The sequence below is a fragment of the Asterias amurensis genome, chromosome 21, assembly GCF_032118995.1.
Source record: "Asterias amurensis chromosome 21, ASM3211899v1".
NCBI classification, from domain to species: domain Eukaryota; kingdom Metazoa; phylum Echinodermata; class Asteroidea; order Forcipulatida; family Asteriidae; genus Asterias; species Asterias amurensis.
This window is the reverse complement of record NC_092668.1, coordinates 4,659,897-4,804,075: the sequence shown is the minus strand read 5'-3', so window position 1 is coordinate 4,804,075 and position 144,179 is coordinate 4,659,897. Positions and strand designations below refer to the sequence as shown.

Below are 144,179 nucleotides of genomic sequence, written 5' to 3'. Positions count from 1 at the left end.
ACTCGCTGGAAGTGGGAACCTCATTGACCCGGAGTTTTCTCCAGTCAATGAGTGCATTTATAATTATAATAATTGTAATTAGTCTGGTACCTTCTTTGGCAAATCGCCGAGAAGTGGGAACCTTTGCGGATTGGAAATTTACCGTTCGCAAAGTGAGTAATTGGGACCCTTTGCGAATTGGTCGCAAAGTGTATTATAATGGGAACTGGTATACTTCGTTATGAGTGGATATCACTGGATGGAATTAAATAAAGGGAAATCCCTTATATTATTATGAATTGGCGTTTTACCACGGAATTCAGAGTACGGAATAAATTAACTCTTGGCAGAGTTCACTACAACAACAAATCCTTGTGTCTGTGTACATTTATCAGGTGGTAATAGGGTTTAATGCGTAACGCAGTAAACCGATTTAACACCAGGAAATATGCATAATTATAGTCAGGTTGCACAGTCGGGGCTATAAGCGATTGGGATTGTCAGGGCGCATTCAGACGTGGTTCCATTGTTCTTTTCAACCAACCAAAGCAATGCATTTGGGGAAAGGGTGCTTGTCTTTCTGGGAACCGTCATTGAATATTCTGCCACCGAGGAGTTAAGATAGATTGTATAGTTTCGCAAAATTCCCTCCCTCCCTCCCTGGGGTTAATGGAAGGGTCAGGGTATTACGGAATACGTGGTACAGATTGAGTTGACTGATAATCTTACAACTTACACTTAAAGCGGTAAGTTTAGGTTGTTCCTATAAACAAGAAGCTAATAGGCATTGTAGCCTGTGAGGAAGTGGTAAATTAATTTATGTGAATTGATATGGATAAATATGGTGGTAATAAAATGATGTGATTGTATATAAAGAAGTAGATTAATTTGATACCTTCTTGGCAATTCGCTGGAAGTGGGAACCTCATTGACCCGGAGTTTTCTCCAGTCAATGAGTGCATTTATAATTATAATAATTGTAATTAGTCTGGTACCTTCTTTGGCAAATCGCCGAGAAGTGGGAACCTTTGCGGATTGGAAATTTACCGTTCGCAAAGTGAGGAATTGGGACCCTTTGCGAATTGGTCGCAAAGTGTACTATAATGGGAACTGGTATACTTCTTTATGAGTGGATATCACTGGATGGAATTAAATAAAGGGAAATCCCTTATATTATTATGAATTGGCGTTTTACCACGGAATTCAGAGTACGGAATAAATTAACTCTTGGCAGAGTTCACTACAACAACAAATCCTTGTGTCTGTGTATATTTATCAGGTGGTAATCGAGCATGGCTTCCTATAAAAACTGACCGGCTATTGTTTAGACATCTATTTCAAAATTGGCAACAACAAACATAGGCAACATATATGCAAAAGCAAAAGCATCAAGTTGTAAGAACTAATATAGGTGAGCAACGTCCAGTATCATTCCATGCTGAACATACATCTGATATAAAGGAAAACATTTCAACATACAGCAGTCTGAGCATATTATTATATTTCCCTGCAAAGCACTATGTTCTTACGTAAGCCCTAAGATCATCCTGAGTTAGAAAGAGTTTTGTGCAATCGACGGCTTGGCCAAGAGCTGAATCCGTGTAGATCACAGGTTTTGTTTTTTATGCTTGTTGGATATACACCAAGTATGAGGAGATTTAATAGATGTTAAATTTGCATCGGGGATAAAGAATATTAATTTTTGGTTTTTACCCATATACACCGATGTGTGTAGCACTGTATACTCGGTACTTGCCCACCGAATCCCACCCGAGTAAAAATGCCTGTGATTTTTTTCACAGGACTCGGGCAAGTACTGAATATACAGTGCTACACACATCGGTGTATATGGGTAAAAACCAAAAATTAATATGAGGAGATTGGTCTTTACCAAATGTGTCCAGTCCCTTTAATGTACACATCGGAATGTTTCAAACGCTACCGCATGTCATTTTTTTGTTGGTATCAATTTGACAGACCACATTCTCAATATTCATTATATTTAATCATCGTCTATTTGACAACAATTGTTGCTGCTATTTATACACACCAGGCATGTGTGCCACTGTGTTAGTATTCGGAGAGCGGTCATGGAATTCCATACATCTTTCGGTGGAGAGTGTACTGTGTTACATAGTTTTTGAGACCGAATTTAATTTTGAGACCTCAGATTTAAAAATAGCGGTCTCGAAATTAAGCATCTAAAAGCACTCAACTTCGTGTGACAAGGTTTTTTCCCCTTCTTTTGTTCTCGCAACTTCGACGACCAATTGAGCTGAAATTAGCACAGGTTTGTTATTTTATGCGGATGTTGACATACACCATGTGAGAAGACTGGTCTTTGACATTTACCAATAGTGTCCACTGTCTAAAGACCTGCTTGAACGAAAATGTCAAGTCGTGAACTTTGCTGAATTCCACTTAAAATGTTTCCGATGAATAAGGAAATCGAGTCATATGATTATAAATAGGTTTCAATTGTGTAAAAAAACAATCATTTTGTATGCCCTTGTCCAGAGCTTTTCTGCAAGATTTGCGAAAAGCCCTGTTACGTAATCACTCTAAAAACGTCATTAGATAAAGCCGCTTTGTTGCAGCGTGGATGTGTAACAAAGCAAACTCCCACAAATGACGTCAGCGGCATTGTCCTTTGACGCCCGCCTCAACGGCAGAAGTGTTTTTAGTTGTTCAAAAAACCTTTAGGTAGGGGCCTGACTTTTTAATCGAGAATTACGAAAAGTTCAGAAGTGTACACATATCAAAATTACATTAAAGTGGTGAACAAGTTCATTATAAACGAGTAAAAATACAATTTCTGTTAAAAACATTCCGCTCAGGTAGCTGTTTAAAGATTAAGGCTCATCGATTGGTCAGCACTTCAAAAGAAAAAGGCCATCAAAGATACTTACTTGGTCAGAAGTACTGCAGCTAGTTTGTGAAAGGATTTCATTCGAAGTATTATGGTTCGGAAATTGTTTTCACCCACAAACATTTGAATCTGAAAAACAACTTATGCAAAGGAAAGAATCACAGATCTTAATCAATCAAAGAGAAAAATGTTCACATGCTTTTATACAATTATTGTACATATTTGCCATTTTATTAATATATTTTTATCGGTACAATTATTTTAACGATCAAATATAATATATACATGCATGTAAATTAACAGTAAAAGTCTATTATTCATAAATTTCATACGTATACGTGCATTGAAATGTTGAGTATTGTTTATACGTAATTATGACGCACTTGAAAAAAATACAATATTTTTTTATTGGATAAATTTTCACTGACGACGCCCTCATTTTGTCACTCAAATTACAATGAGTTAGTCATTTGCTTTAACAATAAGTATACAGATATGAGCCGTTAATCACACACAGCCTGCAATATTGTGTTTATGAACCACGTATTAATTTTGCTTCTATAACTGCAAAATATTATAAATACTGTTGTGTAGCGATACAAGCACTTTAAAGGCAGTGGACACTTTTGGTAATTACTCAAAATAATTATTAGCATAAAACCTCATTTGGTAATGAGTAATGGGGAGAGGTTGACGGTATAAAACATTATAAGAAACGGCTCCCTCTGAAGTAACATAGTTTTCGAGAAAGAAGTAATTTTCCACGAATTTGATTTCGAGACCTCAAGTTTAGAACTTGAGGTCTCGAAATCAAGCAACTGATAGCACACAACTTCGTGTGACAAGGGTATTTTTTTTCTTTCATAGTTATCTCACAACTCCGGCGACCATTCGAGCTCAAATTTTCATAGGTTTGTTATTTTATGCATATGTTGAGATACACCAAGTGAGAAGACTGGTCTTTGACATCTACCAATAGTGTCCATTGTCTTTAAAACAACCAAAAGGGACCCGATTAAGCGAAATCCATACAGAGTACGCAAAAAAAAAAAAAAAAAAAAAAAAAATGGGTGTTTTTACATTATATAGGCCTACCGAACAGAGAATCTAAATTTAAGGCGCTGGATACGTTTGGTAATTGACAAAGACCAGTCTTCCCACTTGGTGTATCTCAAAATATGCATAAAATAACAAACCTGTGAAAGTTTGAACTCAATTGGTTGTCGAAGTTCCGAGTTAATAATGGAAGAAAAAACACCCTTGTCGCACAAGTTGTGTGCTTTCAGATGCTTAAATTCGAGACCTCATCAGCTGAGGTCTCGAATTCGGTTCAAATATTTTAGTGAGAAATTACTTCATTTTCAAAAAGCTACGCTACTTCAGAGGGAGCCGTTTCTCAACTTTTTTTTATACTATCAACAGGTCTACATTGCTCGTTAACAAGTAGTGTTTTGCTAACAAATTGTTTGAGTAATTACCAATAGTGTCCAGTGCCTTTAAAGCCAGTGGACACTATTGGTAATTGTCAAAGACCAGTCTTCTCATCACTTGGTGTATCTCAACATATGCATAAAATAACAAACCTGTGAAAATTTTAGCTTGATTGGTCGCCGGAGTTGCGAGATAACTATGAAAGAAAGAAAACACCCTTGTCACACGAAGTTGTGTGCTTTCAGATGCTTGATTTCAAGACCTCAAGTTCTAAACTTGAGATCTCGAAATCAAATTCGTGGAAAATTACTTCTTTCTCGAAAATTATGTTACTTCAGAGGGAGCCGTTTCTCACAATGTTAAATACCATCAACCTCTCCCCATTACTCGTTACCAAAATAAGGTTTTATCCTAATAATTATTTTGAGTAATAACCAATAGTGTCCAGTGCCTTTGATACCCAATGGACTTCCTTTTATTCTCCCTCTCTCTGAATCTAATAGGCTATGTGACAACACCCATGGCGTCACAATTGAACACCCGGGTTGTTCAGGGAACGCAATCAGGCCACTGGCATAGTTCTTAGCATACACTCACAGACAAACAATCAAATTAAAATCTATAATAACGATTAGTCTGTTTAAAATATTATAAGGGGAAAACAACTACGACAAAACACACAACTAACAGAAACATAAACTTGTGCTGAACTTCTATGTTTGTGAACTTTATAAGTAAATCACAGTATAATGTATGTTATGCCCGGGCTCGGTAGAAAATTGAATAAATATTGCGTGCGCGATCGGAATTTATAGTACTTCCTGTTTGTTTGTAAGTGATCCAACGTTAAAGGAACACGTTGCCTTGGATCGGACGAGTTGGTCACTAAAAAGCGTTTGTTATGAAATATATATGGTTAGAAAGATGTTTTAAAAGTAGAATATAATGATCCACACAAGTATCACTAAAAATTGCACGGTTTTCTTTTTACGTCACGAACTATCACGGTCGGCCATTTATGGGAGTCAAAATAATTTTGACTCCCATAAATGGCCGACCGTGTTATTGGACGAGGTAAAAAGAAAACCAAACAATTTCGAGGCATATTTGTGTAGATCATTGTATTCTACTTTTACATCATCTTTCTAACCATATGCATTTTATAACAAACGGTCACAAAACGCTTTTCAAAGACCAACTCGACCGATCCAAGGCAACGTGTTCCTTTAATGTTGTTTATAATTCGAAATACATCAGCCAACTGGCTGAAATAAAGTCAAGTAAACACTGGTGAATGATCACATTGGTGTTACAGCCCGCCAAATGAAAAGAAAAAAATCCAAGAAAATAATCATTTTAACATCTATATCGTTGCGGTATCCGTGTGGTACCTATAAATGTTGCACAGGCTGTGTACAATCATGGGTAATAATGTTGGAAGCACCTTGAAACGTGCTTTGAGGCGCCCTTCTGTGGAGAGCGCTAAATAAAAACTGTTTTATATTATTTTTAACTGGTCATTATTAAAACTAAAACAAAAAATAAAATAAAAATCTTATGTAATACCATTGAATGGGGCGATAGTCCCGTGCCTTTATGGTGGGGAAATTTGAAGACTATCGGTGTTCACGACGGGAACAAAATTAATATTGCACATATCACATATTCACACATATTACAAATTAGTAAACGTAAGTTCACCTTGACGGCCCCTATAAAAGGTTAAAAGGAACATTACAAAATTGGTAGGAAAAAAACTTCGTCTTAGGTCATATATTTACAAGGTCTAATGATGATGACAGGAGAAAACATCCCTTAAAATATTTCTGCCTGAAATGTCATATTGATCATAAATAAATAAAACTGATTCTGCGTTTGGAGTTTATCGCTCAGAAAGCGTTTAATTCATTTTTTTAAGTCCATGTCATGCGAAATGTGTAGTCGGGTTTTCACTATTTTCTCGTGACCGAGATAGCTGACCAATCTCAAACTTCTACTTGTCAGTTTATGTGGTGGATTACATAAAGTGTTCATACCGCCAACAACTGCTTTAGCAAAAAAACAATTCTGTAACGTTCCTTTAAAGGCACTGGGCACTTGGTATGTACTCAAAATAGTAGACAGACTTACTTTGTAGCGAGCAATGGAGAGCTGTTGATAGTATAAAACATTGTGAGAAACGGCGGGCTTTGAAGTAATTTTCAACATTTCGAGACCTCAGAATTATAATTGAGGCCGCGAAATCAAGCATCTGAAAGCACACAACTTCGCTGTAAAGGGCGGATTTTTTCAATTATTAGCTTGCAACTTCGACGACCAATAATGGGTTCAACTTTTCTCAGGTTTGTTGTTTTGTGCATATGTTGAGATACACTAAGTGAGAAGACTGGTCTTTGACAATATTACCAAAGGTGTCCAGTATCTTTAACTAAAAAGTAAATCAATGATGATTCCATTTGATTGTTTCCCTCACTGACCAGCAGCAGGAGTGTGAAATACTTGTGTGCCCACACAATAAACATCGAAAATGTGTAACTGCGTGAGAATGTGATCAGACGAATTTAAATTATAGGCATTACACAATTCCTTGGGACAGTGCGTAGTCTAAGGTAATGTATCGAAGAAGACAATATATTAATACTTGAATGTTTACATCTTGTCATCTTTGAAATTGTTTAAAATAATGCTAAAGAAGTGGGTCCCGTAGCAGGCACTGAAATCGGTTGCCTCCAAAATTACCCGTAGAAGTTGCCTCGTTTATTAAACAAAGCCTAGTTAGTAGATTTGGAGAATTAATAACATAACTTTTACGCGACAAACGCGTGAGTAGCGAAGCCGTTAGCTGGCTGGCCATTTTAGCCATGAACCTCGGTGATATGCACTCTAAACAAACCCGGGTCCGATTCCCGGGTCATTAAATGACCCCGGACTCAGGGTCAAAAATGCCCCCAAAAGGGGTCAAACTGACGCAAAATCCGAGATTGAGGTCGCAACTGATAACAACAGTTTCCAGATCAGTCTGACCCGCAAATGGTTCAATCTACTGGGAACGAGAACCAGGTTGGGTCATTTTAGACCTGGAAGTTTTTAGAGTATTAAATAAATCATACATTCTGAATGACTGGTTTTGCCGCCAGTTTTTGGTTATGTTTTGCCTCTGATGAGTAAAGCAACACTATTGCAGTGTCGCAATAGTAAAACCTTGTTATTTTATCACTGATAATTAATATTTTTTACAAAACTATTCAATAGTGTACAAAGTCAATAATATTAATTAAGGTATTCTCTTAAATAAACAACTGTATGCAATTATTCCAATATTAAAAATCTAGATAATAATAAGCAGTAGTTTATTTAAACCCCTAGGGCGCCACCCTCTGTCCATGCACCTATTATAGGTTGCTAGAAATCAAAATGACGTCGCAATGCGCAAGAGCACTGGCCTTGATCAACAATAGACAATCTTTATACCAACATGGCGCCCTTACAGACTTTTTCCCTGATTTGTATATACGAGGGCTTTATTTTAGACTAGATTGTGATTACTTTTTTAAATTACAATATTGGTGCCTTTAAGGATAAAAACTTGGGATTGCCAAAACCCGGATGTTTTATTTTTTTATTTTTTTATTACTTTTTATGTGCACATCAAGTAGTTGAACTTAGTTACCACCTGACAATACAGGAATAAAAATATAAATACTATTGTGAAATACATTCTAAATACATATTGGCAAACTTGACCCAAATTACCAGTTCCAGGTCAACCCAACTCGAGTTAGCATTGGTCCGGATAAACTTGTCTGGAACAGGATCAACCGTGTCGACTCAGATTGATTCAAGACTAAATTTGAGTCACAATAATTGGTCCGAGTTCTGGACTTGGAGGCCTGTTGGGATCGTGAGTCAAATCTGATCCCCATACCGACGGTTGTGTGGCCTGGTCCATATTGAGGTCTCAAGTCAGGTCCGATCAGGAACTCAGACCCAGTGTTTTGTGGCCTGGTCCATACTGGGGTTCTGGATCAAATCTTATGAGGAATTTGGACCCAGTGTTGTGTGCCCTGGTCCATATTGGGATCCTTGGTCAGATATGATCAGTAACTCAGAGCCACTGTTATTGCGGTCCTGGGTATTGAGTTTATTCAGAATTCATCCACTTTTTGTGACTGGTCCATTTGGGGGTCCAGGGCAGATCTGATCAGAAGATCAGACCCGACTGTTGTGTGGTCTGGTCCAGATTAGGGTCCTGTCTCAGATCTGGTCTATATTTGGGACCTGGGTCAGATCTGATCAGGAGTTCGGATTGTGACCTCGTCCATAGGTCAAAGGTCGACCTGATTAGGAATTTAGACCAAGTGTGTGTGACCTGGTCCAACAGGGTCCACATTTGGGTCATGGGTCAGCCTGGTCCTTTATGGGATCTAGTGTCAAATCTGATCCGGAATACACACCCAGTGTTGTGTGACCTGGGCCCAATTTCATGGCGCTGCTTAGCGGTAAGCAAATTTACGTGCTTACTGTAGCAGAACAAAATTGCACAAGCCTTAGCGTATTAATTTTTTTTTATTTTTTTACCCATACACCGATGTTTGTTAGCACTGTATACTCAGTGCTTTCCCGAGTCCTGTGAAAAAATATCACAGGCATGTTACTCGGGTGGGATTCGAACCCACGACCCTTGCAATTCTAGAGCAGTTTCCTTACCAACTAGACTACCGAGGTTGCCCGGTAGCTAGAGGCAGTTAGAATCTTATGTTTTGGCAGCGGGTACCGCAACGATATAAGAGATGTTAAATTTGCATCGGGGATAAAGAATATTATTATTATATATATATATATTTTTTACCCATACACCGATGTTTGTTAGCACTGTAGCGTATTTCACAGGTTAGCAGAACAATTGGGCAGCCGTGTTGCGTGTTTACCGTGGATTTGTATTGTGACGTCATTTATTTTCGTGCGGTACCATTGGAAGGTTACCATGCTTTTTCGTGTGCTTACGATTAGCAGCGCTATTAAATGGAAATTGCACAGTAAGCACAAAATCGGCCGCTAAGCAGCGCTATGAAATTGTGCCCTGGTCCTTGTTAGGGTACTGGGTCAGGTCTATTGGAATCCGTTTGTCAGATCTGAATAGGAATTCACACCCACTGTTATGTGGCCTGCTCCAAATTGGGTCCGAGGTCAGGTCTGATCCAGAATCCGTACCCACTGTTATGCAGCCTGGTCATTAATTGGGGTCCTGGGTCAGATGATCAGGACCACAGACTCACTGTTTTGTGGCCTGGTCCATAACTGGGTCAGCTCTGTTCTGGAACTCAGACCCACTGTCACTGTTGCGGTGATATGGACCGTATCTATTTTTGTGAACTATAAAAACCAAACCTCATTCTGTGGATCAGATACAATATATTGTTACCGATGTGTCAGTATGATTATGATGATAATGTGCTAAGTGGTTTGATTCGTGTTATAAAGCGTATCTTCTCATAACTTGGTCAGCTCTTCTTTCTCATTGAGAACAGCTGCCGGGTTATCATACGCTGCATACGAGTCTTGTCCCCTGCCTCCTTCTCTTGACTGAATGGCCATAACCAGGTTGACGTTGCCCATGTCACCCGGTGGTGACGTATCTGGTAGTGAGCTTCGCCTCTGGTCGCCCTTTGCCGCATTGTTGTTGTTATTATTGTTATTTTGCGCTCTATCTCGGCCACCCTTCAAAGAGCTCCTTCCTGGTCTTTTCTGCTGGCCAGAATCCAGCTCGATTTCGGTGGTTCGTGAAGATACTGTCGACATGACTGTGTTGGTCCGCTCCCGTCTGTCCGGCTCCGATATGACCGAGCGCACGCTGGTGGCCCGCGAGTCGGTGTTCCCGCGGTTGTCGCTTGACATTGACCGCGTGGTGGAGGGGTGACGTTTGGGTTCCATACCACCACAGCAGTACTTCATGAAGCGGTCTCGGAGTGCCTCCTTGAAGCGTTGGTGGGAGATGGCGTACACCAACGGGTTCCAACTGGCGGAACTCTTAGCGAGCACAACTGGTATCACCTGGATCATTGGCGTCACTAACTTAACATCGATGAACTCTCCAACAAAAGCCACTGACGCGTACGGCATCCAAGACGCACAGAATAAGACGGTGAGCATGATGCCTATCTTAGCAATCTGCCACTCCATCTTATCATTCTTGACCTTCCTGATCGCGGCAGCCTGCGCCTTGTCGTTACCGGAGCCCCTCAGGTCGTTCTGGACACTCAAGAGCTGTAGACGGTGCACGCGAAGGGTGTAAGCGATGTGAGCGTAACAGCCGATGATGATAATCAACGGGAGGAAGAAGCCGAAAATAAAGATCGTCCCCACGTAGATTCTATTCTTCAGGGATTGATCGATATAATCAAAGGTGCAGTTCACGCCGTAGCCTTCTAAGACGTACGCCCCGAGGCCGAAGAAAGGCAAGAGGGACCAGATACTGCTGTAGATCCACACTAGTATGATCTTGTAGAGGGACCTCCGTTTAGTTACTGTGCGCATGGCCTCCATGGAGTGACAAATCACATAGTGTCTGTTAAAAAGAATAGCATGCCTGCGTGTATTATTAAAAAACAAGAGAGGTGAACGGTTACACAAATGTAAAGTGAGGTGCCGACTTGGACTATTTTTGTACACTACACTACACTACACTGTGACTGGCGCGCAGAGTGGTGCACTGGTATCACGACGTCATGATGTATCGCTATGTCATAAAACATCCCACATGAACGTGATGGCGCGAACTCTGACGACGTCATCACTTCATCTGATGGCCGGTTCTCTCGTGACTCGTTAGCAACGAAGTCGTATTTTGGAATGGGTGATTTATTAAAGGATTTTGCCGAGCAGAACGATGTACTTAATCGTCTCCTCGTCCTGTCTAATCCGAACGGAACCGGGGTATGGGAACACGACCAAAAACTCACACTTAAGTCATTGTAACCTAATGCCAGGCTCGGTGGAGTCATAGTCTGGTTTCCTTTCGGATATGATGACAAGCTGTAATGTTTCTTTTTGAATACGGATAGTGTTGCAAAGCAGTGGTGCACAGTGCCATCCGTGGGAGAGAAAAAAAATATACAAACAGAACACAGTATCTTTTGAAACGGAAAGGTTTAAAAACAATCCCCGTGCACAAGTAGGATTTGAAACTTTGCATCCTTGTGCTCAAGTAGGATTTAAAACTTTGCATGGTGGGAGGTATAATTAGGTGAGGTTTGTGGTAGCACCATGTGTACGGTGTGGTGTAACTCTCATTTTTAGTAGTATTCAATTAGCTCTAAAAAGAACCGTAGTGGTTCAGAAAAGAATTTGTGGTTGACAACTTTCACTTTCACTCTTGTACTGGCTGGACTCGATGAGAGTATGGTGCCAGGCTTGTGCGAGGGTATGAAATTTTATTGGAGCAGTTGCTTGAAGTTATTCAAGCTCAGTGCATTCACTTATGAGTCTCCTGTATTTGGGACCGCTTGTAAACTTATTCATATTGTTTGTTTTGGTCTATATACGAACCTGCTAGATGGAAAGTCTCCTCGTATAATAGAAGTGACTGCAAGTCTGGGATACAGGGGCAATATATATAAATAATCCTAATTCTAATAGGAGACTTTGCGACGCTAGGTGGCAGCAGACTTTCAAGGTAAATTCTCATTGTTTACGTAGGTCTGAGCATGCGCACACTACCAAGACCAATGGATATTACCTGAAAGTCTGCTGCCACCAAGCTTCCCGAAAGTCACCCATTCTGATTATAATTCTTACTCCACTTCCAAACACACTTTGTGTTCAAGGCAGCTTAAGTATTTGTGTAGTCACATTTCCATGAATTGATAATTAACTCGATACAAAAACTTACTTTCACAACTTTAGGAAAGCCAAAGCCGACTAGACGCAAATAGTAAAACCCAGATCTTGTTGTTTGACAAGTTTGTGCAAACTATAATATGTGGACTAAGTGAACATTACATTTTACATCAATAGCCAAAAACGTCCATGCAGTTAGTGTCGCCACCAAGATATTGTTCCTATGGTTACTCACCTATCAAGCGCTATGGCTGTCATGGTTGTTATGGACATAAACCCGAACAGGGCTCCACAGAAAGCGTAGATGTCGCAAGCTGCACATGGAGTAAGCAGGGAATCATATTTAGTTTTAATTAAACTTTTACTGCGTCAAATATTGACTGAGGTTACGTAACTGTTTGGTGATCGTATATATGAAGATCACATGTGTGTATATAGCCCTGATCTTCTTTTAAGTTAGAGACAGTCTTTCTTAGAAAGACAGCAGTGAAAAGGGGAAAGTCGTCTCAACGTTTGGTGTTCGATAATAACTCTGTAAGTGCATTTTACAATGACGTTTGTTTGAACTGCCCAGGTCTCAAATATAGATAATTTAGCTTGATTTGTACTGCGACTCAATCGTAGTTACTAAGCAAAGTGTGGCGTCACAAGAAACATACCAATACGGTGATATTGACAACCCATCTTTTTAGATGAATCTGAGTGCTTTGTGAAATTCAGCCCTTGCCAATGTGCCAACAACGTTTCTGTTATCCTTCTCAGCTCTCTTGGGATCACACAACAAAATTAATGCCCCATTTTCAGACACAAAATCAACCTCTACATAGGCCTACTCCCACCTAAAGGCCTTAGATACAGTAGAGAGGCAAAGAACAAATAATCTGGCTCAAGGGCACACGACCGGGATTCGAACCCATAAGCTCGATGACTTGATCGTCACCGAGCTTGTGGGTTCTGCTTACCGCCGAATTCTGCACTTACGATGACCATTCTCCGCTTAAAGGGAAGTTACACCTTTGGTAATCTCACTTGGTGTATCCCATCATAAGCATAAAATAACAAGCCTGTGAAAATTTGGGCTCAATTGGTCATCGAAGTTGCGAGAAAATGATGAGAGAAAAAACACCCTTGTTGGACGAATTTGTGTGCTTTCTGATAGGAATAAAAGACTTCTAGTTAGAAGTATTTTATTGAGAAATTACCTCTTTCTCAAAATCTATGCTACTTCAGATGAAGCCGTTTCTCACAATGTTTTATACTATCAACAGCTCTCCAGTGCTCCAAGTCAGTTTTTAAGTTAATACTTGTTTTGAGTAATTACCAAACGTGTACCTTCCCTTTAAACGCCGAATTTATGTCTGCGCTAGCTGTGTAAGCGTAGAATGTATATGTAACGTGGAGTATACGCACTTGACGTAAGCACATAATTCCCTGCATCCGTAAGCGCCGATTCTTTGCTTACGGTGAGCAGAGCCATGCCATTGGGACCAGAACTTAAGCCCGGTACATTACACGCTTCAATGTAGTTGATTGACAACAATAATATATTTTTTTCGAAGATAGTTTCTGGAAAAACGTTAACGAAGTTGACAAATTTTTGGTTAGTAATGGGTTTGCCACAAGGATTGGTGTAACTGATAACAATATTTGGCAGTTTGTGGCGAATCAGTGAAAATAATTATATCCAAGGGCCTAAGAGTTGTGGTTGATGTTTAAAAGAATCAGATGTGATTGAACTCGACGTTTAGATCAATATGCTAGATCGGTCTTCATGAACCGTTTGTGAATTGTGACAACTGCCAAAGGTGTCCAGTGCCTTTAAGTTAATGATCTCGTAAAAACCGTGAAGAATTTGTGGTAAGGTTGGGATACTCACTCATTTGTCCGAATGTCCACCTCCCTTGGAGAGTTGAAGCAAACATGAGGGGAAAATTTGTAAGTACCATGGCAACGTCACTAAAGGCTAAGTTGACAATCAGCATGTTGGGCGGTGTTCGGAGGGATTTCGTCCTGCAAAAAAAAGAAAAGTGAGACATTTTGGTTAAAGGCACTGGACACTATTTGTAATTACTAAAAAAGATCATTCTTACTTGTTAACAAGCAATGGAGAGCCGTTTTTGATAGTAAAAAAAAAACATTGTGAGAAACGACTCCCTCTGAAGAAATGCAGTTTTTGAGAAAGAAGTTATTTCTCAATAAGTTTTTGAGAAAGAAGTTATTTCTCAATAAAAAATTTGAATTGAATAAGAGACTTCAGCTGAGGTCTCGAAATCTAGGCATCTTAAAGCACACAATTTGTGCGCCAATGGTGGTTTTTCTTCCAGTATTCTTTTGCAACTTCGACGACCAATTGAGTAAAAATGTTGATATTATGCATATGTTGATACACCAAGATACACCAAGTGAGAAGACTGGTCTTTGACAATTACCAAAGGTGTCTAGAGCCTTTAATAAAAAGGGGATAAACAAACATTCTAAGTTATGTTTCAATTAGATGGCCTAATCCCTTTCAATTAAGTTTTGGAATTGGATTGCAAAGGGCCCGCCATACCTCAGGATATTTTTGTTTATTATTCGTCACTTGTTTTATGCAAATTAGTTGTGTGGGTAGGTTTGATGGCCGAGTCTGAAGACATTTTAATTGAAATCGAAGTCAATAGTTGTTTGTGTACAATAGCATATTCTTGTTGTTGATTGTTGGTAAGTTCAATTTTGTGGGACTAAAACACCATCTGCAAGTTGTCTGTTTTTGTGTAAAATTAATTGATTGTGTAACATTCTTATTGGTGTTTGTCGTTGTTTTTTTTCAATGGAAAGTTCAAATTTGCCGGGACGAAAACACCAATTGCAAGCTGTTGTTTTTTCTGTAAAATTAATCGTTAAATGTAATATTCTTTTTTGTGTTTTTAATGTGTTGTTTATGGGTTTTTTTCAATGAAAAGTTCAAATTAAATTGGACTAAAACAGCAAAAGCAATTTGTCTGTGTTTTTGTGTAACATTTTTTTTTTTTTTCTTTTATTCCTGGAGAGTAGATTGAAACTCCGTGTGATTAAAGTTTGAATCACAAAAACAAATTTTAAATTAATTTTGGGTCCATCCAAAATGGATCACACGTGGCTTATTACTTGTTGTGAGTATTTCAAGTTGTAATTTGAGATTGCTATGGTTTAATAATAAGAATTATAGAACTGAGGTCGAAGGCTGGGGATGCTAAAAACCATACTTCTCGTACAGGGTTAATAAAAAGGCTTAGGGTTTTTGTTAGGGATTTGTCAAAACACAAAGGTGAAATCCCCAAAAGGCATATGGTGTCACCGCAACGCAGTCGTCCTGTTTATACCAGTACGATTTGAAACGTTTCAAGGTTTAGCTGAAAAAGGCTTGCTCGTTTGTCTTTAGTTTAATGTCTTTATTTGTTTTTGTATTGACTGCCACTTGAAAAGCTAAAGCATGGAAAGCGACAACTCAGTGTTTTTATCAAGGATTTTTATTTAATAGACCATGAACTGGATCATTAGCGGCTTGGCGAAGGGTCTGAGATGTACCAGGTAAATAAATACACTACGTGGAATAGAACAACCATAGTTGGGAATGGATGTTTGTTCTACATCTCAGCAAGAGTGTTTGGGTGAGAAGCAGCAGAAAGCCTGGTTTCACGTTAGTGATTATTTCGCATTTTATACACCTTTTATACCTTTCAATAAAAACTTGTTTTTTTCTTCTCAGATGGCCCGAGCAGATAATATGCTCCGTCGTGTGGCGAGAACAGTATTTGGTATTAAATTGGTAATTGTCAAAGACCAGTATTCTCACTTGGTGGATCCCAACAGATGCATAACTTAACACAGCTTTGAAATGTTTTACTCAATTGGTCGTCAAAGTTGCAAGAGAATATTGAAAAAAAAAACAGGAAAAAAAAAACCTTGTTGCACATGTGTGTGGTTTCAGATGCCCAATAAAAAGCTTTAAGGCCGGTTTATAGTCGGTCGCGCGACGGTCGCGCGATGGAAATCGTCGGACGCTGAGGATCGCTGGACGCTGGCATTTTTTGCACAGTTTATAGTCGTCGCGCGATGGGATGCAGTTTGTACAGTATACACATACCCAATTAATTATGTTAAAAAGAAAACCATCTTTCTCAAATTGTTATCAGCGTTATGAACAACCAAAAACGAAGAATTTTAGTTTATTTGATATGAATTTTCCTTTAGACTGGACTCACTCGGGGATAAACAAAAACACATCATTTTCACTTTGTTTTCCATGTTTTTACATTCAACCAATTTAATAAAATAAAAAAAAAAAATAAAAAACCCGTTGCAGCCACGTCCTTTAAAAAACTCGTTAAGTTAAGTTTGTGAAAAAAATCTCAATAATGTCACTTAACCAGATCAGATATCAAATTATTAAGTCTGCGAGCATACAAAGAGTTGTTTTCGAAGTTGTATCAATGAATTTTGAAATTAAGTGTTTACTTAATATTCTGGAAACAGCATAGTATTATTTGAAAAACATGTTTGGGTTTCTTTTTTTCTGAAAGGGAACATCGATGGGAAGCGTTATATATTGTAAAGCAACAATTCCGTTAGTTTTTCTCAACCATTGCTGTTCTGAAGTGTACCAAACATATGACAGGCATTAAATCGTTCGGTTTTACAAATACAATTCCCACACTTCGAATCAGCGGTGCAGTCAGCAGGGAGGGGGGGAGTGGCTACCCCAAACAAATAAAATACCCCCCTCCTCTGAAAAAAAGGGAAAATGGACACGCAGCCACAAAATGCCATAAGCACCCCCCTCCGCACAGCATACTCCTTCCCGACTAACAAAGCAACCCCTGCCCATGTGTTAAAACTACTAACTCCTAGCCCACCCCATGAAAAGTCATAGCCTACCACTGCTTCCGAATCACTTTGTGTCAATATTGGTATGAAAAAGATACAAGCCACACAAATCAATAAAGTCTCCAGAATTTAACTATTGAACTTTGTGAACTCAACAGGAGAAAAGAAACAGACTACTGTTTTTTGACTTGTTCATTTATTTATTTCAAATCAACTTATAATGAAATTAAAGGTACGATTTACTTATTAAACATAGCGAGCAAGAGAGTGATCAGTATGTACAGAAGAGGACAACGAACATTAAGCTATAATTTTGCATAATTAATGCAGCGGCAAATTTATAAATTTTTACCGATTATATTTTAAATAATGTTTTTTTTTAGAAAAGCAAGTGCACAAATCATCAGGAATGACTTGAGTAGCTGTAGAATGTTTGTAGTAAATACAATGCAAAGGAAATTTAAATTGATGGGCTATCATTGTTAAAGTAAAGTTTTAAAGTTAAGGATTTCATCGCAGCTTTTCTTCAACATTATTATCATTGATGTATCAGATGTCTGTGTCAAAGGATGTCCTTCTTGTGTCCATTTGTTTTTATCACAGATGCTGCAAGTGTGGCTGGCAAACTGGAGGTTTTGTTTTGTGTAGAAAGTATGCCCACTGTTCTAATACAGGGAGACAAAAAAACAAACCAAAACATTGTAACAAAATCCTTCAATTGTTAACATAATACTCTTTTTCAATTTGACCTAAGATTGGGACTTTAACAAAATACAAACTTCACCTGCAAACTTGCAAAAAAAACAAATTCATTGTGTTACATAGCCCTATCTTCATGAAGAGTTTTCCAACAGTTTGTTTACATGGTTAATACAACCAGGGCTCGATTTGGGGGAAAAAAATCACAAGACTTTTACTGGACCAGAGAATCTGACAAGACTGGGATCGATATGAGGAGAACACTTTCTACACACTACATTGAAACTGCTGTTGGAACAAGCACTAAAAGAAGATATATTGGCATTCAATAGACTAAAATGCAATGAGGTGTTACTATTTAAATTAAAAAACACAATACCACTGGACTTGTACGGTCGTAAGTTTACTGGCCCAACGCTATAACCACTGGACTTGGCCTGTGGTCCAGTGTTGATTTCGAGCCCTGAAAACCGACACAATCAATTATTGTATGATTTGGAATTGTTTTGTGCATATTCTACTAACTGTGTGTCAAGAATACATCAAGCAATGCCATTGTCCCTGGATGTAACCATCATACCTGTTTCTATATGATGCTGATCAGTTGGCAACTCAATACTTGTTGGTTTTCCCTGAACCTCTGATGGCCTGCTCCTTTTCACAAAGGGATGTGTACATCAATCTCCCATAGCATTTGCCACTTTATGCTGTTTAAAATGCAAAAGTTAACAATTGAACATGTAAAATTTAGCTTTATATTAATTTGAAAAATACAAGTATCCATAATACCTAACAATCTGCAAACGAACTAGAATCGGTAAACATGAGATCCAAGTCATATTCAGTATAAAATTTATAAAAACAGCCCACTGTTTTTTGTTCCACTGTTGGGGACCTTTTAACTTTTTAAAAACACTAGTTGTTCCTCACTAAACTGAGAAAAAAATAATAATAATAATGTGCAATTTCACTCCAAAAAGGGTTCTAGTCTTGGTATGGGCAACAAGAAGAAAACAGTTCAAGAGTCAGACGAAAGTTATTCGGGGGAGTTGCGGTCAGGAATTAAATTAGTAAAATTACTTCATACAATCAAACTGGGTACTACCCTAAGTGGACCAATGGACCGAAAAATCAGTATATCAAATGTATGTAGCATTTTAAATAAACATTTACCTGTTTACCAAAATACTACTACTACTAAGCAGTAAAGTACCAAGAGTTGTTTTGACTTGGGTTGGAACGGAACAATTTTTTTTATGTAACATAACATTTTGCAGCATATGTATTTGTCTTCGTCTGCTTACAACAGGAAATAAAATGGTGCACCGATTGTAAAGATAACAACTTGCCGTTAGCCTCTCTATCCTTTACGACTCATAGTATTTGAGAGGGTCACATATATATATATAAATGTTTCAAAATACCGTCAGACCGTCTGTGTGTTCAATTGTAAATTTGGATTACATGACTGTTTCTCCTATGTTAAAAAACAAGCTACTCGTGTTTATTATCAAAAAACTAAGTTGTACTGCTGTTGCTAAGTTAAAGTAATGTCAAGTGATGAGTCGTGAGATCAGTCAAATCAACTCGACCCAAGAAAGTTTAATTAAGCTAAGAAGGGTAAAGCAAGAACATGCAGCATGCAGCTGTCGTATGACATGCAGTAACACCCAGTTTTGTTCGATGAAAAACAATGTATTACAATACATTTTAATAGTAGTAGTGGGGGTACGTGTGTGTTTGTATCAAGGATTCAAGGTATTTTGTTTTTAGTGTGATCTGTATTCTTTGTGCATACGGCTACGCATACACAAAAAAACTGCCCCACTCGGTAGACGTTTTTTCGTTAATTTTACTGTTTAAAATACTCACACATTGACTGCAATGTTACTGTAATGATTGCCCATGCAGTTTCCTTCCTGTCGACATGTTCGTAACTTTTACCAGCTCCAAAAATCGAACGTAAACAAGAAAAAACTAACTTTTTAGGACACCGCTCAGCGAACAAAGTTACGGTCGTCCATTTTGTTTTATTTGTAAGCGGCCTCTTGATAAATTTGCATATTCATCGTTTCTCGGTAATCCAACGATTCTATTGGTTCACGGATGAAAAGTGAGGTCAGCGATCGTGTCAAAGTTCAATTAGTTGAACTCTGTAGCGACGTCGCCAGCGCCTTTCAGCGACGCATCGCTGAGCATCGCTGAGGTCTCGACGATGACTATAAACTGTGTTTTTTAGGATCGCGCGTCAAGATTTCCATCGCGCGACCGTCGCGCGACCGACTATAAACCGGCCTTTAGGCCTGCAGCCGGTTTCACTAAACGCTAGGATTCATCCTATCTGGAGTAACACCTCCTAACTTATAATGGGTTTAATGCGTCCTCATATCTATGAGTATGGAACTTAACTCATCCTAAGTCCTACACTGCAAAAACGTTGGTCAAATCATTTATTGGGCAAAGTAACTTCAACAATTATTGGTCGATAATTGCCCAACAAAACAAATAATTGGTCTTGTTGGGCAAACATTTTGTTTGCCCATTCTTTGTTTAAAAAGCGAAACAAAAGTTGGGCAAGTGTTGGGAAAATATCTCGTAATCTGAATTCATCATAACTGTTGGTTACACTTTCGCTTATTTATTGGGCAACTTTTTGGTAATTTTAATTAATCTCGATAGTTGGTTAAAATTATGCCGATTAGTTGGTCAAAATCGTCCGATCATGCGCACTACGATTAAAGAGTTGCCAAAAAGTTGGGCATTACACAGTAGAACAAAGATATTTTCCAACATGGCGAGTGGAGGAGTGGCTGTGACGAGCGGGGTTGTCCAGTGGATATAGATCCAATTTGAAGGTGAGGTTTTTAACTAAATATGAAGTTGTGTTTTCTATTCAGTCGTACATATAGTCGTGACAATTGCAGAGCGAGCAACACATTGACACTACTGTGATAGTTTCAGTTTTATCATGCCATTATGTGCAACGCCGGTTGTGACATGTATGCGTGGTTGTTGTGTTGCTTTGTGTATGAAATACATGCATGGAACTATCACTGCATTGCTTGCGCTGCAACTGTCACGACTGTGTACAACAACTGAACAGGAAACAAACTTTATTTAGTTAAAAACTAACCTTCCAAAGCATCTACAAACCACTGAGCACCCTCACGATTTTGAGAGAGATGCCAAGGACACAACTCACCACCGTTTGCCATCGTGGAAAATATATTTTATATGCCTGGTTGTATGACGTATCACAGGAGAAACTGTAAATCAAAGGGTTAAATACATTCACCATTTGTTGGATAACACCGAAAATGGTTAAACATTTTAACTAGATCATGAATAAAATCATCGCCCAATAAGTGGGTAACTGATAATAATTAAATACCCAGAAAATGGGTAAACAAAAAATTACCCAACTGTTGGTTACCAAAATATACCCAACTATTGATGATGAAATATTACCCAATTATTTGGCAATCAGAGCGCCCAACTTTGATGGATAATACTTTGCCCAAAAGTTGGAGGAGTTCACTATTCGCCCTTAAATGGGTAAAAAGTTGGGCATTTTTTACCCAATATTTTTACAGTGTAAGATTAATCCTTGGTTAGGAAGAGTTTGATGAAAACGACGGCAGAAGTATTAGCATATTTGAGTGAGAAATTACATCGATACGTTACTTGAGAGGGAGCTGTGTCTCACAATGTTTTACAGCTCTCCACTGCACGCTCGTAACCAAGAAGTTTCCAGTGCATTTAAAGTGTTTCTTACCTGAGGAAAATCCAGATAGTAACCCCGTTCCCAGTTACTCCGAAGATGAAGGCGATGAAGAGAAAGAAAGCCAGGCCGTAGTCCAAGAAAGGCGGCATCCGAATGGGGGCTTCCGTGGGGAACCCCTCGGTGGTGTTGAGGTCTATAAACGTCTCCATGCTGGCTCAACGAAGTGAAGACAGACGTCTTCAGATTGAAGATGATGGAAAGAGTCTACCCGCACTGATGACACGGAAAGATAGAGGGAGGTCAGAAGAGTGGGTGTATGTGATCCGGGCGGCGGAAACATGCTGTAAATCAATCATATTTTCGATATAAGTCAATCGAGGATGGTATTTCTCGTCCTTGTCATAAGTATTTCGCTAGACTTGTTGATAAGTCGTTAATGGTTTGTCGCGGTGATAGTCGAGTCGTAATGGTGGAGTGTAATGATTCAGGTCTCCGCGATCTCATACTGCTCTCGCGAGAACGAGATGGGGAGTCTGCACAGCGCGACAGTATAGTCTCGCAGGGGCCAGAGAACATCGCCAGTGTCGCGGGTATCGCGGAGAGAGTATCAATGCTACCACCGAGAAAGACTTTTAAAGGCTTGTCCACAAGTGTAGTATTACGCAAGCAATCAATCTTCTGTTTTTACCCCCATGGAGAAACAGAGTATGATGTAATCCGTTTGTTTGCATGTGTTTAAAGGGTAGAAAACTATTTTATTAGGGCAGAATTTGTGTTCACAGACAGAGGCGCGTGCAGTGCTTTACTTCACACATTGTTGGCGTCAATTGCAGCGCGACTGTATGAGGAAAACGGATGCTGTGACGAGCAAAACCTGGCAACAAAATCAGTTTGTATTGAGGAGATCTCAATCACAATGGCCAGCCAACTGATTCAATGGTAACTAAAATGCGACCTCCCAAGACGTCAACCTACTTTCATTCAGTCTTCAGTCCAGTCTCTCTTTGTCATCCTTAAATCTTTAGTTTTACTTAGCATACCACCGTCCGATGTCATTTGTCTATACATGATTGTAATTATTATGACGAGTGAGGGTTAAGTGCATGACGATATAGAGTGCTTACTTAAACAGGTACCTGGGGTGGATTTCACAAAGAGTTAGGACTAGTCCTTAGGACTAGTCCTAGGAGATATACAAATTGCATGGAGAGTCCTACGTTAGGACGAGTAACTGGTCCTAACTCGAGATAAGACTAGTCCTAACTCTTTGTGAAATCCACCCCTGGCCACAGAGTTCCTGCTCGGCGAAACATACTTTGTAATCGGTGCGCTTTAAATGGCGGCAAGTTCACCCTGGCCCTGCGAGTCCAGTTTCCACGTGAAACTTAATACTAAGTAGCAGACTGTGTAGATGATTAACAACGCCGCCACTTTTTAAGAAGGCAACTTAATCTACCTTGTTCTAACAATGAACCCTCCCTTGATTTAAAGGAACTGGACACACTATTGGTAATTACTCAAAGTAATTGTTAGCAAGAAAAACTTAATTGGTAATGAGCAATGGAGAGCTGTCGATAGTATAATAGTATTGTGAGAAACGGCTCCCTCTAAAGTAGCGTAGTTTTTAGAAAGAAATTTCTCACTAAAATGATTAAATTAAATAAGAGGTCTCGAATTTAAGGCATCTGAAAGCACCCAAGTTGTGCGACAAAGGTGTTTTTTTTTCTTTCTTCTATAATTCTCTCGCAAGTTCCACGACAAATATAGTCAAACTTTTCACAGGTGTGTTACTTTATGTTGAGATACACCAAGTATGGTTGGTCTTTGACAAACCAAAGGTGCACAGTGCATTTAAAGGGATTGTATACGTTTGAAATTGGAGCCCACTGTTTGTTTTAATCGTACATAAACAGTATCAAGTTGAAGATTTGTACCACAAAACTAACATGTGAAAGTTTCATTTCAAAAGGAGGTTAGCGTTTTCGAGATAATGCCGAAAAATTTGAAGCGGTTATTATATTTTGACTACACGAAAAGACGAATGATCTGCAAATTGAAGTACACTATCTGTAAAAAAAGTTTAGTACTACCGTAATGCTATGCTACTCAGATCCAAATTTTGGGGATGAATAGTGATGATCTTTTTCAAAGTGAAATGTTTCTCTAAAACATTTTACTGTATATCCACAGCTCATGTTTTTTTTTATACCAAGTAAGTTTTGTTTGCATTCATTTTCAGGGTCCTTAAAGGCAGTGGACACTATTGGTAATTGTCAAAGACTAGCCTTCACAGTTTGTGTATCTCAACATATGCATAAAATAACAAACCTGTGAAAATTTGATCTCAATCGGTCGTCGAAGTTTCGAGATAATAATGAAAGAAAAATAACCCTTGTCACACGAAGTTGTGTGCGTTTGGATGGTTGATTTCGAGACCTCAAGTTCTAAATCTGAGGTCTCGAAATCAAATTCGTGGAAAATTACTTCTTTCTTGAAAACTATGGCACTTCAGAGGGAGCCGTTTCTCACAAAGTTTTATACAATCAACCTCTCCCCATTACTCGTCACCAAATAACGTTTTATGCTAATAATTATTTTGAGTAATTACCAATAGTGTCCACTGCCTTTAATACCAAACGTACACATACCCTTTTTCTTATCCTACCTCCATGAAGATGAGCAGAGTATACTGTTCGAAACGTCGAGACCGCACCGGCTTTTTTCAGAGCCAACACTCCCTCAAATGAGATACTATACATGGTTGTACTCGCAACTTTACTACTTTAGTATTTATACATGTTTACGTGTAGTTACTTCTACCTCAATGCTTTGACCCGACCTCCTTCTCAAAATGCCCCAGTCACCTCAATTGATGCAGCTTTTTCATATTGGCTTCCCTTTGGCTCGCTCGTCCCCATGGCGATAATGAAAGGAGGCATGTGAAACATTCTCACGAAGATTGTAAAGTTTGGCCCTTGTCTTTGCAATTACCAAAAGTGTCAAACAGTGACTTTAATCACACCGCGTTTGTCAGAATGGAGATACACTATAACTTATGATACTAGTATTTGACACTTAACCAATGTGGGTCCAGGGGTGGATTTCACAAAGACTTAGGACTAGTCCTAACTGTGGACTAGGATATATACAAGTTGCATGGATAGTCCTAAGTTAGGACGAGTAACTGGGCCTAACTCAATATAAGACTGGTCCTAACTCTTTGTGAAATCCACCCCAGTGCCTTTAAACCAAGGTAAACCAAAACGAATAGCATTGACTCTTCTGTATGGTGATAATATTCAAGGATGCGAGCGCTAGCTTTATACCCGATGTAACACACAATCAGCGGGGATTAGTATAGTATTTCGCCCCCATTTTTAATGCATTATAGATCAGACTGAACAACAGATTCAATGGCATCTCAAACCTTTTCAACATTCGAGTGTACATTAGTTTCTGATATTGGTTTTGTGCAAATTCAAGCACTGTTTTAAATTTACGTTTTCAGAAGATTTGTTTTGTAATGTCAATTTACGGTGGCTCAGGAAAAATATTTTGCCTATAACACTGTATCGCAAAAATTCCTTTGAAACATTTCAATTAAGGCTAATTTTCAAACTTTAATCAACACTGACATAGTTATAAATATTCGTTGATTTTGTGTATTGTGCTCTACCTTTGACATACAATTTTATTCAAGATTGTACGATTTTGAGCGAAATAATCTGCTTTAAATTTGACCAAAGGTGACAAAAAAATCACGAACGCCAGTCGGTTTATTTTAACCAAAAAAAAGACACGGTAGGTTTGACCTTTTGAGCGAATCTTACTATTCAATCGAAATGAGAGTCGGTCACAAAATGTTTGATTTATTTCTTAAAGGCAGTGGACACTATTGGTAGTTACTCAAAATAATTATTGGCATAAAACCTCACTTGGAAACGAGTAATGGGGAGAGGTTGATGGTATAAAACATTGTGAGAAACAGCTCCCTCTGAAGTGACCTAGTTTTGGAGAAAGAAGTAATTTTCCATGAATTTGATTTCGAGACCTCAAATTTAGAACTTGAGGTCTCGAAATCAAGCAGTTGAAAGCACACAACTTCGTGTGACAAGGGTGTTTTTTTCTTTCATAGTTATCTCGCAACTCCGACGACCGATCGAGCTCAAACTTTCACAGGTTTGTTATGTTATGCATAATGTTGAGATACACCAAGTGAGAAGACTGCTCTTTGACAATTACCAATAGTGTACATGTACTGTTCGCATTGTCTTTGAGGTAGGGTAAAATTTGTTTTTAGTTTCAAATTAGTGCAGTGTTTGTTGAAAAAACAGTCGCCAAGTATGGACGACGTACTTTTTTTTCCAAATAAGAACCTCAAATTCGTGCAAGTTTTAAGTTACAGTGAGAGTGGATACCAACCACATCTCTGGCATAACCGCAACATTCACAAAGGAACGCAACGGAATTTTAAATCTCCAGAAATCGCCATGCAGTGAGATTTTGAGGTTCGAACATTTCTACCTGTTTTCAGACGAAATGATTTCGCAAGATGCTTACTGGAAACCTGTTTTCGCTCTCTAAGTTGCCTCAATCTTACGGGTATACCATTACAAATCTTAAAGACTAAGAAGTGATGGTTTAATTGATTTTGTTACGTAACAAATCTCAACCCACACTCCGAAAACAAGTGTTTTTGTTTGAACACTAAAATAAACGCCTGCGTTAAAAACACTTAAAAATTCGCTTATGGGTTTAAAGGCATTGGTGCTATTGGTAATTATTCAAAAAGGATTTTTAGCATAAAAACTAACTTGATTGAGAGCAATGGATGGGGAGCTTAATTTTACACTGCCATTTAGAAAGCATTCAACTTATAATATTGAATAATGAAAACTTACCGCTACAAAGAGATGCATAAGTCAAAAACATAAACAGGAGCATCCACGTTAGCGTGCAGGAGATTCCCCAACGTCTTAGATGACATAGCGAGATGGTTTAGAAGAATGTCAACATGTCGTCATTTCAACATCATCGTCAGCTCCTCGGCAGTCTCCTTCCTGGGTTCGTCACCTCTGCCTTCCTCATCGAAAACCAGCCAACTTCCTGAGAGAAGAGACAGTTATATACCCTTCGGCTCTCTTGTCGTTATCTTTAAGATGCTTTTAACACTAAGCGGTCGCAGCTGGTTGTACTGTGGCCCGGCTGATGAGACCGCTTCACAGCGGACACTTTTGATCAAAGACAAGCGGTGTTCATCTTCATCACACCTGTGCACAGATTTTAAACACATTAGAGAGTCGACGCTGCACACGGTATACTGTTACAATTTTTGTAGTTGTGATTGCGCCTTTTTTTCCTTCTCTTTTTACTACCATGCAGGGAAAAGTGCCAACTTCCCCAACCAAGATCTGATGACGACACGCGGTATTAAGTTTGTGTTGAAGGGGGCGGGCTTTGCTCAATTTTAATGGCCAATAGACGTGCGGGATGGCTGTCACGAGGGCAAAGTATCTTGCATACGACTAATCATGACTATTAAGGCAGTGGACACTATTGGTGATATTACTCAAAATAATTATAAGCATAAAACCCTACTTGGTAATGAGTAATGGGGAGCGGTTGATAGTATAAAACATTGTGAGGAACGGCTCCCTCTGAAAAGTGACATGGTTTTCGAGAAAGAAAGAATTTCCACGAATTTGATTTCGAGACCTCAGATTTAGAATTTGAAAGAATCAGAAAGCACACAACTTCGTGTGACAAGGGTCTTTTTTCTTTCATTATTATGCAACTTCGACGACCGATTGAGCTCAAATTTTCACAGGTTTGCTATTAATTTTATGAATATGTTGAGATACACCAAGTGAGAAGACTGGTCTTAGACAATTACCAATAGTGTGCAATGTATTTAAAAGCAATTGATGAAATCCAAATTATCTGTTTTTATTCAAAACGCGAGCACTGGTGCCTCCACGGGCTAGTTTTTATATCACGTTGTTCAAACCTAGATGGCAATTTTTAAACCCCAGCATGATTTATTCGCCACAATAACAGCCGGGATCGTTGTCGTCTGCATGGTTCCCTATCAACAGAATCGTTTATCAAAACACATTTCGTGCTTCATTGCGGTGTCAGTAATCGGGATCAACATCTTAAATTGTATTTGGCAACATACTGAGTCAGCTTCGATACATTGTCTGTTTTCCATCATCCGCAAATTGCCGAAGGCAGCAGGTACATCATAGTATTCGATTGTCAAACTACACCGGATTTCCTGCTTCGTGCGATCTTACAATAATGATATCATGGCATTTTACCTATGCTGATGTTAAAGGCAATATGGACACCTTTGGTAATATTGTCAAAAAACAAGCTTCTAACTTGATGTATCCCAACATAATTAACAAACCTGTGAAAATTTTAACTCAATTGGTGGTCGAAGTTGCTAAAGAATAATTGAAGTAAAAACACCAAGTTCTTTGCTTTAAGAAGCTGAGGTCTCGAATTCAATTCAAATGTTATTATTATCAGTTCGAAATTACTTCTTTCTCAAGACGTTACTTAAAGTCACCTGGAAGTGGTATTTTTTCAAAATAAAGCTTTTGTCACTAATAATTATATGTGTTTTGATGAGTGGAATGTGAATAAACAGTTAACTAAGGTTTTAAAAAATCAGTTCTTATGTTATTTACAAATTTAAGAGTAGACCCCGACCCGAGAGGGCGCTGTTCGTGACGTCAATCGAGGCAGACTTTGCCTGTTATGCGTAGAGTAAACACAATTGCAAAGTACATGTACGGACCAAGTCGTGAGTTTGTACGTTTCAAAAAAAAAAAAAAAAAAAAAAAAGGGTTTTTTCCGGCATTGCCGACCAGGTGTATTGCTGCTGAATGCAGAAAAACACTTTTTGAAATGTACCAGCTCACGACTTGGACGTACATGTACTTTGCACGTGTGTTTACTATACATTGCAGGCAAAGTCTGCCTCGATTGACGTCACAAAAGGGGTAGGCGGAGTCAGCCCCCCAAACAACTTTATATATTTTTTAAACATATAAATCGTGACAAACAATTACTAAAAAAATTGTTTAATTGTTCGTAAGCATATACTCTTATGTTTGAAAGAAAAAAATATATATTTCCAGGTGACTTTAAGGGAGCCGTTTCTCACATTGTTTTCTACCAATGGCTCTCCATTGCTAGTTACAAAGCAAGTTTTTATGCAAACAATTATTTTGAATAACTACCAATGGTGTCCATGCCTTTAAGTTTTACTACTAATACCTATATATAGGCACTGATCCTCTCACAGCACATACTTCATCTTATTTCAAACCATAGCAATCATGCTTATTTATATAAAAAAACAGACACAAAGTATTATACGGAAAGTTCACTGCGTAAGTCGTTTATTGACCTTGATTAAAAAGTCAATTTAAAGGCACCTGGAAATAGGATTTGTTTTCTTTTAAACATAAGAGTATATTATGTTTATTAACAATAAAACATTTTTTTCAGTAATTGTTTGTCACGATTTATATGTAAAAAAAAATTAATTAAGTGCTTGGGGGTTGACTCCGCCTACCCCTTTTGTGACGTAGGAAAAGGAAGACTTTGCCTCGATCAAACATAGACCCCCTCGATGCGTAGATAAACACACGTGCAAAAGTACATGTAATTCTAAGACGTGAGTTTGTACGCTGCGAAAAAGTTTTTTTCTGGCATTTTTCCGGCAATGCCGACCAGGTGTATTGCTGCTGGATGCAGCAAAACAACTAAAGATGGAGTCAGTCTTCATCTATTTCCTGCAGATCCCAAGTATAGGCGGTTGTGGGCTGCGAAAGTCAGATTAACTAGAGCAAAGCGGTCCGGTCCGACGTCTTTTTCAGCGCTATGCAGCGAACACTTCGAGCCGTCGTGCTTCGAATCCGGGATACACCACTCATTTGCATGACGAGAAGAGCCATTCTTAAACACGACGCCGTCCCAACAATTTTTCCAGCTAGTGGGAAGTCGAAGAAGGTATCTGAAAGACGTGACGAACCCAGAGGAGCATTTGCTAAACGTGAAAAAATTCGGGTAAGTTTGAACTTTGAGGGTATGTTTTTAGCTTTTGCCAAGTGACACGATTTTTTGTTGGTACCGCATGCGATTCACCGTGCGTGCAGGTCCTATGTGACCGTCCGCACATTATACAGCAGCCATAGTGCGTGCTTGCAGTCTGCTCCGTGGCCGTATTTCTATAATAATACGTAGGCAGACCCACATCTTACAACCCATTTGGTCACTAAAAAGTCGCATAGTTAAATAAAAATAGCAGCAATAGCTTTTGTAAAAACCACTAGGCGTTCAACATGTTCAACATGTTCCCAGACGTAATGTACGGGGGCCTGACTACAAATTTTCTCTTCAAATGTCGCGCCTTGAACTACGTCACGTACAGCGCCCTCTCGGGTCGGGGCCTACTCGTAAATTTGTAAAATACAATCAAAACTAAATTTTTAAACCTTAGATAACTTTTTATTCACATTCCTCTCATAAAAACACATATTTTAGTGACAAAAGCTTTATTTTAAAAAAATACCACTTCCAGATGACTTTAACTCAAATTCGATTCAGTTGAGGTTATTCATCCTTTGTTTGTGGTGTTTACGGTTTGTCATCGGTGTCTGCGTAAAGGCAGAAGACACTATTGGTAATTACCCAAAATAGTTATAAGCATAAAACATTACTTGGTGACAAGTAATGGGGAGAGGTTGATAGTATAAAACATTGTGAGGAACGGCTCCCTCTGACGTAACGTGGTTTTCGAGAAAGAAGCAATTTTTCACGAATTTGCATCGATACCTCAGAATTCGATTTTTAGGTCTCGAAATCGAGCATCTGAAAGCACACACTGACAAGGATGTTTTTTCTTTCATTATTATCTCCCAACTTCAAAGACCAATTGAGCTCAAATTTTCACAGGTTTGTTATTGTATGCATAATGTTGAGATACACCAAGTGAGAAGACTGTTCTTTGGCCATCACCATTAGTGTCCAGTGTCTTTAAAGCTCCAGTTTCATTCGTTCAAAGTCAGAGGCTCAAAGGTGAGAACCCATTATTAATACTAACTTAGAGAGGAGAGGTTTGCGTTGACACCGTGTGAATATCTATTTGGTTAGTGATTAGTGTCGGTTCTGGGGGAAAACAGTGGGTAAACGACTCCTGAAAAATTATGCCGAAAGTAATTTAATTTAAATTAAACATAACATTTCCTACAAAAGGGGCACATTTACTATGCAATTATTCCCCTTTAAGTGTAAACTACTAAAAGCAACTAATTAAACAACCCTGTATCTTTTTAGAAGGAGAGTAAACAAGCCTTTACTGCCGTTTGAGTTGCCATTCTAAAAGGTGGGTAATTGTTGTATCTTTATTTCCCCTGGGCTAAAGGTATAAGCTTTACCTCTCATCCTCGCATTGCTATTAATGCACGGTTTTGTTTGTCCATGACGGAAGGGTAATACGTTGGTTTGTCTTAGAGCCAAAGCTATAAATAAATATGCCTTCTATAAGAAGTAAGAATTGATGTGCCGTGGTCCCGTTGATTTTGCGATCGTTCAATGACACGGTTTTTAATCTACAGTCTCTCGCCTTCAGACGGGTCCGCCGACCAAAGGGTGAAACACCTAAGACCAGTCAAGAATTCACTCCAAGTTCAGATTATGGTTTATGGTTTATGAATGGTTTGGTTTATTTAAACACATTCAAAACTTTGCGGTCCAACGACTGAAGACTGAATTGCATTTTAAATAACTTAGAATTTAAAAAGACATTGAATTAAATCCGTGAAACCAACATGTTTTTGAGATCACCGAGAACCCAGAGCGAATTGTCCACACTCCAAGTAGGAGGGATTTAGAGGTTTGACAAATCCATTTATAGAATTTAAAGTTGAATCTTTAAGTGCTTACGACTTTTATAAATCTTTAAAAAAAAACAGGAGCTGTCCCTAATTTCAATCATTTGGATGAAGCTTTTAATCGCTCCCCCTTAATAGAGTGCATGCATACAGCGGGAAGAATAATCCCCATAGGGAAAAGACAATCTGATAACAGTTACTGCAGTCGCGTCTCAGATTCTCAATTTTAAAGCTTGTATCTTTTTAAATAACAACTCTAGGCCTATTTAAAAGTGGAAAAACATCCTTAATGCTTTATTATCTTGACCACTGCCACCACAGCTATTGTCATGGATATTATGCTGTTGAACGAAATACAATTTAATTTTCTCTTTTTTTTTTTTTTTTTTTTTTAAAGCGTACTGAGTGTTTTAATGCCAATATTATTTTCTGCATTAAAAGCAATTTGCAATGCTAATTTTAAGCTTTTCAAACATTTTAAGAAGTTATTTATTTAAACCAGAGCTTTGTTCAAGCCACAAAATAAACACAACTTAAACTGTTGCGGTTATAGCTAACATTTGATTTGGTAAGTAAAACAAATATCCTTATTTTGTTTTCAAATTATTCATTTTAAATCTAAGCCTTGCTAAGGAACACTAAGCCAAAAAATAAACGAACTTTTAATGGTAAAGCTCGCTTAGTGATTTTATAAACAAAAGATGACCCGGCCCGTTTAGTTAGTTGATAAAGCAAGGTCTTTAAACGTAACCGCAAAAGCTGTATAGCGCCCCCACTTGACTTCAACGCTCTAAACAAAGATTGAGGGCGCTGTTCAACAAACTTATTAGAACCTTGAGTAAGCAAAACGCACGAATTGTAAGGTTAAACTTCCAGATTAAAAGTCAACTTCTCATATTTATTTGTACATTTTTAATCCTTTCTTCAAAATGAAAGTCACTGTAACAACCTTGGCCGGCGATGTCTTCACACTGGATGTGAGTCCAGAGTTAGAGTTGGTAAATTTCAAGGCTTTGTGTGAGTTCGAGTGTGGGGTTTCGAGTGAACAGTGTTTGGTCCATCATGAAGGTCGGTTACTGCAAGATCCACAGAAGACGCTGGGTGGTTTCGGAGTGAAAGACGGCGACATGTTGCTCCTGCAACAGCGGTCTACTGCTCCTCCGCAAGCACAACAAAGTTAGAAAATAATTAGGATAACTTTCCGTATGGCGCCACCACTTTTTCACACATTTTTACAAAAAGGGATATCTCATTGAGGTAATTCAGATCAGATGAGATACTATAATTATTTCATATCGAATGAATAATAAGTGGTGGCGCCATACGGAAACTTTCCCAATAATTACTTAATTCAGTCATTTTATTATGCCTTCTAAAGTCCTTGTTCCAATGATGTACTTTCACTTTTTCAGACCTAGTTTTATCATTCATAAAAAAAAAATGCATGTTTATTTGTTTTTGCATTTTGTCAACAAATGTCATCAATGTGACGAGCATATGACGAGAGGCTCTCTGATGAGTAGTGAGTGAGTCACTTGTCAGTGTCACACATCACACGCTCGGCTGACAGTGACATGTCTAAGGGCTGATGACTCAGACCGACTTCATCCACAAAACAAGACACAGACCTTGCCCCATTCAAAAGTGTTTACAACTGTTTACCTGGGCTGTTACCTTTTTCTTTTCTTTTTTGTAAACTTAAAATTATTTTGGAAAGGTTTCACTTTAGTATCCATAATCCAGTGCCAGCACTTAATTTCCATTTAAAAAAGAAATAGATAAATAGTAAACTTCTCACCTGTATCTCACCTGTAGAGGGCCAACTAGCTGTTGCCGACAAGCTGGCCGTGGGGTAAAGAGCCATATAGCCTGTGTTATACCCCATTTCACCTAGGGCTAGGACTTTGTCCAGTTGGATTTTGAGGCGGAGAACTGTACCTGCTGCCAAAACTCTTTCTTGTGAGTGTTGGCTCTGAGAAGAGCTGTTTCAAACAGTACACTCTGCTCGTCTTCAGGCACAACAACAATGTTTCTCTTTGCTTTTAAAAGCTGTTAAGCATTAGGCCCAGGAGAACAACCTATAATTTAAGACAGTTATCCCTCATAGATTCCAAATCCCACCAAATCTTCAAAAGCAATTACAGTCACAACTGAAACAACAACAAAAACCTGAATTAGACGACACTCACCTGACCTCCTTGTCAAGCTCCCCCGCTGAAGTTTCAGGAGGATAACTACCAAGTACCAAAGTTCTATTACTAACTTTCAAGATTTATTTTGATAATCTTTGTAGGAGGAGCTCCAAGTATGCTGAATATGGACTTCAGTCAAATCCAGATACCGGGAGCGGCCGGACCTTCCGCGGTGTCCCAAAGACCGACGGTGCCTTCAAGCGAGCAGCAGCAACGAGTGCCTCCAGTACCGGTCAATGAGAACGATCCAGCTCATCTTAGACAAATGTTCCTTAATGATCCACATCAGCTTTCACTTCTCAAGGAACGCAATCGTCCTCTCGCTGATGCACTCTTAAGCGGGGACCTTGGTAAGAAATCTCGACTGGAAAGTCATTTAAATAATTAATACTGTCTGTGAGTCCAAGGACTCAAAAAGCTTGTTTCAATAAAGGCCGGCCCTTTCACACTTACCGCTTTCCTACCTTGGCAAATGAGCATACCCCATTGAGTAGCCACGCTTGCTCTGGAGTAGGGTAAGCGGTAAAACCCGTGGGGTGTTCTTGAAACGTGCAATCGTGTGAAAGGCACACAGTGTAAAAATGCCCTGGGTAAACGTGGGGTAAAACAAATCCTTGTGTGTGTATAAGGGGAGAGCAAAATCAATTAAAACCTTGCAGAGGGCACCACAGCAAAAGCACAGTGCACCAGGCCGATAAGCCTTTTTGAGGTATGGAGGACGTTATAGGAGTGTGCTGTTTGGTTTGGATGCATTCACACAAATTTACCAAAACCTTATAGTCAGTGCTGTTTATATTGTTGTAGCATTGTTGCTGTGGTGCTGTGGTTTGTTTCAAGGCCTGCAAGAGAACTTGTGTAGCACTTCACACAGCAGTCCCGAAGCGCTTTACACAATTGATGAGTGGCTATAGTGGCCATTAAGCGGTGGCCATGACTTAGTGAGTGATGTATGGGACTAGTTGAGAGGTAGAGCTGGAACGCATGGTACGATGTGGTACACATGGATGAAGGAGTTTCTTGAAGATAATGAGGTGCTGATTGGGTGAGAGATTTGTAAGTCAGCAGGAGTAGTTTGAATTCTGTTTTTGCTTAAGTGAGATACAACATTTTTGAACTGTCGTGATGATAAATTCCCCTCTTGACTAATTTTTTTTTTCTTTCTGTCAGGTAAATTTGCTGAAGTGCTAGATAAACAGAGGAGGGAAAGAGTTGAGAAAGAATTGATGCAGATACGAATGATGAACGCTAATCCATTTGATGCAAGCGCACAACAACAGATAGAAGAGACCATCAGGTAAGAGTCTACACTTTCTCAACTCTCATGGGAGTATACGGCCCTGAGCTGCCCTGTGGTGCCAGTGGATTTTCTTACACAATATCATACACAATATCAACCTCTACCAATGGGTGAAGAGAAGCAATTAAAGTAAAGCATCTTGCTCAAGAACACAAGTGCCATGACCGGGATTCGAACCCACCCTCCAATGACTTAAATAGCCAATAAAGGAGGATCTCAATATTTCAACTATTACCTTTTTTGTGGCCAAATAGACATCGTAGTTACCGGTTAATAACCATTTTACTCTCAAAATTTGCATTTAGTAATAAATAACTCGAGTCAAAAATGCACTCGGTCGCGCGGCTTTTTCAGCCGAGAGTCAAAAACGGCTTATCTATTATAATAACCCCTTGACGCCAGTGACGATTTTCCCCTTATTGGGTTTGAACACAGTTCTCCAGCTTTGGCAAACTGAGGGCGCTATTTTCCACATCAAATAGCCCCCACTGACGTCACGATTCCTTTGACGCGCGGGTTTGTTTGACACCACGTTTTTCAGAAATTTTGCTTGGAGCGTTCTGTAGAAAAACCCAGTTTTACCATGTTTTAACGTGAGGTCAGAGACTCGTTATTTTTTTTTAATGTTTCCTAGGGACTGCAGCTATTAGAAAACCGTAATATTTATATATTTGAGATCATCCTTTATTGGCTGTTTAAACACTTGAATGTTCGCTCTTAACCACTCGGCAGTGACACCCTATGTCTATGTTGTTTTAACATTTGATCTGATTTCTTGGTAATATTTAGATTGAAGAACGTCGATGCGAACATGGAGACAGCGATGGAGCATTCTCCCGAGAGCTTTGGGCAGGTCCTGATGTTGTACATCGACTGTAAAGTTAACTTTCATCCAGTCAAAGCATTCGTTGATTCTGGTGAGTCATTATTTTCCAATCATTGCATCCTTCTCAAAATGTTCGTTTTCTGTCCGATCTCATCTTCCTTTTAAAAGATCTTTAAAAAACACTATTCCTAGATTTTCAACCATGTTTCACAGAAGTGTCTATTTCAAACGCGTAGTCAAAGTTTAGTAAGAGATAAAGCTTGTATCAAAATGCCTGCAGTGGCCGAATTATTAATATTAGAATAATAATAACAATTAACAGTTTTTTATAGAGTGCAGAATTACAGTGAAGTCTCAAGAGCACTTTTGGAAAGTCATGAGTGAAAAACCAAGACTGTTGAATACAAAAATTACGGAAAATTACGGATAATGAATGGAAAAAACACCCTTCTTGCACAACTTTGTGAGCTTTTAAATGCATAACAAAAGGCTTGAGTTGAGTAAGATATTACCTCTTTCTCAAAAACTATGTAACTTCAGAGGGAGCTGTTTCTCACTATGTTTTATACTATCAACAGCTCTCCATTGCTCGTTACTAAGTAAGTTTTTATGCTATAACTACCAATAGTGTCCAGTGCCTTTAAAGAGAGATAAAATGTCCTCTAATATAATTTTTGTTCCTTTTCCAAACAGGTGCTCAGATGACGATTATGAGCCAGGCATGTGCGGAGCGTTGTAACATTATGCGTCTAGTCGACAAGAGGTGGGCTGGCGTAGCCAAAGGCGTCGGCACACAAAAAATCATTGGCAGAGTTCATTTAGGTAAGTTCTTTTAACTCAAAATTGTTGAATTATCTTCAACATCTACATGTAGTAGATGATGGGTTTTAGGTAGTGGTTTGGTGTCCAGAATTACAGAATTCACCATTCATTTGTTTGGGTACTAGCTCTTAAATCCTCAATAAGGTTTTTCGCGATTCAGAACCGCAATGCGTTGTGGGTAAGCAGATGGGGCAGTTTGCCAAGCGGTGTACATGTACAGTGTATGTTGTCATGCACGGCTCGTGCACGCATCGCCTATTGTGTGGGTTCAACAGTGCCCTCTCTTGATATTTTGCTATTCGCGATAAACCTTATTTATCCTCTACAATTCTTCGCTCTAGAACCTTGTTGACTTATTGACGATTGTGTGCCATCCAATGCGGTCCTCCACTAATCTCTGCGAGACACTGAATGTCGGGCTTGTCTCCTCCTGCATGTTGTCTTTCTTTCCATCATTTCCTTTGTCTTCCTTGTTTCTTTTTCCCAGGGACTGTGCCTTGTAATTATGGTCTTTTAACGGTCCTGTTGATCGTGTGATGTGATCATACCACCTCAAGTTAAAAACAAAATTTGATTTATTTATTAGGTCAAATCCAGATTGGGCCAGCTTTCTTGCAGTCGTCGTTTGCAATCTTGGAAGATCAACCGATGGATATGCTTCTTGGGCTGGACATGCTCAAGCGTCATCAGGTAAAACAATTTCTGGTGTTGTGAGAGTACTACGCATCAAGACTAGGGCTAAATATTACACAAGCACTCAAAATATTACATAAGACTTATCTTAAAGGGAAGGTATAAGTTTGGTAATCACTATAAAAGTTAATTGCATTCAAGTCTTACTTGGTAACAAGTACAGAAGCTTTCAATTGTATAAAGCTCTTTAAGAATCATCTCATTTCGGAGTAATGTACTTATGGAAAAATAGATTCAGTTTTTATCCAAGGTAATTTGAAAATGAGAAATGTTTCTGTCAGAAACATTTATTAGATTGTGCATTCCAGTTGCGGATTATTCCTCTAGGTGGACATAACCGCTCTGGATTTACAGCAATATCTTAAAAACACTACGACCTTTAAAATGAAATTTTCACATGTTAGTTTTGTTGTATATGTCTACATTTGCAATTTAAAACAATGGAAAGGTTTTTTTAAAAAAAAGTATACGCTCCATTTAAGGGAAGCCATAATTTGTTTTATTAGCAATTTGTTCATCTCATGTCTCTTTCCTCGTTTCAGTGTTGCATAGACCTCAAGAATAATTTATTACGAATCGGGACCACGGGTACCGAGACAGCCTTTCTAGGAGAGGCCGATGTCCCGATATGCGCTCGATTGAATCGCACTGAGTCAATGGAACATACAGCATTGGAATCGGAGGATAAACAGCTAGCTGAAGCATTACAACGATCCTCACAAGATACTGCAGGTTGGTTTCCTTGTGGTCAAGTTCATTTTAGAATGGGGGGCAGTGGGTAGGGATCCATACCTTCTTTATATTGTGAAATATGGAATTAACAACGGGGCTCATTTTTTTAAAGCTGCTTAAAGGCATTGGACACTATTGGTAATTCTCAAAGACCAGTCTTCTCACTTGGTGTATCCCAACATATGCGAAACCTGTGAAAATTTGAACTCAGTTGGTCGTCGAAGGTGCAAGATGTGTCGAAGTTGTGTGCTTTCAGATGCTTGATTAAGGGACCTGAAAATGTAATTCTGAGGTCTCAAAATCAAATTCGTGGAACTGCATTTCTTCAGAGGGAGCCGTTTCTCACAATGTTTTATACTATCAACAGCTCTCCATTGCTCGTTACCAAGTGAGTTTTTATGCAAACAATTATTTTGTGTAATTACCAATAGTGTCCACTGCCTTGAAGCTGTTTAGCTGAAAAATGTTGCTTAAAAAGTTTCTGCTGAGCAAAAAAAAAGTAGGGTACCAGTCACCTACTGTACATGTGAGATGGCATTTGGCCGGTAGTCTTATTCTGGTAAGCATATTTTTTTTGTGCTGAGCTGCTTTTGGTGCTTCAGCAGCTCAAAACAAATTGGGGCAAAAAGAGCAAGGAAGATACTCCACACTTCTGTATTTCTTTATCCTCCTCCATGAAGGGGATTCCCCCAAAATATATTTTTGTGCCCCCCCCCCCCCCCGCCCCATCTCTCTTCTGGAAGGCTTCTCGCACCAAAATCTTTTAAAAGCTGAATGTCCGTTTTTTTAGTTTTTTTTAGATGAACTTCCTGTCAAGGGAACTCGGCAAACTCACACAAGGGGATATAAAAGCCAAGTTGGCTACAGCCAAACTCTCTCATACAAACATTGGCTTAACGTCTATATGATTATGAATTGCATAAAACAATACTGTTTTACTAGACAAAAAAACAGTACTTATTCTAGTCATTGTGAAATCAGCAGTTAAATTGGGGGGGATTCGAACCCGCAACATTGTAATTGCAAGTCCTGCAGTCCAACTGCTGGACCACAGTGAAATGATGTTGCTTACATTTGACAGTAGAAATTATTTTGATTCGAACTGCCTCTAGCTACCGTGCAATCTCGGTGTTTTAGTTGGTATGACACTGCTCTAGAATTGCAAAGGTTGTAGGTTCGAATCCCACCCGGGTAATATGCCTGTGATTTTTTTTCTCCACTGAACTCGGGTAAGTACTGAGTATACAGTGCGGACACACGTTGGTGTATATGGTTAATAACCAAATTGAACATTCGCAGAGATTCTTACTAGTGTTGTTATTTTTTATTTTTTTTAACAGGACCAAGCGGTTCAACAGTGGCTTCTAACCCATCACAACAATCTAGTTTTCCAGAGGCAACGATAAGCGAGCTTGTAGCAATGGGATTCCAACGTGATGATGTCATAACGGAGCTTCAACGACACAACGGGGACAAGCAAACGGCGATAGCGTCACTCTTTGCAAAGAATTTCAAAATTCCTGGACAGAAATAACGACAATTGAAACAAGGAAGCCTTGTTTCCATTCCTTTCTCAGGATGGTTTAGTGGCGCATTAAGGGACCTTGTCAAAATTAGTCTAGGACAACCAGCGGATATGTATCGTCCAGGACAAGGTTTTTTACTTGCTGTTAATTCACCTTGTTTGAAATTAGGTGTCGGGAGAAGTTCACAGTGCCTGGGGTTGCATTTGTTTTCAAACAGCAGACTTAGATTGTTATCTACTGGAAAACAAGTCTTTATACATCATAAACAAAAGTAATAATAACCAACTTTTATATATAGCGCTTTTCACACCCCAAAGGGCCTCTCAAAGCACTTCCAATATTTCACTGGGCCTTAAATCATTCTTAAAACCATCTCAGCTCCCTGGGAGTTAACAACCTGTGCAACAAATATGAGCTACTCTGCTAAATCATTCACAAGAACCATCTCTTCCCTCACAGGTACATGTACCCCTGAGTGAAGAGAAGCATGTAGTTAAGTGTCTTGCTCTGGAACACAAGTGTCGCGACTCCCGAACCCACACTCTGCTGAACAGAATCACAAGAGCTCGAGTTCGATGCTCTTATCCGCTTCTAAATAAAGCCTATGACACCCTACATGGCTCAGTATAATCAACTCCTCTACACTACACATCTTCGTTAAATAGAATGACCTCCTAAACTTTCCAGATCACTGCAAGTTTGTTGGTACTACGTTTCATCAGCCAGTCAAACGGCAGTGTGCTCAATGGGTTACATTGGCGTTGGGGCTTGTCTTTGAGAACTGTGTGCCTTTCAGCGAGTAAAACCATAGAAGAAAAGTCTGACGAAAACCCAAACGAATTAATCGACTACCTGTCCCGGATTGATTTTGGCAAGACCCCTTAGCTTTGGCATGTTTGTGTTCAGATTCTTTATACTGTGAATCGTGCTTAAGAAAACTTGGGAAAATAGGGTCGTGATTTGTTCTACTAAAGTCAGAGCGTTTGTTTGAATTAGAAAAAAAAAGATAGTCCTGCTGGACCAGGTTATACCCACCTTATTTGCAGAATGTTTTTAAAAACAAAAGTGATGTCATGCTTATCCTCATAATGAACAAGTGTTTTGTACCGTTTGTGGAATTGTTCAAATACAACTTTTTAAATTAAAAAACATGTGCATGTGTACAGTGCATGTAGAAAAGGCATACATGTACATGTATTAGACTTTGACCTCATTTGATAACTTTGACTCACCTACACGTACTCTACTGTCTGACCAATTAATGTTTAATATTGTCCCAAGTGGTTTTGAATTCAAGGTAAACTTTGGCATCAAGGCCCAATTTCATAAAGCTGTTTTGCAGCAAAATGCTGCTCAACAAATTTCTTTGCTGATGTAAGAAACGAGTGGCAACTTTATAAACTTGTGGAATGTTGGCTGGTAATCTGTTTCTGAAAGCAGAATTTTTCCGTGTTTAGCAAGATTTTATGCCTTACAGGCTTTATGGTGATGGCAATTGGGCCCAGATTGGCTCAGTGGTTTCTTTCCCTGCCTTTCACCTCTGTGGTCCCTAGTTTGAATCCCACCTCAGACCGGAGCAAACTTACCGTACATTAGATGCGTATAGGGTTTTATCAGCGAGTAGGAGTGTGTAGGGTTTCTTCAACACTGTGTCTTATGGAGTAGGGTTGTAGGGTCTACAAAATGACAGGGGAATGAAAAAGCCTTTTTTTTCATTTAGGTACATAAGATGCGTGTTGGGTTATCAGTTCCAGCCTAATTGACCATGTGGTTCAGACTGATGGATACAAATTGCCAGCCTATAGTTTTCATGTCACATTTGTCGTTGCTTTTGCATCTGTACAATACAGGGTGCGTTCGTATAGCTTCCCTGGGTTGACCCCGGTGTGTGGCGGGTTTTTTCCCCTGTACAAGTGTGTGCAGATAATTGCCCACATTCGTCCTGGTAAAAAAAAAACGCTGCGCACCGGGGTCGACCCAGGGGAGCTAAACGAACGCACCCATAGTGTAGTTTCTTCCGTGTATAAATAGTTGTGGTGCCATACACAACCTACACAGTTGAAGTTTTCAATTGGTGCTCAATTTGCTGGAAAATGGCACCAAGAGTAGGAGGGTTACACTAAACCGGTTAATTTTAAGAAAAGGGAATGTGGGAAGTGGTTTGTTTCTATTTATTAGAAACATGTATGTGTTATTGCATGTTGTGTACTCTCAATTTTGTGTGCCTTAATATTTGTTTATAAATCTTAATTAAGCATTAATTAAAACAAACTCATTAAAACATTCCTGATTACAAGTACATGTATCTAAAGTGGTTTATCAAATGGGTATTATGGGAGTGAAGATATTGCTTGATGAAAAAATCACTCAATATGACTGATGAACCTCTTCAAAAAACTTGATTTTTTATTTTATTAACGAGAATAAACTTCTTGGAAGACAGTGGTTTAGTAGTAAAAGTAAAAGTGTAAATAAAGTTACTGATCAATTTTAATAAGGACCTGTGAAGGCTCAGTTATTTTGCCTTGGTTTATTAACACAAGGCAGTGTGTGCTTACACTTTTGACAAGAAGTAAAAACAAATGAACTTTTACTTAAAAGCAAAGTTTACATTTGGTTTTTGGTAACATACAATGGGTTAATCCTTTGTACTTTTAAGTAAAAAAAGTTTTTTTTTAAGTATGAAAAAAAATTAACTGTAAAAAGTTGTGACAACATACAGAAATCTTTCTGAACTGTTCAGGGGAGCAATAAGGCTGTACAATGTCATGAAGGCATGCTGCCTGTGTAAAGAATCAGGCCTCGACCTGGAAAGGCACATTTTTGTTATGGTTTCTGATCGTTTTTGAAAGATTTCTGTATCTTGCCACCTAGGAATATGTAATTGTTAAGTAAATTAGATACTAATTATTTATTTCATAATGAATGAATTTGTAGCGGCAGGATGTGGACATTTCCATCAACCAAAGTTTACATCAACTACTTTCCGTTTTGATATTCGTCTTTTTCAAAGTTTCTTGAGGTTTCGAACTCAGGCAACACGGGTACAAAGGCATCGTGTACAAAAAAGTCACAGTAAACTATTGCCACTCGTTGAGACTACAATATGGAAAAAGACACTCTGGTACAAAATTTGACACAACCATAACACGGTCACAGGGTTTTCACTTTGCCCACCTTGTTTGGCTGTCGTGGCTCTCTTAAGTTTTAAAATCAGTCGTACTATTTTTATAGTTGCCATTGCAGACTATATAACAGCTGTCGATTTCACAAAGAGTTAAAGGTCTGCATGCTACAGTGCAGGGTTGGGACTCGTCCCAAGTCATAAGATTAATCCTAAGTTAGGAAGAGTTTTGTGAAATCGACCGCAGGTCTGATGTTAAAAGAGAGTCAAGGTTTATTGAATGACTGGCCAGTGTCTTCAATTGTTTCACTAGTCATTATTTCAAATGAAATAGGAAGCTTTTTTGTTAACACTGAACTAGCCAGCCGGATCACTTGGGAGTAAAAAATGTTGACTGATGGTCCTCCAGTGTTTTAACAAGCATTTGGCCAGCGGACCACAGGTTACGGCAGAATGCTGCTTAAAGAACTTCACATTCAGTCTTGGCAGAACAGGGAAATGACATTCCAGCTTTGTAAGACGCCTTTAGATATTCAAGTGGTCTACAGTATGAATGCTCTCTGAGAGGAACCGTATAATTCAGGCAGTACGAATGATCTTCAGTTGTTTGCAACCATTTATGCGGCTCGTCTCTCCCCAGGCTTGCTTCCACCGTGCTTCTCCTCAACGGAGCTTCAAGTTCAAGTTCTTGTATTTTACGACAACAGTAAGAATGTTCTTCAAATGGAAAGGGATCAACATTCTGCTGTCTGATATAAATCACTGGACCCTGCGACCCAACGCTGCTGGTTGAAGCTTCTACTTGTACCGGTTTCCGTAGTTTACAGTACAAATGCTCCAAGTATAACGGAGGTGGTGGTATTGATGGTGCAGAATTCTTAATGTTTTGCATTCTACTGTAAGAATGATCATGTTGATGGACAAACTCAAGAGGTTGTGAATCCATCAGGCTCGTTCCCACCAGTCGTGGCATGAAAGGCAGAAGTCTCCGTGGTTGCTTGGTGGAGACATTGGTGGTGGTGGTAGGAATGGAGGTGGTAGGCATGATGGTAGGCAAATTGAACATGCTGTATTACACGAGTCTTACAGCCAACAGTCAGCACTGTGTAACCATGGAGGTAGATAGACCACAACTTTTAGATACGAAGTTTGGTCTCTCGTGCTCCTCTGCTTGGCTCGTGTGTTGTGTGTGGACTGTGGTGGTGATGACAATGCAAAAGCCAAAAGTAGAAGAATCGTCACTCCTTCTGAAATTCCTTCCTTCGCCGTGTAAGTCTTTTGCTTCAGCCCCAGTAGATTTTGCTGCAACACGTTGGTGCTACTGCTAGACACAGAGTTATATTTGTCTGCCAGAAGTCCCCGAACAGCAACACTTTATCGACGATGTTGGAACGCATGCGACGGGGAATGAAGAAATAAATAAAGATCGGGAAATAGAATTCTGATGTAATGAAGACTGCCCTCTATCGATATATAAGCAAAGATGGATATTTTTTGAAGCACGTGACAATAACGTGATGCAGTATGTTGATGAAAAAAAAACTTTTTTTGAGTTTGACTCCCAGACTCACCAAACGATAAACACACACTAGCGCTTATATTTTGTTTGACCTACCAGACTAAACATTGGCACGTAGAATTGAAGCAGACGTGCAACAATTTTGTCAAAATGCAGAACGATTTCATGGCTGCTGCTGTTCAAAGTCTCTTGAACAGTTCCTCTCATTTCTAAGTCCATGGCCTGAGATTAGCAACTACGGGGTAGTAGCTAGCCAAGAAACAATGGCAGACCTCGATGACTCTCCACCGAGTACGACGATCTCTGCAGTTTCTGCCGGGGAGGCCGTCAGCAGAGACGGAATGGCGGCTCTGGCTGATCGGGACGACACGGCATTTGAGATGGAGATGGAGACGTCATTTAAAATGGACAAAATTCCACCACATGGTGAGGCTGCTAAATTAATTGGCGGTCAGAGAGGTTCTATTTTTTTTATTTTTTTTTTTCATTTTTCTTTCAATGAATTTATTTAAAGATAAATAACGGACTGTTCTTTCACATTCATTAGTCATTATCAGTTTTATATTATAGGGCCTATTTTAAAATTTACCAAAAAAGTTTTTTGCAACTTTTTAAAATAATATAAAATAATATATTATTACTTATTGTGTAGATATTTGGTTATATTATTATTGTTATTTTTTATTTCATTAATTGTGGTTTTTATTTTATTTGTGTGCTTCGCTGTTTTTGTTTTTTTGTTTTTTTCATGTTGCAATTTTGGGGGTAATTTACGCCAAACAAAAAAGAATGACCACAAAAACGTGGCAAGAAGCACTGCAGCTGTTGGTAGAACCACCTTTGAACTGAATTTTTCACTGAGCAGTTTTATTTAAAATTAACTTTATTTTGTGTTGTTCCTGAATAAATAATTATCCTATTTAACTATTTCTCCTTTTTTCCCTTCTTATCAAAGCCCCTCCACCAAATGGAACTCTTCCTTCAGATTCAAAGGAGGGAGATTTCACTTCGTCTTGCACCGTCTCAGAGATGAGTGCAGGGTCAGGAAGCGTTAGACAGAGAAGACGAGTCAGGACTGTGGACGAGATGGAGGATGGTTTCGTTTTCTTAGAAGCAACCGCCACGCCCGATAATGAGATTGAAGCTCATAAGATAACACAGAATTATATGGTAAGATGGGTACGCCGCCTTGAGTTCAAACACTCGAGGGTGTGTTCATCTTGGGACAGCCCCTAAACATGAGCATCAACTTCCCCAAGCATTCATAGCCATCGGTCTTGGGACAGCCAACCGGAACTATACTTTCATTGTGTGCATTTTATGGGTAAAACTTTTTTTGTGAATTCATGAAAAAAACAAAAAAATGTATAAATTATTTTATTATAAATTATTTTATTATAAGAGAATGAGTCTACAAGTTTTAAGTTTTATAAGACCAAATAAAAAAAATTACCAGTTGATCATCCAGATTTTTCCAAAAATAGGAAGATGAGGGTCTTTATATTTTAATTTTTTTTTCCAAAGATGGCTGCTTCGTATTTCAAATCAAACAGGCCACCAATTCTTCAGTTTGAACCCACCACAATACTTATTTTACCATTTGTTGCATGAGGACCCGGGTTAACAGGGTCGGATTATTACACTAAAAAGATTTGCTGGTAGGCACTCGCTAATTTTGTTTTATGAAACAGACGGTAACATGGTTCGAGAGCATCATGTTTAGATTTAGGAAAAGCTCCTAGGCCAGTCCATGTGAGAGGATGTATTATTTAAAACAAAAACAAAAAGATGCGGCCCCATAAAGGATGTGGGCGGGGACTATCAACTTTTTTTTTGGGGGGGGGGCCTAAGTACCTAAGGGGTTAACCCCTACATTTACTTTTCCTAGAAGTGTTCTTGGTTCACTTAGAATGTGCACTGCCAATCCTAGTACACGGGACCTACATGTACGTGTGTACAGCTTACATCCAAAGGACTAAAGCAATAATGGTTTAGTGTCTTGCTTTGGAGACCGTGTACCAAGACCGGGACTCAAACACACACTCTGCTTGGCCATGGAATGCCACTATGATATGTTCTTGTTAATTTTCGGTCACCCTAAAAGGGGTTCCTCATTCTACATGTAGCATTTGCAAGCAACGAATTTGCTGTTGTGCTGTTTTTGCCAATGTTGTTATACCTGTCTCAACCAAAGTGTCACTTGGTTGCTTTTGTTTAATTTTGTTTCCCCTTCTAGTTTGGGTTTAAGAAATGGAAGAGTCATGTCACAAAGCGCCCTCTGGATGAACGGTCAGACATTGTGAAGATGCTTTATGAACAACCAAAACAAGTCAAGCCATCAGAAAAACGTAGGTTGAAGAAAAGTATTTGTGTAATGATATGTTTTTCATTGTATTATATTCTGCAAACATTTTTAACAGCCTCATGTTTTGATCATAGCAGAGTCAGGTCTGTCTGTCTGTTTGCTGCCGTTTTGAAAGGCAAGGGCACCAAGGCATTTTCTCCATGGTAAAGGGCACCCTCTAAGGGTAAGGAAAGTGTAAAGTTCTACTGGAGCAATGCAAGTGCACCAAGGCAATAAGCCTTTTTGACATATGGCGGACACAGTGCTACAACACTTATAGGTTTGGGTAAATTTGTGTGTACATGTATACCCCCAAATCAAACAGTACACTCCTATCACGTCCATCATACCTCATAAAGGATTATGACCAGGGATGGAGGCAACAGCATTTGTTGCCTCCGTTCAGGCCTGCAGAGTGTTTATAAAAATCAATCATTCAATCAATCATTCAAAGAGCATCGTTATTCTAGATGTCTATTCCAATGCGCTTAGCAAAATGACAACAAATTTAGGTCAAAAAAGTTAACAGAATTCCATGTGGAGATGACAAGTGTAATGGACTTAAAGGAACACGTTGCCTTGGATCGGTCGAGTTGGTCTTTGAAAAAGCGTTTGTAACCGTTAAGCAGATTCAAAAAGTCTTAAGCTGGCTTGTGAAGATCTGTAAGGAGTCAAGTGTACAAAGTTAATAGGGGAGATCATTCCATAGCTTTGGTGCACATGAAACAAATTAGCTTCCATCACCTGATGAAGATAAAAGTTTAGGAATGTTCAATGATTGTTTGTTTGATGATCTCTAGATTGCATCAGAGTGGGTCGAAGATGGTATATGTGCACTAAGCCTGGGCGACTAGTGAAATTTACTACTCGACTAGTCACGCCTCAAATAGTTGCGACTTTGACACTAGTCGCAACTTATTTTTAATTCCCAAGATGCATTGCGGTTATAATAGCCCCAGGCGCAGAAGTAAAATTCATACTGAAAGGATTGAAGAATTGTGTCACTGATGTCTGTCTGTGTTTTCATTTTGTAGTAGTCTTGGGGCCACGATTAATCAAGAAGTTGAAAAACATTCGTCGCAACTCGACTAAACAGTCAATATTCGCAACTACGACACTATTCACACTAGTCGCCCAGGCCTTCTCAACATGTCTCTTTTAATGGAACACGTTGCCTTGGATTGGTCGAGTTTAAAGCATATGTAACTGTTTGTTAAAAAGATATTAGAAAGATATTTTAAAAGTAGAATATAATGGTCTACACAAGTATCACTCGAAATTGCGTGGTTTTCCTTTTACCTCGTCAACAAACGCGGTCGGCCATTTATGGGAGTCAAATTTTTGGAACATTGTATTCTACTTTTAAAACATCTTTCTAACCATATAACAAATGGTTACAAACGCTTTTCAAAGACCAACTCGACTGATCCAAGGCAACGTGTTCCTTTAAGTAATCATTCTTAGACAAATCATTAAATGTCATTTCATTACTTCCCACAGACTCCACACTCTCTTTTGGAAACGTCTTCTATGCAATCTTTATTGGATGGTGGCTGTCTCTAATCTACTTACTTGTTGCTCTTCTAATGCTTATTACAATTGTAGGACGGCATCATGGTAAGTCATTTTCACTTTCTAAACCTCCCTTATTGGACGACATCATGGTAAGTCATTTTCACTTTCTAAACCTCCCTTAGAATTGAACAACTTCCACACCATATATTTGCAATAAATGCAACTGTCAAGCCCGCCTCTCCCCAAACATCCCCCCCCCCAACACCTTTGACAATTTTGTTTTTGTTTACTGTAGTAAACACAATTATAAAAATTATACCATGCACGGGCCCCCATAAAAATAGGGAGAAATGTGCAAATTTAAATAATAGTTTCTGTGTCACAATGTAAAAATTTGCAAATTCCCAGCCATGGTGTTATGTCCCAAATTAAAAATAATAATATATTCGATTTATATAGCGCCCAATCATTGTTTGAGTATTTTCAACATTATAAGTCAATTGATGGTTGGGATTCATAAGTAATGACAATGATGGTCTTTTAAAAATTAAGCGATGCAATTTATCAATTTTGTACATGTTTACAAGTACTATCTAAAACAGTTTTTTTCTGTCCCCTTTTCAGCAAAATTTTGCGTCGCTTTAGCTCAATACTTCCTGTGGCCATTTGGGAAATTTGTCAAAGAGAAGACGTATTACGAACTGGAAGATAGCGACGATAACAACGAAGAGGGAAAATTTCTCCTCGGAAACGGAATCGGGAGCGATTCTCACAGAGACTCAACCTATTCCAACTCCTTGCCATCCTATGTGAAGAAATCCAGCAGTGATTACTGGGTAAGGCAGTCACAACCAGTTCTATCCAGTTCATTCTAAACCAAACCAGTCCAAACTAGTTATGTACATGTATTGTGCATCAATGGGGACATTCACAAAATATCAAATTCACAGACATTATCTTCTGAACGCTAAAAATCTGATAGTCCATTTTAACTCATCCTTATCCTATATGAAGAATTATAACAGTGATTACTCTGTGAGGCAGTCAGAACCAGTTCTATCCAGTTCATTCTAAACCAAACCAGTCCGAACCAGTCACAGTATAGTGCATCATTGGTGACATTCACAAAAAATTTATAAAATTCACAAACTATCTTAGAAGAAAAGATAAAATTCTGTACGCTATTACTCTGGGAATTCATTCCAACTCATCCTTAATGTCCTATGTGAAGAATTACAACATTGACTGTGAGGCAGTCAGAACCAGTTTTATCCTGTTCATTCTAAATCAAACCAGTCTGAACCAGTTATGATGCATCATTCGACATATTCACACACAAAATTATAACAAAGAAAAAATTCAAAAACATAACTTGAAAAAAAAAAAATAAACTCAGATAATCAGTTGTCATCTAGAAAGTGCACCAATTGTCTTAATTTTGTAGAAAATTTGAACAGGTTCATTACATATTGTAATTTTTTTCTAAACTTTAATATTTTTATAGGGTAGACTCATGCTTCACCAACAGCTGGACTACAATGGTTAATTAACATACAAAATAACTGAAAAATTGATTTTTCCTCTTGAAATCGCGAAAAATATGAATAATTTATGAACAATTTCTCCTGCCTTTCCTGTTCGTAAGTGTGACGTAATTTCACTTTAAGCGAAGTCCACTTAACATAAATTGGCTCCTCTGTCATGTCTGTTCAAATTACATTGATCTAGTTTTTGTATCAAGATTTAAAATGAGGGTATCTATTTGGTTATTAATCTTAAAATTAAAGGCAATAATAAGTTTTTGTTAAAAGCCTTTGGCAGCTTTCAAAAGAAAATGGCAGCTTTCTGAAGATTTCACTCGAAAATAATATGGTAACAGAGATCAGTTTTTATCCCCCACAATTTGAATCTGAGAAACATTACTGTCAGTATTGTTTCTCAAGTTTTGTTTTGGGATTATTCCTCCTACATATAAGTGGACATATTCGTTCTGAATTTGTTGGTTATTTCAAAAACACCTTTTGAAGCAAAATTTTCACAGGTTATTTTGAGTGTCTACATTTAATGTATTTATAAAGGATGAAAACAACCAAGCGCTGCCAAAAGCTCATTGCCTTTAAACATTAATTTTAAGTTTTTGTCGTAAGAAATGCTTTTGAATGATGAAATAGGTGATTTGGGGTAAATTTACAAACAAGAGTTACATTGTATGTCGGCTTGGAAGCACGAAATAGCAAAAATTCTGGGCTTGCAGCAGATTTGCATGTGTGGCGCAATGATTTAGCAACAATGATAGTGACTCTGGGCATGCTAATGGTAATGTTTAACAAAGTATTTACTGCTAACACAAACAGATGCTTCAAAAAGACGGAAAGTACTGCAGCTTTACTTTAAACTGATGTTTAATTCATTAATTATTGCGTATTCTACCCTTGCGGTTTGGCAAACGACAAACAAAATAAATCTCATTTTAATTCCAAGTCTACTTTTTAACTAGCCTTAGCATTTAACAATTTGGTTTAATTATTTTAATCAGAACTTCCTTCATCAAAACAACAAAATTACTTTTAAAGGCACTGGACACTGTTGGTAATTACTCAAAATAATTTTGACCGCCAAATGAGACCAAATGTTTACAGGTTTGTTATTCTATGCATATGTTGAGATACAATGTACATCAAGTGAGAAGACTGGTCTTTGACAATTACCAAAGGTGTCCAGTGCCTTTAAGGTGCGGAAGCATTGTGTTTTGTGGGGAATTGTGTTTTTAGTGATGCGGATGGGCAAACGTTTAGATTTTGACAAACAGATGTTGCAGAATATTCATCCAAGTGCTCGGGGGAACCAACAATTAGCATTTTAAATTGAATTCGTCACAAAGATAAATTGTGGAAAATGGTAACACATCACTTTCATTTCATACACAGCACTCAAATCACTTTCATTTTTATGAATCATCAAACAAAATCAAAGATGGACTTAAAGAGAAATTCTCTAACAACATCTAGGTGAGGGCTACACAAAACTGATGGGCCATATCGACCTACATTTAAAATGTGAAACAACTGCTACCAGGGGCATGTTGCCAGCTACTCCTGGGGCTGAAACAGAGTTACCCCCCCCCCCCCCACTCTTCACCAGTCTGTAATAGAGCCTGGCTGGTAGAGCAGAATGCGCTACCTTTTCGACTTGTTTTACAAAGCAATTATATTTAAGTGCCTTACTAGTTCAGCCACCTACATGTAGAGCATGTCAATTTAATTAAGACACTATAAGTGTCGTGGCTGAGCGGTCAAGAGCACCAAATTCAAACTCTGGTGTTTCTGATCAGCAGGGTGTGGGTTTGAATCCCAGCCATGATGCTTGTGTCCTTAAGCAAGACACTTAACCATTGCTTCGTCCTTCGGATGGGACGTTAAGCCGTTGGTCCCATATGTTAGTGTAAACGCATGTAAAAGAACCCAGTGCACTTATCATAAAAAGAAGGGGTTCACCCCGTTGTTCCTGGCTGGATTGGCAGCATATTTCGCCACAGCATCTTGTAAACCATTACATGGTGCTTAATGATTAGGTCTTATATCTCAAATTTCGTCCCACTCCTTGCAGTAATAATACTTGGCGCTTTGTATCCTTTGGCAAAAGGCGCATTATAAATATGGTTATTATTATTATTATTATTATTATTATTATTATTATTATTATTATTATTATTATTATTATTATTATTATTAAAGTGTCATAACTGGGATTCAGAATCATTCCATTATTACAGCACCACTTTTTTTCATTTCATTATTTTTCATTTCATTATGTTTTTTTCCACTTCATATCATTTTCATATCACAATAGGACCAGGAGGATGGTGCTCCCGTCAACTCCACCAAAAACAGGTTTAGAAGACTAGACAGCACAAGAACTTGGGTAAGACTTGGTAAACTATTTATCAATCAATCATGAATCATTCAATTAATCAATCAATAAAAAAAAAGGCAATCAATCAATCAATCAATCAATCAATCAATCAATCAGTCAATCAGCATCTTGTTCAGTACCATCATGCTACATGTGACATGTTTGTCTCACACTCTTGAGTCTCCTGACGATGGCTAGAGCGAGCTAGTCGAAACGTTGAGACCAATTGACTCACTCCGAGGCAAGGAAAATTAAGTAATCAATCAATCAATCAATCAATCAATCAATCAATCAATCAATCAATCAATCATTCAGCAACTTGTTGAGTACCATCATGCTTTGTCTCACACTCAGCGATCTCCTGATGATGGCTAGAGAGCGAGCTAGTCGAAAAATTGAGACCAGTTGACTCACTCCACGGCAGGGAAGATGATACTGAGAAGTCCCCTCGAAAGTAGTAGTCCAGGCCAATTTCCTACCTTCTGCCCAGGTAGCAGTTAGTAAGCAGGGCACCTCTTTTCAGAACTGAAAAGTCTCCCCAGTTCTGGGAAATCTACCCCGCAAATTAGAGAAGTGTCCTGAACTTCTTCTTCTAAAAATCTACTCTGTGGTATTAGAAAATAAAGCAAGACAAGTTCTCAAAGAACAAATTATAATCAACCCAGCAAGTAGATTAATACACGGATGGTGTTACCGCAATCTAAATGTATTGATGCCATCATGCTTTTTCTGGGGGAAGAAACTATATTAAAAAATAACCACAAAAGATGTTATCACTATCTCTTCTAATCAGGGGAATTTATTGAAATATTTGTTAATTTGATGTACAGGCCGAAATTTTCTCATCACGGATAATAAAGTGAAACAGAATTGAATATCGACACATTTATTATCAATCATTCTAAAAACGCATGCAGGGGAAAGGTCGGACAGTAGGAGTGTTAAATATTTGTTTATCTTACAATCGTGACAATGGAGGAAGGAAGTAGAGATTTGAAATACTGAAAATGGAGTAGCTTGCCAGACAGTTTTGCAGAATGCTTGATGCTTTTCCTGCTCAAGACAATGTGGTTTCTGTTTCTAGTTGGTTGTTTGTTTGTTTACTATTCCAAACACATAGTTTTAGTTATGTTGAAATTGCCCGTTTGTTTCGGCAACTTAAGTATTCTCACTTGGTGTATCCCAACATATGCATTTAAAATAAAAAAATCTTTGAAAATTTGGACTCAATTGGTAATCGAAGTTGCAAGAACATAATGAAAGAAAAACACCATTGTTGCACAAATTGCTTAGCTTTTTGATGCCTAATAAAAGGGCTTCAGTCCTGAAGTCTATTCTCAGATTCATTTTTTTTACTGAGAATTTACCTCTTTCTCAAAAACTGCATTACTTCAGAGGGAGTCATTTCTCACAACATTTATACTTGTAACAGCTCTCTGTTGCTTATTACCCAGTAGGTTTTATGCTAAATATATTTTGAGTAATCACCAAATGTGTCGAGTGACTTTAAAGAGGGGTTCAAAGGTCATTGTTTTGTGATGCTCTTATCTATCTATACCGCCTTTTGACTCAGAACTTGGCCTCAGAACCCACTTTTCAAAAGGATACCATTTCAGTTCAAAGTGCAAAGATTCTTTTCACTTGCTGATAGACTAACCAAAAACTGAATAGTGGGCTATTATCAGACAGTAATATCCAAAGTGTTTTTGGCATACCTCACTTAGTGATAACCAGTGAATGATATTCCTCGCATAGCATTGCAAAATGCCACGCAAAATGTACGAGTTGTGACTCAAAAGTTATCATTTGCTAGTAAATATTAGCATTTTGTTTTATTGTGTACAAAAAAATTTCAGTCAGAATAATTTGCTATGCAATTTGCTTGGCGAAATCGTTGACTGATTACAATATTAATTATTATTATTAACCATTTCCTGCACCATTTATTTTAGTGATTGTTTCCTCATACATGTAATATACATTAACATACTTGGCAGAAAACAGGGCCCAATTTCATGGCTCTGCTTACATGTACCGCCGAATTCTGCGCTTACAATCATGAATCCCCGCTTACGTGCAAACGCCGAATTTCTGCGCTAGCCTTGTAAGCGTAGAGTGCTCGGTGTGTTGAGTACGCACGCGCAGAAGCCAAGTTTCGCCGCTAACCTGTGAAATACGCTTGCCGCAAGCACAGAATTCCCTGCTTCCGTAAGCGTCGATTCTGTGCTTACGGTAAGCAGAGCCATGAAATTGGGCCCTGGTTGTACAAATTTAAAACAGGGTATCCAAAAAGACACCCCTCTGGCTAATACATAGAACATACATACTGAACTGATGGAACTCAATTTGTGAGGGATTGGTAGTCGGTTTGTTGTCTTGAGCATATTTCCCAATTTCATAAAGCCTGTAAGCTGAACAATTTGCTAAGCACAGAATAGTTTTGCTTAGCAGACACAGGTTTCGCAGCCAAAAGATTGTTGTGACTGGTGCCCCACTAATTTTTTTACTGAGCAAATTAATTTTGTCAAGCAGTATTTTGTGCTGACATTCAGCTTTGTGAAAGTTGGCCCAGGCTTGTGGCTTGCGACTGTGTACATGATATCATGAACTGTCACCCAGTTACTCATGCAGGCTGGCCGACACATCACCTGATCACTATAGAAAAATGACAATCCCTTTGTGATGTGTTGATCAGTGTGCATGCATGCAACTGGGTTAGAGTTCATGCACTGCTATGATTTATAAAGATAATCCCCTTTAAAGGTACAGCCGTTGATTTCACAAAACTCTTCCTAATTTAAGACTAATCTTAGTACTTAAGACGAGTCCCAACCCTGCACTGTAGCATGCAGACCTTAAGATTAATCCTAAGTTAAGACGAGTTACTCGTCCTAACTCGAGATAAGATGAGTGCTAACTCTTTGTGAAATCGACGACTGGACACTATTGGTAGTAATTACTCAAAATAATTGTTTGCATAAAAACTTACTTGGTAACAAGCAACGGAAAGCTGTTGATAATAAAAAAAACGCTGTGAGAAACGGTTTCCTCTGAAGTAACGTAGTTTTTGAGAAAGAAGTAATTTCTCACTAAAATATTTGAATTGAATTCGAGACCTCAGCTGAGATCTCAAATTCAAGCATCTAAAAGCACAAAACCATGACAACTTGTGCGCATGGGTGTTTATTTCTTCCATTATTAATCTCTCGCAACTTTGACGAAAAATTGAGTTCAAATTTTCACCATTTTGTTACTTTATGAATGTGTTGAGATACACCATGTGAGAAGACTGGTCTTTACAGCTGTGGAAATTGGTATAAAAGAATTAGCAGAGAAAAAGAGGTGTCTGGAAATTGAACAAGTCTGGACATGTGGAAATGTAACCCATGTTAATTTTGTCAACCAACCTCAATGACGCACTAGAAATTTTCAGGTTTTTGTGTTATTATGACTAACTTTATAGGCCTATTTATCACCTGGTTTTATTGTTAGTGTGTAAATCTCTGTTTAATGTGCTCTTAGATACATCACCAGTATGCTTTGATTCCAGAGGTCGTTGGTTCGAATCCCACTCTAGTCAATTCTTTGTTCAACCCCAAAAATTCATCTCTTTTATTTTAATGTGACTTTTTATTTCCAGTGCTGTGGAATATGTTTGTTAATTAGATGGCGCTTTACAAATGTTTTTATTTTTATAATTATTACAACTAATCTCAAATGAAATGCTTTGGTGCAGATGAAGATATTATAGCGGATGTTCTGTTTTTTTTATTTTCTTAATGCTTACCCTAGAAGCGACCGTCAACTTACGTTTGGCTCATCTTAGGATGCCCCTTGCTCATTCTTGCTCATTCCTTGGTGATCGTCTTAACTTGGTTGGCTGTCATCTTCATCCCAATCTCAAAGGTAATTGCATCTTCAAGATAACGTATTTGTCACCTGGTTATATTTGGTTAGGTAATAAACCACAAGGGAACTTGACTGGCACCTCCAGACTAATTGAACAATACGTAAACTGCCAACATACAACAGGATCTAGCTTAGTTGGTAGAGTGTCGGTACGATAATTCAGAGATCTTTGATTCAAGTTCCCCTTCAGTTGTCAGTCAATTTGTCTTTGTTCGAACCCAAACTGGTAAATGTTCATCTTATTTTGCAGCTGAACATGATCGCTGTGAGGAAAGTTCTCCTCCTACCACCAGAGAGGCTAAGAATTAACAAGACGAGCACCTTCAAGGTAAGTGGCTTGTCAACTTTGTGCATTCTTAAAATATTTTGTAATTTCTCTAGCCCTTTTTTTGTAAGAAAGCCCTTTATTACAACACTCGAAATTTCTTAACTATTTGATGTTTTCAGTTAAGACAGATCTGTATATGTTGTCATAATTCTGTTCATTGACTTTGATTTGAACTTTATTAACTCTTTCCATGCGAAATGGCTACATCTATTGAGTGTTGCTGGATTGCAGCGCCCGCGGGCATTAAAATACACAGTCGTATAGCCATATCTGTAGTCGTCAAACTATTTGATGTTTTCAGTTAAGACAGATCTGTATATGTTGTCATAATTCTGTTCATTGACTTTGATTTGAACTTTGTTAACTCTTTCCATGCGAAATGGCTACATCTACCGAGTGTTGCTGGATTGCAGCGCCCTTGGGCACTAAAATACACAGTCGTATAGCCATATCGGTAGTCGCCAAATGTTGGATACCACCTTAGTCTTGGCATTAGTCTGTACTGTGTAAAGGCATTTTGTCAACTTAATATGCATCTATGTATTGTTTAAAGACACTAGACACTATTGGTAATTGTTAAAGATTAGTCTTCACAGTTGATGTATCTCAACATATGCATAAAATAACAAACCTGTGAAAATTTGAGCTCAATCGATCGCCGAAGTTGCGAGATAATAATGAAAGAAAAAAAACACCCCTGTCACACCATGGTCACACAAAGTTGTGTGCTTTCAGATGCTTGATTTTGAGACCCCAAATTCTAAATCTGAGGTCTCAAAATCAAGTTTGTGGGAAATTACTTCTTTCTCCAAAACTAGCAGAGGGAGCTGTTTCTCACAATGTTTTATACCATCAACCTCTCCACATTACTCGTGATCAAGAAAGGTTTTATGATAGTAATTATTTTGAGTAATTACCAATAGTGTCCAGACTGCCTTTAAACCCTTATTTTTTAAACCTCATCTTTTAACACTGTCCATCTTTTTCAGAGCGATGACCACACCCATTCCTTTGAAGTCATCATGTGCTCCTATCAAAGTGTGAACCTCTATTATTATAAATACACCGTTGATGGGATGAACGTTATCCTCGTCAGTATCCTTTTACCGGTCTTGGACCAAAACTATCCCGCTTTTGCTTTTGAATTCTTAAAGCCATTATACACTTTCGGTAAACAGTATTGTCCAAGTCCCACACTTCGTGTATCACAACTTATATATAAAATTACAATCCTGTGGAAATTTAGGCTCAATCGGATATCGGAGTCGGGAGAAAATAACGGAAAACCCACTCCTGTTTTCGCGCGTTTCGCCGTGTCATGACATGTATTTATAACAAATCCGTAATTCTCACTAACGAGAATTTATATTGTTTTACCGTTTTCTCAAAAAGTAAAGCATTTCATGGACTAATACATGTATTTCAAGAGAAGTCTTTCACCATTACCTTCTGTAAACCCTGTAAATTATTTTTAAATCTGTGAACTTTTTAATTGTTTTCTGAACCGAAAGGGTCCAATGGCTTTAAACTAAAATGATTTAAAAATCAACTGATTTAGTGTAAATAACACAGGAGTCAAGATTTATTCTTAAGCTTTTTGCACAGATTTGCTGATTTTTGTTGCAGTGACAATTGTTCTTGGCTATGCAGATGAAGATAATAAAGTGACTCAGCCCATCGTTGTAAGTTTTACAAATATTTCTTTGATTAAAAGGATGTTATTTTTGTTTGACCCAGTTCTGGATTTCTTTCGGCATAACAAAAAGGAACAATCTATTTAATGCAGGATTTTGCCTTGTACATTTCACTGACTAGCCATTAGGACTTGAGTAATAACAAAAAATAATAACTGGTTCCTTTATCATGTTTATAGCGCATTTTACAATAACCTAACGATGCACTTCACTTTAGTGCCCCGGTCTAGGGCCAATAACATTCCTTTAATCTTTCTCAGCTCATGGGGAGTAACCAGCCCCTAGCTGCCGTGGCGCTCCAAAGGCTTTTTCAAACACAATATCAGAATATCAACTTCTACCCACCCCTGTACCCATTTATACCCCTGGGTGGAGAGAAACAATTATGGTGAACTGTCTTGTTTAAAGACACAAGTTCCTAGTTCACTGGTAGTTGTTTTCAATTCATTAGTCTACAAGCTCTTTCACTGTTACCGTACCTTCATGACCTTGGTTGTATTGAAGGCAGTGGACACTATTGGTAATTACTCAAAATAATTATTAGCATAAAACCTTACTTGGTGATAAGCTTGGGCGATATCGATTTATTTTATTCACGATATATCGCCGACAATATATCGCGATATTCGATATAATCGCGATTAATGAAATTTGACATCATCAGTCTTCAAACTCAAACTTGTAGAAGAGACAGTCATAGCTTAAGAGAGGTGTTCTAATGACCTATTCTTCTGGTTTTACTCCAAACCTATGGGGTGCAAGATGTCTCAGCTAGCAAATACATCGCGATATTTAATCGATATTGCGATATATCGCGATTATTGCGATTATCGCGATTATCGCGATATATCAATATTTCGATTAAAACCAAATCCATCCGATATCGAAATCATTTCCAAATTAATATCGCGATATTCGATAATATCGTGATATCGCCCAAGCTTACTTGGTGACAAGTAATGCATGGGGAGAGGTTGATGGTATAAAGCATTGTGAGAAACGGCTCCCTCTGAATTTGAGTAGTTTTCGAGAAAGAAGTAATTTTCCACGAATTGATTTTGAGACCTCAGATTTAGAACTTGAGGTCTCGAAATCAAGCATCTGAAAGCACACAACTCCGTGTGACAAGGGTGTTTTTTCTTTCATTGTTTACTCGCAACTTCGACGACCGATTGAGCTGAAATTTTCACAGGTTTGTTATTTTATGCATATATGTTGAGATACACCAAGTGAGAAGACTGGTCATTGACAATTACCAATAGTGTCCACTGCCTTTAAGCTAAATGTATGTCTGTCCATATGTTAGGGAACAAAAGCATCTCGCTTAAGCTTATGATACCTAAATGTTGTCTTTAAATTGCTGCTTATTATTATTGAACCGTTGTGTACCTAATATATCATACCTCATACTATATTGCTTTTGTAATTTCGACATAAATGTATTGTATTTGTGTATTGTATGACAGCATTGAAATAAATGTTACTGTTACAATAATCCATATTTTATTTCACTTTTTTCTTGATTATTTAGAAGTTTGTCATGGGACTTCTTGCTATCATTCCTCTTGCTTACTACATTGGAATGGGAATAACAAGGTAAGAGTTATGTGTCTAAAACTTTTTAGGGTTCATAATTTTGTTAAATTTCAATTGTCCCCTGCTGACTTTTCTTTGCCAACTTTAAGCCATCTGTTTGAAATCCTGTCTTATATTGGTTTTATTCATGGTGTGTTGTGGCTGAGCGGTTTAAGAGCGCTGGACTCAAGCTCTGGTGTTTCTTTTTGCTCGGCAAAGACATGTTTGCTAAGCAGTATTTTCTGCTTAAACCCATGGGACACTTTCGGTAAACAGTATTGTCCAAGGCCCACACTTCGTGTATCACAACTTATATATAAAATAACAAACCTGTGAAAATTTAGGCTAAATCAGTCATCAGAGTTGGGAGAAAATAACGGAAAAACCCACCCTTGTTTCCGCACGTTTCGCCGTGTCATGACATGTGTTAAAAATAAATCCGTAAATTGATATCAAGAATTGATATTGTTTTAATGTTTTCTCAAAAAGTAAAGCATTTCATGAAATAATATTTCAAGAGAAATCTTTCACCATTACCCTGTTAGTTATTTGTAAATCTGTGGACTTTTAATTTTTGTTCTGTTCCGAAAGTGTCCAATGGCTTTAACAACTCGATGAAATTTGGCCCTGGTATTTTTTCTCTTGTGACTTCTCCACAGCATATCGGCCCAGAGTTCCAATGCAGTCGGTGCCGTTCTGAACGCAACGTTTGGATCTATTGTTGAGCTGATTCTTTACGTCTCCATGCTAGTCAAGATGAAAGATGACACCAAGATCTGTTACAATACTCTGGTCAAGTCAGCGTTGGTCGGAACACTCCTGGTCACCATGCTTTTTATTCCGGTAAGTTTTTTTGTTTTTGTTCCAGTAATTTATTTGACCATTTTTAAGGGTGAAAAACATATATTCTACCTTATTAGTTTACTATCATTTGTCTAATTCTTCTGTTATGGTTCATTTGAGGACCTTGGTCAAGCGGATTTTGTGCAATATTCTTGAATTTCTGGATTTTAATTGTTATTTTAACTTTTTATGTTGTGTTTTCTCTTGTGGTTTTGTATATACCTTTGTAGGGTGTCTTTGTCTGGATCGCCTTTAGATAATGATTATTTTTGCTTTTTGGTTATCCACAGGCTTGTGTTATTTCTTTGATTGTACTGTTTGTGTGACGCCTGACAGTATTTAAATAAAGGTTGGGCACCAGTTGCAACATTGTAAATTTTATGGAACGTTGGCTGGTAACCTGTTTCTGGTAAGCAATGTTTTATGCTTACAGGATTTATGGACTCGCTGTGTTATTTTTTCACTACTGTTATAATTATTTACGTTTTAACTTTTCTTGTATGTGTATTTTTATGCGCTTTTATAAAACAAGTTATTGCTGTTTGTATATTTACATATTTTTATAGCTCAATTTATTATGTTTTCTTTAGAACCAGCTGGAGAGCTGAACCAACTCTTGCCAGAGTTTCTTTTAGGTAGTCCTTCGATCTCTATCTTTTTCTCTTTCCTTCCTCTGTATTTTAATTGCTCTTTGCTTTATCTTTTAAGGTTTTTACCAGTGTGCATTAATGTCTTTTTAATCTACTTGAGGAATGAAATAAAAGAAACTAAATATAAATCCGGGCTAATGTGATGCACAGATTGTGATAATGATTTCTGCTTACTGTGATTTAGGGACTTAGCATGGTTGTGGGTGGTATCAAGCACAGTGTGCAGAAGTTCAATCTGAAGTCTGCTGCCGTCAGTTCTACTCTACTCTTCATCTCTATTGTTGGGATGTTCTCCCCGTCTGTCTTCAACACTGTCTATGGCCTCTTTGTCTGCCAGGTAGGTGTAACTGCTGGAGAGACTGTGCAAGTCTAATGTGTATTTGGAGGGCAAGGACCCTTTGACCTCTGAATCAGAGCCGTGTCTTGAGAGATTTGCGATATGGAGGGACCAGTATTCTTTGGTCACGTGGTTGCTGGCACCTTTTTCAGTCCAAATGCAGCACAACCATAGAGCTATATATATTGACTAGAGCGCTAACTTGCTCTGCGTTTTGAAGCCACCCTAGGCGCAGACATGTTTGATGTGTTGCGTGAATTCGGAACGATTTTAATTTTAAGAAAACACACATTGCAGCGTTTTTTTTTTAATATTCGTTATGTGCACTTACGTACGCGACTGCCCAATCGCGTAGGTCCGCGCTACGAACACCGTAAGTTCGACTTGATTGGCGCACTTAAAAAAATATACGCGCCTTTTAAACATGACATACATGACACTCAGTGCGTCATGTTTGTGATGCTGAGCAGCAGATTGTGCGTTCACATTTGCTGCATTTTTTGCTTTGATGACACATAAAAAAAGAACAAACGCACTATCATGCAAATAGCCGTACAATTGCCGTACAAAAAGCTTTTGTATTGATTTGTACATAAACATGGATGCGCCCACACGGCTTCAAAACCTTAGTGCGTGTATAACGGGATGTTAGCGCTCTAGTCAATATATAAAGCTCTATGAGCACAACCCAATGGGCAGACTAGTCTAGCCCCCTGTATTCACAGCATGATTTTCGTTGACGCAAAATGGCTTTGGATCACAACTTGTCGCAGCTCTCTTAATACACAGCTCTGATCGACTTAAACCTTCCCAAATCCTTCTATACTCTCTTTGCCAAAAGGAAGGTTTTAGGACTGAGGGCTGTAGGGCCGAATAAAAGCTGCTTGGTCAGGCATTCCAATCTTGTCCGTTTCCATTAAATTTAGTGTGGAGTGATGTCACTAGATTAAACAGCGCCCTCGCATTGATACCAATGAAGACCTTTCATTGGAAAAGAGGCTGTGTTCGGTGTGTACAAGCATGCACTTTTTCATTGTTTGCCCTCGGGAGATGGCAGGAAATGCTCTTGCAATCGAATTTATTTTGAGGTCTGATTTTTTTAATTTTATTTTAGAACTGCACCCAGAACATGACGACTGGGAATGATCTCCAATGCAGTGAATGCAGTCAAACGGTAAGCCACCACAACCTGTACAATAAAGGTGTTTCAGTTTTCAATTTCATTAAAAAAAATAACAGCAAAATTTTCGGAAGTTCAGTAAAATATCAAAAGAAATTAAATTGAGTATAGTTTTTAGAATACAGAATAGTTGTTCCATAAAAACATTTTATTTAGATCAATTTCATTAAAAAAGTAAAAGCAAAAATGAAATTTTAGGAAATTCACAAAAATATTGAATCTTTTTCAAGAACTAGTAAACTTGCTGGTACAACCATGTGTAGGAGGAGTGTTGGCTCTCAACTAGCCGATGTGGTCACAAGGTTTCAGAACAGTGTATTTACTTGAATGTACATGTAGCTGTATGTCCTGTGTGCTGTGTAATAATGCAGGTAAAAGAACCCAGTGCACTTATCTGAAACGAAGGTGTTTGCCCTGGTGTTCCTGGATTGATTGGCTTTATATTGCGCCACAGCACCTTGTAAACCATTACAAGGTGCTGTGTGAAGGAAAAGATCTTGTAAACATAGCTCTGCATACCTTGCATGAAAAAAATACTGAGCGCTTTGAGACACCAATCGAGTGTGATAAATCACTGTATAAGAACTCAATATGTTACTCGTCTTGACGAGAATTTTGTTCTTCCGCTAATCCAGTTTGATCCAGACTCTAGTTTCTACACCTCCAAAGTGCGTCCTCTTGTGTACATCTGTGCAGTTTTCCAGCTCTTGGCGTATGTCGTTGGTCTCATCTTCACCTTGAAGACTCATTCTCACATCATTCAAGAACAACTCCACTTACCAGGCAAGAAATTTATTTTATTGATGTTTTGTAAATGGTATTTATTTTTATCATGATGTTCTTCCTACTTAAGTCTGATTTGTTGGCTCTTGGGAATTTTGTTTAAAAATGTGATGAAATAGCCTGAATTGTGTATTACTTCTACTTCTACTTTCATATTTCTATATTCCTCCTATATTTTTATATTCCTACTTTTTTCCCAAGGACCAAATATCATGCCTGTTTTATGCAGTTGACTGTTTTTGCTGTTGAGTTGTAGAAATAATTGAAAGTTGGTAATTTTTCCTTATTATGCAGTTTACTCTTTGTACACATTGTTTTATAATTTGTAACCACGAATGGTGCGTTCATGGACAGCAATATGTGACTTAACCTCCACCTTTGGCCTTGTTCTATTGCGCTTTATCAGCGCTCCGTTATTTCTCACAAATGGCGTGATAGTGTTTAAAGGTACCCATCGCACCATTCGTGCGAATTTATGGAACGATTGAACAATAACATGATTTCTCAGATGGAGTTTAATAAGAAGACTTAAATTTATATTAGTGATTTTTTTGGTGTATTTGACTGTTTTTGCTTTTGAATATATTAATAAATGACAGTTGATTATTTTTCTATTTAATGCTGTTCACTTTTTGTACACATTGTTTTATAACTGTTCTTTCTCTTTTAAACAGTGTTTATTGCTGATGACTAATTGCTTAACAGAAAAGTTTTTGAAGAAATTGCATCTGTATTTTCTCTTCATTATAAAATTTGTCTTTGCTTTCTGCTTGTTTTCACCCTTATACTGTGGTTGTGCCGAGATGTAGAACAAAGAGCTACTCCAGTAGCTTTTTCCCTCCTACTGCTTCTCTTTGTAACTCCTTGCCTGGTGCTTGTTTCCCTTCATCCTATGATCTGCCATCTTTTAAGAGGAATATCAGTTCCTACCTTCAGCTCCACTGAGTTTCTGCATGTCTATGTTTTCTTCTTTGTAGCCCTTTACCTGGAGTGGCTTTTAGCCTTATTTTGGCCGGTGAACTTGCATAAAACAAAAATACTTTTTAAGTGTATTTGTATTTATATTTATTTGATTTAAACCACTTTGTTCAATCTCGCCTATATGTAACTGGTCTATTTGTCTTATTTTCCTTGCTGTTTCCTGTCTTATTTTCCCCCTCCTGTGCGCCTTGAGCACCTCATTTTGGTGGATTTTGGCGCCCTATAAATATTCTTTATTATTTATTATTATATTATTATTAGAAAACTTGTATTGCATTTTTGTGTTTTCATCTGATATCAGACTGTATTCTTTTCCACTTTTTCTGTGTTTTATAACTTGTGAAATGTGTTAATGTTGCCTCAAATTTGTGCATGAATCATTGGAAACAATTCAGTGTGAATTATAATCAAATGCTTAAAATCTGTGTCATTGAAAGTTTTACTGCAGTATTTGCTTTTGCTTTGAAAGAAAAACTAGATAGAACATTGTTTTGTTGTTGAAATTTTATTTGTAGCGAGCTCTCAGGAGCATGCCACGATGCATTGGGGTTGTATAAAAAGCGCCGTCATCCTACTATTTGCGGTCGTGATGATGTCACTGTGTGCTGAGGTCGTAGTTCAAAACATCCAACCAGTCCTTATTAGTCTCAACCTTCCACATGTAAGTTCTAAATGTTGGAAACTCACTCATTCCTCCTATGCAGTTGGTGTCTTTGGCAAGCCTAAAAATGTTTAGACATTTCCTGAATCATTAACTTAAAGGGTCTATGTACTTTTTGTAGAACGAAAAACACAGTGTCTACAGATTTACACTAAACTTACACAGTTTGAAGATAATGATAGTATAAAGCTTCCCTGAAAATATTAGTTGCTGAGGAGCTGTAGTTTTTGAGAAATGAGTAAAACAATGTTGTGAAAATAATTTTCGTCTCACTTATCATGAGACGAAAAATTATTTTAGCTTTTAAAAATGTATTTTCATGACATTGTTTTACTTATTTCTCCAACACTACAGCACCTCAGAAACTAATTTATTAAGGGAAGCTTTGTATTATCATTATCTTCAAACTGTGTAAGTTTCATGTAAATCTGTTGTGTTTTGTGTTAGAAAAGGTACCCAATTCATTTAGTTGATGTATAACTGCATCAGTGATAAAGAATATTTTTGTTAGATTTTCTTCCCACAAAACTCTTAGGGAAAGCAATGAGTGCAGGGTAAAACATATAAAGAATCATATAATCAACACAGTTCATCTGTCTTTTCACAGATTTTCTTTGGTGTCACAATTCTTGCCATCGTACCCGACATCCCAGAGATGGTAAACGGCGTTCAGTTTGCCTTGAAGAATAACGTCAATCTCAGGTTTGTAAAGAAGTCATTCAAGCCAAATGATTTTAATTTAAATAAATTTAATTGAAAAGCATTGAATTTATTGTTTAGAAAGAACCTAAAATGTTGGTACTTAAAGCAATAATGTTTTGTTTATTCTTTGAAGCATTGAGATTGGGAGCTCAGTGGCTGTCCAAGTCACCCTTCTACAGGTTCCTATACTGATATTAGCTGACGCTATTTATGTAAGTACAGCTCTGTTTTCTCTCTAACGATCTACACAGACAGATTGTTTTTGTAAACATTTTAAAATCATCATTTGTATTCTTGTGTATGAGGTCATTTTGTTCTTGATTTGATTATATTTACCCAAACCTGAGTTACTTACTGACTTGGGAGTTTGTAAAGCAACAGTGTGTTTGATTTTCCTCATATCACCTTGTCCAACTTTCTTGCCACACCCCCCTTCCCCCCAATCTATTCAAAATCAAATATTGTTTTTATAAAGATGGTTTCAGTTTTCATTTTAAAAACATCATTTATATTCTTGTGTATGAAGACATTATGTTGTTAATCAAATCCTAAGGTTGCTTACATGATTGAGAGTTTGAAAGAAACAGTGTTGATTTTCCTCATTATACATTGTCCCCCTTTCTTGCCACCCCCTATCTTTTCAACATTTGAAAACAGTTTTCATTCTTTTGTATTAGGTTTTTTGTTCTTATTGTGATCGTAATTTCTTACACCAATCCTATGTTGACTTTAATTTGACTGATCACCCACAACTGATTCTTTACTAAGTATTTTGTATCAAATTCATTATTGCCTTATAATGTATTATTGTTTTCATACAGCAATGAATGATTATAAGTGGCATTAGGCCTTTGTCAGTGAATTTGTTAAACTGTTTCCGTCTTGCCTTGCATTGATGTTGACAAATATCGTCCTTTCACAGTCTTCTTAAACAATATATTTGCAAGTAGGCCTAATTGTAACTAACTTATTATATCAATATTGTATTTCTCATTATACCAACCACCAACAGTTTACTTGCCCATGGTTGTCCTTCTTTCATCGTCTTCTAAAACAGTAGGCCTAATTGAAAGTAACTTATTGTATAAATATTGTATTTCTTATTATACCAACCATCAACAGTATACTTGCCCATGGTTGTCCTTCTTTCACCGCCTTCTAAAACAATATATTTGCAAGTAGGCCTAATTGAAAGTAACTTATATATTTATATTGTATTTTTTTGTCACCAACCACCTGCAGTAAACTTAACAATGATACATGTAGGATAGGATTAAAGCAATGTATACATCAAAACTTTATTTTGTTAATTAAAAAAATTATTAAGGAATCTTACAATTACATCATCTGATTATTGGACTTTTATTTCTTTGTTACCGACAGCCGTTACATTTCTACATGATTTTCTCTGATGTTCACATATGGTCTGTGATAATTAGTGCAATTATCATGAATTATATCTTCATTGATGGAAAGAGTAACTACTTCCAAGGTTAGTAAGTTAAGGCATCTTGTTTCTTTCCCTCAGTGATTTTATGTTGTCCCCCTTAAAGCCATTATACACTAGTTCGGTACAGAAAAAAAAAAAAGTTCACAGATTTAAAAATAATTTACAGGGTTTACAGAAGGTAATGGTGAAAGACTTCTCTTGAAATATTATTCCATGAAATGCTTTACTTTTTGAGAAAACATTAAAACAATATCAATTCTCGATAGCGAGAATTACGGATTTATTTTAAACACATGTCATGACACGGCGAAACGTGCGGAAACAAGAGTGGGTTTTCCCGTTATTTTCTCCCGAATCCGATGACCGATTGAGCCTAAATTTTCACAGGTTTGTTATTTTATATATAAGTTGTGATACACGAAGTGTGGGAATTGGACAATACTGTTTACCGAAAGTGTATTAACAGCTTTTCATTGCTTGTTTTAATACCAAGTAATTTTTTATGCTCACAATTATTTTGAGTAATCACCAAAAGTGTCTTGTGCATATTTAAGGGTAGAGTATACTTTTTTTGGTAATTGTCAACGACCAGTATCCTCATTTGGTGTATCCCAACATATGCATACAATATCAAATGTGTACATTTGAGCTTAATTGGTCATCAAAGTTTCCACACAACACAAAATCACACATGGCCTCCTGTCCAATTTAACCTTCTAGATCACATCAAGACTGCAAGTTTGTTTTTACAACATTCAAGTAGTGGGGCACATTGGCAGAAGGGTTGTATTTAGTACATATATAGAGACCTGTGTGCTTTTAAATGAGTAAAACTTTCTCTCGTAGAGATACCGTTCGATAAAAATCCAACTAAAATCTAACACCAGAGATTTGTTCTCCAACTACCTGCCCGCATCCTTAAAGGAAAAACTCTTAAAAAAAAAAAACAAGATCCCCAATCTGACTTCCATTTGAATATTTTGTGAATTTTCAGGAGCGATGTTGTGCATCGTGTACTTCATGCTCCTGTCGATGTACTTCTTCGCAGTGGACAATACCACCGGTAGCTGCATCCCAGGTTGAGTCAATCTAGTTGCCATAGTAACCAGAAAGATGGCCACAGGTATGCGTGTCTTTTTAATGGTTTCCATGGCAGCCATGATATCTTAACAACTCTGATCACTGCCATGCTAGTGGATCAGTTGTACTTATTGGGCATTGTAAATGTTAAACTACACCCTACAGAGCTTCTTGTGCATGTTGTGTATATATATTTTTTTCTTAGTGATACTTTACTTAAAGAAAAAAGGACAAGATTGTCTTTAAATTACCACTTGGTACTTAAAAGCAACAGGTTAAAAAGTGGTGTCAAGTTGATGCAGAGTTTAAAAAAAAAAAAATTATGAAGCATTAAAAAAAAATTAATTGTATTATTTAGGAGACATTGAGTAAAGATCGAGCAAGTCTTGTGGGGATTTTGGTCTTGCTCATATTACTTCAACTTCTGAGGAAACAAAATTGCAAACTTTAACGGACACGTGTTGAAATATGCGCGATACTCTACAGACTATTCGCAGATGCAACGTTTGTGATGTCCTCATAAAAATGTTTATAAAATCCAGGCCTGATACTGCCTGCACAGAGGCAATTGCCTCCATGCCCCTGGTCATTGCCTTATTGCCCCATAAAATGTTCCAGTACAAGGCATGATATAGTACTTCACAGAGATAATTGCCTCCATGGCTCTGGTCATTGCCTTTTATTGCCCCTTGAAATTGTCCAGTATCAGGTTTGATACTTCACAAAGGTAATTGCCTCCATGCCCCTGGTCTTTGCCCTGGTGCCCCTTGAAATATTGTAGTACTTTTTTTTTAATTTTGCCATTAAAAGACGACATTCGAAGCCTGTATTCCATACTTAAATTAGCCACCAACAGGATGTTAGTTAAGCCTGTAGTCCATACATCTCTATTAACTTTTACTTCTCTTTTGTTATCGTCTCAAAGCGCATAGAGAAGTCTCAAAGCGCATAGAGACTTCTCTGTGATTGTGATATACACGTATGCGCTACACAAGAATGGTTCACTAGCCTATATGTATTTTTATTATTACACAGCATGAGCCACCAACACTATGTAGATACTGAAATAATATTTGGCTGTTCTATTTAAGAAGCTCAGAGTTAAATAATAAAGGTTTTGTTGATCAGAATAAATAACAATGCTTGGAAGAGTTGAGATGGAAAAAAGATAAAGACAGAATTGATCTTTTCACAGTTCTTTGGATATTGGTGCTTACATGTAGTTTATTTAAAAAGAATTCCCATCTCATTTTAGTTTGCTTTATACTTGTTTTCAAATTCTTTCTCTAATATTTCCAGTTTTTGTTTCACAGTATGTTTAAAGTCATGGATAATTTAAAAATTATGCAAATAATATTATATGATATAAGTATTTATTAATGATATTTTTGTCTTTGAGCAAAGGAAGATTTTTGTCTAAAATGTATATTTTACAAAAACAAATTAAGTAAAATTATATGAAGTATAGCTATAATTTCATGTCACTGAACATATTGGTGCTTCACTATGAAAATGTGTTTTAATTTGATAGGACTCCCACCCACTGTCTTACCATTCAATATCATCCATTGTGGTTTTGAATAGGCCTAATAGATAATTACTATACCAGCCTACAATATAAAATCATGTGGTGAAAGCATTACCACAGTACACAGTCAACCCTCTTACTGTTTGACTTTTCAATATTAACCACTGTGATTTTTGAATGATAAAGTGTTCCAGCCTGCCTTATGGTGAACGCATCTACACAGTACACAGTCAACCCTCTTACTGTTTGACCGTTCAATATTAACCACTGTGGTTTTTGAATGATAAACTGTTCCAGCATGCCTTATGGTGAATGCATCTACACAGTGCACAGTCAACCCTCTTACCGTTTGACTTTTTAATATTAACCACTGTGGTTTTGAATGATAAACTATTCCAGGCTGCAATGATATCATGATTTGAATGCATTTACACAGTACACAGTCAACCCACTTACTGGCTGACCATTTAATATCATCCAATGCTGTTTTGCATGATAAACTATGCTCGCTTGCAATACGGTATCATGTGGTGAAAGCATTAACACAGTACACAGTCAACCCTCCAACTGTTTGACCATTCAGTATCATCCACTGTGGTTTTGAATCTGCAATGTGATATCAATATAAATTTATGTGAATTGATCTACACAGTACACAGTTGCCAGCTGATGTAAACATCGTTCATCACTGAGTTTCCCCTCTAACCTGTTCCCGCCAAGAATACATTTTCTGAAGTTCGTAAAACTAACATTAAAAAAGTGTACCATGCAGGTTTTGTTTTTTCACTATTTACTCATTATAGTCCTCCGATGAAATAAGATTTGTATATCGAATTTATATTTAGTTAAATTTATTTAAAGGTACCGTTCCTTTAAGTTTTGTCTTAATTTCCATTCAACTTTTGGTTTGAAATAATTTAGGCAAAGTACATGTAGGAGGGTGTGTACGCCTTTAAACTTAAGGCACGTGACTTATTGTCAACTTAATTAAGGTAAAGTGTCACAATCATGAGATGGAATAAGTTCACAATGTTAAATGTACATGTATGTATTAAATTGTTTACGGAAATCGTAGCGGTCCAGCGCCTTTAACTCTTTAAGAAGGTGCCTTATTGGTTATGGTTATGTTAAAAGACAGTGGACACTATTGGTAATTGTCAAAGATCAGTCTTCTCACTTGGTGTATCTCAACATATGCATAAAATAACAAACCTGTGAAAATTTGAGCTCGATCGGTCGTCGGAGTTGCAAGATAACTATGAAAGAAAAAAGCACCCTTGTCACACGAAGTAGTGTGCGTTTAGATGGTTGATTTCGAGACCTCAAGTTCTAAACTTGAGGTCTCGAAATCAAGTTCGAGGAAAATTACTCCTTTCTCCAAAACTAGGTCACTTCAGAGGGAGCTGTTTCTCACAATGTTTTATACCACAAACCACTCCCCATTACTCGTAATTAGTAATTACCAATAGTGTCCACTGTCTTTAATTTCAGGACAGTGTACTTATTTATGACTTCTCTCAAAATTGCTAAGAGTTGGTCAATAAAATATTTGCCCATTTACAATTTTTACCGTGATTTGTGGATTTATTTATTTATTTTCACAGGAGATATTAATCGTCCATGGTTAAAATTTTCCCGCTCGTTTGTGTTGAGATCTTTGGAATCATCCCACGGGACTTAATTTCAAGTATTGCGTTTTTCACAATTATTATGTTTGTTTTTTTTTTCGTTTTTTTTTTTTCTCGATCAGATTGTCAACAGCAGACCACTACAAGACTTGCGCGTTGTCAACAATTTCTCCATTGGGCATCTTGTGTTCTATAGTGAATAAAACAAAAAGCGCAATTTTACGGGTCACAAATTAACCAAAGCATGTGACCTGCGCTTGGCATTCAAATTCATTGGCATTAAAAGCTGACTGAAACCTTTAAAGTTTTCCGTAAACATTTTCACAGTCGTAATACGTCATGTAAATATTTAAATTTTTTAATTAAAATAAGGTTTGACTTGTCAATATTTAAATTTTGTAAATAACATTAGGTTTTGTGCATACAGTGGCCTACATCATGTTTGGAGAGATTGTTGAACCGACATAAGTTTTTTCTGAGCCTCGTGCAAAAGTCTTTCGGCTGACATGGTCCGCGGTTGTTCCGGATTTATCCCGGAAAACTGACCGGGGGATTGGACCCCTGGCTGCCCCATGGGGTACAGCCCCAAATTCGGCACTGAACTGCGTTTTTCTTGTTCACCTCTGCTTTTAGTCCTGAAGTCAGTGGTGGATTTCCTTCGGTTTGAGTTGTATTTTAACTGATCGAGTTTTTGGTCTTCCTCGCGAAGCATTGTTGATAGAGTATTTTCACGGTGTTCCACTTTAGGCGCGGATGATTTTCTTCTCTTTTTGGCACTTTTCGGGACCGGTGTTCCAGAGGATGGTGCTGCGCCGAGTTGAGCTAACAATTGACTAAGTTCGTCTTCTTCGGTTAGGGGTACTTTGCCGTTGGTGTTACTGGTGTCCGGGCGAGATTCTTGACCGTCCTCGGCGGGTTCTTCCCTACCGGGCTCAGGTGGCTCCTGCCCCGTCTCAATCAATGACAACAACCCGGTGAGGTCAATGTCTGGTGGGGGTGGAGATGGAGTCCGGGGTTTAGATTTCCTCTCCACTTCCCGTTCGCGTTCTCGCTCGTCTTCGTCTCGCCGCCGCCTCTCCCTCTCAGTCCTTTTCTCTTCCTTTGCCCTCCTCTTTTTCCTCTTGATCCTTCTTTGTTCCGCGCTGTAAAAATTATCGTCGGAATCCGAGTCTTCGAACTCGTCTTCGGGAACTTTCGGGCGTCGTCTCTCTGCTTCCAACGCTGCGTCAAGTTTCTCAACAATATGTAATGGTTGATTGTTATTGACTGTTTGCTGGACTTGATGACCACGTGGGGTGTACGAGTTCGCGCCTGTTGTTGGTTGAGTATAACTTATCTGATTGGCTCGTTGTTGAGCTAATGGCTGCTGTTGTTGGATTGGCACGGCTTGTTGGACAGGTTGTGGCTGCTGCTGTTGGTAGACCATGTTTTGCGGTTGGGGAAACATTGGGTTATTAACCGGTGGCATGGACATATTGAACTGTGGGAAAGCGCCCGGATAGCCGCCCGGGTATCCACCGTAGCCCGGCATCATTTGAGGGGGATACATGTACGGATTGGGTTGGCCGTAAAACGGCTGCGGAGGCTGGAACATCGGATATGGGACCACCTGAGGGGAAAGTCCGGTGTACGCAATGTTGGGAGGTACTCCTTGGGGCTGCTGGGGTGATTGAGGCTGCTCTGGTTGTATCTCCTTAGGTTGTTTATGTTCTGGTTCGTCGGTTGTTGAGACGTTCCCTCTTAGGGCTTCGATTAGCGTCCTCTGGAATGACCCGTCATTTGCACTTGTGTTGATGATAACAACTGGTCGGTTTGAGGTGGTGGACGTTTCTGGTTTCGGTTCGGGAGGGGGTGGTGGGGGTGTGGGCGTTGGCGATTTAACTACCGGTGGTTGAGGGGTTGGTGGCTTGACAGTGACCACCGGTTCATTCCTAGGACTGTTGCCCGTCTCTGAGGAAGGCTGAAGTGACACCCTACTCCGGTTGAGACTGACTCTAGACGCCCTCATTGACTCATCATCATCATCTGATTTCTTGCGTCCGAAGAGCCCCTTCAAGAAGCCCTTCTTGGCTTTCTCTTCTTGAGATTCCGAGCCGATGCTTTGGAGGCTTGTGCGAGAAGCCCGGACTGCCGGTGCTAGCGTTGTCTTGCGTTTGCCGAATAGAGAGCCGAGGATCCCCCTTGCCTTCTCCTTGTCTGCCTCGGTCATTTCATCATCTTGTGGAGGAGGTTCAGGTGTTTTGATCTTTTCCTCTTCTTTGACTTCCTCCTTGATGCTGACAAGACTCTTCCGCTCAGCTCCTTCCTCCTCCACTATTGCTGGAGACTCTGGCTTTGGTTCCGGTTCTGGAACTGGTGTCGGTGTTTTTTCCTCCTCTTCTTCCTTCTTCGGTTCTGTATCGGCCTCCGGTTCCTTTGGTTCGGGTGAGGGACTTTTAGGCGGTGGAGGGGGTGGAGGTGGGGCCTCTTGTTCTTCGTCCTTCTTTTCTTCTTCATCCTCCTGTTTAGCTGCCTCCTCTTCGCCTTCTTTATCCTCCTCAGGTTTTTCCTCTTCTTCATTTTCTTCTTCTTTCTTCTCGGGTTCCGGTTCGGGTTCAGGCTCTTCTTGTTTCTTTTTCCCGAAGAAGGATCGCATGAAAATGTTCGCTCTGACTGCCGCTCCGAATGTCTTCTTTTTAACTGGTTGGGGTTCTGGTGCAGGTTGTTCTTGAGGTTCCTCTTTCTGTTCTTCCTTTTTTGGTTCTTCCTCCTTCGGTTCTTCCTCTTTCACTTTTGGTTCTTCTGGTGGCGGTTTTTCCTTGGGCTCTGCATGGTTAGACTGAGCAGTTATTGGACGTTTGGATTGTGATGTCTCCGGTCTCAGAGACTGTGACGTCACGGGGCGCAGTGACTGTCTAGATTGCACTCTTGAAGGACCTGCGTTGTTAGCAGGTCTCCCCCTTCCTCTACCACGCCCTCTTGCGGATGGTGCCTTGCTCGTTGCAGCCGAAGCCAACCTGCTCTCGCTCCCCTCATCGATGTTTTCTAGGGGCTCCGGCCTGTTGGCTTGACGCCGTTGTTGTGCCGCGGCAGACGGTGGTGGTCTCCTCTGTCCACCTCCTTGACCTCTACCTCTCCCGCGACCTCTTCCCTGGGCTGCTCTCTTTCTTTCTTCGATAATTTTGGCTCTTCGAACAGATTCTTCCCGTCTCTTCCTCTCTTTAATGAGGTCTTCATCTTCCCCTTCGTCTACAGCCGAGCTGCCTGAACTGTAGCTGAAAGAGACGGCCTGCGAATAGTCGATCTTTCCCATGGCGTTTCAAAGACAATTCGTTTTCACGAACCCTGGAAGAAAAACATTACTAAGTGAAAAACTTGTATAGTAATTTTTTATTATAAGGCATGATAATATTCCTCCTACCTTTTTTTATTATGTTGCACCTTCCAAGAAAAATCAGATTGAAGAATTGTGAATTAATATCTCTGAAATATAATATAAAACCATGCATTTTTGTTATGTTGGTCAGCCCTTGAGCTAACAAAAAAATATTGTCCTTCTTTTTCCAAGGACCTCATGCCCGATTCTACGCCACGACACTCCACAATCCTCCAAAATAAAGACCATAGCACGTGCATGAGGCCCTATTGGTATAACAACAGAAAGCTTCGCCTGCTCGTGATCATACATGTAGCAATACCAAAGTCAAGGAAGCACAAAAAGACCTCCAAATTACCGGTTGCTTATTTAGTTTGCAGACTTATCAAAAATGCCCGACCTGAGCACAGAAAAACCTCTTCATAAAATCGTAAACTGTTTCGAAGTTTGTACTTTGATCACAATTGTTCAGAAGCTGTCTGGAACACGTTTTTGACTAATACAAGATGGTTGGTAATTTACTCTTCCATCAACAACAAATGTAGACTTCCCAAGGTTATTTTCAGTCGTTTTACACGGTGCCTTAGGCAAGACATGAAGTTTTGTTATAGTTGGATAATTATATACACATTTTGTTGTGATGTGTCTTCATGGTCGTGGTATTCATTTTGAAAAGTATAACATATAATAATTGTTAAAGCGCACTTAATCTGTAAAATATTCAAAGGCGCTGGTCAAAGAACAAGAAGAAAATTTCACTCAATATCTCAAAGGCTAATTTGAAGAGATGGGTTTCGAGAGAATGTTGGAATCGTGATATGTCATGTGTGTCCTTGAGGGTTCCAGAGGCGGGTTGAAGTGTTGACTGAATGCCCTGTCTCCACAACTGGATAAACGGGTCTGAGGAACATAGAGCATGCTGCCAGATTACCTCAGACCCGGCCCGACACATATGGGGCTGAACATGCAAACAAATAAATTTTACTCTGACAACATGGTCACACTTATGAGCCACTCAAACAAAGTGTGATTAAAAGGACGCATTGCCATCAAGTTTCTCAAAATGTGATGTTTTGAGTCATTGCTCCTAATCTTTTGAGGGGGTGTTCTTGCACCTACTGTTAATTCGTATACGAAGTGTCGTAATTTTTGGTACGGTAACACAAACAGTAAAAAAACAATCCGCCATTTTGTGGAAAACAAATTATTTGGTTCTGCAAATTAGTTGACCTTGTTCTGTCATGAAATTTCACACAAACCACACAACTTCAAGGCATATATATGACTATAACAATTTGCTCTTCAATATACTCATTTCCAAACGAACCCTTTTAATAGCCCAAAGCGCCAAATCCAAAGACAATAATAATACATGTCTCTTTATTAAAGGCAGTAAACACTATTGGTATTTACTCAAATTAATTATATACATAAAACCTTAATTGGTTACTAGTAATAGGGAGAGGTTGATATTATATAACCTTGTGAGAAACGGTTCCCTGTGAGTGATGTAGTTTTCGGAAAGAAGTAAATTTCCACGAATTTGATTTCGAGATCTCAAGTTTAGAATTTGAGGTCTCGAAATCAAGCATTGACATGACACAACTTCGTGTCACAAGGGTGTTTTTTTTTCATAGTTATCACGCAACTCCGACGACCAATCGAGCTCAAATTTTCACAAGTTTGCTATTTTATGTAGATGTTGAGATACACTAAGTGAGAAGACTGGATTTTGACAGTTACCAATAGTGTCCACTGCCTTAAGGCAGTGGACACTATTGGTAATTACTCAAAATTAGTTAGCATAAAACCCTTCTTGGTGACAAGTGGGGAGAGGTTGGTGGTATAAAACATTGTGAGAAACAGCTCCCTCTGAAGTGCCATAGTTTTGGAGAAAGAAGTAATTTTCCACGAATTTGATTTCGAGACCTCAAGTTTTAGAACTTGAGGTCTCGAAATCAACCATCTAAACGCACACAACTTCGTGTGAAAAGGGTGTTTTCTTCTTTCATTATTATCTCGCAACGTTGATGACCGATTGAACTCAAATTTTCACAGGTTTGTAATTGTATGCATGTTGAGATACACCAACTGTGAAGGCTAGTTTTTGACAATTAGTGTCCACTGCCTTTAAGAATAACTATATAACTTCAAGTTGTCATCTTTTCTGTGAAAGAAAACTGACAACTCGGAAAGAAAGTGTGGAGTGTAAGATTTGCCTCTCGTTCTTGATCTCAAGTATGTAATGCTCCTCCTCAGAATTCCAGTGTAATGGTTCAAAGATACCAGTTAAAACTCACCGAAATTGCATTCATTCCTTGTAACTTTACATCATGACGGTGAAAAATAGATTCCTCATTTCCATGGAATGTCACAACAAAATGACATGACGTCCCAAGTCGTCTTTGCTTACAGACATCGTCTGGCCATCAGATTGTCTCGGGCAACAGAGATTGTCTCGGGCAATTTTGGGAAAGATACCCCGTCTGAAAAATCCTTCGTAAGAATTTAGCGAGTGAGGAAGTCTAAATATACATTATAGGGTGGACTAATCAAGTATTTATTATAGTTACACGTCCCTTGTTGAGGCGTTGCGGATATGCCACTGCACCATGAATCGATTATTTCTTTTTGTAAGGAGAGAGTCTTGGGTCAGCTCAATTATTGATTGATGGAATCATTGACGTAGTTCATTTTATCACTAACCGACAACCGTTATGTTTAATGCATGAACATCTAAATTAAACTGTATATACAAGGACAGGTCCGGACGGTTTAAGAGCGGCAGTGAGACTGAGACGGGACTTTAAAGTTTTTTTGCAGAAGGACTTTATTTACACTTAGTTGTGATCCCTGGCTGTAACACGGTAGCAGGTTGAATGGCTTCTGACTGGTGTCCCAAGTAAAAATGTTTGAAAGGGAAAATGCCACCATTGGGGCTATAGTTCAGTTGGCAGGAGACTCTGTGTATCTCTCCCCACCCCCTCCCAAATATAAACTTCTTCCAATACCTCCTCCAGCCTATGTTTCCTATAAATGGGGAGGGGGTGGGAAGTCTCCGGGGGGGGGGGTCCCTAGGACATTGGCACGTTGGCCCGGAGGTCGTTGGTCCCGCTTAATTTTTGTCTTTGTTTCTTCCATAAATTATTGCAAATTGTGTAACGGGGAAGTCTTTGTAGCTTTGATATTACTCGTTCTCCTTGTGAATACATGCTGTGCTCAAAAGCAATACGCATGACTGCTGATTATTGTACTTCAAATAGTTTGACGGCAATGCTACCATTATTAGAAAGTTTTTGAAAGGATCTGAAATACGGCTATAAAAAAAAATACTCTTACAATTTCATCATTTTTGGTTTCTGTTTGGAAGGGTATGTTTAATATCATGTCCCTAAACAACGTTTTACACGGGCATTTCCGACGATTTGCATAATTTTACAAAAAATATTTGTTTAATTCCACATTATCAGCCCGCCACCGCCGGGGGGGGGGGGGTCATCTCCAGAGTGTTTTGTAGGTCGTTGAGGCATTTTTTATTTGAGCCTTAAGAATAATACCACAAAAACAATCAACAAAAAATATTTTCTTTTGCAACCGGTAGACAACTACATTGTGTACACGAAATGCACATTTATTGTTAATGCATTAATTAGCACAACGTTTACAAACACATAAAACGCATAAATACGACAGAGATTGTTAAGAATTTAGTTAAAGTTTTTAAACTTAAAACTAGTAAAATAAACCATGGATTAAAAAACTACGAAGATGTGTATATCCTCTAGTTTGCGGCCTGCTCACCAAAGATTTGTAGATTACCCAAAAAGAAAACTGTTTTCTGATTTTGTCATGGTAAGGTTCCCATGAAACCATTTAACATCCACAAATATTATTTAAGAAAATAAATGCACCTTTGTAGCTTTCCATGCTGGCCATAAACACAACAAAATAAATCAGACAACCTCAATAAAGGCCCACTTATTTTTGTTTTGGCCGACAACAAAATGAAAAATTTAAAAAGCTGTAAAATTGCAGCAGAATATTTCTTCATCTCACTTCTGCTAAGCAGACAGTTTTGTTAAGCAGCTCTATGAAATTGGGCCCATCTGTTGTTGGATTCCCACCACATATAATAGGTCATGTACCCTGTGTGCCTGCTGCTACTTAAAAGCACTATCATTTCACCAAAAAGGTGCACTGACTAAGTTGTACGTCATTTAATTTTCAACAAAAACACCACAGCTGAAGTTTATTGTGCACAAATTTAATTGTTAGTGACCTTACATTGAACTCGTTAATTTGTTTTACTTTGCAGAACACAAACACCAATTAGGAAGAGTAATACTGCTTTAAAATTTTAATTAGTTAATTAATTACTGAGAATTGCAGCTTATTTCAAATTTCAGATCTGTAGTTGATGATAAACATTCAAAATGTTACCAAGTCTGAGATTGAGACACAAAAACAGATTTAAGGAATTAGTTTTAAGATTGAGTTAATTTTTTTGTTCATGCAAAGTCAGCAAGGTGGCGGCGACTAGTCAGGAAAACAGAAGAAAACATTTTCTAACAACCAGTTTGAGTCAAACTCAAAGAAGAAAAAAAAACAACCATCAAATTCTCTTAGAGTGTTTTTTCAACACTTAAAAGGAATCAAAACTGCCTTACATTATTATCTAAATTACGATCTGAGTGTCAAGAAACTACCCGAAAAAGGAAAATAATTACTACTTGTCTACAGCTACCCTAATATTCTCATATACAATTCAAACATCACCTGAAATAAAACTAGTCTTTGTAGCGGAGGGTAGCGGAGACTCGCGTACTACCACGGCTAAAACAAACCCAAGTTACAACCAGTCAGCATGCTTGTTTACTTAGGTCATTCGTAGTCATACAGTAAGCACCTGGGCCCAATTTCATAGCGCTGCTAAGCAGGAATGCCATCCAAATTTCTATTTGTTGCATGTTGCTTCTTACTGGTACTCAGCTGTTCTTTGCTAGTCCTGTGGAAATCACGTGGAAATTTGGTTGGCATTCCTGTTTTTATCAAGGGAGAAGTTTCATGCTAAGCACATTTTTGTGCTTAGCAGCGCTATGAAATTTGCCCCTGAAGGCTAACATGCATGTTTATGTGCGTATGGTTAGCAGCACTTTGAAATGGAAACTCTCTCAATAAGTAGCTCTATGAAATTGGCCTAGATCAGCACCAAGTAAACTTTTGATGTGTCTAACAGCTGCACAGACCTCTCTATTGCAACATCAGTTTTTTCCAACCAAGGAAAACTATAGGGTATAAATACAGAGCAAAAAACTGGTAGCCAAAGTTTGCAATATTGTGTTTCACAAATTTTCAAAAATAGTGTATGATTTGTTGGAATAAAAAACAACCAATTATGAGATGAATTTGTTTTTAATTGAATTTTTGAAGAAATATTGAAGTTGGTCACTATTTATTAATACATTGAACATTTTGCTAAGATTCGGCCATCCCTGCCAAATAGATCGGTCTGTTAAAGGCAGTGGACACTATTGGTAATTGTCAAAGACTAGCTGTCACAGTTGGTGTATCTCAACATATGCATAAAATAACAAACCTGTGAAAATTTGAGCTCAATCGGTCATCAAAGTTGCGAGATAATAATGAAAGAAGAAAACACCCTTATCACACGAAGTTGTGTGCGTTTAGATGGTTGATTTCGTGACCTCAAGTTCTAAATTTGAGGTCTTGAAATCAAATTCGTGGAAAATTACTTCTTTCTCCAAAACTATGGCACTTCAGAGGGAGCTGTTTCTCACAATGTTTTATACCACCAACCTCTCCCTATTACTTGTCACCAAGAAAGGTTTTATGCTAATAATTATTTTGAGTAATTACCAATAGTGTCCACTGCCTTTAATCAACAATAGAAAATCTATTCTGTGTTGCCCAAGGCAGACTTCTTTGTCTGGCTCCCTGTGTGCCACAAACTTAAGTGTATTTATAACACACATAGGGGACCAAACTATTTCTTTCCAACCTTACACGTAATGCACAGTTTGTTCCGAGTACAGTTGTGCCTCCCTACAAAACCTGTGCAGTTAAATGGTTTCAAATGGTTGATCAACTCTCTGGAAAATGATACCCAAAGTAGGAGGGTTAACTATGTTTTATTCTTTAAGATTACTAAAAATTTGCCCAGCGACAATCAAATTTAGTCAAGGAAGCGAAGATACATTGTACATTACTGTTGCAACACGATAAATAGAAGCTTTATTATATCACAATATTATTTATACTTGGGTCAATGCACTGGTCAAATTAAACCGCGAGGTCGAGTTCTGACACCAGGTCATCCATGAGGTCAAACCATGAGGTCACACCATAACTCTTAATGATGTCTACGGTTCAATCCAATGGTCAGTTCAGGAATCTAAAGGTCAATTCAGATTGTTCATGGATGTAATTGGTTGTGCTTCAGGTCATATTGTGACCTCAAGGTCAACATTTCTGAGGTCATACCCTGGTTGAGTTACTTGGATTTCTTGGGTTCACTGTCTTTGCTGCTTGTCTTATCGTCTTCTCCATCTGTTGCCTTGGAAACCTTTTCATCGCCCTCCTTTGATGGATTGTCTTCGTATCTACACAAATGATAAAAATACAAGGAAATGTGATTAGGAAACGTTTGGTTTGCAGTAACACCATGTGTGTATCTATTGCCAGGTAAATTTTGTTCTTCAGAGAATTGTCCTGCTTTATATTCTATTACCGCAGAGTATATTTTCGGAGTTCAGGAGACTTCTCAGTTGTAAAAGGAAATGTCCTGCTTCTTAACTACTACCTGGGCGGAAGGTAGAAAATCGGCCAGCTTTCTATTGGATCTGTATTAACTTCACTCATCAGAGTGGGTTCTTAATTTATTTCAACGTTTCAACTAGCTTGCACTGTCAAAAGCTCTGGTGTTTCTGATGAGCACAGTGTGGGTTTGAGTCCTGGTCTTGACAATTACTATTGCTTTGTCCTTCGGATGGAACGTAAAGCTGCACTATTAATCACTATCAATGCCTGTAAAAGACCCCAGGACACTGAATGCTAAGAGTAGGGGTTGGCCCAAGTGTTTCTGGCATCTACTTAGTTGTGATAATTGTACCCCTCCATCGTCCAGACCAACACTGATGCCAATGTGATTATACCTCATCTAGATGCCGAGCAGCAGAAAATACTGCTTAGCTAATTTCTTTGCTAAGCAAAATTTAAGTTGGCAGATTTTGAGTGGTATACAGTTGCTGTTAAGCACAATTTCACAATTTTTCTGTGCTTAGCAAGTTTTATGCTTACAGGATGAAGGAAATTGGGCCCTAGCTAGCTATGATGAGAATCAAAATGGCCGCCATCACTTTGTCACTTACTTGAGGAGGTCCCTGATTTCTCCTCGGATGAGGGCTACGATGATCGGTACTCCGATGCAGGCGGGTACCAGGTACAGCAAAGCTGGCTGGGCGTGCTTGAAGAAATGCATGATACCGATGGTGGTCAACAGACCCAAGATATAGGCCAAAAAGCTAGCTGTGAAGTAGACACGGCTCGACTTTGATTTACTGCAAGAAGAAATCAGTAAACAAACGTGGAGAATGAAAATGTTTTTGTTACAGAGGTTTCTTTGTTGAGACTTCCCTCTTTAGGTTTTGGAACAGGGTAGAAGGATGGATAACATTTAACAATAATGAGCATTTGTAAAGCGCAGGTATCCATCAAGAGACGCCCTATTACCACAGGGCGAGTTCTTAATTGGTTTCCACATTTTGACTAGCTTGCTCTAGTCATCACCTGGAGAATCTTGAAGGAAATGCGGTTTATGATGGGAAGCCAAAGGAGAGAGACTTTACTGCTCGGTTATGCGAATTGTGCGATTGGATAAGGGGACAAGCCGAGCTGAGGCATTTTTTTAGACGTTTCAAGTTCATCAATTGGATTGATGAGTGGGGGGGGGGATAAGCAATCATGCCAGTCCTTACCTTACGTCATAACGGAGCAGAAGAGCAATAAATATCCCTGGGATGACGATGTCACCGAGACCCAACATGGCAAAGTTGTTGGCATCAAAGCCATTGTCCAGGATGTCTTGCGGGAAAACCACTTCAAAAAAAAAAAAACATTCAACCATTAAACACGAAGACGCCAGTGGATTTCCTTTTACTAGGCCCCAAGTTCATTAATCCTCTCTGCCGAATAAAAACTTACTTGAAGCACACTAACATCTTGCTTAACAACACTGTTTACCAGACAAAGCTCAAAGTTTACATTGTTACAACTGGTGCCCCACTCTTCGTCTGCTTAGCAAAAGAAATTTTCTAAGCAGTGTTTTCTGCTTAGCAGCTTTATGAAACGGGCTCAGGTCTTAGTACTGGTTACGTAAGTCTGGAACCCATCCCCAATCACTGAAAATGTCTGGCAGTGGTCGTTCATGATTACCTTGGACTATGCTAAGCCAAACAATCTCCAAGCTGGTCTAGCACAATATGGGGGGACAGGTTTAGTCAGGCAGGGACCCCCCCCCCCCCCCCCCCCCCACCCAACCTGGAGTTGTGAAAGAAACTTACATTTGATTGGAGCTTCGAACGACTTGGCAACAGTCACCATAACATTGGTGCCAAACACCCAGAATATATCGTAGATGAAGAGACCTCCGAGCAGTATACATCCAGTCATGACGGTGTTGAGCTGAAGGAACTCTACCCCGTTCAAGGCAAACGCTAGGCCAAAGATGTTATTGGCAACCCAGTGCTGTTAAATAAAAATAAAAGATCCACCAACATGACCAATCACCTTGAGCAAGACACTTAACCAGTATTGCTGCATTCTTCGGATAGGACGGAATGCCATTTGATGTGTAAAAGAACCTACTCCACCTAGATTGAAAAGAGAAGGGGTTCGCCCCTGTGTTCCTAGTTCGATTGGCTGCATTTTGCACCACAGTACCTTGTTAACCATTACATTGTGCTACATAAAGGAGTTGGTCTCCTACATCATTTACATGTACTTCAAAAACAAAGCTCCATATACTGTACAGGAAAATACTGAATGTTGAAGCCCCTTCAGCGACACTGAGTGACGTTAGTGAGCACTATACAATATTGTGTAGCTCGGTTTTGTCTATTTTTATTTAGTCTATCACCTTGTATGAATTGATATTATTTGTTGTATGAATGGAAACAAAACAAACAAACAAACAAACAAACTATATCAGAAGCCACTATTATTAATCCCGTTAATGATGTGGATGTCGTACCTTTTTCATCAGGTACCAAACACCAAACAAACCAGCTAGGCCAAGGCACACAAGATCCTTGTTGTCAAACTCGTAGTTCACTAAATCTGTGACAGAGATAAACAAAGCAAAAATAATGTTGATTACATTAGTTACTGATTATTTAACCCTCCTACGCTTTGACCATTCACTTGAATCCATGGGGATTTTGAATGATTGAACTATACCATACTGCATTCTTGCAATGATATCAAGTAGTGAAGGCATTAATCTACACGGTACACAGTTAACCCTCACACTGTCTGTCCATTTACTTCAATCCTTTGATTTTGAATGATTGAACAATACCATACTGTATTCTTGCAATATGATATCAAGTGGTGAATGCATAAATCTACATAGTACACAATTAACCCTCCCACTGTTTGTCCATTCACTTTAATCCATTTGGGATTTTGAATAATTGAACTGTATTATTGCAATATGATATCTATGAGGTGAATGCATTTAAATCTTCACAGTTACCAGTCAACCCTCCCGCTATCTATGTGAGTTGGGTTTTAAGTCTCTATCCGAATGCAAGGGGTTTTCCCACATCTAAAACTGAAACTTCCTTCCTTGTCTTTTCTCCAATGGGTTCTTTTCTAGTACAATGATTAAGTTCACAACCAGAATATTAATGAAATTAATTGATGTAGAGTGAAGAGAGATGGGAACAACCCATCCTCAAGGACTTCATTTGTTGATCGGGGCATTGGAGGGGGGGGGGAGCATTGTGGGAGGGGGCAAGTCATCACATACCTTCCTTCTTGTCAGCTTTCCCTTTTGTGAATATGAGATGATACGTCTCATTTGGGAATGCTGCCGGTAGAAGCTTCCGCATCACAGGGCTGTCAAGAATGTTCATACAAACATATTTTAACTCATAAACATATCGTAACTTCATAAATAAATTGAACTTCCAAGACAGAATTGTTCATTCCTAAATAACGCTTCAGTCTAGGGTTTGCCCTCAACGTTTTTACAAGCCAGTGGGACATAACAAGCTTGTTCAATTTTTTTGTCTGCCAGCTTTTGCACTGGTCCCATGTAAAAAAGAAGGACCCTCTTCCAACACTGTAACCATTTGGGACTTGAATTGCCTTTGAGAAACAATTTATGAATTAGGCAACTGGGGTGGATTTCACGAAGAGTTAAGACTAGTCTTGTCTCTAGTTACTTGCCTAACTTAGGACTATCCATACATTTGTTATATCTCCTAGACTAGTCCTAACTCTTTGTGAAATCGATCTCTGGACCACTTAGCAGTGGACTTTCACTACTCCGAGGGTGTTTTAATCAATTTGGTCAGTGGACCAATTATGGGACCACTGTGGAGGAAGAACACTGCCTCCCCAAGTAATAATCTGTTGGTGGTAACCAAATTCAAGCCTCTGCTTACCGCATGCAAAGAATCAGCGCTTATGGAAGCAGGGAATTGTATGCTTTACATCAAGCGTATTTCACAGGTTTAAAAAATTCAGCGCTTGCACAGTAAGCAGTGAATCATTTTGTAAGAGCAGAATTCTGCAGTAAGCAGAGCCATGACAATGGTTCTTGGATTTACTGATGTAAAGTACTTTACCTAAATATATGAGCAAGGGCTAAGACTCCCAAGAAGAAGAAATAAACAGTCAACAACAAATTGATGTAATCCTTTGAGAAAATCTGTACAAGAAAAGAGATTGGCATAAACAAATTAATGATATGAAGGCATTATAATAAGAACAGTCAAGAGTAGGCCTGGGCGTCTAGTGATGTTCACTATCGACTAGTTGTGACTAGTGCTGGGCGAATAGTGAAATTTTGTTATTCGGATACCGCTGGCCAACTATCCGAAATTAACCGGAAATTCGAATAGTTTTTTCGCCGCTAGAGGGCGCTATTTAAAAAAAAAAATTAATATTTTTTTTAATTATTATTTTTTTTTGCCACTAGAGGGCGCTGTTCGTTTGTGAATGAGATCTTATGGGCGGATTGATATTAGTTTAAGACAGTGTCACTCAGTTCATTCATAAAAATGACCAGATCTAATTTAAAGATGGCGATTTGCTTTTTCTTTTGATCGTGATTGACTCTACGTGAAGTAAAACTTTTGTAATCTTTGAACAAGTTACGTCAGAAATGTCATTGTTTTAACTCTTCACGGAGGTGAGCATAGTTAAATACTTAATTTATAATGTTTTATGCTGTCTTAATAGAAGTTTCATAAGGATTCTGACAAAACATTCATATCAGTTGTCGCCTGACGTCCGCGGATATTCGGATAGTTAAAGAATATCCGGTTACTCGGTTGTAATTACAGAATTATCCGGTTTGTAAATAGGTATTCGCGCCCTATGCGGATATCCGGTTAAGAAAAAAAAGGCATTCGCGGTTACGGATAGGAAAACCTATTCGCCATTAACCGGATATTCGAATAATTCGCCCAGGCCTAATTGTGACTTCAACACTAGTTGTGACTACTTTCAAATTAAAGATTGAGGGTCGCTGCATTGCATTGGAGGCCATTGTGATGCAAATAAGAGCAGACAAAGACAACTTGGCTTTAGCAACTAGTGTAAGTCACTTCCGGACTAGTGGAGCTTTAATTAGTTGTTAGTAGTAATCAAGGTGGCACGGTTAACCAGGTATTTGAAACGCGGCAGTTGCATAGCAACCAATAGTTGTGACTTTTTAACACTAGTCAACCAGGCCTAGTCACACGTCAGGAAATCTTATACAATACTAGACATTTTATTTGGCCATTTTAAAAACCAAAACACCTTTACATGACTTGTTCTTCTCCACTTTCCTTCATCCACATGAAAACTTACGTCTTCCTGATCCTCACCAAACTCTGTCATACTTGCCTGGAAAACTACGTATATTCCAAATAATGTTGCACTTGCGATAAGTGGGAACATTGCTGCGTCTTTTTCCGACATGATTTCCGGGACTTCTCCATTCTCCTGTAGAGGTTAAAAAAGTCAAAAGTTAATACAAATATTCGAAGAAAAAAACTGCAAACAAATCTATAGTTCACTGATGCCTGGAAAACAACTTAGATTCCAAATAATGTTGCACTTGCGATAAGTGGGAACATGGCAGCGTCTTTTTCCGACATGATTTACAGGACTTCCCCATTCTGCTGTGGAGGTTTAAATAAAAGTAAAAAGTTGGGAGGGTTACGTTATCGCAACTACAAACAAAAGCAAGCTGCATTTGTATTGTTAGGCGCTTCAACATTCAATCATTTGAATAATAAATTAATAAATGAATGTTACAACATCCATTACATCTGACATTTCAGTCTTTTGTTGACATTGATTTCTTTATTGACAATGAAAACATAAATTATAACATACATTCCCATTCTTTTTAAATTTAATTTTAACGAAAACAATGACGAAATTGCTCATGATTCTTATTTTGGGTAACTATAGTTCCTCCTCCACCGTCATTTTGTATTCCTTCCTTGTGTGCCATTATAAAATGGCCCACTGTCATTATTGTCTGAAAGCTATTAACGGAACTCGTCAACAAATGAATTACCAAACAAAACATTCACATTGTGCATCCACTGAAACAGCTGTTGCACTCACCTTCTGTTCTTTCTGATATTTAACCGATCTAAAAGCACCAAAGAAGATGGGCAAAAGAGCCATAATCACCAGCCCCCCGTAGGCGACAGCCATTCCCTCCGGGGTGGCCGGAATTTTAGCGGTAGCATTAGCTACAGTTTCGTTTAACGTCTGGTTTAGATCGGCAACCACGTTGCTCTCGTCGATCGTTGTGTCCGCCATGTTGTTCGTAGAAATTGACTGGTGCGCGCTTTCAACTGAAGCGTCACAACAATGTGTCGGTTTGGTTGAGGACGGGGCATCAGCGATAAACATTGCTTCCAACGTGTGACGTGGGCTTTAATAAATGGGGTGGGCGTTGATAAGGGGGGTGCAGGATCGGGGGGGGGGGGGTCCAATGCCTACTAAAGGAGAAACAAAAGAGCATTGTATTTTTCAACGCACATCTTCTTAATGATGTTAAATTTATAATGCAGAATTGGTAGAGCTGACCATGGAGAACAACAAACAGTGTTAATATGTTGAGTGATCAACCGCATTTCACTTGTATTTTTAAAACCTGTTAACATTTTGGCATGGGTCAGTCACGCCGAGACGACTGAAAACCAGCTGTAAACTGTATCGTTTTTGTATTGGTCACATATAGTTTTCTCGAAATAAACAAAGATGGTTCAATGGTTTAGTGTAATATGCTTCATCTGAGCTTTCAGACACAAAGTTGACAGATGCTACTTGGAGCAATAAAACGCACCGGTGGCTCGAGATCACCCCCCCCCCCCCCGAGGGCTAGCTCTGTCCCTTCGTATTTACTTTGTACAAACTTCTTCAAGTAGCGCCCTCTTTCGAATCCTCCTCCTACAGTTATTAGTTTCCCATAATATGGGGGATAGAATTTCCGGCGGACAGAATTCCCTGGGACCTAGCTCGGCACCGCATAATCCGGTGGTGGTTCTAAACCCGCTCTATAGTCATAATGTTGTTTGTTCAACCCCAAATCTTAAAAAATTTACTATAGTCATTTTCAAAGTAAACTATTGGTTGTCTTTATATAAATATGCATATTATTATACATTATCTCAATCATCTGATTTTAGCCGGCTACTCGCTATATTTTCCGTGTTATGCGCCTGTAAGCTTTGTAATTATTATTCTTTGTCTCATGCAATGCATGTCTGGAGGATTCACTTCCTACAAGCTCTGCTTCAAAAATGGATAATTTTGCAGCGTATGACTTGTTTTTGTTTAGTTTTTTTACTGTAGTTATGTTCTCTAAACTGATCGCGCTTGAGTGAATGTCTTCGATTTTTGTTTATACTGTGTCGAACAAAAAATTTAATTATTATTCACGTGATTGACAGCACCACAATAAAAACAATGACTCAATTAATTCAATACAGTGTGTTCGACACTTTCACAATTTGTATTGTTTGCTTAGCTTTGAAAAGACAGAGCGTATCTAGGTACAGAATTATTATTGTCCACCATGCGCCGAAAGTAGGCTCACGATTCCAAATAAAAACCGCCGTGTACAATGCCATAATCAAACGAGACGGGTGTGACACTACTTCGAGCGAGGTGAAAGGATTCCCAACACACTTTATAGTATAGAAAGCTGCTACTTGATCGAAGCCAAGTACGTTTTTATTGGCATTAACTTTAAAGACAAATATTATTATCTTAAAACAATAATTATGATGTGAAAGCAAATCATGTTTTATGGACATAAAATTATTCTGGCACTAATAATGTCTTTTCCTTTATAAAAAAAAATGTGTAATGTTCATAATATTGTATAAACATTATTTTTATAATGTTTATTGTAAAACTGTATTATAATTCAGCCTGCCGGCTGCGACTAGCAGATTTTTTGCAGATCGATACTTTAAAAAAAATTATCGATCCAATTTCGATTTCAAGTTTTGTTATTCGTCCCCTTTTTGAAATTTTCAAGACACATACTAAGCGTGCAGTTGGCTCACTTGCAATAATATTTAATTGAAGTGCACCAAACTAAATCAATAGTTGCGTCGTTGCAGGGGTTTCATGGGTCATTTTGTGTTAGAAAGACTCACATTGTGAATGGTTCATTAATTGACAAGAAAACATTTAATTTTATGATAATTTTATTTCAAAAAAAGGACGAGTTGTTGCAAGAAAGTAAACAAATGAAAATAGTACCAAAAAGGTAAGAATTACTCAAAATATAAAAGTACAAAATACTACGGCATTAAATTCAAATGGCACACAAAAAATGTATTACTCGCGACTAATTTATTTTAGCTTGTCCTTTTGTATACGTCGATGCGCGATGTTTGTTGTTTTGTTTGTTGGTCCAGTTTTATTTATCTTCTTTATTTGGATTGAAATGTACGTACAAACAAAATCGAGTATAAACAATTTTCGTTCGGATGAACAATATCTTCGTTCAATCGAAGCTTTTTTCGTTTGAACGAATATTTTTGTTTCGTTTGAACGAACATCTTTCCCCGATGTTATTTTCTCTTACGTCTGTCCCTTTAAAAGCTTGGAAGAAAGATTCCCCATCGAGCAAACAAACATAATTTTTATTACAGACTTTTACAAAGATATTCATTTTGGTTTTGACCTTAATACACATTTCTTCACAATTCTTCGTGGAACGGAGATCTCTTGACTACAGGCAGTTTTTTATGCGTTTCCATGTAGCCGAAAAATGCGACGGATTTCTCGTTGACGTCACGATCGCGTTTGACGTAGGCGCTGAACGCTGATACGCAGTTGAGGATCACGTGGTCTGCTTGGTTGAGGATGTATAGATCCATCTGGTCGAGATCCGGACCCCACGCGACGATCTTGATCTAAGGTGGCAACAAAATAAAACAAGATATAAATTATTTCAACTGGATGTTGTATCATAAAAAGGGTGGTATTATGCGTTTGTCTCAGATTAAACTCTGGTATGGTTTTAATATTAGCCATTGTGTGGTAGCCAGACTGCCTTGCTTCTTCACATGGACCAATTTCGTAGAGCTGCTTAAGCACACAAATTATTGCTAAGCAAAACAAAATGTTGCTTACCAGAATAAGGTTGCCAGTGAAACTGCTATGTCACATGTACCATTTGTTACTGGTGTCCTGCTAATTTCTGCTAAGCATGAAATTTAGAAGCAGTGTTTTCTGATAACAAGCAGCTGTGTGAAATAATTGGGCCCTGTTTGCCAGGGCAACTGTTAACGCAGTCACAGTGATGGGATGTGTTGCCAGCCGTTTGGAGCAGCACACCCACAGGCCGGACTTGCAATCAAGCCCATCCAGAACAAGTTTATAGAGTGTAATAATTGCCCCAAACTAGTGAAATACTTTACTTGAAACATTTCATAGTCTTTGATAAATTTAAAACAACACAATGCCGTTGAAAACGAAGTTTGTAAAAACTATCTTACATCCGGGAATGCTGCCTGTAGTTCTTCCTCCATGGCCACGTGATCAGTAGCCACAAAGATGGTCTTGGGCAATTCTCTGTCTGTCTCCTCAGCAAGATAGATCTGAGATCTGATGTCTGAGATGACCTCCTCCTCGGAATGGATGCACATCTCCTTGGTTACGGAATCATCCTCCTCTCTGGTGCACTGGCGTGAGCTGAGGAGATGAGGGTAGTCCTTGGCAAGCTCACAAGTACGGCTCTGATTTTGGAAGAAAATAGATAATCCATTAAGACAAACCCCGTAGACTGAATCGTGGCAATAGCTTTTCTTAGTGATCATGTAAGAACCGAGTTGGTTGGACAGAGGTATTTGGCATGCTTCTTCTCGACTTGGAAACATCTTTCGATGTACTTACTCATAATGGGTAAATTTAATTAGTAAATATCAACTCCTCGGGTTCCTATGTAGTTTACATAGTCATTGTATTTTTGTGTCTGTTATTGTCCATTATTGTGGAGTTTTTTCTGGCAAAAAAAAATACAAGAAACAAACAAAACTTCCTTACCCAATCAGCACCATTTCTAAGATGCAGACCCCAGTAAGGTCTTTGGAGGCTTTTCTCAATGAAGAGATCTGCCGGCTCACTGATGATGCTCGTGAACTTGAGATAATGTTGAAGCCCCTCGGTCTTGGGACTGATTGGGGTGTAGGTAGGTGCTGTCATCAGAACGAGGACTGGGTGCTCAGAGGCAGGGAATCTAGAGCAACACGGAAACAAAATTACCCAAAATAATATTCACTCAAAAAAGCTGTTAAGGCATCGCAGAAAATTGACATCAATTATTATGGCACTGAGAGTTTTCAAAGTTGTTTCCCAGTGCAACATGTGTGCGACATTGGACGTATTTTACTGTCATTTAAAGATCAATCTGTGTTTTATAAAGCTCTTTCTAAATGATAGTTTTCCTGCCCCCGATTTCACGAAGCGCTGCGACGCGTCGCAAGTGCAAGTTGTGACCGGTTACACGTCGTAAGTTGCGAACTCGTCGCAGCCGCGACGTGTCTAATAGGTCTGCGACGCATCGCAAACCCTACGATGCGTCGCTACTTGCGATGGGTTTCGTGAAATCGGGGGCAGAATATTGTTTTGTAAAACTTAATTACTGATTAGACAAACTCCTTCGCGTAGTTTTGTAACTCTTGACCACTTTTCTGCTCGTAACTTGTCTGTCTTTCTTATGTTACTCAGCACTTTTGGGTACATTTTGAAGCAATACTGCACACTACAATTATTTTTCTCAGTTTGCTGCGGGAAAAAGTATAAGTACGGGTGCCTTACTCTTTTTTCCATTCGTTAGCAGTGTCTGTCGAATCTATGTTGTAATGTAAGCTTGTGGATTCTGTTCTCCAAACTGTGCTCTCGTCAAAGATGATACCCTGGTCCTCCCAGAATGTACGGAATGGGTTTCCGTCCTGTCAAAAGAAATAAAATTACTAATAAAATATAAACTATAACTTGATTTTACACGTTTGGGTAATTACTCATAACAAAATATATTAACTTAAAAACTGACTTGGTAACGAGCATTGGAGAGCTATTGATAGTATAAAATATTGTGGGAAACGACTCCCTCTAGAGTAACGTAGGTTTTGAGAAAGAGGTACCTTCTCACTAAAATAATAAAAGACTGCTAGCTAGAAGTCTTTATTCCTATCTGAAAGCACACATGGTCCAACAAAAGAGTTTTCACAAATGTTCACAATTTAATAAAATTTATCCTGCCTTTATGTCAAAGATACAAGAGTGGTGGCACAAATACCTTTTTTAATGTTTCATACAGTATTATAAACAAAGCCTTGATTTTTGCACACTATTTTTTTTAAAGAAATTGCTTCAAATATAAATTATTTCATTTTCGTCGGACACCTAATGCTTATTGTTTTCATTTATATGCTGGCTTAGTGCGTTTTTATAAAGTACTTTCCTAGTTTTCAAAAGTTCTTTTTTTTCCTGAATGATCTACGTTCCTTACCCTTGTGCATTTGCCGTCATTGTTATCTGCCAGTCCGCTCGAGCAGTAAGCGAATCTGTTGCCTTCCTTCCAATAAAGTGGCGCCAATTCTGTCATGAAAGTTTCCATGGTGATCACGTTGGGGTAATATTTCTTGATTTCCTCCATCTCAAAATATTCGTCGAATGCGACATAGGCCTAGACATAAAAATAATAAACAAGAAATATTACCATCGGTGAACGATTTCGGCCTGCATAGCAAACAATTTAGGATCAACTGTTTTTGTGCACACTGTGGGGAATGCCAAATTGAGATTACATTATAGCAACTGATACACTTTGTCCAGCAATTTGCTGTGCTATACACATAAATAGTTCAGTGACCATGGACTTTCTTCATTGTTGTTTTGTTTTGTTCTGTTTTGTTTTGTTCTGAATTGTTCACGGTCTCGACCTTCCAAAACAAACGATTCTATCCACTCAAACGTTTCACAAATTACTTGTTCTTTTTTACATCTTGATTTCGTTCCAGTTTTTCTCTTGTCTTGGCTTGTCCATTAATATTAAACTTTTTTATTACAATTATTATGCTTAATTGTGTGGACTCAGCAGTTTTTTGTGTGTGGACACACTTATTATTATCTTATGATTTGGCCACATAATGTAGATAGGGGAGATGGCCTACCCGGATCGTAATGATTTAACTCATTGTGAAAACTAAATATATTTTTGCCAAACTTATCCGATGATTTTTTTTTTTATCATAGGCCAAGTAAAAAAAAGAAACATGTTAAGTGCCTTCGTCCGCCCCCTTTTAAGAGGCCGCTTCCTTTTTTATGATTTATTATTGTTATGATTTTTTTTTAATGGAAAAAAAGGAATACATTTTAATGATCCCAGCAAAAAAAAAATAGTTTAAAAGTAGCCCAGCCGTTTATCTTAAAAAATGTGTCGGGCAGCCATTTTAGAAAAAGGCCGTTTATCTTCCTTTTTCAAAAGTATTATGTTATTTTTTATGTTATCAATGTCTCGTCCAACATAGTTCATTTTATGTATTGTGAACAGTAGAAACAAAACAATGGGTGTTTGAAATTCATTAAGAATGGCGGCTATATCTTGAAAAAAAAAAAACGAGGAAAAAAACCTCCTCCTTCATTTTTTTTTTTTAGAAACCAGGACGCTAAACATGTTTCTTTTTTTACTCGGCCTAAGTGGCTTCATATCTTACATTTTTCGGTTTTTCCTGAAGGGCGCTTGGGTATGAAATAAACGGAGGGGCGACTAAGATTCTGTCAACCTTGGATGCAAAAAGCAACGCTCCCATGAACTGTTCCACCTGGTTACCAAATCGACCTGTATAAAAGGATGATAATGACAAGTTTGGCTCTTTGAAGAAAAATTACAACAGAGCTTGAATTTCATACAGAGCTGCTTAAGCAAAAAAAAATATTGCTTAACATTTTTCTGCTGAGCAGATAATAATATGAGCGGGATACCAGTCTGAATTTGTACACGTGACATGGTACTTTGACTGTTAACCTTATTCCAGTATAAGCACGATTTTGTTGTGCGTATAGCTACTTTTTTTCGTGCTTAGCAGCTCTATGAAATTGGGCCCTGATAAGCTAATGATTCGCGATGGGCAGCTCATCCAAACTTTTGATAATGGTTTATAAACCTGGTGGAACAGTTCCTGAATGAGTTTGCAGTGTTTCAGACTAACTGTGTCGTCAGCAGTGGGAGTTGAATATTCATATCTCGTTGATGAATATTCAAATCTCCTGCATAAATTACAGTAAATAAATCCTTACATTTCTATCCATATGGATAGGCACTTGAACTCCAAAATGGTCGTGGCGGTCTTTCCGACCACATGGGTACATGATAAAAGGTGGTGCGACCAGAATTCGACCCACAGCTTTTGCAAATTGAACGGCACCCAGGAACTGTTCCACCTGGCCTGTAAACCGACCTATACATTATGACAAAAATATTAATTTAAAATCAAAACTACAGTAATCCTCTATAATGTATTTCTTGGCCTTTATACAGCAAGTTGTAATAATTGCCATTCCGCAATCAAAATTTTGTTTCAAAACTTATTTAAAACACAGGTCAACATAAAAAAGGGACTTGTTTCTGTTATCTTCCAAACAAGTGAACTCGGCAAAGCTGAAACAAGAGGAAACAAAGCTACTGCCAATATCCAATCTCTCTCATTTTTTGTTTTGCCTTTGAATAATTTAGAAGAGACAACACTTATTCTACTCGGTGGAAAAATCAGCGGTAATCATGGCTGAACCACTTGACCGATAAATAAATTAACCATTACGTTCATTACCATCAAACAAAACATCAATTTTTTTTATGTAGGCCCTATACGTTGATTGGCAAACATCACAATCATTCCCTATGATCACACACCCACTGTCAGAATGTTTAATTTTATGGACTTTTCTACATTAATCAACTGTTGTGTAACACTTTATAATTAATTAATGACTGCAACTAATTAATCATCCACCGAAAGTGCACGTTTCAATCATGGAGGTAGTGTTTCTAGAACATGGTTTTTGTTAATTCAAGAACGTAAAAGATGGACGGTTTCTGTTGATGTTTACCTGAGCATGGGCAATATAAGACGTATCCTTTAGACGCATCCCAGTCGAGAGATGCACCAGTATTCCTGCTTTCTGACATCCTCATCATCAAGACAACAACCAAAGACACCACCAAGGAAAGTCTCGCCATCTTGATCTAGAAGTAACTATTCCCCTACGAGATGATGTTAAAACGACTGCAGGAAAGGCAACACTTGTGGGCTTGGGACGGTGGGTGAAAGTTGTACCCGATTTGGAACACCCCTGTCTGGTATGTACACGTGTACAAACCTTCCCCGAAACCGCACACAGGTGAGCATGTTTAGCATAACAATACCCCGCCTTTGTTATCTTTCGGTGACTGGTGTACCCTTTGGAGGTCGGTGAGAGTGAATAATAAAAGAGCTTTTGTTTGCCTTCTGAGTCGAAAGGTTATATTTTAAGGTCAACTTATATTTAGGATAAGTCACGCCCCGATGGTTCAATTCTGAGTAAGTTTTCTCTGAGTGGACACGTGTACTTTAGCCATGGGTTCTTTTCTGTACCTTCTTATTTTGTTTCCCCTTGATGTAAAAGGGAGCTTCTATTTGACCCTGAACTGTCTGTGCACTTTCACTGATTGACAATTAATTGACATTGCCTTTTTGATCAAATTAAGATTAAATATATACAAAGCAAACTTACCTTGGAAAAAAACTCAAAAGCCAAAAATAAAATTTATAGTTTTTATTAATTATAACTAGGTGGCCTATATTTTGTACATGTTTTTAAGAGTTTTATCCTATTCGTATACTTTTCTTGTAGTTTGAATTTGTCAAATTTATATTAATAGACATAATAAAACTAATAATAAACAGAACTATATTTCTAAAAATTTAAATTAAGTAATTCATTGATCACATAGAAATTTTGAACCGGTTCTTTATTCCTCCAAGGCAGCACTCATCGCCACAGAAGGTATTTATTTGGATTTGGATAATAATATGTTTTCCAAAGGAGACAATGAAGATATCCAAAGGCGATTGGGCCTTTAATTTCACAGTGTTATTATAATATTATTATATAGGCTAACAAAAAATTAATAAAATGCTCATGTAAAAATAATATATACACTTTCGTTAGTCTATAATTTCACTGGTCAGATTGTTTAAAGTTTTGCAATTCACAACATTGATTTATTCAGTATGTTTGGAATGACAATATTTTGGCAGACATGAAAATGTTTCAACTTTTCTTTTTTCGTTACTTTCTTGAGGGCAAGATGACGAGAACATTTTGCAGTGCGCCCTCAGTTAAATTGTTATGTCCATTCCGCTACAGTCTGGTTCTGTTCCCTAAACTTAGTGCAAAGGATTGTGTTGTGGTTGGGAGACGAGACTTGTGTGCACGTTTGTATGCAGTTTACAAAAACACATGTGCTTGGTTTTTCTTTAGACCTCGCTTGTTTTGCTCGTGGTGGTGTGGTGGGACGTGTTGCAAGTTTCAACTGCTGTGCGGACCTTTTGAAGAACTGCGTGTTTTTGTGCTAACATTGACAAGCATTCCATGTAAGTTCAAGTTTTGTTGACAAAGTTTTAGTGAAAAAACTAACCTTTCCATATCCTGCCAGCACCTTTGCTCTCCATTTTATTAATAAAACTGTAAAAGAAAGTAAAATATGGCAGCATATAATGGATGGATGGGGAAAAGGCAAAAGTTGAAAAGTTTCATTTAATTTTAAATGTTATATATATTTTGTTAAATAAACTTGGGATGTGAGGGGGGGGGGGGTACTTCTAGAAACTATAAGGCTCCCCTGTGAGCCTTATTATAGGGGTCACATATTTAGGGCTTTTTTAACGCTATACGTTTTTCAAATCAGTGTTGATGAGTGAAAGTTTTGGGACCGTTAGCCAGCCAGAACTGAAGTTTCCTGTATACTGTACACCTATGAGCATTCCCCATCCTACTCTCACTTTCACCCATCAACGCTGATTTGAAAAAGGTATAGCGTTAAAAAAGCCCTAAATATGTGACCCCTAATATATAAGGCTCACAGGGGAGGCCTTACAGTTTCTAGAAGTAGGGGGGGGGGCGGGCTTGTTACCCTAGGACCCTAGTCTAGGTCAGGTGCAGTCAGGTCAGGTTGTCGCTGCTCCACATGAGCTACAACGCAACGATGTACTACTGTACATAGCTGTGGCCTGTGTTTAAAGGGACACATTGCCTTGGATCGGTCGAGTTGGTCTTTGAAAAGCGTTTGTAACCGTTTTTTATAAAATGCATATGGGTAGAAAGATGTTGTAAAAGTAGAATACAATGATCCACACAAACATGCCTCGAAATTACGTGGTTTTCCTTTTACCTTGTCGACTAACACGTCGGCCATTTATGGGGGTCAAAATTTTGACTCCCATAAATGGCTGACCGTGTTAGTTCGCACAGTAGAAGAAAAACCACGCAATTTGGAGGCAAACTTGTGTGGATCATTGTATTCTACTTTTAAAACATCTTTCCAACCATATGCATTATATAAAAAAACGGTTACAAACGCTTTTGTTTTGACCAACTCGTCCGATCCAAGGCAACGTGTTCCTTTAAACTTTTACTCTTACTCTTTACTTTAGAGTTAGACATGATGGTAAGGGTGGGTGGGTGGGATTGGGATGGGTTTCATCATGTTTCATCTATGCAGGTTCTCGACAAAGTCCACTTCTTGATGATGTATAAAAGCTAAGGAGGTGCAAGTAAAAGCAACACTAGTTGAAACTTATCTATGGGTGTGGTCAGATGACGATCAGATGTGTGAGTGACCTAAAGTAAAGACAGTAACTGATGGGAGCGATGACAACGTCTGCAGGGAGTGCGTTCCATAGTCTGACTGTGGGCATAAAAGAGAACTTGTAGATCTTTTTAGTTAGTCATAATAACAAATTGATGTTATCTTTCATGAGGCAAAATCTTTTTATTTGACTGTTATTTGAATTAGTGCCCGGTCATGGAAAAACAACAACATATAATGTGATAAATTTTCTGTTTTGAAACCAACCAAATATTGTTTCTTTTTTTTCTTGAAGATACAGAACAATGGAGATGGATGAAGAAGACCAAATTCCTCAATCACATCGAGACATCATTACAGAATGTGATAAAGAGATTATAACAATTAAACAAGAGCCTCAAGATAATAATTTCTGCATCTCAGATCCCAAACAGTGCACCACACTAGATGTTGCGCCAACTCTCACAGATCCACAGTCGTCAGTGTGTCAAATAGACAGTAAAGGAGATGTTTTTACTGACATTAGTGTCGATATTAACCAAGCCCTGTCAAGCTGTGTCAGTGAATCACAAAACTCTCCCGATACTGTGACAACTACGTGTAAACAAGAGGACCATGTAATAGCTGTTGAAAACATGATGCAAATTCAAGAAACGGATGAAAACATCAACAGCTCCTTATCTTCTTCTTCTTCATCTTCGTCATCATCTGACGATGAAAGTGATACTGAAGAGGACTCGAGCTCCACAGACTCAAGTAGTGATTCTTCAAGTTCTGACGATGATGACAGGCACCCTCGCTATAGAGGCGTCATTGACAGGTAAAAAAAAAAAAATCAAGAAAAAATCAAGGTCAGAGTGTTGGTCTTTCAAAGCAGAATATGCTTTCCGGTTTTGAGGTAAATTTTTACAGTAAGGTAATGAAGTATTCACGTTTTAGCGCTTTGCTCGGCTCAAGGGCACATTCTCATGACAGGGTACGAACCCACTCTTTGTCAACCCACACTCTGCTGCTGATAGCACCAGGGCTCGGGTTGAGTGAACTACATGTAGACTGCTCAGCCACAACCCTGACAAAAGGCCATTCATAACAAAAACTCTGTGATTCAACAGTCTCCTTTTTTTGTTTCTTGATAGCGATGAAGAACATCCAGGTCGTCTCTCGCCGCCTTCCATCTACCTTCAAGGAGGTTCTCATCAAGGTAAGTTCACAGCTTCACCGAGTCTTTCTTTCAATGATGAACATTTATGTAAAAGGTTTCTCAAGAATTTGAAAAGAATTTCTTTTAATAATTTCTTTTAAAATTTTGCAGGGGTTTCTCTTACAGCTACTCGAGCACAACTGTTTTTATCTGGAATGTGTTATACTTGATCATGTGTTTGTTTATCATTATAAGTCAGAATTTTGGAATTTTTAAGTTTAGCAAATTTATTTTATTTTTTTCCCATTGGAGGATTTACCCAAGGTGGAGCTGGTTGACGTTGTTCTAGATTCCAATGAAGAGATAAAAAGAATTGGCGAAGTTTCAAGCGTCATTGGTCAACTTGGTGAGAATATTATACAATGAACTGGTAGTGAGGTCACTGATGCATGTCTATCTAACGAGAGACTGTGAGCGACCCTAATAGGTCCCTCTCGTTGGTCACTCACAGGCCCGAAGGAAGAAATAGATGTGCACTAGAGACCAAATAATGGGTGCGTTCGATTAGCTTCCCTGGGTCGATCCCGGTCTCCCCCGGGTGTTCGAAATAGCTTTGACGTCGTTCCCAGGGGCTCACCCCGGGTCAGCCCCCGGTGCCCTGCTTGTGAAGTGGGTCACTTGGGGGTGACCCGAGAGGTGCATGACGTCACCACGAAAGGGTGAGTGTGATCGTTTGATAAGCTCTTTTCATGATCTCAACCGAGTGAGCACCGCAGGGTGGACCCAGGGAAGCTAATCAAACACACCCAATACCAGTCTGTATGCAAAGTTAGAAGAGAAACTTTTCAGGGTTTTACTAATCTGTTTTTACATTGAACAAATTGCCTAAGAGCAATTTAATCAAAAGTTATTTAAACAATTAAAAGAACCCTTTTAGTTTCCCCAGATTCATTTTTTAAGTTGCTGTGCACTGTTCACATCATGAGAGGGTGCTGTGACCAGCAATTTTGTTCGAGACTTTACCCGCATGGGGAACTATTGCCCTCAAACAACGCGCGCCCAGGTGTCCTGCAGAATGTGTAGTTCATGGTGGCGCAAATCTAAAGCACTAGCCTATTTAGTTAACCCCACTTGACTGTGTTTTAGCCAACTAGAATACAGAACTAGTAAGAGGGTTGTTATAATATCCATTTGTACAAGTATTGTCTGCTTCAAGCCGATGGTTAAAGCTAAGACTCCGAGGTGATCCTCAGCACATTCTATTTTCCCAACTGACTGAGCACTGCGTTGAGCACTTATGGGAGTTAGATAGTTCAAGGCTTGACTGAATCTCTTTACACATCCACATATAAAGGCACTGGACACCTAATTGTCAAAGACCAGTCTTCTCACTTGGTGTATCTCAACATATGCATAAAAATAACAAACCTGTGAAAAATTGAGCTCACCTGGACCTTGAAGTTAAGAGATAATAATGAAAGAAAAAAAACTCTTGTTGCACGAAGTTGTGTGCTTTCAGATGCTTGAATTTGATATCGCAGCTGAGGTCTCGAATTCACTTCAAACCTTTCAGTGAGAAATTACCTCTTTCTCAAAAACTACAGGTACATTTCTTCGAAGGAGTGGTTTTCCACAATGTTTTATGCTATCAACAGCTCATTACCTCATTAAAGGAGCAACGTTGCCTTGGATCGGTCGAGTTAGTCTTTGAAAAGCGCTTGATAACCTGTTTTTATAAAATGCATGGGTAGAAAGATGTTGTAAAAGTAGAATACAATGATCCACACAAACATGGCCTCGAAATTGCGTGGTTTTCTTTTTACCTCGTCGACAGTAACACATCAGGGCCATTTATGGGGGTCAAAATTTTGACTCCCATAAATGGTCCGACCATGTTAGTTCGCACAGTAGAAGGAAAACCAGGCAAGTTCGAGCAAACTTGTGTGGATCATTGTATTCTACTTTTAAAAACATCTTTCCAACCATATGCATTTTATAAAAAACGGTTACAAACGCTTTTGTCTTGACCAACTCGTGTGATCCAAGGCAACGTGTTCCTTTAAGTAATTTTCTATGCTAACAATTATTTTTGGTAATTACTTGTACCAATAGTGTCCAGTGCCTTTAAATGAATCCAACATAATTTCTGTAATATTACTTTTCCGGTCTAACACTCTCCAAGTGTTGTTTTCAGGATACTTAATACTTGTGTTATACTTTTTGTCCCAGTTGTAATTCAATCAGATCACAATACGACTGCCATCGATGCAGACACGGTTCTGTTCAGAGAAGACAGACAGGCCATCGGAGTGGTAAGCAACCTTGAACCAATTCCAAAACCAATATGGTGGTCTTTTTTTCAATATGAACATTGTCTCGCAAGAATGATGTTCAATTGTCTGAGTTTTAGTATCACAAATATCTTTCAATATGAGTATCACCCCTTCTTAAGACAGTTTAGATGATAAAAACATGTTCTCATTTTGATTCTTATCTCTTTTTAGTCTGATCCTGGTTTTTGTAAATAAAGTTCTGGGGTGGATTTCACAAAGAGTTAGGACTAGTCTTATCTCGAGTTAGGACGAGTTACGAGTCCTAACTTAGGACTAGCTGTACGTTTTTGATATCTCTTAGGCTAGTCCTAACTCTTTTATGAAATCGACCCCAGGTCCATCAAAAATTCTGAGTTACAGTCCTGCATTCTTGTGCACTGTTTCCTAAAAGTTGAACCCAGGGCCCAATTTCATATAGCTTCTTAGCAAAAAATATTGCTTGACACAAATTAGCAGGATACCACCAGTCATAGATTGTACATGGTTGGATAGTACCCTTATTCTAGTAAGCATAGTTTTGTTCTGCTTAGCGGCTTCTTGTGCTTGTAGGCAGCTCTATGAAATCAGGCCTGTGGTGTTCAGGTCTTGATTCTGGTCCAGTAAAGATTCTGGTCCACTAAAGATTCCTGCGTTCTGGCCGGTTTTCTCCCCAAATTTGAGCACAGGGTCCCCAAATTTTAACACAGGGCCCAATTTCATAGAGCTGCTTAGCAGAAATGAGCAGGATACCACCAGTCATAAATTGTACATGTGACATGGTTGGCTGGTAACCTTATTTTGTTATGCTTAGCTGGGTTTTTTTGTGCTCAAGACTGGACTGTTTTCCTAAATTTGTAATCACTCTTGTCTTATTTCCCTGTAGGTTTTTGAAGTGTTTGGCCCAGTGCCATGTCCGCTCTACACTGTAAGATTCAACAGTCCGAGTGAAATCGTCAATCTTAAGATCGAGCTGAAGATGCCCGTCTTCTTTGCTCCTGGGGTTCAAGACATCACCTCTTACGTCTTCACGCAGAAACTCAAACAGTGCGTATTTATAAAATGAGGCAGCTTACCTGTTGGGAGGCATAACCCATGCATCTTATTTCTGATCAAGAAAATATTTACCTTAGCTTTAGAGTTTTGGGCTTGGGACTTGAGCTTCCGGCTGCTTGAAGCTCCTTAGATCTATCACCAATACACTTCATGTTCCTCAAACTCTGTAGGCCAGTTAGGGGGATAGGGCCTTTCCAAACATAGTGCCAAGACTCTGGAAATCACTTCCTGAAGACCTCGGACAAAATAATGCTCAACACCACTCTCTTCCAGCAGACACTTAAAACACAGTTGTTAACGCTTGCTTTCCCAACAATTTGACAATCCTTTAAGTTAAAGGAATACGTTGCCTTGGATCAGTCGAGTTGGTCTTTGAAAAGATACTGTAAAAGCAGAATACAATGATCTACACGAATATGCCTCGAAATTGCTTGGTTTTCTTTTTTTACCTCGTCGACTAACATGGTCGGCCATTTATGGGAGTAAAGTTTTACAGGAAAGTGGAACTTACAACTAGTCTGGCACCCCGTGTTCGCCCATGCGTTTCGTGTGGAACAAAGTATCTTCTATTTGCAAATTATCGTTACTCTCCCAATATACGTCTCTACCCTACAGTGAGACTAAACCTTCGATATACTTTTCACTGCTATCGATGTGTACCCTGTGTCCGAACTACATTAAAGAAACACTATTATTCATGGAACCAAATTGAACAACAGATTCGTTCAAGCAAATAATTTCTGTCTTGCATTAATTTGCATCAAATTTACATCTGCTAGGATAAAGGGATCTGATGCATCATGGGAAAATGATGAAGAGCCACCGGCGGAGTGCCTGGACTTCAGCGACGATGAAAAGGAACGAGCGATCAGAGCTAAGAAGAAAGCTGACAAACGCAAGAGGCAAAGGTAGGTCTCACCTCATGTTTGTACTCCATTGCATTTTTAGTTTGAAAACTTTCCTAACACTTCTTGGTTTCCCACTTATGGAGTTTGGCAGGGAAACATCCCTTGTCCAAAGCCCTTTTTCAAATGATGCCATGGGCATGAGTTTTATTCTAAAGTCTTTTTCATCACGTCAATTTTAGCAGGAAAGTCTTGGTCTTGGTCTCAGGTTTACTGGGCCCAGTTTCATAGAGCTGCTTAAGCACAAAATTTTGCTTAAGCAAAATAATCTTTGCTTAGTAAAATCAGATTACCGGCCAAGACCCAACCCAATTGTTATGCTAAGTAAACAACAGCTAAATACCAGTCACAAGCAATGTATGTGGCATGAAATTTTGGGCAGTAACATGTGTAAAATAAGCAAGCTTTTTTCGTGCTTAAGCACATTTTTTGCTTAAGCAGCTCTAAGAAATTGGCCCCTGGTCACGACTACAACACTACCTAGGACTAGTCCTAAGTTGGGACAATCTTTGTGAAACAAACCCTTGGGTGAACTCTAGTGCTGGGCGAAAAGTGAAATTTTGGTACTCGGTTACCACTGGCCAACTGTCCGAAATTAACCGGATATTGGAATAGTTTTTTTTGCCGATAGAGGGTGCTATTAAACAGTGTCACTTGGTTCATTCATAAAAATAACTGGATCTAATTTAAAGATGGCGATTTGCTAATTCTTTTGATCGTGATTGACTCTACGTGAAGGAAAACTTTCGTAATCTTTGAACAATTACGTCAGAAATGTCAATGTTTTAACTCTTCACGGAGGTGAGCATAATAAAATACTTAATTTATGCTGTTTTATGCTGTCTTAATAGAAGTTTCTTAAGGATTCAGACAAAACATTCCTATCAGTTGTCGCCCGACGTCCGCGGATATTCGGATATTAAAGAATATCCGGTTTCTTGGTTGTAATTACAGAACTATCCGGTTTATAAATAGGTATTCGCGCCCATTGCGGATATCGGGTTAAGAAAAAAAAGGCATTTGCGGTTATGGATAGGAAAACCTATTCGCCATTAACCGGGTATTCAAATTATTCGCCCAGGCCTAGTGAACTCCTTCTAACAAGTGCACTACCGGGTTCTTATCAGAAGAACAAAGCAATACTGGCCAAGTGTGTCACTTTAAAATCAAGACACAAGTGACCGAGACTCAAACCCACACTCAGAAATATCAGAGCTTGAGTCTAGTGTGCTGAACCCCTCAGCTACGAATCGCCATATAAATAGGTCTTATGGTTAAACAAAAACTGACAAGCTTGCCGTTAAAATTATAAGATGGTGTAAGTAAAGCACTGTGGGAACCAAGCATTATTATCATTATTATCCCATTTTAAAATGTTAGTTTGTTTTTAAAGAATGTTACTTTTATCAAGCAGTGTCCAAATTAATGACTTTTCTAGTGGCTATGGTAACAGTGGCTAGTACGGCTACAGCCAATGACTATGGCCATAGCCAAAGTCGCTTGATTCGGCTGCAACCTATCTCTGCTAAAGAAGTCAATAGGTCAATGTGTCTTGTTGATTAGGAGCCGCATGATCACTGGATTAGTTTGACCTTTTCTTGTGGCCGACGATGCCTAAAACTGTCGCATCCTAGTGTCTCAATTTGAACCTTTAAAAACCTGAGACTCTTTTCTGTCTGGAACAGTGATCATCGTCAACCCCGATGGTTAGACAAGAATGGAATCCGATCTTTCCGTATGAAACTCTGTACATTGTAATATCACCCTAGATAAATTATTACGAGTCGCAATATTTGTGCAGTGAATAAAGAGCATAAAATATTGCGATCATTTGACATTAACAAAAAGTTGACATGAACACCACCAAGTTTGTTTACGTGTACCTTTTTAAATATAATGAAGTCTTCAGAATGGCATGGCACAAACTGTTCTCCACCATTTTACTCAAGATGCTAAGAGTATCTTGTGAAATTTGCAAATTTTAAAAGAATGTACCTTTAGGCATTAACACCATCATGCCACCATCTTAAAGGGGAAATGGTAACGATACAATGGAAAAAGAATATCTTGCACGCGCAGCACAAAGCGTGAGTCAATGACGACCTTCTTTTGACCAAGGGCGTCCTTCTTAAATTACGTCCTGTGCATGAGATCTCTTCAAAACCATTCTGCTGCTCCAGCCATCTCGTCAATTTTAGCAGGGAGGTTTTTAGGGAGGTGTCAAAATAATTGTGATCACAAGTTGCAAAGCTCCCCTTGAAGTTGTTTCCAAGAACCTCCAGCTAATTTAAAACTGATGACGTGTTTTCATTTCCTATGTGTAGAGGAGATAACTCGCAGGGCGTTGCCATGTCAACGACTGAGAACCAGCCTTTAAGACATCAAGGCTCATCAAACCGGGATCCCGGTAACCATGGTAAGGTGTACTGTGGTGACTTGACCTTTTCCTTTTTCCTGACACGGCCGTAGGTCCGTAATTGATTCACAAAATGCAGGAAATTCTTGTTAAACTTGACTGCTGTGATGGATTGCCTTCAATTATGTTACTAATAGAGCAGAATGATCATGGCCTAGCGGTGACGATTTATTGAGTATCGATGACCAACTCCATTAAAGGCACTGGACACCTCTGGTAATTGTTAAACCCGTTATACACTTTCGGTAAACAGTATTGTCCAAGTCCCACACTTTGTGTATCACAACTTACATATAAAATAACAAACCTGTGAACATTTAGGCTCAATCGGTCATCGGGGTTGGGAGAAAATAACGGGAAAACCCACTCTTGTTACCGCGCGTTTCGCAGTGTCATGACATGTTTTTAAAATAAATCCGTAATTCTCGCTATCAAGAATTAATATTGTTTTGATGTTTTCTCCAAAGTAAAGCATTTCATGGAAAAATGTTTCAAGAGAACTCTTTCAACATTACCCTCTGTAAACCCTGTAAATTATTTGTAAATCTGTGTAAATCTTGTAAAACTGTTTTTTTCATTCTGAACTGAAAGTGTATAATGGCTCAAAAGACCAGTGATCTCCCGTTTGTATCCCAACATATCCACACACAAAAAATCTGTGAAAATTTAGACTTGACTGGTTGCAAGTGAATAATGAGAGGAAAAACATCCTCGTTTCACAATTGTTTGTGCTTTCAGATATCTAATAAAAGGCTTCAGGCCTGAAGTCTTTTAATATTTGAGTGCGAAATTACCTCTTTCTAAAAAACTACGTTATGCTAATGGTTGTTTTGAGTAATGGCCAATAGTGTCCAGTGCTTTTGATCAACATCATCTTTTCAAAACACATCTATTTTTTTCTTTTGTATCTTAGAATCAAACAATCACCGAAGAGGTGGATGGGGTCATGGTGGAAGGTCACGCCCACCCTTTCATCCATCAAGGGGGAGGGGTATGTCTCAGTCACCGATGAGACCCCCTCAGTTCCAGGGACCTCCACCGGGACGGATTCAAGATCCGAGGCATTACCAAGCTTCATCCTATCAGCAGGGAGTATCTCATACTCCAGATCAGTATTCAGGTAATCCCAGTGGTGGTTATCCCCACGGTGACTTTGATTATTGGAGTCAATGGCAACAGGGCGGGTTTGGGAATCCGCCGTTTGGGAACCCGACACTGCCCCAAGGACATCAACCTCCTCCTCAGCACTACGGGCGTTTTCCAGCTTCCGTACCTCCACCCCCCTTTGCACCTTACTCTTACCAACAACCTCCTCCGTCATTTCCGTACATGCAGTTTCCTCCCCCGCCCCCTCCTCCGCCCCCACCTCCACCCCCTCCTGGTCATCCAACACACAATTAGAGACAACTGTCAAACATGGCTGCTGTTGGTTGACAGTAATTACAGATATGTCTCGTACTTTTTCAATGCTGCTGTAGATACACAAATCTTTACATTTAGCGTCTCAATATAATTTCGCTTGGGTATTTTTGATTAACTCGGAGTTGGTGATAGAACAGCGTCTGTTCCTTGCTGCTGATTGGTGTAGATGATTCAAATTTATAACTGATGCCTCCCTACACGTGGCTTCAGTTTGTTGGCAATAATTTAAAGAAATGTCTTCTACTTTTACAATGCTTTGTAGATACACAAATGCCTACATTTTATTGAGTTTTGTTTCAGTGTAACATTTTTTTTATTTTATTTTTATTTAATTCGCAAGTATTTTAAAAATGGTTTTCAAGAGATTAGGGGAGCCCACCCCGCCCCTAAAAGGGAGCCTTGATTTACATAAACGTGATGTCATGTCGGTAACCCAAGCCGTCGGGGCCCCCTGGCTGTATGCCTATAGAGACGTGTGCACTGTGTGGCCTGGTACCTAGTTAGGGACCAGACTCTTTTTGCCGACGATATGTTTGAGTTCCCGACGTGACGTCGATGGTAGGGGGGCGGTAACAATCCACAAGCGGTAACAAATTACGCAAGTCAGATATGTCGGGAACAAACAAAACACATTAATATTGATGTTTAATACATACCAGAAATAAGTGACGGCAAAATTAAGTGTTTTATTTGAATTCACTGCAGCATCCCTTTAAGGGTTTTTTAAAGTTGAATTTGTTTGAATCTTGTAACAAAAAACTTAGTATATGTCATTGTATTTTGTTAGGAACGATGTTATTCCTACTTAAGTCTGATTTCCGCCTTTTTGGGGGGGTTTTGAGAGAAATCAAACAAATTGTGATTGAATAGTCTGGAAAGTCCATTGAAGACGTCACCTTGTGTACAGTAAGATCGGCTCTTGTACAAAAATATCGCTACTTTTTTTCTAAGGGCCAAATATCATTCATGCCTGTTTTGAGTTGGTGTGGAGGCTCCTGAGTTATGTGCTTAATGAAGTGTTGTGTATCATGAGTATTATAGACCTGTTGTATCGGCTACCATCGGTGAGGACAAACAATTAGAGTGTGCACTTGCCATGCACAATTAGATACTGTTTAACAATGTAAGATACTGATCCGGTGTTTAGACGGCAAAACTTGCCATCACAAGGTTGTGGGTTCGAATTCTACCAAGCTAGCTGCTGATTTCACAATGCAAGAAGAAGTTATTTCAGTTAGATACTGATCCAGTGGTTAGACTGCAAAACTTGCCATCACAAGGTTGTGGGTTCGAATCCTACCAAGCAAGCTGCGGATTTCACAATGCAAGAAGAAGTTGGTCATTTAGTTACCGAATCGCAACTTCTTGATTAGTGCAATTCATAATCATAGATGTTATACCAACGTTGTTTGAAAGAAGTTGTCTGTTGCTAGCTTTTCCTTTAAACCCCCTTGTGATAGTTTACCGACGTTCAGATTTTTAAGACGGACAAAATTGTTGTTGTGTGTACAAGAACTAGACTCAATTTGAAATTGTAGCAACTTTTTGTGCCATTTGCAATATTGTTTCATCAATTTCTGTGATGAATTTATGCATATTGTATGGATTTATGTATGCGCTGAATTTTGTTTGGGGGTATTTTATTCCAAAGCAGTGGCAATGCTGGTAGGTGTTCCTTATACTCGGTGAGGGCGCTATTTATGAGTTTGTAAAGTCTTGTGCAAGGGGTCTATTATTAAGTAACTTGTTTGTTTGGCCAATGATTGGCCAAACTAAAGCCCTGTATTGTTTACATCCGGAGCAGGTTGAATGTGGTCACTGTGTTTCCGCAGCAGGGGATCAACAGTGTGTGTAAATGTTAAATTCATTATGCTGATTTCATCAAAATTTGGGGAAAAGTCCTGACTGCAGAAGCCAGCCTAATCCAATTATTGATCCAAGTTTATTTTTAAATCATTCGTTGTTGATCAGTTAAATAATCATTTCCCCAACCTTTAGTTTTTATTCAGTTTATACAATGAAAAGTTTAATTTGCTTTGCGGTTGGCTGTACTGGATACAAACGCCCCCTTTAATAATAGGAAGTGACCTTTTTGAAGTTGTAAAAATAACCTATCGAGGAAATGGTATCCAGGGGATTTGTCTTGAGTTCCATTCTGACAGAAGAGAAATAGTGGCGGTTTCTCTGATCCCTTAAATCTCAATGATTATCCCTTTATCTTGTAGTCTCACCAGTTGTATTATACTCCGGGGTAAAATGGGTAAATCATGAAAGATATAAAACAAAAGAGAAAGACCTGTGAGTTTAGCCTGAGGAGATTTGAATCCTCTCTGAGAGACATCTCTTGGGAGATGTCTTTAAATACTTTCGCGCGACTCTTGTCTGGCCTAGCTAGCAGACTAGCATTCCAATCAATATTGCTCTGTTTTTACAACTGGCAGTTATGAAATGGTCATCACAGTCCTAAGTGAAAATGTAGCGAGGGCATGGAGGAAAAAATAAGTTGGCGTATAACAAGACTTATAAATGGCAGTGGACACTATTGGTAATTACATGTACTCAAAATAATCATTTAGCATAAAACCTTTCTTGGTGACGAGTAATGGGGAGAGATTGGTAGTATAACGCATTGTGAGAAACGGGTCCCTCTGAAGTAACTTAGTTTTCGAGAAAGAAGTAATTTTTCACGGATTTGATTTCGAGACCTCAAGTTTAGAACTTGAGGTCTCGAAATCAAGCATCAGAAATCACACAAATTCGCGTGACGGAGGGTGTTTTTTCTTTCATTATTATCTCGCAACTTCGACGACTGATTGAGCTCAAATTTTCACAGGTTTGTTATTTTATGCATATGTTGAGATACACCAACTGTGAAGACTAGTCTTTAACAATTACCAATGGTGTCCACTGTCTTTAAAGGAATACGTTGCCTTGGATCGGTCAAGATGGTCTTTGAAAAGCGTCAGTAACCGTTTGTTATAGAATGCAAAGATGTTTTAAAGTGGAATACAATGATCCACACACATTTGTCTCGAAATTGCATGGTTGCCTTTTACTTTGCGAACTGACTCGGTTAGCCATTTATGGGATTCACAAATTTGACTCGCGTAACGTGTCTGTCGACGAGGTACAAGGAAAACCACGCTTTTTTCGAGTGATACTTGTATGGATCATTCTATTCTACTTTTAAAATATCTTTCTTTTCATTTGCATTTTATAACATACGGTCACAAATGCTTTTCAAAGACCAACTCGACCGATCCAAGGCAACGTGTTCCTTTAACTTGGATCGAAAGTCATTCAATTATGCAGCATGAGCTATATTGCTTTCGCTGTTATTGCTTGCAATCTTGTCTTGACATTTTGACTTTGTGTATGTAATAAGAACATAGTGAGCTTAAGTTACTGCCTTTTATTTCAAGTGTTGTTTTTGTATCTTCCCACGCCATCATTAACAAGATTTGAGAGACTGTTAAGCTCATAGTATGGTTTATAATTTGATTCCCACAGTCGACCCCGAGCCAAAATCAACACAACATTCTACAACAACAACATCATAATATCAACAACGGCGTCAATTAGGCACAAAACAAACATGAAACAGTGGTTTCATTCTGAGACGCTGGTGGCAGTAAACACAGTTGTTCGCTATGTGTTTCTCTGTAGGACCGATTCAGAAATTGATGGAAGCACTGGTGTGTTTGGGGGGGGGGGGGGGGGGTATAGCGACGTGACAATATATAGTGACGTGCCAATATCGCCTCAAATGGGCCTCGTTTCGTTTGCAATAACAACACTCGCATTGTTGGTTTTGCTCTTTTATTCTTATAGTCGGTTATTATTTAATACTTGATCAATTTTAAATCAAACGCATTCATTGTAGTTAATTTTGTTTCTTGTTGATTTTATTTTGAAGTGTTTGTCAGTGTCATGTTCAATGTGTCTTCATTTGAATTCAAAACATTCACGACAAATTAAATAAACACAGAGAATTATTTTTATTTCAGTATCGTGTTTCAGTTGATTTTGTTTTTATTTTAAAGCTTTCAATCGAATTGTGTTACTGTTGATTTAATTTCATTTGAAGTTGTTCATTTCGAATTTGTTTTAGTTGATTTTATTTCGATTTAAACTACTATATGAACCCGTAGCTTCTAACCCTATAAAACATTGATCTGAAGAACTTTTCTTTTGGAGGCCAAATTTTCCTATGTACGTACTTTGTTTTCACTATTTATAAATATTTGTAAGTCACTGCCCGAGAAATGGTTCCTCACCGTTGAGAATTCAACTTGTGATGTTGACTTATGCAAGCGCGTAGAGTGAGAACTTTCTAGTATTTGCTCAGTTTACATCAATATTTATTCTACAAGCCGTGGCGCTTCCCTCCCTCGGAGAAATTTTAAATATAAAACATTTAAACCCTACACATCCATTGTATTGTCCGCTTTCGCAATCCCTTTTCCCACAATGTGACAAGGAAGAAGTAACGTCACTCTCAAAAACCGTCCTTAAAAACCAGCTCGACTTTCAGTGGCCTATTCTTCTCTGTGATTTGCGTCATGTTTTTTTGTTTAGACCGCAACCAATTTGATTCGTTTGTTCCTTAATGGGGCTTCGCTTACCAACATGTAATGTAATTAGCCTGTAAAAGAGTATAAAAGCTTGTATGACTGTTAAACCCTCAGCACAAAGGAACGGCACAATGTGCGATAATGACTTTATGTAGTGGCTACTCCCACGTCCAAAACAATTTCCAAATGCACATCGCACAAATATTAGTTCCATAATGGCTACTCCCACGTCCAAAACAAATACATATACTCAATACCAAAAACATAAAAGGATGCCTCAAAATACAATCAAAGATGTTAAAGTTGCTTGAACTCGCAAATGACTTTCACATTGACTGGCCCCGACATCCAAAAACAATAACCAAAATACACAACACGCGTAATAGTTGCTACCCCACGTCCAAAATAAATGCCAAAAACGTTCACGCTTATGACTTCCGGTGGCTACACCCCACGTCCAAAACAAATCCCAAATACATAAAACGCGAAAATGTTTTAGTGTTTCGCGTCCAAAACAAATACCACGTTACATTAAACGCGACAAAGACTTTCATAGTGGCTTGTCCAAAACAAATATACCAAAAATGCATTAAACGCGTAAATGACTTTCATAGTGGTTACCCCCACGTCCAAAACAAATACCACATTACATTAAACGCGATAATGACCCTCATAGTGGCTACCCCCACGTCCAAAACAAATATCGAATACATAAAAGGATACCTCGCCAAATACTCAATTTGCGTACTAGATAGCGAACCTCTTTCCTAGCCAGATATCCGGTGCGCATTATACTGGATATTGTTTACTCGCTGGAACCTGACGTGAATCAAGCCAAGCTCTGAAAGTACCCGCCGTATAATGGTTTGAAATACAATAAGAGTACGACTGTTAAAGGCACTGGACACTATTGGTAATATTGTCAAAGACTAGTCTTCACAGTGGCTGTTTCTCAACATAATATGCATAACATAACTAACCTGTGAAAATTTGAGCTCAATCGGTCATCGAACTTGCGAGATAATAATGAAAGAAAAAACGCCCTTGTCACATGAAGTTGTGTGCGTTTAGATGGTTGATTTCAAGAACTCAAGTCCTAAATCTAAGGTCTCGAAATCAAACTCGTGGAAAATTACTTCTTTCTCAAAAACTATGCCACTTCAGAGGGAGCCGTTTCTCACAATATTTTATACCATTAACCTCTCCCCGTTACCAAGTAAGGTTTTATGCTAATAATTATTTTGAGTAACTATCAATAGTGCCCACTGCCTTTAAGCTATTTAGAATGGGGATATCAACTCTGCCGAACCCTGGATAGCTAGGGGTCGCGGGTGTGCCTTGGTGAAGAGATCAGGAGGAAATCAACCCCCAGTATTCAGAGTAACTAAAGGGGAGATATTGTGCCGAGGGCTTCGTGCTCAGAATGTTATCTTGAGCCATTTGAAATGACTTTTGTAAAAGACATGAGAGTCCGTATGAGGTTTTCTTAACTCCCGTTTTGCCTACAGCAAAACAAGCCTCGGGCTGGAGCACAGTAGAAACTTGATCTTATAAATTAATTTGACACATTCAACCGATCATCTCATTTTTGTAAGGCAATACCTTTGTTTTTGGAGCCGTTCGTATGTTTTATTCCTATAACTAATAGATGAACACAATTAAACTAGCATCTGATTTTTGTTTTTTCAAAATGTGGTTGCGTTTTTGAGATATAAAGCTTTCTCAGACTCAAACCTGGGGCTAAACAATTCAGACATATCTTTTTCTTTTGACGTGAAATGTTTATCGAAAAGCTTTATACCATCGGAAACTGCTGTAGGTTTATTCGTTGGTATTTTGTTGTCATTATTTTTAAGAGTTGATATACGCATACTTTCCCTTCTATTGTAATGTCAGTAAACGAACTCGCCTAATGAATGGTTATCAATTTATTAACCCTAACGCCAGCCCTGTGTTTCTTTGGTTATTAGTATCTGTTCATGGACAACTTCCCCCCTTTATGTTGTTACGCTACGAGTATCATACTTAGCTGTGGCACTGACGATATTGACTGTGCATAAAGACACATCAGTGGGCAAGTTGTCTCTTGACGAAAAATGAGCTGTCTGACGCGATTTGTTGAATATTATTACATTAAACAATATTATCCGGGGGAAAAAAATCTCGGTCGATATGCGTTAGCCAGTATCAACTGAGACACTCTGTACGGTCAGTTATCGCAATCGATACTTATCAATTCTCAGTTATCAACTTACTAATACTACTGGACACTTTTCAAGGCTTATGAACACTTCTGGTATTATACTAAAAAATAATATGTAAAATAATGTTTACCAATAAAACTTACTTGAAAGAGCAATGGGGAGCTGTTGATGGTATAAAACATTGTGAGAAACGGCTCCAACTGAAGTAAACGTAGTTTTCGAGAAAAAGGTAATTTTTTACCCAAATAGTTAAAGGCTTCATGCCTGAAGTCTAAAAGCACATAAGTTTTGTGCAAAACAAGTTCGATGACCAATTGAGTCAAAAGTATCACAGATTTTTTAATATTTGTATGCATAGTTTTAGAAACACCAGGTTTGAGAACGCTCTTAAACATTTGCCAAAGCTGTCCAAAGCCTAGACTAGATTTTCACGACGAGGAGAGGTGATATCTTGCATAAATATTTGTCGCACTTGCCCCCAAGACTTCACGTTTTTATCTCCCGGGCTTAACGCCATTGTGTTCCACCCCCTCGCCTGGGCCGAAACGCTCTTTGTCCGGTAGTTATTGTTGACACGTATTATGGCCTCAATACATGTAGTTTTTATTGCACTGGGTTTATCTATAATAAAAACCGCAAATATCTTGAGGGGAGGTTCCTAACTTCCTAATAATAAAGTAACATGATGATGAAGTTTTGCCTTCTTTAATATACAATCTTCAAGATGTTGAGTTTGCAGACTTTTGCGCGGGAAGAAAAAAATAGCAATTTCCGCCATGCAGCTGTAATGATTCAGATCTATTTGCTGGTTTTTCAGTGTGGGAATTTTTTTAATTGAAATTAAAGACGTCTGCCGATTATTTTTTATTTATTTTGGACTTCGTTTTGTTGTTTCTTTATGTTTGTTTGTTGTTTAGAGTGGTTAGGGCAGGTTATTTACAATTTTTCACTACCAACTGTATCTCATCTTTTCAAAATACGAGTTAAGTTCAATAAATCATATTGTAATGTTATTAATGAAACATTTTGGCCAATTGTTTTTGTCCAGTTTCTAAATAACGTTCTGTGGCATAAAATAGGACAGCATCTGAATCGAGAATGTGCCTTGTATCTAAAGAGAAAGTTTCCATATGCAGTATTTTTAAAGGGATTGTATAAATATGTTAATAATATTCGAAGCCACTACAAGTTTCAACTCCTATTATGGTGTAGATTATACCATAAAACTATATATAACCTGTGCATCAATTTCAAAATGTGTTATACGGAAATTGCTGAAATGTGGAACGGTCATGTCCACGCATAAAGAATCTGCAATTGAAATACACAATATGAGAAGCGTCGTTACTGTCAGTAACAATTTAAATGTGTGGGCATAAAAAGTGACAACCTTTGTCCATAACCGTAGTTCTTTGAAGTGAATAGTTTCTCAAAATGCATCGTAATAGCAAAACGGCTGTCCTTGTAGACTTGTGGACAAGTCGTTAAATCGGCCCCACGCGCTGAGATAGTGTTCTCGCGAGATCACTGCTCTCGCTTTGACAGTTGACAGTTGACATGGTGAGGAATCGAAATCGGGGAGCCATCAGTTCGCGCGAGAGCAGTGATCTCGCGAGACCACTATCTCAGCGCGTGGGGCCGATTTAACGTCTTGTCCACAAGTCTACTGCCCTTGCCAAGTAAGATGATATTTTCAGAGTCATCACTAAACGTGCTTACTCTTTAACACTGGACACCTTTGGTAACTGTCAAAGACCAACTTTCTCACTTGGTACGTGCTATCCCAACATAATTTCATGCATAGCATAACACACCTGTGAAAATGTGGGCTCAATTATTCGTCACCGAATTTGCAAGAGAATGATAAAACAACAAAGGTTCTTGTTTTGTATTACTTTGTGTAATTTCAGATGCGTAATAAAAGGCACCAGCTGAAACATTTTATTATTTGAGTGAGAAATTACCTCTTTCTCAAAAACTACGTTACTTCAGAGGGAGCCCTTAAGCTCTTGATCGTTACCAAGTAAGTTTTTTTATGCTGTAACCATTAATTGAGTAATTACCAATAGTGTTCAGTACACGTAATGAAAATAAAATATTTGAATCTGCACTGTGTTGACGAAACACATGAGTAATATTCAGCCGGGTTGCAGTTGAAATCCAATGTCCGGAGATGGCCTTATTGCTGATGTATGCGGCCCCAGGTACCAATCGGTCTCAGATCTCTTTTTAACGGTCGCCTGAAGTGACGGCAAACCCCACGCCTAATTTGATAACAGGGACACATTCCGTATAGTCTTTACATTGTCCGTTTTGGTATACATTTCTTTGTTTTGCCTTCCGAGGCTGCAATATTCGTCTAGTCCCTTGTATCACACTGCAGTCGGGACTATTGACGTTCACATTGCACCGAGAAGTGCCTGACTATTGTTTACTTCCAGCCTCGGTTTGGTTTATGATTGTGAGTGAACAGAGTGGAGAGACTGCGCCATATTTGAAATATATCGCCTCGAGAGAGTTTCTTTCAGATTAGTTACATTAGTTAACGATTAAGATTGCCTACCGGGCTTCCTTATTGGAATAAAATGCGTCAACAACCTATTAAAACTAACTTGTATTATTTTGTTTAGCAATATCTTTAGTGTTGATTAGTGAGTCACGCTTATTATTATGAATTTTTTTTTTTTTTTTTTTTTTTTTGGGGGGGGGGGGGGGGGCTCATGATTTGAAAAAGTGGAAGCTATTCCCGATTTGGGGAAAGAGTATCCACCGCCAGTTTCTCATGTTTTAGCACTTAATTTTCTTAGTGCTTAAAGGAACACGTTGCCTTGGATCGGACGAGTTGGTCAAAACAAAAGCGTTTGTAACCGTTTTTTATATAATGCATATGGTTGGAAAGATGTTTTAAAAGTAGAATACAATGATCCACACAAGTGTGCCTCGAAATTGCGTGGTTTTCCTTCTACTGTGCGAACTAACATGTTCGGCCATTTATGGGAGTCAAAATTTTGACCCCCATAAATGGCCGACGTGTTAGTCGACGAGGTAAAAGGAAAACCACGCAATTTTGAGGCATGTTTGTGTGGATCATTTTATTCTACTTTTACAACATCTTTCTACCCATATGCATTTTATAAAAAACGGTTACAAACGCTTTTCAAAGACCAACCTTGACCGATCCAAGGCAACGTGTTCCTTTAAAGACAACCACCTACACCCCCACCTCACCATCATCCCTAAAGTTCTCTAAAGAATGAATTCCAAACAAACAATCTACACAAAGGGGGCCGGGTACAACCATGCTTAATATCAATAACCACTAGTTGTGAGAGTCTCGAACCTTCCGGGAAAAAGTTGGCGTCAACAAAATAAAAAATGCGTCAACAACTTATTTAAACTAACTTGTATTTTGTTTTGATTGAATGCATGTTGTTGTGACTTGTGTAAGACTGGAAACACCTGTTTTTCGAGACGATAGACTCCCACATCATGTTGTAAAGACCATAGTTTGGAAGATAAAAATAATTTCAGGAAGTAGGCCTAACCTTCGGCAATTTATGACATTCGTCTTTTTTTATTTTTATTTTTTTTTTTAAAGAGAGAGAGATGAAAAGTTAAGTGAGATCGTTAGTCAAGCAAATTGATGGGTTATCTCCGTAACGCAGAGACCTTTTCAGTGATGCTATCTTGTGCGTCATTTGCTGGCGGTCGGTGGGGGAGCGTTCGTTGCTGGTGGGTCCGTGACTAGGTCGGCTGGACATTGTGTAGACTGGCCAGGCAGGATCAATCACTTGTTTTACAGATCCGAATGAGTTGGATACCATGATTTCATTGGATAAACATGCAGTGACGTATAAGTTTTCCATTGTTTTGACTGGTCGGAGGTGATGTTTGTCAGCTGCCACTTTCGGTCGTCCGACCATGTAGCGTAAATAATGTTTGTTTGACAACGTATTGTAAATGTAGGCGTGCATGTTTTTTTATACTTGTGCATGTAAATGTACGTAAGATTTGACTGTGAATTTCCATTGAAACGACTTCGAGATCAAAAGTGCATTTGTACGGATGAAGGCATGTACATCTGGGGCAACCTCGTCCCCAGGCTGTGTCGAGCAGTACGAGGTTGACGGATGTTATTGCTACAGGGAAAATAGTTCCGGGGCGTGGAGCAGCGGCTTTAAAAAACGCGATCTCCCGTATAACATGACTGAGTATTGGGGATACGTAGACGTATTTTGTCCAATGATGAGCAGGTAGCACAGACAGATGTGTTGCAAGAAATGAGTTCTTGGTTGATTTTCTCCAACGTTGCTTAAGTTACTTTCCTGTCAATTTGATTTGATATCTTTATTAAATAAGAAATTGTTTTAATCGAATAACAAATAGTCACGGCATACAAAATGTACTATCGGATATGAGTGTGTTGTATTTCAGTATAGGGGTTTCACCTTTTTATGTCGTGTCAGTCATGTAAAAAATAAAACAAAATCCAATGAAAAATTACTTTACAAGAATAATCCCTCCTTCGTATTGAGTATGAATCCTATTACAATCCGTGGTGCGACTACATCGAATGGCTAAGAATGACGTAGGAAAGCATAACTGAGGCTGTTTTTCAGTTATTAAATTCCCGCTTATTACACCATATCTTAAAACATGGATTCGCGTTAATTATGCGGTACTACATCCAATTAAAGTTATGTTATTGAATTATGGATTAAGTTAAGACGATCTAAACTTATATTTAGAACCGAGAGTATGTGATGGTGAAACACGTATCTCTTAAGACTATAACAATATTATACAAGAGATTTTAAGGGAATGTATATACACTTGGTTTATCAGTCTAAAAATAGTTGTAATAGTAGCTTCTTTTTTTCTTGGAGTACTTTTTAGCTTTCGATATCTCAAGTAATTTGAGAATAATTTTTCTCTAACTCCGGGCTTTGAGGTAATGTGGTAAATGGCCAAACTAACACCCCCCCCCCCAAAAAAAAAAAAAAAAAAAAAAAAAAAAGTAAAAAGTTAAAACCGAGAAGCGTTTACTTACGGTATTGTCTCTCGATTGGGTATCATCACGTGGGAATAGTAATATGTAATTTGCAATTACGGATTACTTGCCATGTGGAAATAGCCGCTACAGTTTTCCGGCAATCTCGTAATCGCTAGCACCTGTATAATCGCTTTGTTTTCATTTGTACACAATCCATTGAAGGCACAATTAACAATTAAGACAGACCAGTATTCTCACTTGGTGTATCCCAACATATGCGTACAATTAAAAACTGTGAACATTTGCACCCAATTTGTCATCAAGTTTGCAAGAGAACAATACAAGGGAAAACAAGTGCTTTATTGCACATTAATGTGTGTGCTTTCAGATGCCTAATTAAAGGCTTCAGGCCTGAAGTCTTTTAAAATTTGAGTGAGAAATTAACTTTCTCAAAAACTACCTTCCCTCAGAAGGATGTGTCTCATAATGTTTTATAATATCAACGGCTCTTTATTGCTCGTTACCAAGTAAGTTTTTATTTAACCATTGTTTCGAGTAATTACCAATATTGTCCATCCAGTGCTTTCACCATTTGGTTCCATTTTGGTGGGACGAGGACAGTGTGGGCGGGATGGATAGCACGCCCTCTTATGTTGACATTCTCACAAAGTAATCCCTTAATAACCACTCTATACGTGACCGGAAGTGTTTATTTCTTAATGTTAGAAAGCAAAAACCGCAACAAACCTTTTTTTTCATTGCTAGTGAGGATACCGGAGGGATAAAAAAGGGAGTTCCCAGAATTTAATGCGTGGACATGGCAAATAGATTGGTCATAGTTATTGATCGTGTTTACGGGCTTCCGTTCTTACAGGTTGACAGGTGGAAGAGGTTTCTCGATAACACCTGAAATGTTTTATATTAGAATTTGTCTTTATATTGTGTTTTTTTTTATTTTTTTATTATTTTTTTTTTTTCAATTTGACTCGTCAAGGTTATCTATATTTTCCCAGTCTATATTTTTTTTCCAAATTTTTATAAAGGAAATATTACAAGGAAAAGGAGCAAATAGTTTTTTGCGGAACTGATGGCAGGTGTGAATGCACTGCATAAGCATCATGTTTCTTGACAACATCAAAAGGGCACTCCATTAGCGGGGGTGAGTGAGGGAAGATACAAATTATCAGTTGGGTCATGAAATATTCATGTCACTGGTTTCTTCCATTCAAATCAATGGGGGAGGCACAAGCCGAAAACGAGGCACTGAACTCCAGTTAACATGGCCTAATGTCGTGAAGCCTGTAAGTTTCAAATTTGCTAAGCATGCTAAAATGTTGCTTAATTTAAAGAGAAATGGGTTACCAAAGTTCCATTAAGTTTTTGTTATTTAAACTGGTGCCCCACTCATTTGATGTTCATCAAAGGTGTTTGCTAATCAGTATGTTCTGCTTAAAAGTTTTATTGAGCACAGGGCCTAGTTTAAGTAAGCACACAAGCTTGTTAAGCACAGAAGAAAAACAAAATATTGCTTAGCAAAAAAGCGGTTATCAGCCATCATTACCTAATGCTCATTTTTTTTTACAACGCATGGTGCCTCGCTCATTTTTGTTGCTGAGCAAAGAAACTTACTAAGCATTTTTTTCTCCTGCTTAACATGAAATTGGCTCCTGTTTAAAACCAACCGTATCAACGAAACCCAAGCATTACGACAGCGGTGTTTAAAAACAAACGCCCAAACCCCGCGTCACGGCCTCCCCCTGTAGACCGCACGACTATCCCCTCAATAGTGCGTCCTTAGGTCCTCGCACTTAAATCAATTGAAATTGAGTTCAAAGTCTCGTGTCTTTGCGCCTCATGATCTTTGAAGACGGCACTAAGTGGTCACAGTCGGGTTCAAACAGGTTACCCGAGACGTCCAGTTTAGTGGAAAAAGACAATGACGTCATCAGTATAATCAATCAGATACGTTTGGTTTCTAAGGATGTGTTCATTGGTTGTACTTTCGTGTCATCCGGTATGTACTTAATGTGATTGTGTTACCAAGTAAAACGAGTGATTTACTTGGCATGGCACTGGGGGTAGCTCACAAAGCGTATAAGACCCAAGATTATCCAGCACCAAATGATTTTTCACAGAATCGCTCCCTTTTTATCTCTGAAAGCTCGTCGAGGTACGTAGGCCTAAGAGATAGATACTAAAAATAATTGCTCTTCTTAAAAATTTGAAGTCGTCTTCAGCTTCCTTTAACAAAGTTGTAAGTCGTCTCATTTTTAGAGTATGGCCTATTACTTAGCCGCGATGACGTGTGTAGACTGTAAGGATTTTTGCGACTTACTTTTTTTTTTTTTTTTCTTTTTTTAGACCTGTTACAAAATTCTGACACTCAGCATGCACAAAGCTTTTATCTGCTGCGTGTATCATTTGTATTATTCAATAATACCCAGTGGGCTTTTCTTACACGCAACATAATCTTTGTGAATTGAATTGAGTTGAGCTGTTATTTTGGGCGTGAAGTATCATTTGTTGTATTCGGAAGCAATTAAGTAATTTCGTAAGACTCGATTTCGGTTGCCAGTGAACAAACATTATTATATAGATCGATGGAAATATGTTTCAAGCTTTTATTTCCATACATCATCGAATTATTTTAAGATAACGCTACACTGCGGAAAATCGTGTTTAAAAGTAACACCCTGGTATTGTCAAATAAGGGATGTAAAGGGTGGCGACGAGTTCTTAAACGGTCATTTAAAACCGGCACGGTCGTTGCCGTGTGATGTAGGGCTTGTAGGCCCGAGTCGAAGGTGAAGGTCTTTATCGCATGGCAACGACCCTGCAAGGTTTGAAACGGCCGTTTAAGGACGAGTCACTACTCTTTTATTCTCATTCATGAATGCATTTTGGTTTAAAGGCGTTATAAAGTAAGAAACTCGTAAAACTTATCTGTTTCCGGCGGCGTGCTTGAACTATGTACGTCCGTGTGTTGCATTGTTATGACTGAGACGACAGTTTTCGGATCCGTCGTGTGGGTAGTCTTGGTGCAAGACATTCTCGTTTTCCTTTCACACACAGCGCGGCCAACTCACCGACAGCGCCCGCATCGCCCGTAATAAGAAACGTCTTGCACCAACACTAGCGCGTAATACCCGAGAACGACCGGTTATAAACAGAGCTCAAGCTGGTCATTATCAACCCTTTACACACCCCACCATGACGCGCTCTCCAACAATAGGAATAGCAAAACTGTCTATTGTATTTATGAATATTTATAACCCAAAAGAGAATCAAGCTTACAGCATGGGGTGTATGGCACAAAGGTGATTGTACTGGCAGAAACTAGTGTTACTTTAACACCAGCTTATGACGTTTCGACTCTAGCAGAGTCTTTCTTGAAGAATCCACACATGAACAGGGCCCAATTTCATAGAGCTGCTTAAGTAAACAATAGCTAAATATCAGTCACGAGCATGAACCTCTTGGCCAGTAACGTGTGTAAAAACATAATTTTTTTTTTTTTTTTTTTTTTTTTTTTGCTTAAACAGCTCTATGAAATTAGCCCCAGGTATCTTTTGTAAAAACAACAAATGTGTCTGGTAGTTTGACATCACTATGGTGTCGATTTCAATACCAGTTCGTGTAGTGTATGCCTTCGTAACCGTTGTTTGCCCCCCCCCCCCCCCACCCCCACCCCCTCTCAGAATTTGAAACGAATAATGATACCTCTGTAATGCCAAAAAAGTGACAGGTTTGTGAGACTATGGCTGGGGAGGGAGACATCACCAGAGCATTACCAAGTCTTTTTACGATGATGAATTATGCATTCAACCTGAGAACGTCGTGATGTGAGGATTATTTTTTCTTGCACTTTAGATTGTAGCCGAGTGTCCAACGTGACTTGTCATGTAATTCGCGTTGATGGGACAATCTTTTTTTGTATGTGATCCCGTGAGTCTTTGCCTTTAGGATTCCTGGCAATTTTATCACCCCTGCACACCATCTTTCGTAATCATTTAGTCACATTTTGTGAACATTTTTGTGAATATTTATTATGACGTCATATTCAAGGCTTCCCCAGTGCTAGCTCCAAAATGGTCAAAAATATTTCATATGAATTGGTGACCTTTTAATGATTACCTTTTCACTCTAGTTTGGAGAATTTCTTGCGTGTCATCACCCCCTAGAAACGATCTTTCGTAATCCTTTAGTCACCTGTGTTATACTTTTCATGAGTATTCATAACATGACGTCATATCCAGAGCTTCGGTGCATGCTCGTTTGGCTTCAAAATGGTCGCAAATATTTAATTGGTGACCTTTTTATTATTAGTTTTTCACTCCATTCTGTGTCATTGTTCATATTTAAAAATGAATAAAAGTCTTCACCGTGTACGATTTAGTTTTGTATGCGATATTGTAACCAAAGGCGACTAAGAATTTTTGCTCAGTTGTGATTGTTGGGAAGCCTGAAACACCAAATGGGAATATCCAATGTGCTACATTTATACGGATAGGCCCGAACCACGGCTTCGCCTTTCGGCTGGGGCTAGTTTGGCCTAGCGGTTGTTTTGACAATTTGCGCAACCTTTGCGTATGCGGCCAGGGCTTCAGACGAGAAGACGGAGCCTAAAGCCGAATCCAAAGCCGAAGCCGTGATTTCGAAAATGGCCATATTTTGAAATTGCACCATTCATTATTAGGATCTGGTCATAGGATTCGAAATTGGGTTGTTAGAAAAGGTACACAGTGGAATGGACCAATGCCAATTTGGACGATGAGTGGTTGGTTGTGGGAGAGGCAACCAGGATTAATTTGAAATGAATGTAACTGAAGTGCAATGGGAGACTTTTGAGACGCTTGGTGGCAGCAGACTTACCAGGTTAAATCCATGGTTCTCGGTAGTGTGCGCCTGCTAAAAACTACGTCAACAATGGAAATTTACCTGGTAAGTCTGCTGCCACCTAGCGTTCCAAAGTCTCCCATTACAAAATGTAACTGAATAGTGTATCATAGCCGCATCCACATAAACGGATACGGTTACGTCTACGGCTGCTGCTTCCTAAGGACGTCCTATACTTCAACGCATGATGACGTGGATATCTAGCCGTATCCCTAAAGGCATTAGCCTCGATAGCAGGCCCACGTCTTTGCAAAGCATGACTTGCTGGTTTTTCAAACCCCGCCAAATCATCTCCCCGCCAGACCATCTCCAGTTATTTATTCGCCACTATTTAACACCCGCGAAGTTTTACCTGAGTGCGTTAAATACTTCCTTTTTAGACACACTTTCCCTCAAGGCAGTTTTTACACAGCGATGACGCCTGTGTATACGGAACTTTAAGCAATTCATTAATGAGGAAACAACCGAGATCCTGAATACACCATTAAAATTATTACTTAAGAACCCTTCGTACTGGATGACAAGCACCGATTGACGTCAGTGTATACTTTAAGACGTCCTGTCCTCGAGACAATTTTCCTCTCTCTCGATATACTTTATTTCCGTTGTCAACTGTGATGGAGAAAACGTAATACACGACCTTTCTTTTGTAATGAACCTTATCAAGTGCATCCGCCGTCCTTGAAGGGGGGGGGGGGTGCCCGTGGGGCGTGGTGTCTGTTTCTTTCTCTTTCGTAGTACACCAAAGGAGAACTTTAAAAAATGGGGGGGGGGGGGCATTTTTTGTGTGTTATAATTCAATAATATTTTTTGCCGTTTTTGAGTACTCGTACGTGTTATTTTGTTTAAGGATTGGCATTTTCAAAGAATTGTTTACAAGGCAATGGTCATGCTATGGGCGGACTTCTGAAAGATATTAATGATGTCGAGTTATGTGATCTTATTTCCTTATTTCCTTCCCTTCTTCCCCACTGTTGTGTTCAAATTAATGCTTATTATATTTGCATAACTAAAACTGCTTCTTGCTTGTCACTAATTTGCAACGACACATTTACAGTGGATCGTTGTTTAATAAGCTCGTTTGAGTTTGGTATCAAATTTTTGCCGTCCGTCTTGTTTATGTATCGCAAGAACTAAACGATGACGAAACAGTATTTTTTTTTTTCTCATGCAAGGTCGACACAATCAATCATTACGCGCTTTTCTCGAAAAGGTTTCCCAGAAAAACGTTTTTCTCGGATGTTTTCAACTACGATGAGTGATAAGTGAGATTTGACATCGGCTGTCAACACATGCAACTCGTGCGTCGAATACAGAAACAGTGTCCCGTACGAAAGTGCCAGTATTTAGGAGCAGCATTACGGAAAACCTTCGGGCACTGGACACCTTTGGTAACTGTCTAAGATCAGTCTTCTCACTTGGTGTATCTCAACATAATGCAGAAAATAACAAACCTGTGAAACATCAAACTCTATTGGTCATCAAAGTTGCGAGATAATAATGGAAGAAAAAAAACACCCTTGTCACACGAAGGTGTGTGCTTTCAGATGCTTGATTTCGGGACCTCAAAATCTAATTCTGAATTCTCAAAATCAACTGAAAATATTTTGGTGGAAAATGACATCTTCCTCGAAAACTAAGTTTCTTCTGAGGAAGCCGTGTCTCACAATGTTTTATACTATCAACAGCTCTCCATTGCTTGTTACCAAATAAGTAAGTTTTTTATGTTAACAATTATTTTGAGTAATTATCTATAGTGTCCAGTGCCTTTAATCATCAAGTTGAAACAAGCAGTCGCACGTAGCCATGGAAACATGTCAACCATAGGCATCCTGACTACGAAGAGCATTCCAACCCTGCTTAAATGACATATCTTCATAGCCAAAAGCACAAAACATTAGTTAGTTATGACCTAATTAATTTGTGTGTACATTAATTTCATTGTCCATAAACAAACAGTGAGATATTTCACATGGCTCAGACCGCATGTTCAGCTGTGTGAATACTTGACCCATTAATGCGTTTGTTCATAACACACAGACTGATTTTTGTTTAATGATTGATTTTACAGACCCTCAGAAGAGAAAATGAAGATGGAATGTTTTTGTTTGGTGCAAACAATTCGTTTTCCGTATAACTGTTTGTTTGAGATGCCCTTTAGTTGATTAGTGTTTTTGATATTTTATTTATTTATTTTATTTTAAATCTTCGGACATAATTCTTTGGCAGGGGCCGTCCAGGGTAAGGCAAAAGTTTTAAAAACTGTCATCAAAGCGATGTGCCCTCCCAGAAATATTTCAATACTCTCGCAGGATTTCTTAAAAATCTTAAAGGTAGAGTATACCTTTGGCTGTTGGAAACGCTTTGATTGTTTTCATTCCATAAAAAATATATAGATGTATACAAAGAATTGTGAACATTTCTTTTGAAAAAAAGGTCGTGGCGTTTTTGAGATATCGCCGAAAATTCGGTTAGGATTTGCACGCTAGACTTGTGGACAAGTCGTTTATGGTCCCACGCGGTGAGATGGTCGAGTTGCAGCGGTGCTCTCCGCGCAAACTGCTGGATGCGCGACTACACTGCGCGCTGCCCGACTCTAGTAGAAGCCTATGAGTAGAAGCTGGCAACCAGTAAACTCGACTATCTCACCGCGTGGGACCATTAACGCAACCAGCAGTTCGCGCAAGAGCAGTGACAACTCGACTATCACACCGCGTGGGACCATTAACGACTTGTCCACAAGTCTATGTGCACGCAGGAAGACTACTCAAAAGTCATTGATAATCTAGACTGGAACATTCCACATATCTAAGAGGGGATCAGGTTCCACAGTGTTTACGTTTTTCTTTGAGGGGTTAAACAATACATTTTCCCTCAAATACTTTGCGCACAAAATTGAACAGATCTAAACCCTCAAAACAACTGGCAAAAAAAGAGAGAAGTATTGACCCATTTCACGTGACGTCGTCATCAGAAAAATCTTGAATGCGCCATACTGGTGGGCAATTTACTGTGCGTTTTTATATAAACTGCGCCAATAAAGTATCTAAACACTTACAAATTGTCAGATATATCGGAACCTGAAATAGTATGCCAAAAAATAATTATTCATTTCTATTCACCGTTAATTTCTGCACATTTTGACACATCTTGTGTTGCGCTACGATGTTGTTTAGTGGATTTATGGGCACTTGAGTGGCTTAAGGTCGAATTTCAAAAGTTGTAAAAGCCCCTATTCAGATCAGCGTTTCTTTTGTCCACCTTTTATAAACGATTGTTTTTGTCGCTTGTTTGATAAATCGGTTGTGATGAACATCAGCAATAATTGTCAGTAACCAAGCAAAGGGGTCAAAGATGGGAGGCATACAACAATCTGGGTTAAGAGCCATAATCCCTGATTATGATGAGACAGGGAAAGGTGGTTCAAGATAACAGGAAAGATGGCTCAAATGACCAAACAGGAAAGAGGACGGATCGTTGGTTTGATAGAAGCCGGTACGTCGATGCGAGCTGCAGCTCATGGTTACAACGTCACCAGCGACGGTCAGTAAATGATGAAATGGCTACCAAGCTCAGGGAAATGGGGACGACCTGTCAAGGAGTGGCCGTCCGAGGGTGACTTCTGCAGCAGAAGAAAGTGAACAAGTCCATAAAGCCTGACACCACTCTCGAGGGATTGCGACGCATCCTGATCAGGAAACGGCAGGGGATTGACCAGGTACAGATCAGAGGAGACCTCTGAGACATTGGGAGACCTCTGAGACAATGAGACATTGGGAGTATGAGAAGACGACTCCTTGCCGTTCAGGACGGTGATGGAGGACACACTAAGAACTGAGGACAGGATATCAGCAGTTTAGAGTTAAAGATACGGCAATAAATTTCATGGTCAAGTAAACGAAACGAGTTTGTGTCTTTTGTCTTGATTTTGTCCGTGTGTGGTGCTTGTGCGAGTTCCCTTCTGGAATTGGGGTGAAAAGGGACTTTTGCAACTTTTGAAATTCGACCTTAAGCCACTCAAGTGCCCATGAATCCACCCAACAACATCGTAGCGCAACACAAGATGTGTCAAAATGTGCAGAAGTTAACGGTGAATAGAAATGAATAATTATTTTTTGCATACTTTTTCAGGTTCCGATAAATCTGACCATTTGTAAGTGTTTAGATACTTTATTGGCGCAGTTTATTATAACTCTATGCTGTGCGTTATGCAGTGATGAAGTGTGCATTTTAGGCGACGCGGCGTTAGGTTGACAAACGGGGGAAGGAGAGGGGCTGGCTGTGGTGAAAGGGAGGGGTTACTGTTATGCACAATGATTGTAAACGCATGGTTATTGGGCAGTGATAATGTTTTGTTTACTTTCAGTCTGTGAACACTATTACGCTTGGAAGTACAAATAAACACACTCGCCGTGTGATGGAAATAAGAACGTCATCTAAAGATTTATCCACCAAGGCGTTGAACTGATTTCGTGATTAAAAAACATAGTCCATACATTCATGAATAGATTCATGGACTGTGAATAACTTCGTCTGGAGCCCTCCGGAAAAAAGGGAAAGAAATCTAAAACATGTGGATGTGAAGTTAATATTTTTTTTTTTATAAGAGTCTTTTAAATCGATCGTATATGATTCTCTTTTATCCCTGAGGATTCTGCCTTATAGCCCAAGTCGACAAGATAAATATATCGGGAGTGAGTTTGATTCACTCGAGAGACGTTTTGGGCTTTTTAATTTTGTCTTAAGAAAACAACGAGGAGTGTTGTAAGCTTGGGGGATCTTATTATTAAAAAGTCGAAGATGAAATAGACATTTCAAGTTTTGATATTTTGTTGGATGGAATGGAATCACCTGGAGCAGTCGAGTGAACTCTTCGCCAACTCGGCTATTGACTGGAACGTCTTGTTACCAGCTCGTCCTGTGGGCATTCCAATATGCATTGTTGGGTGGAATCATCAGGTGCGGTCGAGTACTCATCACCAGTTCGGCCAATGACTGAATCGGCTTGTTACCAACTCGTCCATTAAGACATTCAAAGTTTTGATATTTTGGGGGATGGAATCACCAGGAGCGGTCGAGTACTCATCACCAACTCGACCATTTATTAAATCGTCTTGTTTTAATACCAACTCGTCATGTCGACAGGATGTCACGGTCCGGGAGCGGTCGAGTATTAAAGGAACACGTTGCCTTGGATCGGTCGAGTTAGTCTTTGAAAAGCGTTTGTAACCGTTTTTTATAAAATGCATATGGGTAGAAAGATGTTGTAAAAGTAGAATACAATGATCTACACAAAAATGCCTCGAAATTGCGTGGTTTTCCTTTTGCCTCGTCGACTAACACGTCGGCCATTTATGGGGGTCAAACTTTTGACTCCCATATGGCCGACCGTGATAGTTCGCACAGTAGAAGGAAAACCACGCAATTTCGAGGCAAACTTGTGTGGATCATTGTATTCTACTTTTAAAACATCTTTCCAACCATATGCATTATATACAAAACGGTTACAAACGCTTTTGTTTTGACCAACTCGTCCGATCCAAGGCAACGTGTTCCTTTAATCACCAACTCGCAGACTCGTCTTTCCAACTCATCATAATGGACATTCAAAGTTTTGATCATTTGTTGTGGGATGCCATGTATTGTATTGTATTGTATTGTATTGTCTTGTTACCAACTCGTCCTTTGCCACGTACGTGTGTACCTTCAGAACTTGACTTTTGAATTTTTAAAAGTTGGCAAGGCATCCTATTGGAATTGTTACATAAACTTTTTGTTTAGAGGAGCCACTTAAGAAATGTCAGTAATTTATTTGACATTTTACGGTATAGGCGACAGAAGTGTAAAGATTAATAGCATACATGCGTGCCCACGAGCGTATCTGACCTAAAGTGCAAGTCAAAATAAATCATGTTTATGTTTAACAAGCCTGATTGTATGTTTGAACAGTCCTCCATCTACTCTGTATTGCCACCTGGGTCCCTTTGGTCGAACCTTGCCGTAACTGTACTCCAACAAAGGCGTAAATTGCGACCATGAGACCACTCATTATACAACACTATCATCATTACATTATGACAACAGCGTATTTCACTTCCCACCTTCACATTTCCAAACCGCTACCCTGGGAAGGCCACACAGCTCTGACGTCTTCATGACGTCATAATGACTCAAACGAGCCCGCGTCGAAATCATCGCGGGTAAAGCCTGGCTATCTCGGTAAATCCATCTGAAAGAAAAGGGTCTATGTAGGCGTGCACTGAGATGGTATCCCTGTTACTGAGTAACGGACTGTATCCTTAAAGGCAGTGGACACTACTTGTAATTACTCAAAATAATTATTAGCATCAAACCTTACTTGGTAACGAGTAATGGGGAGAGATTGATAGTATAAAACATTGTGAGAAACAGCTCCCTCTGAAGTGAAGTGGTTTTCGAGAAAGAAGTGATTTTCTACGAATTTGATTTCGAGACCACAGATTTAGAATTTGAAGCCTCGAAATCAAGCATAAGAAAGCACACAACCTCGAGTGACAAGGGTGTTTTTTTCTTTTATTATTATCTAGCAACTTCAACAACCGTCTGAGCTCAAATCTTCACACGTTTGTTATTTGCATATGTTGAGATACACCAACTGTGAAGGCTAGTCTTTGACAATTACCAATAGTGTCCACTGCCTTTAATCACTCTCAAAAAGAGGTCATTTATAATGATGATGATGATGATTGAGAAATAAGAATAATCGGTAACCGTAAACCATGGCTATTAGCCCCGTTAATGATAAGACGTCGACGTGTTTTGTTGGGATGAATCAGGTCCTCCGGGACGTGACATTTATGGGATCAACAAGTTTTCTTCGAAGACCATGAGGTAATTGATGCTGATGGATGATGAGGCATATTAAGGTTAGGGCAAAGTTGAGATGTCCACTCAACGGTCATTACTCATCATCAATAAATGTGGATGACGCAAGGTGAGATGTGTTTCTTTTGCTCAGTTTTGCTGAAAGTGGGCAAGATAAGATAACCTAATGAAGTGATTTGATGGATATCTTTGAATATTTACCTCTAAAGGAACTAATTTAAACCTATATAACGCTAATGATGTTTGTCAAATGTATTTGTCCCCAAAAGTTGAAAAGTTGATTACAAAAGTGTTGACGTTTTGCTCAGTTGTGCATTAATTCAAAAGATAAGATAACACATATGAGGTGCTTGTATGGATATGTTTGAATGTTTATCTATAAAGGAAGTAATTGTGGCCAACAATTGAAAGTTGACAATATTATGGGGGACAATAAATTAAAGTTTGTTTCGCTCAGGTGTGCTTTAAGTCACACGATTTTTATAGAGCAAGGTAAAATAACACAAAATAAATTTGTTTAATCTAGATATTAGTAAACGTTTACCTATAACAGGAACCCATAAAACCTCTACATACTGATGTTTTTCAAAATAAATTGTGGGAAAAAAAATTGAAAAGGTGGACGTGGATTACGCAAGGTGTTGTTTTGCTCATATCAGTTGTGCACCAAGTCACAAGATTTTAGAGAAAGATTAGATAATCTCAATAAAGTGGTTTTATTTAATACATAAAGGAACCCATACAAATCTCTTGCTATAGTCCGGTGCTACTGTTTTTCAAAAATATTTTGGCCACACATTGCGACTGTTGCGGTTGGTTTTCATAAAGTTTCTCATATTTCTGTCATATTCAAACTTTAAGCATGTAGGAGTCTGCATATTTCGTTTTTTTGTATTCTTCTAGGCCACCTTGTGTAAACTTGACCCTCGTTGAAGAAGAATCTTGCAACAGAAGTTTTATACGCGAGATGAAAGGCTATTGGTTGTGAACTGTGCATCACATTATTGACATGTTGAGTGCTTTTTACAATTATTTACCTAGTCTGGAAAATTTTGCATCTAAGGGTGGCTGCAGTGTTTTTTGTATTCATATCAACGATTAAACATGACATTTTAAACCTAAAATATTTTTTATTTATTTAATGCGCAAGTATTTTAAAAATGGTTTTCAAGAGATTAGGCGAACTCACCCCGCCCCTAAAAGGGAGCCTTCATTTGCATAAACTTGACGTCATGTCGGTAACCCGAACCGTCGGGCCCACTGGCTGTGTGCATATAGAGACGTGTGCACTGTGTGCCCTGGTACCTAGGCGCGTGTAGTTAGGGACCAGACTCTTTTTGCCGACGATATGTTTAAATTCCCGACGTGACGTCGATGGTATGGGGGCGGTAACAATCCACAAAAGGGGGGGGGCATGACTTATCCGCTAATTACAAATGTCTTGTTGTTAACAATTTGTATAAAAAAAAATGAAAGGATGTATGGGGGCACATCTCAAAATGTCTTTTTACAATTCTTGAATGTGGAATTTATAACACAAAATGTGAAATTTACCTCTTTTTGAAACAATTAATGTTATCAAGCCCTTTAAAGACTAAAAGTGCATTTTGGAGTTCTAAGTTAAAAAATGTCGCCCCTTAAAGGGAATGACGTTTGGTAATTACTCAAGACCAATTTTAACTTCAAAACTAACTTGGTAACGACCATTGGAGAGCTGTTGATAGTATAAAACATTGTGAGAAACGGCTCCCTCTGACGTAGGATAGATTTTGTGACAGAGGTTTTTTTTCTCACTACAACAATAAAATGTTTCTGGCCAGAAGTATTTTATTCCTATCTGAACGCACACAAATTCGGACAAATATATGAACGCACACAAAGACTGGTCTTTGACAATTACCAAACTTGTACTTTCCCTTGAACTCATGTAGCTGAGGTTGTTCATTAATATTCATCAACTGTAATGAGTAATGTATCAATATTTGAAGAGTTTCGGGAGAATTGGATTCGTGGTCCATGACGGATAAACAACTTCGCCATTCAAATTACTCTAAGTATTTTTTTCAAGAGTCTGATGTATAGGGATTGTGAAAAGAAGATGCGATCCTAGTGAGGGGGACAGATGGACCAGGCCGCCCGTCAAATCAGCATTATAGACGGGGGAGAGATCTATCCCCAACTCCCTCAGGTCCTCGGACTCTTTTTTACACGGGACCAAATGACGTGTGAAGCGCAATAGTATCCCGACTTGGATAACGATGATTTAATCTATTTCATCACAGCTCACATTATCGTATTAGAGACCAAGCCCCTGGGAAATTGACTGGATTTATTATTTAATTCTTGTGGATTCTCTTACGGAAACCCGATCCAAAACAAGGTACATAAACCGGACTGATTCTATTTGAGTTCCGAAGCGCTAGGCAAACAGACTGACTCCCATCCATGCGTATACAAGGACAATTATGTATTCAACTGTTTTAATTCCCTGCACAGCGCAACTCTACTGTTGCCTTGGTTTGAAGAAGTCTAAATGGAAATTCATGAATCAATCGTCATCATGACTGTGAGTCAGTCGTCTTTTATTCTTATTTTGTAATAAAAGTAGGAAATTGTTTGGCTAAAATGTTCGCACCTTATTTTGCCCCTTTCACACCACAGCAAAAAATAGCAGGGATCCTTTGCTTAATTTTAGTTTTTTTTTCCCCTTTTTTTCTTTACAAGTTGCACTTCGCTTGAAAGGACAACATTGCTTGAATTATCCATGGTCCCAAGTGAAATTTAAATGTTACTGCCTTTAAGGAGAGTATGAACAATGGGAGATTTTGGATCGCTAGGTGGCACCAGACTTACCGGGTAATTTACCATTGTTTACGTAGTTCTGAGCATGCGCACTTTACCAAGAACAATGGATTTTACCTGGTAAGTCTGCTGCCACCAAGTGCCCCAAAAGTCTTCCATTGTTCTTTCATACGAGATGCATTTTGGCTAAATTTCACAACCATGCTTAAATTAAGCGAGTGACCCTTGTTAAATTCCTTTCGCGTGAAAAGGGCTTCAGCCGACAATGGAGCACGAATGTAACATGTGTGATTGTGATTATTATTATACATGAGAGGGCTATCGATATTGATTTGTATCCAGACATTTTGATGTTGAATTATTGCCTTGACTCCTTTCTTTACTCTCAAGTGGCTGGGTGATAACTGTTTACCAGATCTAAGTGAAGTCTGTATCTCTGTCTGTGATAATAAACCATGGTACTTGTGAGCTGATATGTTATGATCGGTCCCATTTCGCTGCCTTCTAGAACACGGGTGTATCATGTTAATCAAAGCAAATCCAATTTGACAACACAAGACAGAAGCCATGGTGCATAAAAGCACAACGGCCGTTGTCGAAACCATGTCTCTAGGTCCGGCTCAGAATCCATCGAAACAGTGTGATTACGCGGAGCCTCAAACATTTGAAAACCACCTTTTCAACAATGCTATCATCTATGTCAGATTGTACTTTAATTACCGGGCGTCATCGCGTGGATCTCGGAGTCCAGACGCAAACAGATTCTGACATAAGAACTCCTCGATTCTGGGTAATTGAGAATGTTTTCTGTTTATGTTTTCGGGTTGAGGCGGGGGATGTAAACTTCCGAAGCCTATTTCCCGCTTAATTAAAGTTCGCCACGGGCTAGCGATGAGCGGATTGGCGCTGGGGTTTTTTGACAGTTGCTCTCTGTACCACATGGCTTAAAGGATGTTCTTCTCATCCACGTCAGCGACTTATTGTCCGTTGAGAGTTCTAGTTTTAAGAAATCCTTTGGTTTGAATTTAGGTCACGTTTATAAAGATAGACATAGCTTGGGAAACTGACGAGAAGGACTTCTCCTAATCTTCCTGCTTCCTATTTCTTCATATTCACTGCATCCATCTTAAATATTCAGGTCGTCTTTGCCTTGTTCCCTTGTGGTTTATATTATTTTGATAGCTTGGAAATAGCTCACAGTGTCCGATGCAGCGGTGCTCTGATCCAAAAGAGCTTGACCTTTAATCTAATTTTAAGTCAACTCATCTGGGACAAGAACTATGTCCGTTTTCATAGAACTAAATGAAACTAGAGGAGTGTGATTGTTTTTTTCTCTACTGGTTTAATCAGACCGATTATGGGCATGACGTGGTTTCTTTGCTAGCTAGGGCTGACGAGGAGGATTTTTTCTTCTTCTAATCTTCTTCCTTCCCATTCCTTCTCAGTCACTGCCTCCATGTGGAATCTTATAAGGTCATCTTTGTCTTGTACCCCGTATGCTTTGTTTGATTATATACGTTGATATTCAGCGCAAACAAAGGCACCAGCCTGTGCTCAAGTCTAAGGTTTATAAGCATCTGACAGTGGCAGTCGACGGTAAAAGTATTACGTTTTTCCAGAGTGTTGTCAACAACTTTTGGAAAATGTTTTTGCCTTGTTTGTGCTCAATACTTTTTCTTAATTTCGTGAGCCAAATACTAGATTGCTTTTCGACTGGGAAACTATAAGTGTTGTCATTAACTTTGGGATTTGTTGTTGCTTTGTTGCCCAGTACTATTTCGTAAACTCGTTATAGCACGGTTACAGGATTGTAAACTGGGTAACAAAGTGCTGTCAATAACTTTGGAAATTGTTTTGCTTTGATGGTGCTAAAAACCATTTCGTAAACTCGGGAGCACATATAGATTGCTTTACTTAATTGGGAAACATATAGTGCTGTCAACAACTTTAGAAACTGTTTTTGCTTTGTTGGTGCTCCATACTAATTCGTAAACTCTTGAGCACATAATATACTAGATTACTTTACTCAATTGGGAAACAAACAAAGTATACTTTCGATATCTTTGGGATTGTTTTTTGCTATGTTGGCGCCCAATACTATTTCGTAAACTCGTGAGCACAATATGACAATACCTTTGGAAATTGTGATGCTTTGTTTTCTGTGCTCAGTATTATTTCGTAAAATCTTGAACATATACTCGATTGCTTTACTTAATTGGGAAACAAAGTGCTTTCAATTACTTTGGGATTTGCTGTAGCTTTGTTGGTGCTCTTTTCTTTTTCGTAAACTCGTGTGCACATACTGGTTCGCTACACTTAAACTGGGAAACAAAGTGTTGTCAATAACTTTGGGATTGTATCTGCTTTGTTGCGCCCAATACTATTGTCGTTAACTCGTGAGCACATAATACTAGATTATTTTACTTAATTTGGAAAACATAGTGCTGTCAACAACTTTGGAAATTGTGGGATGTTGCTTTGTTGGTGCGCTTTTCCTTTTCCGTAAACTCGTAAGCACATACTGGTTCGCTTTTCTTAAAGGGTATGTACTTTTTCCTAACAAAAAACACAATGTCCACATATCTACATTAAACAAACACAGTTTGAAGAGTATGATAGTAGAAAGCTTCCATGTATATTTGGTTTGCGGTAACACCATGTGTGTATCTACTTGCCAGGTAGAGTTCTTCTTAGGGAACTGTCTTGCTTATTCTACTGCCGTGGAGTAGATAATCGGAGGTTCGGGAGACTTCTCAGTTCTGAAAAGAACTGTCCTGCTTTTTAACTATTACCAGGGCGGATGGTATAGAAATTAGACTGGACAACTACTTTAGCTTATAGGATCGTAATAACTGTACTGCCGCGGAGTCAGTTCTGGATTGGTCTCAACGTTTCGACTAGCTTACTCTAGTCATCGTCAGGAGACTGAAGAGGTAAGAGAAGAGTGGGCTTATTTATAGGGGTTCAGTGGATCCACATTGCATTGATTGAGCTGCAGTGGATCCACTACACAACCTTAGTTAGTAATATTCGAAGGGAAGCTTTCCACTATCATTATCTTCAAACCCTGTAAGTTTAATGTAAATCTGTGGACATTTTGAAAAAGTACCCGAATCCTTTAAACTGGGACACAAAGTGCTGTCAATAACTTTGGGATTTGTTTTGTTTTTGTTGGCGCTCAATACAACCCGTAAACTTCTGAGCACGCTCAAGTACGATTTTACCTACAACTTTGGAAATGATGTTTGTTTTGTTGGTGCAAAAAACTATTTTGTAAACTCGTGAGCACAGGTAGATCGCTACCTAGTATTTAGGAAACCCTTTTCAAAACGTTAACCTCAGGAGGAATAATTCAAAAACACATTGACATTTCAAAAGTTATAGTTATGTCGTGGGCGATTTCAATGGCGGAGTTACTAAAGCTTTACTGTGGGTGTTGATCTGTGGCTAATTAAATGTCAGATAAATGACTGGAACACCAACAACACGTGTCGTAAGCATTGAACGTCATTGTGTATTTTCCCATAGGCTTTTTACATTAGGTATTGGGCGCATATAGCTGTCGCTCTCACTGGGTGTCGAAAAGTAAATGAATCATAATTTTGTATAATATAGTGCACTGTTGACCATTGAATTTGTATGAGTGCACCAATGATAATATGTTCTTAAGTGGGTTGTGGACAGGCGGAATGTTCTGTAAAATGTATAAATGATTTCCCTTCAATAAGGCGAAAGACAATGACAACATTCTCTCCAAACTGCACTCTTAAAAATGCCTGTGAAACAAAGCAAAATGTACAGTATTTTTTTACTGATTTGTCTAACATATTATGCGCAAGTATGCGTGGTATTGTGTCTTCGACGGATGCATGGTAGAGAATAAAAACACACGGTTTATGACGTAGGTCATGAACTGGTTTGAATAAAAACAACACATGACCAACAACCATCCAATCAAATAACAAGGATTGGTGGTGTACAAACAATTTCATCATATTTTTTAAAATCTGTATCTCGGTTTACGTCACTAAAAAAACCTTCGTTTTGTATTAGGAATTAAGCCGATTGTTAAAATTGAGAATAGGGGGCCTAATTGTTTCACCCATTATACTATTACCCCACGGAAAGTCAAATGATAGAAACCCCAGGGTATTATAAAACCCAAGCCAACGTCGTCACCATGCTAAGAAACTAGATTGGATTTATTTTCCATTAAGTTTCAGGCAGACTAACTTGTGGTGAACCGGGAGGAGCTTTTGGGTTAAGCGCGTCACAGCTTGTTTTGAGCGCCAATTCATTCTTAAAGCACACAAGCGGATTCCTTGTCACGTAATATTTCAAACCTGGGCAAGTGTTTTTGATCATACAAAATACTTACATGACACGAACTTGTGAAAATGTCAACATTTCAACAGTCCTTCTAAAATGTTGATCCTAGTTTTTGACTTGTTTTGTCAGTAGAGTGACTCTCATCTCAGCTATGCGTACATGAATGATTGTAATATGACATGAATAATTTATTGTAGTAGTACTACATCTAGACCTACCATCCAATCTTTATCGCCTTGATCAAGAAAGTAACTAATGCTAAGACGTTTTACGAGAACTCAAGACGTCTTACGTGATTCGATTATCAAGTCATCCAACGATGGCGATGTATGATTGAGCAGGAGGGGGGGGGGGGGCGTCTGTGTTTACGTCGTGCATGCTATTCCTTGGAGGAATGAGACCCGAAACTACGTGATGACATATAGAAACAGCAGACAGCTCGATGTAAACACGGCGTCTAGGATGAACCATTAGGGGACGACCCCCTTACTGGATTACTGGAATTGGATTGTTTTCTGTTGTTGTTGTTTTAAAACATTTTTTTTATGTCGAGTCCCAACGGATGTCAACATGGAGGCAAGTGCATTTCCTTTATTTGTCCTTCACCAACGGAGACCTGTAATATGACACGATCACAGTGCTATCCATAAACTCCTCGAGCCTGCATTTCGTGCGTCTCGAACAGTTTTCTGTTTTAACGGGAGGGCTGTTTGTTCCTTGGAAAGGTGAACAACCCGGTTTAGTTTTAAGTGTGTGGTTTAACCCGTTCCTTATTAATAATTGGGTAAAGGTCCTAGATGAAGTTTGTCTTGAAGTGTTTACTGAAAAGTGGTTCTTTAGTTACACTGTTTATGTAAAATCACACAGCCTTACGGATCCGGTTCGCGGTGTCCTACTAGTGTTGTTCTATTATTGACTTTTCAAAAGAACTTCCTTGCGGTGTCCAGGTTCAACAAACAATGAAATAATGCCCTTGTGGGTGCCTTTGTTCAAGTGTGTAACAATACCCTACAAGGGCACTTCCTTAAGCACACTGAAACCTTGTGGATCTTGTTGGGATCCTGCTTTTGTTGCTCCATATTTCCTTTTCAAAAGAATTCCCTTGTGGGGTCCAGGATGAATAGAGAATTCCATTGTGGTGTCCATTGTTCCATTGTGTAAAAGACCCCAAAATGGCATGCTCGTAAGCACACTGCAACCTATGGATATGGTTGGGATCCTGCTTTTGTTGTTATATCCCTGTTCATCCCTTTTCTTCAGAATGTTCTTATGGGGTCCAGGTTTAGCAACTTTTTGCTTGTGGGGTCCATGGCTCCATTGCGTAAAAGAAGGTACTCCCGTAAGCTCACACATCTCTGTGTTGCTTTCACTCTGTGAACATTTTCTTTGTTATGTACTTTATATGGTGGCCCCGAAGGGACATCGCATAACGCAAACGTGTGCGCACACGTATGCAATGTCGTGAACAAATCGCGAATATATGCGCACACGTATACAATATCGTGAAACAATTCGCGAATATGTGCGCACACGTATGCAATTTCGTGAACCAAATCGTGAATATGTGCGCACACGTATGCAATCTCGTGAACCAAATCGTGAATATGTGCGCACACGTATGCAATTTCGTGAACCAAATCGTGAATATGTGCGCACACGAGTGCGATTTGTTTTGCAATGTCGTGAATTTTATTGCATACCATGTTGCATACCATTAGGATGATGTCATAGTTGTGGATAATTTGTTACCGATCTAGGGAGTACTGTGGCGCTACAGCAGGCTCCCTCTGTAAAGCATGTGTATACCCAGGAACTTGGCACCAGGCCAAGGACGACCACACGCCTCGCTTGCCTCACAACAAAGACTACTGTTGCAATGACTACCGCTTATCTCACTGTTGGAAAGAAACCCCCCAGATCATTAGACATTTTATTCAAAGGTATGCAACATGGTATGCAATAAAATTCACGACATCGCAAATAATATTCGCAGACGTGTGCGCACATATTCGCGAATTGTTTCGCGACATTGCATACGTGTGCGCACATATTCGCGAATTGTTTCACGACATTGCATACGTGTGCGCACATATTTGCGAATTGTTTCACGACATTGCATACGTGTGCGCACATATTCGCGAATTGTTTCACGACATTGCATTCGTGTGCGCACATATTTGCGAATTGTTTCACGACATTGCATACGTATGCGCACACGTTTGCGATATGCGATGTCCCTTCAGGGCCACCATAACTTTAACACTGTTTGGACGCGTGGACGTCCTAGTAGTACTTTAAGTCTCTACCTTGTGTGGACATCTTCTGTTATGAGGACAACACTTCGTGCATTTCTTACACATATAAACACATCAACAAAAGTAAGTCCCCCCCCCCCCCCCTAAACAATTCGTCATAACATCGTAAGGTAAAACATGGACATCTTTCATTTTCACACAATACTTAGGAAACAAGTCATAGAATTATTTCTTAATTAGTTGTATTGGTAAAATGTTTTACTTTACGATGTTATGAAGAATTGTTTGGGGGGGGGGGGGCTTACTTTTGTTGATGTGTTTAGTTGAATGGTGCTCTGGGACTGGTGCCTAACACAGTCTAGCTTTGACAAAGTCTGACCCAACATACGTCTTAGTGGTTTCATTGAGAAGGTTAAACTTTCTGCTCTTGAATAAATCATGAGCTTCGATACCCATGTTGCTGTGTTTTGTTTGACAATGTACATGTAGATTTATTTCGGTCAATCGACTGCACGAAGGCACGACGACGAGTTCCTACCATTTCTCACCGTTGTGCTATGAACTACTGATCGACAGAACCCGTGTTTCTTCTTAACTGTAAAAAAAAAAAGACTAAACTGAAAAAGAAAAGAAAGAAAAAAAAGAACATTTTTTCTTTCTTTCGTTTCTCCATTTGAAGTGTTTACTAGCTTTGAGCCACGCGTGGCTCGCTGATCGATCTTGCCCCGAAGCGACGGGTTGTTCGCATTATATACCTGAGACAAATTATATTAAATGCCGATGAAAGTATGCTGTACACTTCCCCTGTTGGTTGTGAATCACCAGTAATCCAATCTACAAGCCCACATAACCATTTTGAGTTTGCTGTTGAGCGATCACCATGAAGGTGTTCCATGCAGTCGCGTGACACAAACACCTCGGGAGAGTATTTGAATAATTATTACTCGTAATAGTATTCCGATTGCAAAACAAGTGGCAAGAAAAACACATGTTATGTTGTATGGATGTGAATGTGAACGATACGATAGGGTGCTAGATAGTACTGAAGTGTATTGACGCCACATGAATAAAAACTCTATCTTTTACGTGTACGTACAAAAAAAAACGTGTACGCACACAATAGGTTTGTACTTTTCTTGTATACGAACACAAGTCCACAACTTATTGTGTATGCTTTACGTCACGATAAGATGTGTATACATTATCGAGTACAGGTACGCATTCGCAGGGGGGGGGGGGGGGGGGGGGGTTGTGACCATCAACTCTGTTTTACCGCGACCGGGTTCAGACCACTCTTTAATCCACGTTACATCAGACCCGATCTGGGTGAGCTTTTACATAGCGATGTTTTATAAGTTATGACAAAGAGATTCTTGAACCGATTTGTTGCAAAAGGTCAACCTTTAAGAGTGCAACATTCGGGTACTGACGTATATCATTAAGATCTGGGTCAGCTTACATATAAATGTTTTATAAGATAACAAGGAGATCTTTTGCTGTTGCAAAATGTCAACCTGTGAACAAACACCATTCGGTATTCATGGCTGAATTATTTCAGAAATTGTAGCGACATTTTGTAACAGTTACTGTACGCTTGTTTGAAGGTGCAGATCATGCTTTGCGGAAGTTCTCAACAAAAACATGTTGTCATTTCTGTCATCATAAACTGAGATTGCGAAGCAACTTCTCTAATTTGCGATCAGTCCTTCGGAAGAATTGTACTCGGTTTCAGTTAGAAAAGAAATGACTGAATTAGTTCAGAAATTTTTGTGACAAAATACAAACAATTACGGTATGCTTGTTTGAAGGTTTAGATCATGTTTTGCGTAAGTTCTCAACAACTTAAATAACATCATTTTGTCTTCTCTGTCGTCATTGAATTGAGATTGCGAAACAACCTCTATAATTGGCAAAAAGTCCTTCGGAAAAATAGTATACGGTTTCCAGAGTGAAGAAAAGAAAAAATCCACAAAACAACAAAACAACACATGCTTCTTTATTGGTGCTTTTTATGACTTTCTCTGAACAAAACTTCATGTTATGTCATGTCCATGTACTTACAACAACAGCAACAACAATTCTGTTCCGGGGAGGGCGGGGTGGGGGTAAGGGGGGGGGGGTCATACATGGTCCTTAAGTTAATCACAACACTCCCCTGAGCTAATGCAAGCTTTACGGGGGGGGTATAATACACATCGTTATTTAATCAGTAATTGTTCACCTTCCTCATGCCTTTCTAGGCCACCAGGAAGTGATGTTTAAAGAAAGGTGTTTCTATTTCAGCACGTTCATGTTGGAAAGGGTACAGTTCATTTTCTGATCAAAACAACCGGGAGGCGCTCCAAGGATACATGTTGTAATTATACCATCAATCCTTCCGATTGTAACGTCACAACACAAATTTTGCCAACCGAGTAGAAAACGATGGGAAGATATACACCAAGCACGACCAGATAGCTACAGTTATTTATTTATTTATTTTAAATCTTTAGACATACACAATTTTTTAAAGTTGGACAGGGGCTGTCAAGGTTTTAAAATAAAAATAAAAACCATAGAATGGACTCAAAACCCTCCAAAAAACAAAATCAAACTGGTACAGAAAACAACTTTGTATCTTACAGTTTGTATCTTACACAAGTTATCAATAAGTGGAAACAAAGCAGCAAATATTGACTGGACACAGTGTCTGTTATGGTTGAATGTTTTGATATTCGGCCGTTCATGTTAGCCAACAATAATACTCAAGGCCAATAGTTTATACATTTTTTACAGAAAGATAGGTTAAACTGAATTCTGAGACCGAGTTATATGTAGCACCTTAGGTTTACAAAGTGATGCGTGTCCAACAAGCAACTCCGGCAAGCATAATGGCGCGTTGATTTTAAATTTAAACCTGGCCTAGGCCGTGTCTAATACGGCTACGGCTAGGCCTAGATCGCCGCGTCATCATGTTAAAGTACAGGACATTATAACAACACCCCTAGCCATAGCCGTAGCCGTAGCTGCCGATTCGGAAAGGGCCTCAGCGTCCATCGTGAAGCTCGATTTTTTTTTTCAACGGGGGTACGTTTGGCGGTTGTAATTAATACGTGTTTCGGTTAAACTTGCCGTGGGTTAATCACTGCTATTTTTATTTATTTATTTGTTTATTTATTTCCCCAAAACCCCCATATTTTTAGAAGATACAAAGATATGCATCAATTACATCGCAACAGTAATTGGTACGACCGCGAAAATACACTCCTGTATACTTGGTTGCCCAATATGCATTGCAGTTTTTCAACATGGCGCTTTTTTCATTCATTATTAGTTAATTTTTTGGAAAGTAATGTCCATGGCGACCGGAGGTCGAATTACAGGAAAAAATCAAAGAAAAAAATCACACTATTACAAATTTGAGAAATAACTGGTCAAGGAGAGACAAATAATTACAATGTAAAAATCAAATTGTTTTAAGTTGCGAAATAATGATCTTATGGTTGACCTCACTGGATACCTTCCTTGAAATCTCCCTCCACATGACGTCATATGTTGTCCCTAGCCTTGTTAAAGGCAGTGGACACTATTGGTAATTACTCAAAATAATTTTTGCCATAAAACCTGTCTTGGTGACGAGTAATGGGGAGAGGTTGATGGTATAAAACATTGTGAGAAACGGCTCCCTCTGAAGTGCCATAGTTTTCGAGAAAGAAGTATTTTTCCACGAATTTGATTTCGAGACCTCAGATTTAGAACTTGAGGTCTCGAAATCAACCATCTAAACGCACACAACTTCGTGTGACAAGGGTTTTTTTTTCTTTCATTATATTATCTCGCAACTTCGATGACCGATTGAGCTCAAATTTTCACAGGTTAGTTATTTTATGCACATGTTGAGATACACCAACTGTGAAGGCTAGTCTTTTAC

General features: G+C 38.7%; 7 protein-coding genes and 1 long non-coding RNA gene across 11 annotated transcripts; 3 read left to right on the top strand and 5 right to left on the bottom strand.

The window, feature by feature from the left end:
- Positions 1-9,511: 9,511 nt before the first annotated feature.
- On the bottom strand, positions 9,512-21,532 carry LOC139953110 (rhodopsin-like). The gene is made up of 4 exons (XM_071952522.1): positions 21,435-21,532; positions 13,992-14,125; positions 12,351-12,429; positions 9,512-10,844 (listed from the first exon to the last, which is right to left on the bottom strand). The coding sequence occupies exons 1-4, from the start codon at positions 21,530-21,532 to the stop codon at positions 9,770-9,772; spliced, it is 1,386 nt and encodes a 461-aa protein (XP_071808623.1). The 3' UTR covers positions 9,512-9,769.
- LOC139953326 (uncharacterized) lies at positions 17,140-19,890 on the bottom strand. Its single transcript, XR_011787966.1, has 3 exons — positions 19,532-19,890; positions 18,240-18,366; positions 17,140-17,625 (listed from the first exon to the last, which is right to left on the bottom strand). It is a non-coding gene; the product is annotated as an uncharacterized lncRNA (long non-coding RNA).
- Positions 21,533-32,119: 10,587 nt separating the features above from the next.
- Positions 32,120-41,351, top strand: LOC139952784 (protein DDI1 homolog 2-like). Its single transcript, XM_071951999.1, has 8 exons — positions 32,120-32,467; positions 33,585-33,833; positions 34,651-34,777; positions 35,570-35,697; positions 36,300-36,428; positions 37,015-37,118; positions 37,664-37,853; positions 39,194-41,351. Exons 1-8 carry the CDS (start codon positions 32,221-32,223, stop codon positions 39,385-39,387), a joined length of 1,368 nt encoding a protein of 455 aa, XP_071808100.1. The 5' UTR covers positions 32,120-32,220; the 3' UTR covers positions 39,388-41,351.
- Positions 41,352-44,143: 2,792 nt separating this feature from the next.
- LOC139952783 (uncharacterized) lies at positions 44,144-71,057 on the top strand. Of its 2 annotated transcripts, XM_071951997.1 has the most exons (20): positions 44,144-44,448; positions 44,978-45,192; positions 46,259-46,370; positions 47,867-47,983; positions 48,506-48,717; positions 51,731-51,802; positions 55,586-55,699; positions 55,953-56,030; positions 57,020-57,125; positions 57,636-57,712; positions 59,256-59,320; positions 59,959-60,142; positions 60,977-61,129; positions 62,244-62,303; positions 62,945-63,092; positions 64,589-64,734; positions 65,342-65,436; positions 65,570-65,648; positions 66,820-66,928; positions 67,881-71,057. In XM_071951997.1, exons 1-20 carry the CDS (start codon positions 44,286-44,288, stop codon positions 67,967-67,969), a joined length of 2,394 nt encoding a protein of 797 aa, XP_071808098.1. In that variant the 5' UTR covers positions 44,144-44,285; the 3' UTR covers positions 67,970-71,057. The 2 variants fall into 2 exon arrangements, with proteins under 2 accessions (XP_071808098.1, XP_071808099.1); XM_071951998.1 differs by lacking the exon at positions 51,731-51,802.
- On the bottom strand, positions 70,339-76,976 carry LOC139952782 (uncharacterized). Its single transcript, XM_071951996.1, has 2 exons — positions 76,778-76,976; positions 70,339-74,446 (listed from the first exon to the last, which is right to left on the bottom strand). The coding sequence occupies exon 2, from the start codon at positions 74,412-74,414 to the stop codon at positions 71,559-71,561; it is 2,856 nt and encodes a 951-aa protein (XP_071808097.1). The 5' UTR covers positions 74,415-74,446; positions 76,778-76,976; the 3' UTR covers positions 70,339-71,558.
- Positions 76,977-78,056: 1,080 nt separating this feature from the next.
- LOC139953094 (minor histocompatibility antigen H13-like) lies at positions 78,057-87,574 on the bottom strand. 2 transcript variants are annotated; one of them, XM_071952504.1, is made up of 9 exons: positions 87,348-87,574; positions 86,580-86,714; positions 85,349-85,431; positions 84,526-84,614; positions 83,746-83,831; positions 83,057-83,240; positions 82,472-82,592; positions 81,866-82,054; positions 78,057-81,097 (listed from the first exon to the last, which is right to left on the bottom strand). In XM_071952504.1, the coding sequence occupies exons 1-9, from the start codon at positions 87,546-87,548 to the stop codon at positions 80,989-80,991; spliced, it is 1,197 nt and encodes a 398-aa protein (XP_071808605.1). In that variant the 5' UTR covers positions 87,549-87,574; the 3' UTR covers positions 78,057-80,988. The 2 variants fall into 2 exon arrangements, with proteins under 2 accessions (XP_071808605.1, XP_071808606.1); XM_071952505.1 differs by having other exon boundaries at positions 86,616-86,714.
- Positions 87,575-89,750: 2,176 nt separating this feature from the next.
- LOC139952997 (GDP-fucose protein O-fucosyltransferase 1-like) lies at positions 89,751-95,594 on the bottom strand. Of its 2 annotated transcripts, none has more exons than XM_071952370.1 (7): positions 95,364-95,594; positions 94,554-94,714; positions 92,764-92,940; positions 92,070-92,203; positions 91,296-91,488; positions 90,749-90,988; positions 89,751-90,163 (listed from the first exon to the last, which is right to left on the bottom strand). In XM_071952370.1, the coding sequence occupies exons 1-7, from the start codon at positions 95,491-95,493 to the stop codon at positions 89,948-89,950; spliced, it is 1,251 nt and encodes a 416-aa protein (XP_071808471.1). In that variant the 5' UTR covers positions 95,494-95,594; the 3' UTR covers positions 89,751-89,947. The 2 variants fall into 2 exon arrangements, with proteins under 2 accessions (XP_071808471.1, XP_071808472.1); XM_071952371.1 differs by lacking the exon at positions 94,554-94,714 and adding an exon at positions 93,971-94,095.
- A 3,036-nt stretch (positions 95,595-98,630) lies between these two features.
- On the top strand, positions 98,631-111,321 carry LOC139952969 (uncharacterized). The gene is made up of 8 exons (XM_071952317.1): positions 98,631-98,923; positions 99,240-99,304; positions 99,557-99,650; positions 101,474-101,556; positions 102,440-102,600; positions 103,389-103,517; positions 105,839-105,930; positions 106,844-111,321. The coding sequence occupies exons 1-8, from the start codon at positions 98,761-98,763 to the stop codon at positions 107,329-107,331; spliced, it is 1,275 nt and encodes a 424-aa protein (XP_071808418.1). The 5' UTR covers positions 98,631-98,760; the 3' UTR covers positions 107,332-111,321.
- Positions 111,322-144,179: the final 32,858 nt, after the last annotated feature.

Coding starts and splice junctions, on each gene's coding strand:
- LOC139953110 (XM_071952522.1), bottom strand. CDS start 21,532: ATGCCGCCTTTCTTGGACTACGGCCTGGCTTTCTTTCTCTTCATCGCC. Junction 14,126..21,434: donor ACTATCTGGATTTTCCTCAG/GTAAGAAACACT, acceptor TTTTTTTTGCAG/GACGAAATCCCTCCGAACAC. Junction 10,845..12,350: donor ACAGCCATAGCGCTTGATAG/GTGAGTAACCAT, acceptor TCTTTTTAACAG/ACACTATGTGATTTGTCACT.
- LOC139952784 (XM_071951999.1), top strand. CDS start 32,221: ATGAAAGTCACTGTAACAACCTTGGCCGGCGATGTCTTCACACTGGAT. Junction 35,698..36,299: donor CAAAGCATTCGTTGATTCTG/GTGAGTCATTAT, acceptor TTTTCCAAACAG/GTGCTCAGATGACGATTATG. Junction 37,854..39,193: donor ATCCTCACAAGATACTGCAG/GTTGGTTTCCTT, acceptor TTTTTTTAACAG/GACCAAGCGGTTCAACAGTG.
- LOC139952783 (XM_071951997.1), top strand. CDS start 44,286: ATGGCAGACCTCGATGACTCTCCACCGAGTACGACGATCTCTGCAGTT. Junction 46,371..47,866: donor AGTCAAGCCATCAGAAAAAC/GTAGGTTGAAGA, acceptor TACTTCCCACAG/ACTCCACACTCTCTTTTGGA. Junction 64,735..65,341: donor TTAGTCTCAACCTTCCACAT/GTAAGTTCTAAA, acceptor GTCTTTTCACAG/ATTTTCTTTGGTGTCACAAT.
- LOC139952782 (XM_071951996.1), bottom strand. CDS start 74,414: ATGGGAAAGATCGACTATTCGCAGGCCGTCTCTTTCAGCTACAGTTCA.
- LOC139953094 (XM_071952504.1), bottom strand. CDS start 87,548: ATGGCGGACACAACGATCGACGAGAGCAACGTGGTTGCCGATCTAAAC. Junction 86,715..87,347: donor AATATCAGAAAGAACAGAAG/GTGAGTGCAACA, acceptor TAACCTCTACAG/GAGAATGGAGAAGTCCCGGA. Junction 85,432..86,579: donor TTGGTGAGGATCAGGAAGAC/GTAAGTTTTCAT, acceptor TTTCTTGTACAG/ATTTTCTCAAAGGATTACAT.
- LOC139952997 (XM_071952370.1), bottom strand. CDS start 95,493: ATGGCGAGACTTTCCTTGGTGGTGTCTTTGGTTGTTGTCTTGATGATG. Junction 94,715..95,363: donor CTTATATTGCCCATGCTCAG/GTAAACATCAAC, acceptor CATAATGTATAG/GTCGGTTTACAGGCCAGGTG. Junction 90,164..90,748: donor TACAGGCAGCATTCCCGGAT/GTAAGATAGTTT, acceptor TTGCCACCTTAG/ATCAAGATCGTCGCGTGGGG.
- LOC139952969 (XM_071952317.1), top strand. CDS start 98,761: ATGAAAACATCAACAGCTCCTTATCTTCTTCTTCTTCATCTTCGTCAT. Junction 99,651..101,473: donor AAGCGTCATTGGTCAACTTG/GTGAGAATATTA, acceptor TTTTTGTCCCAG/TTGTAATTCAATCAGATCAC. Junction 101,557..102,439: donor ACAGACAGGCCATCGGAGTG/GTAAGCAACCTT, acceptor ATTTCCCTGTAG/GTTTTTGAAGTGTTTGGCCC.